This window comes from Gambusia affinis, linkage group LG17, assembly GCF_019740435.1.
Source record: "Gambusia affinis linkage group LG17, SWU_Gaff_1.0, whole genome shotgun sequence".
Lineage (NCBI taxonomy): Eukaryota > Metazoa > Chordata > Actinopteri > Cyprinodontiformes > Poeciliidae > Gambusia > Gambusia affinis.
The window spans coordinates 13,745,957-13,860,453 of record NC_057884.1 but is presented as its reverse complement, the minus strand read 5'-3'; the positions used below and the strand labels follow the sequence as shown (position 1 = coordinate 13,860,453).

Below are 114,497 nucleotides of genomic sequence, written 5' to 3'. Positions count from 1 at the left end.
TTGCTACATGACAAAGTCAAAAAGGTCAAAAGGTGCTAATATTTTTGGAAGACAGCATTGCTTTAATTTTTGCTAGTTAAATATTAGATTAAAGATATAGTATTTTAATTGTAGTCCCTGTCTTGACGATTATGTACTGGATGAGGGTAAAACAGATAAACTCAGAAAAGTTGGATCAACAAAAGGGACTTTTTCAGTCCAGAGTGTGGGAGTACTGCCACATTTTGTTCAACTTAAACTCCTTATATTCCCGTATCAGCTAACATGTTTTCACTGCAGCTCTGTTCATCTGGTGTGTCGATGACGGCAGTTTAAAAGCTTGACAGATGCGTGCTCTTGCGGCTTTAGTGCATCTGAAGCGTTATTTTGAGATGGATGTGTTAAAATGGCAGCAGTGGGAGGCATTCATGGTATTGGATTGTGAAACCCCCTCCAGCCCCACTCCTTCTCTGTCTCTATGGCCATTTCCCATGTTTGTGTCTCTCATGCTATACAGTGCAAGCCAAAAGTTTATAAGAGCCTTGTGACCAAGAGTACCCGTACTATTATCTCCGTCTTAGAAGAGGCCTTGTTTTCCAGTTTCAGAATTGACTCTACTGTCGGTAATAAACTGAAATTCAAATTGTTGGAGGTAATGTTCAGATGTCTGATCAAGCTGCACAGTAAAATTTACATGGTGACAAGCGAGACAGGATGTACTGTGATGCAAAGAGCTGCAAAAAGTGTCTACAAAACCTCAAGAAATATCTTCAATTAATGTTCAGGGATGTATTTATGCTTTCATAATCCCCCTGTTTACATATTTTACACTGATTTGCACTCCCTGATCTGATCTGGCCCTGCTGTTTGTTTTATATGACAGCTATTTTATTATTATTGAAAAATAAACCAACCATTAACATTTTAGCTATAAACAGATAACACATGAGCATCAAAGCAACAAGAAAAACCATAACGTGTCAATAACAGTGAGCTAATTTTTCACAAGTTACAACAGAGTTAGCTAAGAGTTTTGCAGCTATAAGAGCCAGAGGGATAATTCAATAGAGTGAACACTTACCTACGATGATGCTGCGCTTGACCGTCGTCCTTTGGGACTTTGGTCCGTCTGGGAGATCACTCCTCCCGGAGTCACCTGCCCCGTTATGTCAGCTGTACTTCATTTGACTAATTCAATAAAAGCGCCTCCGTGCATTTGACTAAAAGAGACAGTCAAAGCAGAAGCAGGCAGATCTGGTTTGTGTCCTTTCTGGTGCTCTTTATTATTACATTCGGAGCTTCTTTCATAACAGTTTCTTCCCTTTTCTCCAAGGACATTCACCTGCAAGTTGCATTTGGGTACAATTGGTCTCAGTTAAGAGTTCTCTCTTGTCCTGTTTTATGAACAGCAGAAACCAGGTAAGAATAAGAAAACACAAAATTTCTTTCTGTTTCTGACATTAAAATAAAACTAAACGTTTCCTGTTTCTGCAAATAAGTTAGTTCACAACACTGGAGTTAAATGAAGGAACACCTGTAGATTTTTTTTAAGGGATTTTAGAACACAATGCTTTTTTGTGTGAGATTTTTGAACAATAAGATAAAAAAAATCATGCAAGCTCATGAAGAGAATTGTGGACCTCCAAAATTATGGTTCACTTATAATTCAAGTATTAACAGAATGGGACTGTCCAACAATTAATTCAGAAGAAGAAGCCATTTCTTCAACAGCAACATAAAAATGCACATAAACCGTGGCTTGATGAAATTAACCTTGAAGTGTTTAGCCACTATGGTGACCATTACATCGAGAGAAAAAGGAGTTATTTAAAAGCCTGAGAACCCCATTCCAGCTACAAAGTATGAGCATTCTGAGGTATTTTGTTGCAGAAAGTACTGGTTCATCTCACAAAATAGATGCTTTTATCAGGAGGGAATATTAAATGGAAATATTTCAAGCCATCAGGAGCTGGGTGTGGTTGATCCATTGCCCTGATTCGAGTCTCATACTATGAGAGAAAAACAGGGAGTGCAAGAATATAGCCAAGAGGAACTCCACATGTAAGTGGATGTACTTTTCTGTGTGATCCACTTGTTCAAAAAAAAAAAAAAATTAAATCAAAAACAACACTCTCTAAACATTTACAACAACTTGATGCTCAGATTTTACAGAAAAAAAATTATTTATTTCCATTATATACATCAGACTGGACACAGTGTAACAAAATGTAAAAAAAAAAGGAAAAAAAAAAGAAGGTGTGTACACCTGAACACTGATACAGTACACAGATAACCAGAAAACAAAATGTGAACATTAAATCAGCTTGCTCTCCAGGTGTTTTTTTTTTCTAGATTTACCACTCATCTCAACCTCACATGCTTTGGGAAATACTTGTGCTCTGTACACTCAATAAATACAATTCCCCCTTTTAAACTACAATTTGCCCCACAGCCCTCACGGTTATGTCCGGCTCATAACTGGGATTGTCCTTTTTGATGCCTGTATTTGGCACCAATTGAACTGAAAAATAAATAAATAAAAATTTAAAAAAACTAATTCACAACTGGAAAATATTTTCCAAAGTTACAATGATTGCAAATCATTTTTACTGTGCTAAAAACACAATAATTCACAAGTGCTTCTTGGTACACAATAACACTATTGGTATTTTTTTCTTAATGTTGTTAAGCTGATGTACTGCAGAAGAAAGACTTGTCCAGATGCAGCATCTCAAAGACAAACTCTTAATTTGTAACAATTTGATGCAAATGATTTCTCTTTTTCCAGCAAATAAATGTTCAGCCAGCTACTGAACCGATGCAGCATACGGCAAGCTATACGATAACAAATACAGTATCATTACAGGCTAATAATAGATGGAAGTCCATTAAGTATGTGAGTTATGAGGGAGAGAATGGCATGTATGAGCATATTTGTTTGCATACAATATTCATGTGCCGAGTTAAATGCTGCAAGAAGCATAAACTTTCAAACAGTGACGATAAATTAGAAGTTAAACACATTTTCTGAAAACCCATTTGCAATCGATGGGGTGCTTTACAACAGAGCTCTGGCCACAATTAAGGCACTTCAATACAAAAGGATATTTAAATGTGAGGCAAAAAGCAAAACAAATATGATGCTGAAGTTTGAAGACAGAAAGAGAGTACGATGACTATCAAGTAAATTAGCTGTTAAGAGTCTAAGTAATTCAATAACCTATGAAGGAGACTGATGCAGACAGAGCACCAGGTAGCAAAAACTAAAACTGAAACTGAGCATTTTCTAGTTGGTGGCATAGCGGATATTTGAATTTAAGGCTCCTGAACAATTCTAATTTCTGATAATTAGTACTCATTTTGTGCCCATACATCACCATTTCATGCCTTCCTGCTTCCATTTTATACCCCTGCACCTAAAGCATTGCGTATCAATTTATTGAACTATTTTTCATGAATTATGGAGAGCTCAGAGCTCACATAGTTCACTTTTAGCAATAAAATATGTTCTGTACCTTTTATATTCCAACTCCGTTTCTAATAATTGTGATTCTGATCTCTATTTTGGGACGGTCAGCACCTTTTGATTATGACCCACAAATGAACCAGAATAACTTCTGCTGAAGGCCATCGTTTACTGGAGTCATGTGATCCCATCTCATTGCAGCAGAAAATCGGTCGTCATAATGAGTACAAATTATCCTGTGGCAGACGGCTCGTTTTTTAAACACCAGAAAATGCTTTGCAAGAAACCACCACACCTTAAAAATGTACAACCATACCCAAATAGTCACCGAAAGCTCACAGAAGTTAAAAAATATACAGAACAAAATTGAGATATTAACGATTAAAATAAAAACAACAACAATGGTATCCTAATTAAACAAAAACAATTGTAAAAATCATAAAAATAATAGCACCGGATGGGGCATAGACCTCATACTTCTGAGTGATAGACACATGTTTTATACATACCACCTGAATTTTATAAATAAGCTCTCAGAGGCATTTTATTTTAAGAAATAGAAACAATCTTGAAAACATATCACACAGGCACATATCTACGATAAACGCAAAACAAGAAAATCAGAATTATTTAATATTACAGTGAACTACATGATTGGCTAGATTTCAAACATCCTGGCGTAGTCCAGTTAAAGTAATATATTAATGAGTGAAATATGTGGAAATATGTGGCACAAAGAAGGTAAGATGAAGCTTTTCAGGTAGTTGCAATTTGCAGCTTTACCACTAGATGTCACAAAATCTAAACAAAAGAAAAACGTGAGAATTTCATGTATAGGTTTATGCAATTCCAGTCTGCAAAATTAATTGTATAACAATTAGAACTGAATTATACTTTTAAATACAACAGTTAGACTCTTAAAAAATGTCCGAAATATGTGTTAAAGATGCTCAGATAGTCAAAGGAAGGAACAAAACAGCTTGAGAAACACCCAAAGTATTATAATTTCATCAGAAGAGCAAACTCACAGCTCTCTCAGATTCAGCTAAGACAAACTGGATGGATTTTTTTCTTCTAAGATGTATAAAAATGTGTAAAATAACACAAAAGGTAGATGCAACTAATCAGCAATGACTCTTTTAGCTCTCTCATTTCCCTGAAGTTCTCAAAATAGACAGAGGAAAACAACAAACAAGTGCTTTTCCTGCACACAAGCAGGCATCATTCAGGCTCAGACATTAAAAAAAAAAAAAAAAAGTACCATCAGCTACAGAGAAAGAACCTGAAGAGAAACTAATCATGGCTCAACTTCCAATAAACTGGACAACTGTGAGTTGGACTGAATGCTCATGTAAAAACCAAAATAATCTTCAAAATAAAATGAGAAAGATTTAAACAAAATGGTTTGGCCAGACGTCAAAACCTCCATGTGCCACAGACCATCCAGTTTATAAAAAAAGCAGCTTTTGTTATGAATCTCAAATATTTTCCAGCTTTTAACAGAGTTTCACTTCTTTGACAAAAAGGAAGAGTACCATTAACATTTCTTTGTGCTATATTTATATTTCTTGAAGAATGAAGATAAGATTAACTGGATTTAAGAACAATTCTAAATTTTTGACTGGTTGATGTGCAATTACAAATGTATCGCCCCCATAACCTCCAGAAACACCATCCCTATCAAATCTGGAAAACCGTATTTTAGTGACAAGGTGAAAGATATTTGTTTAACAGTCTACACAGTTATATTACAAAGAATAAGATTCTGCACTTTCATGATCAGATTCAGCCTTGCTGTGGAGTTGCAATCGCCACATTAATCACACCAAGGCTGTAGAGCCTGAAATATTTTTTTTAGTGAGTAAATATAATAAATTATGATACTCAGAGCCAGGTGTTGGATTTGATGAGGTTGAATCTGTTCTTAAAACGCTGTATTAATAAAGTCAGATTTGCTATGACAATGAGCAATGCATGCTCAAATCATTCAGGAAACTCATGGTGCAGACCTGACGTATTCTATTAGAGCTCTCAAAGACTGCAGACTGCACAGTTAAGTCAATCTTTAGGCTTTTTGTTGTGTCTTATAATTCTTTCTTACTTTCTTTCAATTTTAAGCGAGGCCTGAAGGTACAATCTGATTCCAGTGGGGCAATACTTTCCCTCATTTACATGGAGTACTTCTAGAATCTTTAGTGCTACTCATTTTTTAGGAAAAAAAAACAAACACTTATTGTGGATGTAATTTGTATAAATGGCACAGTTTTGTATCGAAAAGTAGAAAAACACACAAGAAGTGGCCGAGGTAACAGGAAAACTTTGTTATGGGAGGAAATTGTTAACAGTGGTTCAGTCAAATTGTACCTCGAGGTAACTAACATTTTAGTCCATTTACGACAAAATTTAATTTTAAATCAATGTGCTTTCAGTTGTTATTAAATAGTGTGACCCACAGGTAAAATATTAATACAAGTAAAAATGAAGAAATGTTTAACAAAACCTGTGTTTTGTAATTTTGCATGCTCATTCATGGGCTAAACTGAGCGCCTAAACTAGATGATTCAATTAACTTTAATAGAAGAGGTCAGGCTCAACAATAAAAGAGAACTGGGAACAAAACAGTCCTTCACCAAAACAGTCTGAAAAGCGTGTAGTCCAAAGACTCATGATTACATCCGTTTCTTAAATTATTGTGAATACACACACAATGCAAAAAGCAGCTGCAGCAGCAACAATATCAGCAGGCAAGAGGATAACATGATGTGTGAGAACAGGCCCAAATGTAAATATTGTATTGAGCTCCCGCATGAGTACATACTGAATACTTTGAATATGATTGAAAACGTAAAGCATGCTGTCAGAAGTCGTTTGTGTTAAGATTAATATGCCAAATTTAGCGTTTTGTAACCAGGCAACAACATGAACAAGACCTAACAATCTCTGCTGAAGGTATGATGGGTGCATCGCCACTGAAATGAGGTGAAACTGCATGTGTACTGGGACTGCAAAGTGTACAGAGTTCATATGAGGCTCTTAAACAGTTAATGACGGGTTAGGAAGCAGCTCTTCTCTCCTCACTCAGCCCCATCTATCCAGGTTTTGAAAACAGCCAGCTTCTATAAAAGTGCACTCTCTGTGAAGTCATACATAGCTGCTAGATGGCAAAAAACACAAAATCCTAAGTATTTTTGGTCATTTTTCTAATGAAAATGTCTTAGTGCACTTGAAATAAAAAAAACTAACTTACCAATAACTTCTCAGCAAGATAAGAACTTGTTTAAAGTCAATAATTTCTTTATATTAATAAAAAACGTATAGTGATATAATAGAACTAGTACTTGAAAAAAAACAATATTAAGGAATTATTGACTTAAAACAGGCTACTGTATCTTGCTGAAAAGTTATTTGTCAGTTACTTCTGCTTTATTTCACTAGAAACTAGACAAAAAACATTGTGTTTTTGCAGTGTACTGACTTATCTTCTGAAGTTATGAGGCAAGGCGGAAACAGCAGAGGTCACTGCAGAGCTTCTGCATTCATGGTGCAACACCACAGCATCTAATATTCACAGCCATCACAGCAGCTGAGGCAGTGGTAAGCCAGCTCCTTCATGGAGAGGATGCGTCAGAATGGGACTAAGGCAGAGGACCTACTGGAAGCTTGCAATCTCAGCACCAAATTTGAGCCCGTCGGCTCCAGCCACATCGATGGTCTCGTTACTCTGCCTCGTGACCTCGTTCTGCGGCTCCTCCATGTCCTCTGTCTCCACCGAGCTGCCGTCCGGAGGCGTTTCCTCACAGTTCATGGGTGAGAAAAGTTTCTGATGGTTGGCTTCAGGAGTGGATGTGCTACCGATCGTGCAGCTGGAACATTGGTAGAAGTTAGTGCAGGGCTGGACCAAGTTAGACGGAATGACCGTCGGGGTTGACAGAACCGGAGTTGAAGTAAAGTGCGTCCCTGGAGGATCTATGCATATGGAGGGTAGCGTGCAGTGGCGGGAGGGGTTAAGGCGGTGTGAACGGCCTCCTGCTGGACGGTCGCAGCGCCGCCCTTGTGGTAGACGCATGCAGTCTTTACAAGACTGATAGGAAGGCTTCACTTTTAATGGGTTTCCTGCGCTGGGACTGTCCTAAATTGATCAAAATTGAAACAGAAACAGAGTAGAGTCAGTAACGTAATTTAAAAAGTAAAATAAAATCATATTACTGGTCAGCACTTTGAAGAGGGATTCTGATTTCAGATTTTTGGAAAGTTTGACCGGTTTTCTTGCCAAGACTAGTTTTAGCCAATTTCTAAGTTCTCTTTACAAACCATATATAAAACATTCACAGACATTTTTTAGTATTCAATGTCTAACTCTTTGAAGACAATTTTAAGGTTTTACATCAGACTTTTATCCAATTCTTATCGCCTGACCTTACTGTTTGCAGCTGTATTGCACATCTGTGTAAAGATCAGGAGTGTGAGAACTAGAACCTAGAATAAAATGACTAAGATTTTGCTTTTTTGCAGTGTGCTAGCTAACACTAGTGATTTTGTTTGCATTTTATCAATTCACACTTTAAAGGAACACGTTCAAGAGACAGATTCTACAGTAATGTGTCTGAATTTATGAGTTACAGGCTACCAGAATTGCACCAAAGTTTCTGTTGGCTTTTAGATGTGGTGAGAAACCTTTGTCTATACAAACTGGACGTTAGACTTCCCAGCTTTTTCTCTGAGGTGAGTTTAAACTGAGACATTTTAAGCTCAGAGAAAAAACCAGATCCAAAATTCTAAAACATTCGTTGTTCAAACATGCAGAGAAATGGTTCGCTCAAATGAAAATCATCCTACTCCAGTCAATGAACAATTTCTACAAGCATTTCTGTTTAAAACCTAAATAATGTCCAAACTGACCACTTTATTGTGATAAATATTCAAATAACTCACATCAAAAGCTGCAGGACAGCTACGCTTGGCAGCCAGGCGGTTGCTGTTGTTGGTGTTCAGGTTGGCTAAACCCAGCTGGCTCTCCTCGTTCCCCTCGGCCTCCTCTCCCGTCTTCCTCCCACCCGAACTCCCGGGTGTCTGAGCCAAGGCCGCCATCTCTTCTTCCTCCTTCTTGGCCTCCTCCTCGTCCTCTTCCTCCAGCGTGCTGAATTCCAGCCTCAGTCTCATGTCCTCCATTGGGTCGAGGCGGCTGCACGTCTGAGCAGCGGTGCCCTCGCCGGGCAGAGTTAGGTGGGCCATGGGGAAACCCTCGTCCTCCAGCAGGGCATCTCTCTCCACGTCCTCTATTTCGATAAAAACTCTCTCCATGCCTAACAGAGGAGGTCCCCGCACCGGTGTGGACGGCTCGCTGTCGAGTGCAGAGTCCGATAAACGTCTGAAGTAATAGTTATAGTTGAGAGAGTCTAAGGGTTCCATCTCCAGACCCCTGCATGGTGACGCCCCGCAGCCTCCCCAGGCCTCTTCCCCTCTGAGCACCGGCGTCTCCTCTCCACCTGTACTGTGACCCGATGCTTGCAGATCGTCTGAACCTTCCTCGTCTGTGTCAGGCCGCCACAGCTTGTTGTGACGTTGTTTACTGTGAACATACAATAAGTTCTGCTTCAAAATATATACCAGACTCTATCAAGGCTTCTACTAATCTTCATGTTAAAATTGCATTAGTTTATAGAGTTTTCCATGCCAGTTTTTACACATTTACTCTGAATTTATGGAAGATATAATAGAGGACAGGATGTAACTATAGAACCATGAAAAAACAGGAAGGATGAAAAATAAACAAATGTAAGGAAGGAAAAAGTGAGGTCAATGGGTGGATGAATGGTTGAAAAGAAAGACAGAGTGGATGGACGGATGGATGTGTGGACATACGGACAATTCAGAAGTAAGGATAAAAAGAAGGAAGGAGCAAAGAAGGAGGCAAGGGAGAAGAAAAGAGAGAACCAAATTATTGTATCTATGCACCCCTACTTAAAATGTAGATGAATGACACAGGAAATCGGAATAAACAAACTTAAATGATCTAATTTCCATTAAGGCAAATCTGCCAAAAAGCCTTTTGTCTTATTGGATACAAGCATAAAATCTAGATCAGCTTACCTGGCGTCGAGGATTCCCTCATACTCCGCCAGCTGCCGCATGAAACCAGCATTTGGCTGAGCTATGCTCCTCTTCTGCTTGATGTAGTTGTACGCTTTCTCCAGAGACCAGCCGTATTCCTTCATGGCGTAGGCAATAACTGTGGAGGCAGAGCGGCTCACACCCATCTTGCAGTGCACCAGGCACTTTGAGTTATTCTTCCTAATTCAAACAAAAGAAAAAAAAAATCTGGTAATTCTGGAAAACCAGCTAATTATTATTCTTAATTTAAAATTGTGGATTTAAATTTTACTTCTACTTCAAGTAACCATCTTTCCACTAGACACTCATAATTCATCTCCTGTTCTTCACATGGTGTTTATTTTGGACAAATCCTCTCTAAGTGAAGTCAGATTCATGTTTATGCTCTCACTTGGCTTTGGCAATAAAGTTGTAGGTATCGTTCCAGTGGGCCAGCAGGTCAGTGGCGTCCTCGTCGTACACGCGGATGTTGTGATAGGAAAACATCCCTGGGAAGAAGTTGTCAATCTCTCTGGTAATGTTCAGAATGTAACCGACTCTGCAAAAGGAAACATCTGGAGTTGTATTCTGTAATCTGTAACCTAAGGTTGCTGACGCGTACACAGTGTCAAATATGAAAATTATGTTTTACGCATTTTTTGCTTCAGCTTTTAAATGGAGTAAAAGAACATATTCAAGATTTTATCATGAGAACTTAGGATGAATGAACTGCTAACCCGCAGTTTTGTAGTTCTTCAAGGTTGGAGGCGTTCCACTCAGAACCCTACAAGGAAACAAAGCACAGATGACCATGCTTTTAAAACCTTCTATTGAATTCAGAGGCACAAGAGGCTAAAAGATAAGTAAAAACAGAAGAACACCTATAAGAAATTTGAAATAAATAATTTCTAATACCTTTATAATATAAGAGTATTCAAAACTTAAATTATTTATCCTAAAGCTAACAGAAAATTTGTGACATCACCTTTTGTTCGGACATCTGTTTGCTGATAATTCAACTCAACCATGAAAGCAGCAGCAACCAAAAACAGTCACTAAAATAAAACAAAGGCAAAAAACGGACTCACCAAATAAACGTGGTCAAAGATGAGTGTGGCTTTATCCATCTGACCCAGGATCAGGAGCATCTCGTTGTCGATGAACTCCTTGTACTCTTTGAGGTTGCAGCTCATGTGCTGCTCCAGCTCATTACGGATCTGAAGAAGAGGATTTTATTACTGTACTGTACTGTACTGTACCAGATTATTTTCACATTTTTCAATGTAAAACTCCACAAATATGCAGTCACTTTGATAAACATACAGTTGTGACCAGATATTTACATACAGTACAGACCAAAAGTTTGGACACACTTTCTAATTGAATTCAATGAGAAGGTGTGTCCAGACTTTTGGTCTGTACTGTACATAGTAAGAAACAAAAATCTCACTGTTGGAAATGCCAGAATAATGACTTTCTTCAAAATCAAAAGTTTACAAATACTAATAAAACTATTCCTTTTGACAACTTGGAAAAGTCCAGATCATGGTGTCATGGTTTTAATTTATTAGAGGACATCGTTTCCTTGTGTGACATCACAGACAAACTAAATCAACCAAGATAAGGCAAAGAAATGTGGTCCAATTGTCTCCTTCATCCTCGGCTACGAGAAGGACACCCAAAACGTTTGATACATATCATCCAGTTTCAAATATAAAGTAACACTTTTTGTCAAAAGCCTAGGATGTAAAACATTTCACACTGTTCGGGTTTAAATCTGGTACAAACCTCCTTTGACGTGATGTTCTCCAAGTCTTGAAACATCATGATGTTGCGAAGTTTGGACTTGATAAGACACTCTGTTCTTTCTCGCTCTGTTGGTCTAAAAAGCAAGTTATACCATAAATTATGAATATTTAAAGCAAAGACAACAAAAGAACAATTAAACCTAAAAGCTAAAGGTAACATGGCAGCTGGTGGCTTGCAGGCTCTTACCCATCGACGAACATGTTGGGGGAATCGGACCTGGTGGTCTCCAGGTCAGTCATTGCGTTCCACTCATTGATGAAGCTTTGCTCTGAGGTGATGCAGCTCTCATAGAACGCCATCCACGTAAGAGCAATGCCTCCTGGGAAGTAGTTGAACCGGCGGGACACCTCGCATGCCTTATGGAGGACCTGCAGGGCAGACCTGTGGGCATAAAGGCAGCTTGGTCATCTACAGTTCGCAGTCAGTCAGAATAATATGTAGTGAGATAACCAAGAGTGGAGAAGAACTTGCTTCTAGGGTGGAAAAAAAAGAGAAAAAACAAAACACTATTTATTGTTGTTTTCACATCTGACCAGCAGGTGGCATCTGACATGTTTAAATTTATAATAACTAAATTATTTTACAGTAAGAAAATATTTGGGTGAAGTTAAAACTAATACTTTTTCAACATAGAGTGAAACATAAATTTCAGAGACTGAAAACAGGTCCACAGCATCATACATCCTCTACCATACTTAAAAGTGTTCATGAGGTGATTTATTCCAGATATTCATCATTCGTTCATTAAATGTTTGCAATTCTAAATATTTCAGTGTAAGATTATGGAACTGCAATAAACATTTAAATTATTTTAAGTCTTTTGAACATGTCTCTATTTTGCAATCTGTGTGCTCTGACGTTTTCCCAGTTAATTTCCAAGAGAAAATAGAAAAGTTAAAAAATGTAACACTATACAATTTTATTTTTTTTTTTCATATTGATATATACATCATTGCAAGGGCGTAAATCCCATCTCATTATTGGGAAACAGGGAAATTTTTTGAAAGCAATTTTGGGGGGGATGGGCAAAGTTATAATCAAATGTAACGTAAGATGTGGTTTAAAACATTTTTTATTGTGTTCAAGCTGCACTACCAAAAATGACTAGAAAGTAGCAATGAATAACAAAAGTGTCTTTCTCAGTAAACAACCTGTTGAGACCCATAGAAGTGAAAATAAGATTCAAATGTTTAGATATGAGTTTGGTTCAGTGTCACAGATCTAATCTCTGCTAAACCTTTACAAAAATTTAAGGCTCTCGGGGTGTGCTGTGGCGGCGTACGGGATAGCGCAACCCACATTCGGAGGCCTTTAGTCCTCGACGCGGCCGTTGCGGGTTCGATTCCCGGACCCGGCAGACATTTGCCGCATGTCTTTCCCCCCTCTTCTTCCCCCCTTCCTGTCAGCCTGCTGTCATATAAGGGACACTAGAGCCCACAAAAAGACCCCCTGGTGGGGAAAAAAAAATAAAAATTTAAGGCTCTGACTTAAAAAGTTTTAATAAGTAACTCCAATTAATTAAATTACTCATAAATATTGATTTATTTCAGTGGTTCTCAGTACAAGTCATGTGTTATTTAAATTATAACTTAAGTTGCTCTAAACTATTATTTATTTATTTTTATTTTTGGAGGAGTGGGGGAGGGGTTCATGGCCTTGGATGGCTGAGAACCTATAAATATGTAAAAATTGAATATTTGGGAATTTAGGATTTACGCCTATGCATCATTGTTGCTTGATATATGTATATGTCACCCAACAATTGAATAGTAGAAAATTATCTATTTTGTAATAGCAAATGATAAAATGTGGTTCTTTTTGGATCCTTGATGATGCAATTTTAGAGCTTGTGAAGTTCTGAATAGCTCTATATACTGTACTTGCCATTTTTCTCCTCTGTTGCTCTGAAGAAATAAAATTGTCTTGTTAAATTTCTGCCATAAATGTAAGCAGAAACCAAATATCACATCTACTTACCACATAGCCTGCACAGAAACGGGTTTGAAGACATGTGACCGGCCTGCTGTGTTCACGCTGAAGCCTCTGGAGAGGAAGAAAGGAGAGAAAGGGATCTGTTTAAAGTTAAGGTTAAAAAGTGGGACAGGATTTGTTTAGTAGGCCCAAGCGGTGGAACATTCCTCCAGCATACATTGGCAATGTTACCAGGTCAGCAAGAAACGTTGTTATGTGTAGTTCACTTTTTTGACACTGGGAGGCAGTATGTTACCATGTGACCCCAAACAGACATACTGCATGCGTGAAAGTAAGACTAATCAGTAACTCATCTTACCCATCTCCGTCTAGATGAATGTTGGCATCACTCCACAGAGGCAGGACCATCCCAATGGAGCAGTTTTTACTGGAAATTAGCAGAATGTCATTTCAGCAAATTAAATAACCTTAACGTACACAGAAAGTAGTGGCTTGAAAGAGAGAATACCTGTCCTTGTCTGGAAAATCCATTCCCAAAACAATGTTTTCTTCCGTGTCTTGATGGCCGTTAGTGTAGATAACAACCATGTAACGCACGCGCTCTGACCATCCGCTTTCCAAACGCACAGCCTGGGGGTCAATAGGAGAATATTTGGTGATAAAAAAACCATTTCAATAAAGATGTAACAGAGCAACACTGTAGAGATATTTTAACTTTAATTCAAAGATAAAAATAGTAACAACTTAGAGACGACTTGAAGTTGTTGTTCAAAGCAGGTCTGGAATATTATTTGGGTCATATCTGCCATCTGTGCTTTCTGTTGAAATAGCCTAAAATATGAATCATCTGTTTTAGTGTGCAGTGCTCAACATCTCATCCTTATCATAAGCTCCCCACAGTGGATGTTTAATATGTGTATATTTTAACTCTGTTTCAATAAATGTTGCATAAATGTAATGATGTTTATGTTTATAGAAGAACAAAAAGCTGACCAGCTTGATGCGATCTTCAGACCGCAGGATCTTGAACATCACCTGCAGATGTTGAGGTAAATCACCTGAAAAGGAAACATTAACACAAAAGATAACCAAAGTAAATACAAAATGCAGTTCTCAAATTATAGTTTTATTTATTAAGAGCAATGGTTTCAAGAACAGATATGGAACAAAGTAAGCGGTAAACTTTTCTAGCTGAAACAGACCAACCCAAATTACCCCAGGAGGATACTGACGACACATACCGAACGTCACAGAAGAACCCAGAAAATTATCAAAGCACTGCAGGCCTCTCTGCCTCAGTTAAGGTCACAATTCAACAATAAGAAAGAGAGATGGGGTAAAAATAGCAGCCAGGGCAGCATTTCAAGGTGAAAACTATCGCTGATCAAAATCAGCACAAAGGTCCTTCTCAAATGATCCCAAATAATCTGCTACCAAGCAGAAAAAGCTGAGGAAGAATGCACAGCCATCAATTTGTGAACTTGAGCACAAAGACACTTGGATTATGCAGCAGAGCAATAATTCAAATCTAAACTGGCTCAAAAGCCAAAGTGAGGGTTTTCAGGTGGCCTACTTCAATCCAACTGCAATTCTGTGGCACAACCTTAAACAGGCCGTTTATATCAAAAAATGTCCTGTGTGGCTGAACTGAAACAACTGTGCAAAGACGAGTGGGTCAAAGTTCCTCCCGTATGATGTAAGAGACTCATCGTCAGCAATCACTAATGTTTAATACCCGTTTTCACCTGATGATTTTTGTTCATTGATGCTCTGAAACATTTCAGGTGTGACAAAAAGGGCAATAAACTTTTCCCCAAACACTGCAGAAAAATATGGTTTAGCATTTAGCCTTTAGAGTATCAAAGCTTTTGGTGTCTATTTCTTCCTACCTGCATGCTTGTGGTGAGTCGGAGTCTTTGGTCCCTGTGTGTTGCCGCCCTGCTGGAGAAAGAGGGCAGCTCCTTTGACCATGAAGAAGCTTTCACTGATGCTAGAAAAGAGCAGAACAAAAGGTCTAAATCGGACTGACAAAGGACATCAACACAGTGGACAGCAAGGTAGTGGCAACAGAATCAGCGAGGCCAACATAAGAATGTTGTGTTTGCTCCCGTGATTATAAGCTTTACTCAATAATAGAGAAAATACAGTTAATGTCCATAAGCTGAAAGAAAATTCAGTGTTGGTACATCAAGCCGTTTCCTTTTAAAATTGTTTATTCTGCTGCCTTTTCTCTCTTCATCTCTTAAATGAAGCTACAAGAAACTTATAACTACAAACTATAAATCTCTATGTGCTGACTCAATAAATATTATATACCCACTTGATAAAAGAGCCTTAAAAACTCCTTGCACGCACCCTAGGCAGGATTTTGCTAAATGAAACTCAGGTGAGTCCCAATCCAGCATTTAAGACATGTTTCACATGCCTTTGCCGATCACAATACCAAAAGATGAACTTCACACTTTTACACACAGGCAGCAGAAAAAGAGCTTTAGCCCAGTACAGAGTCTTGCTTTGTTCCACCACTTATTTTCCTCTTTCAACCAAAAACCCACAAAGCCGGGTTTGACTGAATGGGACCATGACAAGGCCTTTTGTTTCAGCTCTGCTGCTACTGTTATTTGATGAGTTGGCAGCAAAAAAAAAAAAAAGGAAAAAAGAAGTCCGAGGCCTGATTTGCTGAACCAACATAATACTAGAAACAATCATTTATTAAAAAAGAAAACAACATGAAGACTGTCAAGTGGATTTTTAAACAAATTGACACTGACAATATAAAGTAAGAACAGAGATAGTTAATGATATGCAAAGTTTATAGAAAGGGGTTTTAAAGAAATAAATTCCTAATTGGAGTGCATCTCGGTTGATGACATCACACAAGGCCAAAGAATTGACCTGATCAGATGGGAAAATTATCATCTTTAACAGCTTTTATCATATTCTGAAGCATTTTACTTTAGTTTGATTCTAAGAAGTTCAGCATCATGATTGATGATCTGTGCATTGCAGACCAAATGGTGATAACATTTATCTTCAGAACCAATATGCATCTGTTTATGTTCCTGTATGAAAATTTCCATATGTGCTTATTTACTACCCAGAAAAAAGGTGAACATAAGATAAGATTTATTTGTCATTGTCATCAACAGATTACAACAAGATTGAGACCGTGCTTGACTCGAGTTAAAGTGCAGGTTATATACACATACACACACATACACTACTTGTATGCCACTGATACCACATATTTAATTGTGGCAAAGCTTTTCTGGAAAACCACATGTTAGTCTCACATAAGAGACCAACATGGTTTGGGAAATGGAAAGACAAACAAGTAAAAATCTCTGATAAAAACATGCAGAGAACTGCTTTTAGATCACATTAAAGGATTAGACAAAAGTCTGGCTGTTTGCAAACAAACTATGAAGAGATGAGGAATGTGCTTAAACAGTACTGTAACTGAAAGGCTTAAAAAAAGTAAGAATTATTAGTAAATTAACCCAGTGGAACTCTCATGTCTTGCGCTCGATACGAGCCCACTCACTACGCTTTGCTGCTCTGAGGACTTACATGCGACAAATCTCCCTCCGAGTCACAGAAGCTTTCTCCACAAGGTGAGGCAGCTCTTTGAAAATAGCTCCATGAGAAGACTTCACAACTAGATGCATCCTGCTGGTTTTAATGTTTTCAGTCACTTCGGAGAAATTCAAGCTCGTCCAAAAGGCGGGCCTCATTTCCACCCTTGTGTCCATGTCCTGCAGCCGCCCGTTCCTCTAACTGGAGCCTGATTTGATTCGACTCACACCGTCTTCCACATCCTTCATCATCTCCTTTCCTTCCACCTCACGCTTCTTCCATAGCCGTGCTGCCGGCTTCTTGTCCCAGCATGTGATTCAGCAATCAGCTCTCGCGGTGCAACACTCTGCGACAATGCGCTCATTCATGCGAGTGTATGCAGGCGGGTGGGAACGTCTCATGTTTGACATGCAAGAATCAAGGCTTCGTGCCGATGATGAATCACGAAACATGACAGGGCTTTTTTTCAACCTATAAATCCAACACAAAGGCAAGAGTGTTCAGCAAAGCTTTGCTGACACATGCCTTGACTTCTGTGACGTTGGTTGGATAAAGAAAAGCCTTGTTTCTGAGTGGGGACAAAAGTTTATGCACTGTTTATTATGTAAGAGCATGAGAAACAGTTTTTTTTTTTTTTCAAAATTAAATCCATTTTTCACCTGCTTTGTCTATGAGAACCATGGAGGAAAATTAAGTATTGAATAGGCAGGAAGAAAGGCAATACAGGATAAAGTCTAACAAAAAAAGTAAAACTCTTCTCACAGCGTTGTTCAATGTTAACTGGTGATTGATACACAATTTTAAAACTTTGTAGATCAGGACATGAATAATTATGTGGCATTTCCCAGGTCCTAAAATGATTTAAAACAAACCTCTTCTGTATAAAAGCATGAAGAATATTCCAAATATAATATAATAATAAAAACCCTTGGCTGATTGGTCACCATAAAGTGTGACCACCTCTATAAAACCAGGATTTTGACAGTTTGTTGGTGTTAAGGATACAGGTGCAAGAAAAAGCAAAGCCAAGTCACAAATACTTCAGTAAAGACATTAGAGAAGCCACTATTTATGCAAATCAAACCGGGGGACGTACCGTACAACGCAAAGTTTGTTACTCAACAGAAAAATGTGCGCAACACAGCTGGGTACCATAGCAAATTTCCCCATAAGTCTAACCGTGAAGTGACCAAACTAATTATGTTTTGGAGCGGTCCAGTCAGAGTGTCCATTTGAATCTGGTAGAGAAGCCAAAACACAGCATGTCAGCACAAATATCACTAACAAAAAAACTTCTTGGCCTTCTTCCTGTCCAACAATTAATGAATGAAGGCCACCAGTGCCCCAAAACCTTAACAGAACCAAGACAATAGTACAATAAGCAGCATCCAATTATCATGGATGCTTTGTTGTGTGTGAAAAAAAATGTTAAACAGTCCAACTCATTTAGTAAAATTGTTCAACCTTTATTTTTACCCCTGAGATCAGAAATCTTCATGGCTGTCCACATTTTGTGACTTCAACTGCTCTTAAAATAGATTCAATTTGTTGTTTTTTCTCTCATGAGATGCTGCTGAAATCTCTGTCATGACAAAACAAAACCAGCTTTCTGGAGGGAGTAAATTTAAATAAAAAAAGGACAGCGCAAGCTTTTTTTTTTTATAGATACCTTGCAGAAGAATAAAACAAGGAAGCAACCAACCAACTATATAATATCTCAGAGCTGATGATGTATTTCAGGGCTTAAAAAGTAATAATTATTAGACTGAGAAAACATACAGTCGTTTTCAATAAATTTGAATATATATCCAGATGAGTCTCGTTTGTCTGATTAAAAACATCTTTTGAAAAGAACAAACTTTAAGCAGGAGTAAAGATAGTTTTCATTAAGACAACACATCTGTTTTTAAAAATACTTGTTTTAGTAGTCTGATGTAATACTCTAATTTTAACATCTGGATTAAGATAAATAAAGGTGTCAAATAATATTCAACTTTGTATACATATCTGGTCTGAACCACCCTGCTAGACTGTCACAACTACAAGCAGCAACATGGCTAATGCAACAGCTACTAACAGTGTCACTATGGAAACCAGAAATGAAAAGCTACACAAAGAATACTACCAAACCCATGCAATGCCATACTATTTTGTCAGACTGTTTCTCTTTACACAGAGGCAGAAAGAATAGAGAGAACAGTGAAATGCTTGATGCTGCAGTCAAAGTTCAGTCTGGACTGAAAACGGATCCCACATGCTCAAGATCTCAATTCCAAGAAAATACCAGAGAGGTCTCAGAAAAGCTCTGAAAGATACATCATGTTCAGATCCATACCTGAACAAGGATGTTGCAAAACTTAAGGATAATGTAACTGATGAATTCCTTTAGATTAAATCTTACCTCTGATTATTTTTCCTGTCATCATCACTTCCAAAATCCTGAAAGAAAAAACAAAAGAAAGAGAAGATTTTGAAATCGTACAGGAGCTGAGTGAAATGCTTTAGATCAACTTGGAAATATGGGTCATTCTCTAAGAAGGTCGCTTACCTTTGCATACCTCTGAGTTAATTTGACCTAATAATATATATATAACATATTAGACTGTTCCTGTCAATTTAAAAAGTTAATTTAGATTATTTCATTATTTAAGAAAACAATTATTCAAGATGTCTAGGTAATCAATGAATTGTTTATTAAAAATATATTTTGTAATTACTGCAGTTATTTTGAGAAAATTTAAGTCTATTTCTCCTAAATGTAAAAAAAAACCCCAAAACAATCAAAAATATCACAATTTAAGTTTTTCCTAATGCTATTCTTAACCACTCTGCTTTTAACAAAATCTTATTTGAATAAAAACAGCAGATGAATAAATGTTGATGCTACTTGTATTAGCTCATTGGTTCTAAGTTGAAATATTTTAAAATATTAAGCATTGATTGGAACAAACCTTTTTTTTATAACATTAAATAGTTTTCTTTTTCTAAACGTACACATTAAGTGATTTCTGACTTACAGGGTTTGCTGTGGCGCCATCTGCTGGTCAGTTATCTAACGTTTTATAAACTCTTAGTCAGAAAGCAGATATCTTTTTTTCTCCCTCGTTACAGAATTGAAAGCCAAGGAAAAGAAAATGTGATCTGAAGAATTGTTGAGGAAGAAAGGACACATCTTTTTCTTGCAATTCAGAAAGTCTATTTGTTTTTTATACTAACAAAATCAGCAGTTGTAATCTGCAAAATAAAGGACAAGAAGTCAGAAAAAGGCTGTCTTGTGTGGTTTTCTAGAGAGAAATTGTTATCCTTGCAAAGCCACATGTTAAGCCCTTAAATCAGCTGCCACCCCATAACAGAGTTGTTTTTGTAAGTTTTTATTGCATCACTTAAAGATCACGGGTCAATCTGTGGACTAAACTGTGTAAAAAGACTGCCACTCTGCCAAATTGCAAAAGATGTGAGAGCACAAATCCCAGTTAATAAGCAGAGAGAGCAACCTCTGAGTGCAAAATTAATACTTTGACTTGACAGCTAAACCCTGGACGGCTCCCCCTCCCCCTCTGCAGGATTTTGTTTACAAATCCGCTGCAAAAGCTGCAACAAACTAGCGAAACAAAACCCTGTCAAGTGCACACAACACACAGGCGGGGGTGACTTGCAGGATATTAGTGGCCACACACTGTATCTGTTCGTGCACGAGCGTTTCTTCACACAAATCCCGATCCCCGACTTTCCCACTCACCTCCCCCGCGCTGCTGCTGGCCGAGGATGCCGCACTAGGGGTGGGAGATCGCTGCAGAGTCACCAGGGCCATGGCTGGTGGACTGCGGCGGCCGTGGAGGGCAGCAGAGGAGCAGGGAAGGGAGGGGAGAAGGATGCGCCGCTGCTTCTGCCTCTGTCACCGGGTAGAAAATAATGCCTAGTCAGACCCTCTCATCCAGCGGCACCTGACTTCACAGAAGCCCGCTCCGCGTCTCCTCCGCGGCTCCTGGGGTCCTCATGAGCGGGAAGTGGGGCGAGACGTCCCGTGTTTGGCTCCAGCCAGCGGTCCGAGAGATTTTCACGGCAGACAGACAAACAAAACACGCTGCAGGTAGCAAAGCGGAGCAGAAATGACATGCAGCTTTAGCGGCCGCCTCTGATTGGCTGGCCTAGTTCGCGTGCGGGCTGTCATTGGGCCAATGTTGTCAAGGTGACAGACCAGACTAGGAACTCCCATTCCATGCTGTTAGCGTTATTCTGCGAAATAAATATTATGCAAGTAGTCTTAAAAAATATATATAAATAAATACATTATATAACAAAATTTAAATAAAATAAATTTTAAAATGAAACTCCTGCGAATTGCTTTTTAAAATAAAATTATTGAGATTGTAAAATGATGATGATAAAATGTATATAAATATTAAGATAAATGTAATATTAAATATTTACATATCTGGACTCTCAATAAAATATTTGTGCTTTATTGACCCAAAGAATAAGCAGTCACTATGTTGTACATCTTTCATTATTTTTTTGTTGAAACAAATGTTTTAAAGTAAAAGGAGAGGTTAAAAACAAATTGAGCACAGTTTACATTTTTTTAGTCCAACACATACAATGAAAAATGTATGGGATAGAACTAGAACATGATACATTCCTATTTCCAATTCTCGAAAGATTTTAAATTACAATCCATTATTATATAGATCTCCTCGACACCCCCCCCCCCCCCCCCAATCTATCAAATTTTGTTTGACTAAGATGTTTTTTTCCCCCTACATCCTATGAAGTAAAACAGACAAACAGGAGAAAAACCATAAGAAATTAATTTTGAAAATTACTGATCTTCCCATTTGGCTCAAAGTGATTTTCTTTTTTTCCTGAGTCTAAGAAATTAAGCAGCATCATTTTACGAACGATCCAAAAAATATCTAAGGTGACTAAGATTCAATACATTTTTTCGTGGAAATGGAAGATAATGTACAAAATTAGTTAAATAACAAACATCCTTCTGCTATTGTTAGACACAGACAGCAGCCCTTCATTTATTTCCCTCCTGTTTGTAATAAGATTGCCCTCTGACCTTCTCCAGTCTTCATACTGATAATTCATTTCATTGTTGCAAAATCCAATGTATTCCCAGAAGGCTTAGACGGCACAAAAGATTACTTTTTTTCTGGTTGACCTGTCATTGGTCCATGGAGTGTGTTGAAGTATTTGACTGTCTGTTTATGTTGTTTATCTGTCCGAGTCAAGGCTGGACTCCTGCAGACTCCTGCCCCGAGTCTCAATAGGCAGAAATATGGATGCAAGGGCAGCAAGCAGACTGCAGCCACAGTACACAGAAAGGGTCAGATACATTGATGTCCTGAGCAGCACCTTAAAAAGACAGACAAAATCACTTTGTCAGAGAAATCCTCTCACTTTAATTTGCAATTATAGAGTTTAAACAGTGTTATTCTGTTTAGAATAATCAAATGTGATTTAATTTCCAAATTAAAACTACTTAAATTTACATTTTTTTCCCCAGCTACTGCAAAAAAGGTGATTTATTGAAGGAGCTTTTTTTCTTCATATGTTTAAATAGAAAGAAAATACATTTGTTATTTTTGTTGAAAACTTAAGTCTCACTCAACAGGTTTTGGAGTGTTAGCAGCTGTTTGTTGATTTATATCTTCACTGATTTATCAGTGAAATGATCCATTGAAGAAGAACGGTGACATTCCACAAAAGCTCAAATAAAAATATTTTTTAGCAATTCTAACTAACCTAAGACAGGAAAAGTTTAGTCTGATGTATTATACTGACGGTGAGAAAATATGCCTATGTATATTTTTATGCACCGTATATAAATATCTGGCTTCAACTGTATAGTAGAGCTGCATACCTGAGCCACAAATGGTGTAATCAGAGCACCAATTCTTGCAATAGAACTGCAAGTCCCCATACCCAAGGCTCTGATTTCTGTAGGAAAAACCTGAATCACAAAAATAAATACATGTGTTGGACAACAGTTTGTCTACAGATATTTTTAAAGCAAAACTGATTCATACCTCTGGTGTGTAAACAAAAACAACTTGATATCCTCCAGAGATGAAGGCTCTTGCAATGAAGATGAATATCGTCAGAGCAACCCTGCAAAAGCAAACAAACAACAACAACAAGAATTAGTCTCAGCGATGCCACAAGCCTCAAAGTGTACGTTTGCTGTTGTTGTATCACGGAGCAATCTCACCTCCCAATGCAGGCATACAAGGGCAGAATACACAAAGAAAACATGAAAAAACAAATCGCCATGCTTTTCTTTCTGCCAAGGTAATCAACTGCAAACAGGATTATTAAAAGACCTAAAAAAAACAAGAAACAAAACAAAAGGAAAAAAATGTTAAAACACACAACAATGTTACAGTTCAGATCGAGTCCTTAGAAAAAAAAAATACTGGCAAATGTTTTACCTGGGAACTCTGCCAAGGTTGTCCATAAGAGATCCTTGTAGTCAGCTGATGTCAAATATTTACATTCTAAGCTGCACCTCGGTTCAATGCTGCTTCCCTGGGTCTCTATAAGGAAGAAGAGAGTCGCTTGATATCTTTTTTGGTCACATTATAAAAGTATAATCTATTATAATTTGTGAAAAATGGTACACACTTCCACATGACTCTGTTTGGAACAGTTCAGTGGTCAGCAGGACAATCCCAAAATAAGAGAAGGCAAAAGAAAACCTTTGGAGAAAGAAAAAAAAGAACAGGAACAAATATTAGATTTTGGAAATTTAAAAAAAATTAAGAATAAATAAATAGAGGCATGTATATCCTTGCACAACGGACATGAATACAATATTTAGTCTGGCTTTGTAATAATTTATTTGAGCCCCATCTCTTTAATACACAAAAATGAAAGAAGGCAAGTTTGTCAATTTGTAAAAATTAATCTGAATCATTTAAAGCTAATTAACCTGCTTTAAAAATCCTTCCTAAATAAATCTGGTTTCTCAACAATAATAATCTTACTAAGTTTTAAATCACAGCACCAAACTAGCACTAACTTCTTTCACTGATAAAAGCACTTTTGAAATATTTTTTAATTTATTTTCAAACATCCAACCTGACCAGAAGCTCACTGATGGTTATAAAACCTAAGCGGTTCAGGTGGGTGAATTACAAAAAAGAAATTCAAACTTGAGCTTCAAAAAAATACTTTTGCTTGTTTAAAAATCCTGTCACTGTAAATAAAAGAATAGATCACATAAATAATGGAAAACTCCAATATGACATTTATGCACATGATTATACATGTTCTGATAAAGTCCAAAAAATTAAGACAATTATTTTTTGCTAAATGCTATCTAGCTACAAACCCACTAATTCACCCTAAATATTTCAACTTGATTAAAGCTGAAAGTTGAGAACAAAGCACACACATTATACAAACTAACCATATAAACCATAAAAGAAGCGTAATCTTCCAGTACTGTTGAGAAAAAAGATCTTTATACTGCCCACGTTCATTCTGTGAAAATAAAAGTCACAAACAAATGTTTGTGTTAGTACATATAAATAACTTGTGAGGACATCTTCATCATCTCATCTCCGAGGAAACATTTATCTTTAACGTCACCTGTTTATATTCGATGAGTTTTCCCTGAGGTAATTCTTTTCCATTCTCACGGGCGATGCGAGTCAAAGTTGCTATTGCCTTTTCTCTTCTCCCTGACAGCGCATCAAAACGAGGACTTTCAGGCAACCACTTTGTGACACATAAAGGCAGGTTAGAGTTTGTCAGTAGCTTATTTTGCTACGTTTATGTCTTAATCTAATGAAATATACTTACAAAGCAGAAAGAAACAAAAATTCCCATTGGAATGGCGGAGAGACCAAGTAACCACCTCCAACCCAGAGTGGGCATTACCCACAGGGCTAGGAGGACCTCAGACACAGTGCCAAGGACCCAGAAAACCTGAAGAAGAGAATGATTTCTGTAATGTTTCTGAATGATTTCTGCAATGTAAACTTTGATAAACTACATAGAAACAAACTCTAAATACCGCCATCAACATAATGGACATGCCTCTTGCTCTCACGGGAAGGAATTCAGAGTACAGAGTCACTCTAAAAAAAAAAAGCAAAGGATAACACTCAAAACCAAAAACATCATTAACCAATTGCTGATGTATCTCACTTTTGTGAAAAGGACAGAGCGAACCTACGATTGAGGTGTTCCTCCAATGCCAAAGCCTACGAAGCCTCGAAGGGCCAGCAGCCAGCTGTAGACTGGACTGAAGGCGCTGAGCAGGCCGAAGTACAGAGCCCAGCACATGGAAATTACCAGACCCTGTCACCAAGACACAAACAAAACAAAAGATACTGGAAGCTCATGAAACACACCTAAAAAACAACAACCCCCCCCAAAACACAATGTGACACTTACTACTTTTCTTCCGTACTTATCAGCCACATTACCCCAAAGGAGTGAACTGAATCCCATTCCAATAAAGACAACCTGATGCAAAATAAATAAATAAAACAGAAAAAAGCCTGAATGCACACAATAGCAACCATCACACAGTCACCAATTCTCAAAAAGGACCCAAAGGCTTTTTACTGATGTTATGAGCGCCACTTGATAGCTGGGGAGACTCCAGTCACAGTGCAGCTCAGGGCCCAGGATGCTGAGGATCATCATCTCCATGGAATCTCCCACCTGACCCGGAGGAACACATGAGACACATGTAGAACAGAGAGAACGAGAGAAAGGCATTTCCAGGGTCTCTTATGAATTCCTACCCATGCAAATCCAGTAATGAACGAGATCTTCCACTGAAAAACTCCAAATCCAATCACTTCCAGTGCATCGTCCACTGAAAACATTTCTGTGGAACGTAAGGGGCAGAAACAGAGATTGGTGTCAATTTATCAGGCACTTTCCTTCCATTTATCATTTTCCTTCCATTTCATAATTAAATGCCACATAAAAAAATAAAAAATAAAATAAAAACTCACTGCAGTTTGTGGATGCAATTTAACAAAATGCAGATTTCTTATTTTTTAATTACTTTAATAAAAGTCTGTGGTTTGGATTCAAAACCTGTCATCCTCAAAGGCCTAAATAAGTGCAAATCTAGATGTTCTATGAAAGCCTCAAGGGATTTTTAAAGAATATTAGAGCACTGTTTCCCCAGAGTCCTCAAGGGACATGTAGGACATTTAAACATCTAAACACTCTGTCCTACATGTTTAGATGATTTTCTGCTTTAACAGACCTGATTCAAATGATTGCAGTCAGCAAAGGTCTGCTAATCAGCCAAAAAAAAAAAAAAAAAAATTGAAATAAACAGGTCGGGTTAGGGAAGACATTGTGAAGGAAATTTAAGTTAGGATATAATTCTGCTTAAAAAATGCTCCAAACTTAGAACAGCTTAGTAAGAAAAGTTCCATAAATCTTTATGGAAAAGTAAAAACAAGAAAGCAAAATGGAAGATGATTCTCTGGTCAGATAGGACTAAAATAGGTATTTTAGGCCTTAAAGCAAAATTCTATGTATGGTAGAAAAACACCAAAGTTGCACTTATTTGACCTTCCTGAACTGTTACTTGTCATTACAAAGACAACATATTGTATTTATGCAACTTCCTACACATAGAAACAGACAATAATTTACTCCAGGGTTCCAAAATAGGATGATTGTGTAATAAAGAGTAAAGAGTGTTCACTGACTGAGTACTACGGGTCTAGTTATTAAACAGAAATGAATCAGCAGCATTGATCCTGTTTTTCACAGTTATGGATCCAGTTGTATAACCAAACACCAAAAGAGGCCACGGCCTACATAAACCTATATTTCCAGACTGACCTGTAATTAAGCATTCTTTACATTGCATTCGCTCTTTTCTTCTTTTAGAAAACTATCACAAATAACCATATCAGTCGATCCTTGAGCTACATCTTTGGCTACTGTTAGCATTCAAGTATAATTGACAACACTAAGAAACAAGTTTGTAATTCACAAGTAGGCTGCGCAAACCTGCAGTTTTATTATTTCCAGAACTGCTGGCGGACTCTCTGCTCCCTGAGTCAACTTTTGCTGAGGCAATGGTGCAGATCTCATTATCCGTGGCCTGGTCTTCGTCAGTGTGACCCACAAAATCTCCCTCATCTCTGTCAGCACACAGAAAGCACACATTCAGTCATTGGTAAATTAAAACGACTCATTTCACAGCTTAAAGTAAAAAAAAAAAAAAAAAAAAGTATATACGTTCAAAAGAGAAACTGAAGGAGCATTAGCAAACTCTGAAAGCACATTTGTTTCTAAGGATATAACACCTGTCAATAAATTACAAAGAGAAAAAAACAAAAATCTTGCTTTTTTGTTGTTGTTGTTGTTGTTGTTTTTTTTTTTTTTACCCTGGTTCAGGATTGCTCCAGCGCTTGTAAGTGACCTTAGCAGATCTCGTCCAGTTTTCCATGTTTTAGTCCTGCAATAGACAGGACGCATAGCTACTGCTGAAGCCAACCCGGTCATTTGTTGTCAAACCTGCTGGTGCAGTCGCTTCAAGTTTCAACAAGACAGCCAATCAGAGAACAATACCTGCAGAAACCCAAGGGGGCGTGGTTACACCGGAAACTATCACGTTGCTTTTCAGGGATTCACAATAAAGCCTTTTAATAAAAGAATCAGTGCAAAGTAGGCAAAATCTCAATAAATACAACATATCAGATGGACGATGCTGGAAAAAGAAGGCTAAACTAAAAAAAAAATAAAAATAAATGCTCCTCGGAGTAGTAGACTATCATTATCAGTGTCGAGTTTGGTTAAAGAAATAGTCAAAAATAAGAAATCTCAAGAGAATAAATAAAGGCTTTACAGGTAAAGAGTAGAAATCCTAATTAAGTCTGCATGTAAGGTATTTAAATAAAGGTGAAAAATTAAAGGCCAGAAATAGTGAATGGTACTTTATTCTGTTATCTACCTGATAAGCTATTTTCTACATCAAAAATGATTTAATTTTTTTATCTGACATTGCAGAAATAAAAGCATAAATGGTGTTATTCTTTTTATTTTATATTCTAAAATTAGCTTACCTGCAGGCAAATTAAAAAATTTAGATAAAAGGGCTACTGTAATACAAAAAAAAGAAAAAAAACATTACTTGCAATTTTGTCATGGCTGAGTGTCATGATGTATGACAGACTGTAGGTTGTGCTATTGCCCTTATGTTTTTTTCAACTTTCTAGCCAAACCTTATGTGTTGTCAGTTGTGTTACTTGCTTTTTGTGTGTTTGTTTGATCAGTAATTGTGTTAACACCATTAAGAAAAACAGAATGTTACCAGAATGGTCAGTATTTTATTCAAATTGCACAGCCACGTTATCCAGATTCTTTCCAAACTGAACCAGACTTTTTTGTTTGTCTTTGTAATAAACTCAGCATCCTGGTGAGCTACCAGCCCAAAGCACATATTGTAAAACAAAAATGTCTCCAAACATTGATGAAGTGCATTTCTCCTGTACAAAGCTGATTCCAGAGTCTCCAGATTTCCTGCAGCTTTTGATGAGCTTCTAAATCGTACAGTCCTCTGTCCCCTTGTTCGTGAATAAGGTCAAGTTTAGAAGCAGAAGCAAAGTAGGACATCAGGGGATGCGCTGAGGCTGCGGCATGGACAGCCATAAATACAAGACAGGTGGATTGCACAGCGCATCCCTCTGTCCCAATATCAGCCTCAGACTCACACTGAACATCATAGAATATCAGCGGATTCGTAGCGCTTGGCACAAAGAAGTCCGACATGGAATCAAAGGTAAGGCTTGATGTCTGCTAAAATTTATTTTGTTTTATAATTATTTTTAAACATTGAAGTTGTAGAGTATCTGTGACAGTTTAACAGAGGTCCCTGAAACCAAGAGTCCCCTTCAGCATGAAGCCGTTTCCTCACATGAACAAGTTGGTTTGCACTTGTTAGACCTGCGGTGGAAACAGGTTTGTCTCTCTAGAAACAAGATTGGCTTTATCACAGAGAATAAAGATACAATATAACGTCTGTGGTGAAGAGTACAGTATCTGAAGATTTCTGGATAATCTTTGTTTCCCCATCCGGATATTATTTAGATATCCAGATGTGACAGAATAACCCATGTTTGAAAGCTTTAAACAAGACTATGTTCATTATTGAAGAGGTTTTAGATTAATTAAGTACTCATTCATTTTAGAGTGCACACCACCTTAAGGTCCATCTAGGTTTTACAAATGTGTTAGTATTACATAATGCATATGTGACGGGGTTCTCTTATGTTTTAGTCGGACATAATGACTAGTCCAAGTCGGAGATCATTTTTAGAGGATTTTTATTCGGATTTGGGTCAACAGTCTCACCTCCAGCGTGAGTCTAAGCACAGACTGACTGCCTGTGGCACAGAGCCCTGCTTTTAAAGCCACAGGCTCCGCCCACAGACACTCCAAACAATCAAGAACTAAACGATTACTTCCAACTCAAATAAACTCTTAAAGTATACAAAATAATAAGAATAAGAATAATAACAATAACAGAAATAAATAAATAAACTTGTAAACAAAAATACAATACACAATTTAATAGAAAACACCTGGTACTAATCAGATGACATCAGGCAGTCATCATGTGACTGCCTCCATCAAGCCACCATCTAGAAAAAAAAACCTACTTCATGACGGCTCCTCCGTCACACCACCCCTCTCCTCTCCAAGGTTGGCGAAATTCGGCAACCTAGAAAGAAAGTCTGCCACTTTATTAAGTCTTCCACTCCTATGACAGATGGTAAATTTGTAAGGTTGCAAGGACAAGTACCACCTAGTCAGACGATGGTTACGGTCCTTCATAGTGTTGATCCAGGTCAGGGCACGATGGTCTGTCTCCAAATCAAATTCTCTGCCCAGCAGATAATACTTGAGGCTTTCCAGAGCCCATTTAATGGCCAGGCCTTCCTTTTCCACCACAGAATACCTCACCTCCCGAGGTAGCAGCTTGCGGCTCAGGTAGAGTATGGGTTGCTCCTCCCCAGGATCTCCTTGAGCCAGGACAGCTCCTAAGCCAACTGTGGATGCATCTACCTGGACCAAAAATTTCTTACTGAAATCAGGACTTCTGAGGACAGGAGATGAACATAGATGAGCTTTCAGAGTATTAAAAGAAGCTTCACATTCCTTAGTCCATACAACAGGATTCTTCTGGTCTTTAGTTGTCAAACTAGTGAGTGGAGAAGCAAGTGTAGCAAAATGAGGCACAAACCTTCGATACCAACCAGCTAGTCCCAGGAATGACCGCACTTCCTTCTTGGTTTGAGGACGAGGGCACTTTTGGATCGCTTCTATTTTGTCCATCTGTGGTCGCACCTCTCCTCTCCCCAGCTGGTAACCCAGGTATCTGGTCTCCTGTTGTGCCCAAACACACTTTGAGATGTTAAGTGTCAATCCTGCTCCTTCAATCTTTTCCAACACTCTTGCTAGATGTAAAACATGCTCCTCCCAGCTATTGCTGTAAATGATTACATCATCAAGATAAGCCGCGCTGTAGTCTTCACTTCCTCGCAGTACTTTGTCCATTAGCCGCTGGAAGGTGGCTGGAGCACCATGGAGGCCGAATGGCATGACGGTAAACTGAAAAAGACCAGAAGGGGTGCGAAACGCGGTATACTGCCTGCTTGACGACTCCAGTGGAACTTGCCAGTACCCTTTACAGAGGTCCAGGGTGGTAATAAACTTAGCTTGTCCAATTCTTTCCAGCAGTTCATCTACCCTGGGCATGGGATAAGCATCAAACTCTGAAACTGCATTAAGCTTTCTAAAATCAATACAAATCCGCAGTGAGCCATCTTTCTTGCACACAATGACCACTGGGCTGCACCATTCAGAGTTTGAAGGTTCAATGATACCTGACCTGAGCATGGTCTCAACTTCATCTTGCAGCTGTCCTACCAACTGCTGTGGGACTCTATATGGACGCTGTCGAATTGGCTGCTTGTCTTTCAGTCGGATTGCATGTTCAATCAAGGTGGTCCGGCCTGGATTAGGAGAAAAGAGAGGAGACAGTTTCTGGAAGATCTGCTGCAGTTGTGAGGCTTGGTATGAGGTTAAGTGGCTGAGATTGGGAGTTGACTGTTCAGCCATCACTGCAATGCCGGGAACCTCTTCTTCTTCCTCCTCTACTGGCTTCAACAGGCATGATGTTTCTGGAACTGGACATGATGGTTCCTTCCACTCCTTTAGCAAGTTCACATGGTAAACCTGTTTAGCTTTCTTTTTATCAGGATGGTAGACTTCATAGGTGGTGGGTCCTAGCTGTCGGCTGATGGTATAGGGCCCTTGCCACTTTGCCAAAAGCTTGCTGGTGGATGAAGGCAGGAGAAGCAACACCTTTTGTCCAGGAGTCAAGACCCTTTGTCGTGCCTGCTGGTCATACCACCTCTTTTGCTTCTGCTGGGCCTGCAGCAGGTTCTTTTCAGCTTCTCCCTGGTACTCAGTAAGTCGATCTCTCATCTGTAGCACGTACTGGACCACACCTTTGGCACTGGATGAGGTCTCTGATGCATCCCAGCTTTTCCTCAGCAGGTCTAATGGTCCCTGAACATCCCACCCATACAGGAGTTCAAATGGGGAGAACCCGGTTGATGCTTGTGGTACCTCACGATAGGCGAAGAGAAGAAATGGTAACCAGCGGTCCCAATCTCTGCCAGTGTCTTCCACAAACTTCTGCAGCATCCTTTTCAGTGTCTGGTTGAACCTTTCGACCAGTCCATCAGTTATCGGGTGGTAAGGTGTCGTCCTGATGGCTGAGATCCCAAGCTGTTTATGAAAGAGTTTTAGGAGATTAGAGGTGAAATTAGTTCCCTGGTCTGTCAAAATCTGATCTGGGATTCCAACTCTTGAAAACAGCTGGACCAGAACTCGAACTATTGCAGGAGCAGTAATGGTATGCAGTGGAAAAGCCTCTGGAAATCTGGTAGCATAGTCACATACTACCAGGATGTACTGATGACCACGCCCACTCTTCACTAGGGGTCCAACAATGTCCATTGCAACCTTACGAAAAGGAGTGGAGACGACAGGTAGTGGCTGGAGGCGCCCGATCTGATTTCCGAGCAGGACGAGTCTTCTGGCATGTGGGGCAAGAAGCACACAATGCATTAATGTCATTGTACATTGACGGCCAGAAAAAATGTGAGCTGATGCGCATAAATGTTTTGTGGCGCCCCAAGTGCCCTGCCCATGGAATGGTGTGTGCCAAATGCATGACTAGTGCCCTACAGCAAGTTGGAACTACCAACCGTTGTTTTTCATTACAAGCATACAATACACCATCCTTTATCACAAAAGTTTCTCTTCCTCTCCACTTAGCATTAGTTTTTTCCTCCACTCTGTCAAATAAAGGTTGTAAAGACACATCCTGTTTCTGTAAAGTAGCAATATTTTCAGGTATTTTCCACATGTCATCTACTGTTAAATCTGTTGACACATTTCCACTCAGCATTAACTTTTTCTCAAATTTTTTCTGCTTTCTGGATTTTCTAGGCCTCTTTGGAATCTCAAACAAACTCTCATCAAAATCAGGTAGGGACTCAACTTGTTCTTTGGCCTGAGAACGAGTAATCACAGGACAAGAAACTTTGCCAACTTTGCCCCCCTCAGTTTGTACCTCTTCCAAAAGATGAAACATCACAGGTAAATCAGTACCCAAAATGATATCAAAAGGTAGATTTTCCACCACACCAACAGTCAGCAAATATGGTTGATCATCAATAATGACAGTCACTTCTGCTTTTGGATAAACATGACAATCTCCATGCACACACAGAATCTCAGTTTTCTTTTCATAGTTCACACATCCAACAGGTACAAGACTCTTTTTTATAAGTGATGTGGAACTACCACTGTCTATTAATGCAGTCACCCGCTGTCCATTCACAGTCACAGTTTTATGAGTTCTAGTTTCAAAGTTTTTGACTGCAGCATGATTTTCCACTCTAGGTGCATAGCAGGACCCAGTAAACTTAGTCCTCTTTATTGGGCACACTGAAGCCTTGTGGCCCAGCTGCTGACAATAATAGCAAATCAATGGCTTACCATTAGATGGTGGATTCAGAGAACTGGTGGTACCTTTAACCTCTTGGCTTGGGTCTCTGGCATAACGTTGATGTCCAGGGTGAACAGGTCATGTACAGGGTTGGAGAAAGCGTGCTGCTCCTCCTCGCCGTGCGTTCATGTACTGTAGAGCCAACTTTGCAGCAGTCAGACCATCCGTAGGTTCATGTTCCTTCACCCAGGTCCTTACATCAGAGGGCAGAATGCTCAGCAGTTGTTCCTGGATGATGAGCTCCCCGATGTCCTCCTTGGAATGCTGGTCGGCCGGATCCATCGTCGATGGAGACCTCTAAGGCGGTGGTAGGTTTCTGTAGGGGTTTCACCAGCAGGTATACTTGTTGCTCTGAACTTCTGTCTGTATGTCTCAGGTGAGATGTCAAACTTTGTTAACAAAGCAGTTTTCAAGTCCATGTAGCAGTGAGCACGATCCTCATCCATGGCAGCATAGGCCTCCAGCGCTTTCCCAGAAAGGAGTGGAATGAGACGACACGCCCATTCACTCTCTGGCCACCTCCAGGTCTTGGCAATGCGCTCAAACCGCAACAGATAGTTTTCAAGGTCTTCTCCTAATTGATAAGGGGGAATTTTTGGATCAGTGGTGTAACTTACTGACTGTGGTTGACGGCTTTGACCACCATCATCATCATCATCATCATCACTTTGCTCTGCACCAACTCCTGACTGAAGGTGAGGATGTAGTACTTGCTGTGGTTGCTGCAGGGACACCCTCAGATTTCGCAGTTCCTTCAGGAGCCCTTTCTCTCGCTTTTGCTGACCTGCCATAAAGTCCTTCATCAAAGTGAGAAACTCACTGCCAGATGCACTTGATCCACTGGGGCCAGGCTTTGGTTCACCTTCCTCATCTGATCCCTCTGTCGTTGGCATGCTTTCCCATGCTTTGTCAGTCACCTGTTCTTCCATCTTTAATTGTGATCGAAGACCAGATCTTTGCTTCACCAAACGAGATCCTCTTTTCCGGCTTGACATAATCCCACTTCTGACACCATATGTGACGGGGTTCTCTTATGTTTTAGTCGGACATAATGACTAGTCCAAGTCGGAGATCATTTTTAGAGGATTTTTATTCGGATTTGGGTCAACAGTCTCACCTCCAGCGTGAGTCTAAGCACAGACTGACTGCCTGTGGCACAGAGCCCTGCTTTTAAAGCCACAGGCTCCGCCCACAGACACTCCAAACAATCAAGAACTAAACGATTACTTCCAACTCAAATAAACTCTTAAAGTATACAAAATAATAAGAATAAGAATAATAACAATAACAGAAATAAATAAATAAACTTGTAAACAAAAATACAATACACAATTTAATAGAAAACACCTGGTACTAATCAGATGACATCAGGCAGTCATCATGTGACTGCCTCCATCAAGCCACCATCTAGAAAAAAAAACCTACTTCATGACGGCTCCTCCGTCACAGCATAGCTGTATGTTAATGAGCATTTTTCCATCCTGCTCTCTTGTATCACTGTGTGGTTTCCCCAATCATGAGGCAGTAACTTAAGATGGCTCCGTTGATGCTTTCAGGAAGCAATGTTAAATTTTAAACAAATGCAATTAGATGACAGAATCGCGTGGCCTGACAAGGATGAACAGTAGCAAATAAAAAACAAAAGGTGGAAGTTGCAGATTTGTTGATAGTATTTCACGGTGATGGATGTTTTCAATGTTTTCAATGTCAACTTCTTTCATTTCTAGTTTTATTCATTCATAAAAATAAACTCTTTCTTCCTGGACATTGAAGTGAGGTCAATATTTATCGTTTGAACTAGAACGAATAAGGTTGCAATAATTCAGTCCTGGACTAATCTTTTACCTTCTAGTTTTATCAGGTTGCAGATAATTACTTTGAAATACATCCATCTAATCAAAGATCAGTAACTGAATACCTTTCTTGTATGTTGTGTGGAGGAGGTTGAGAGTGGGTCTCTGAGTGGATCGGATTACAACAACCTGGTATTACATACCTGCACAGACATAGACATAAAGAAATACACAGACCTACACCCACACACTCTTCTTGAACACATAGTTCAACGCTCAGGTGAAGAGCCGGATGAATGTTTGCTTCCTCGGCTCCATTAATGTTTGAGCAGCCCCCTGCTTCCAGAACCAGGTAGCCCGTTACTGAATCGCCAGTGTCAAAGCAGCAGCCAAGCAGGAAGCAGCAGTTCCATCCCTTTCTATCTTGAATTGTGGTGTAGGGTTTGTGTCAAGGCTGTTTTTTGTATTTTTTGGATGAAGGACAGTGGAGAGTCTGAAGACAGAATAGATTAGATTATTGCTGAACTGAAAAGGCTCAAATATGGAAGATATTCTCATATTTTAAAGCCTCTGTGCTGGAGTTTGTGTGCCCGAGTTTCACACCTTTGGACCGAGAATCATCACAAAAGACCGGTTCAACCATGACACACATGGCTCTGGAAGAGAGGGAGGTAAATTATTTAAGTTGATATATGTATCTACACTACCATGAAAAAAATTGTGCAACCTTTGGACAGAATCTTGTTTCTTTCCATGTTATGTTTATTGTTTTTTTCTTCTTCTTCTACACCTGATCATGGCAGTATTGTGCAGAATCTTCCTAAATAAATAAGGAAAGTGAACAAAACAAGGACCAAAGAAGAAATTCTTAGACATCAGAAAGAATGAGACCATGTGGTTTATTTCCAGGTTGTTGTAGAGTGGACCGGATCTTAACTTTTGTAGTGATGCTGATGCGAGACTTCAGTCCATGTGTGTGTAGTGCAAAGGTTTATCATGTGCTGGGAATGCTTTTAATTAATATCCAGTTCTTATGAGTTATGCCTGCATTCTTTGTGAAAAGTTGAGCTTGTTGTAATCATTTCGCCAAAACTTCCACATATCACTTATCCTGCTGTGGAGTTCATTGAAAGTCATTTAGATTAGCTTTGCTGCTTCAAGCTACCACTGCTCTGATCTATCATAGTAAAGAAAGAGCCGATTCAAAAACTGGTTGATCTATGTTCCGGGTTTGGATCTTGAGATACATGTTTCTGCAGATCATGAGCAAAAGAAGAAGATCCTGAATGCTGAAATAAACTTCCTTTTCAGGAAGAATGGGCTCAGCCTTAGAGATGGGCTGAAGGTCTTCTTCATCTGGGGACAGCTTGGAGTTTGGCTGCTGCTCCTCAGGAAAAGGAATTAGTCTATGGAGGTTTTTGGACATATGATGCCACTTCAACTTTTCTGGGTACATCACAGTTTGAGGAGACACAGAACACACTTTGTTGATTGCAGCTTTCTTTTGGGGACACTTTGGGATCCCCTAGAAGTATAATTGGGGTGTGGCTGGTGAGAGAGATGTCAGGGTTTCCCTCCAGGATCTCAAAACTTTATATTTACAATAAATTCGCAATTGCAAATGTTGGTCCATTTCTCTGAATATTAGTGAAATATTAGATAAAGGTAACACAAAAATGCTATATTTGTGTTGTGGTACAATTTAGTTTATTTTGCAGGTTTTCCATCTTTAATTTGTTGTTCATTCTTACAAGCTAAAGCATGATGCTTGACACAAAATGCTTTTAAAGATTTCTTTAGGCCAATCCTTTCTAATAAACATTTTATTTTTGAATCTATCAGCATCTAACCTCTAGCATGCAAAGCTGAATCAGCTGAGCTGGCAGGTGTGTGTAACTTGGGGGAGGCTCATTTTGGGACTGGTGTTTTTGTAGGACTGATCAAGGTCAGGTTTCTCCAAACACCTGAAGCCCCCTAAATGTATGTTGCCCTTGGTGATGTATGGTGTCACTCAGCGGCCCACGAGGAGAGCTATCTCTTTCCGGAGGCTAACAGCCACTTTGTGGCTGGGTAACAGGATCCAGCACCATACTGGATGGACACGGACAATGGCTGTCTTCTCAGGTGATGATCTTCAAGTCAGATAGACTTTCCGGTTCAGATATGTTTTTTATTGTGGTTGCTCTTACTGAAATGTCGTCACTTGTGTTATGTCGTTTTTATTTTTTGTTTTGTTTTGGTTTACAGTTCAGGAAGTCATTAACGTTTAGCTCAAATGATACTAAATGGTATTGACTTCCATTACCAGGAAAGCAAACGCTTCCTTTAGTGGTTTTTGGTAACATTGCGGTATAGTGTTTTGCCTTCTGTCTGTTTCTTGAGGACACATTTCCTTTGATTGGTAATCTGTCTTTTGCACTAAATGATACCTGATCACTTAGATGATCACAGAAACATGATGTGAGGACAACAGGGAACAACAACCTGGTGCTCCCAGTACAAGCCCCCTTGATCTAAACGACCTACTGGGAGCACAACAACATAAAATAGCAATGAGATATGCAGGCATTTGCTCATGTAGAGTCCTTACAAGCATTTTTGAAAGATACTGGAGAGATTTGCAACAACTGTGCCTTAAGCATCTCTAGGTGTAAAAAGAAGGTATTCAATTGAATATAATCTGCATAAATAATGTTTGGATAGTCTTCCCTTTCATTCATGGGTTTTCTCCAGTATCCTCTCTCAGTTCAAAGACACCCTTATTAGGTTAACTGGTTTTCCTGGATCTAATTTCATATTTGGATGGTTTTCTGTTCTTTATCTTTGTGTTGCAATGTGATGAACCCTCTACCTGTCCGACGTGTGTCCTGCCTCTCACCTATGACTGCTGTTAGAGATTCATTCCTTCCCCAAATTAAATAAAATAGAAGAATGGATTGATCCGACCAAAGTGGCCTGACAAGCAAAATACAGATCGACAAATAAAAGGAGAAGAGAAATTAATCAGAGAAAAACACATGTGGAAACAGTGAAAAAAAGAAACAAAGCCTTAAACAAATACCAAGAAAATTAGTTCAGAGTAAAACAAAAAGAAAAAAAAAACCCCACAGCAAGCCTTAATGATGATCATTCCACTTTAGAAAGTGTGCTCAAATCTCATGTTATTTTCTTATATATATTTTATTTGTTACTCCATTTGTAGTAATTATTTAAATCCTCATTTGGGTCTATTCAATCTACAAGATGGGACAGATTCTGTGTCCTAAACAAAATAAAAACAATTACAAGTAGCTTGCTAGCGTTAGATATCACAAAACTAAATTTCTTTACTGTCGATTATGAACAAATTATAGACAAACGTCTTCTATCATCTGTTGCCAAAGCGGGTACAAACATCTGTCGAATAGTTGTTTTCCTACATTCCAGTTCGAAGGGCTTTTTGAGTTTTGAATCAGTCCTGATTTTAGTACGAAATGTGTTTCAGTAATCACAACTACTGAAATGAATCTATTTTAGAAAAGAGTTTTGTTTGTGTTTTCAACTGTATCCACCCGTAAACTTTAAAAAAAGAAGAACACAAACAAATACATATTTAGAACTGGACACACTTCCTTTTTTAAACACTCCCTACATAATTTATGACTTCCTATTGGAGGAAACTGAGGATATAATCCATCAGTGTTTCCTGTGTTCCCCCAATAAAAGCAGATGTTCAGGTTCAGTTGGGAAAAAAAGAAGAGAGCCACACATCAGGACAACCACTGAGGGCCCTGAGAGTAGGTAATTATTTAATCTGACTTCCACTCACTCATTATATTTGAAAAATTCAAATATTTTATTGTGCATTTCTTCTGTGTCACTAAAATCAGATGTTGTTAAATGAGTCACTGTGACTTGATAACAGCTCAACTTGGCAGAGATAATACCAAACTACAGAAACGTGATACAAGACGGCCCATTCTACTGTAATTAAAGTGCAATGAATCTCTGGTTATACCCTGGCAGAAACTGAGCTGTGTATTAAATAGCTAGATATATTCTGTGTCTATGCATATAATCATGAAGTCCTCTATCTCCTAACTGTACTTTGATACTGAAATGTCGTTGAAATCTACTCTGGCCTTAAAATGAAATCTGTTTTTTTACAGCCTCGGTTGCCTATTTTCTGATTTAAAATAGCAAAAAAAGCGCAATGGGTCTATGGAGAACACATAAGCAGATAAGATAGAAGTGGCTGAATTTAGATTCACATAGAACTAGCGGATGTGGCGAAGGACACTAACTGGAATTCACAGATATGAGCACAAAAATGCCGGCAGCGAGACGCCCACTGGGAGAGATATTTTACCAGGATTGTTGGCATGTGTCTCAATATCTTCCTCACCGACAGCACAGAAAAAAAAAACATTAGAGAGAAAAGTGACACACATAGAAGAAAACAACAGCTGCATCCATCTAAACTCGAGTAAAAATAACTATACCACCACACTATAACTCTGATAGTTAAAAAATGTATGTAGATGTTTCCATATTTCACTTCTCTTTCACATTTAAGCTTTGTTTTGATAAAAAAGCAATGTTGTCTTTTCTATGTCTTGTCAATGAAATATTGCTCTCAAGGAAAATACTGTCCTGAGATTTCTATTTGTTTTGCTTAGTGTATTATTTTTTAAAGGATTTTGTAGTCTTCCGGTCTTTTAAAGTTTACCTCTGATTTTCACTTTGGTTCCCAATAAAGATGAGTAGCATTCAGTGAGTTCTTGAAAAATAAAAGAAAGAAATGAAGAACTCAGGAGGACTTCCTGATATTTTCCTTCTCTTTCTTTTTTCCTTTTATATTTAATTTTGTGGAATTGGTTTGGTGAAGTCTGATCAGGTTAAAAATGGCAGCCTGTAAAAAACGGAGATGAAACTTTTTTGATCTTTTGTATAAACAAACAATCTTGGTTACAAATTTTGACCAAATATAATGTTAGACCCAAACAAACTTCTTTCCCAATGGCATTAAACAGTATATGGGAAATATGTTACAGGCATTTTACTAACTGCTAATAAATGCTAACAGAAATGCTACTATGTTCATGTCTGTGCTCATAAATAAAACATCTATGAACCTAAAGCTATAGATCCATTTTCTTGTTACCTTTTCTAATTTTTCCACTTTTCTTAGCAAAGAAACGAAAAGATAAAGTCTTGCTGTAAACAAAGAAAATAGTGAAAACCAGGGGTGACATAATCCAGGGCCATTTTAATGGAAAGTCTTGCTATTTAGAAGCAAAGTCTGCCTATATTAAGGTTTGACTTCAGACTTTTGCAGCCCGCCACCATACTTGTTGCAGTTGAACCTGAATGAACAATAACTTGTTATCTACTTCTGTTGTTTTCCTGTCTTATCGCTCCTGTTTCGACACAGAGCCTGGAGGAGCGGTGCAACCAGATCCTGAGGAACATGGAGGCCTCCCTGACGGCCCGGGATCGCGTGGGCATCCAGGACTTTGTTCTGCTGGACGCCTACACCAGTGAGAGTGCCTTTCTGGACAACCTGAGGAAACGCTTCCATGAGAACCTGATTTATGTGGGTGCTTCCTGTGCAGCTCATTCCCTTAAGTCTAATGAAACCTCACAGCCCTCAGCCTCTAACCCCTGCTGTCCTAATGTGGCATTTTAGCGTCTATCTGTCACCTTGTGTTGCTGATATAGCAGCTCTGCTCCTTTGAATCTGCAGAGCGAGCAATAAAAAGGTCACAACCACCCAACGGGTCATGATGACAAGTGATTAAATAAACTTATTGCTGTTGGTAAAGGACAAAACTAAATATAATCGTGGAAGAATATTTTTTTTAATGCCATGTAATCAGTAAGAAGAATAGAAGTATTATTATTGAAAGTGCAAGAGCTGCAGATCATGAGTTCATGTCCTTGTCTCTGTTTGAAGACCTACATTGGGGCGCTTCTGGTGTCGGTCAACCCGTACAAAGACTTGGACATCTACAGCAAGAAGCAAATGGACACCTATATGGGAGTTAACTTCTTTGAACTACCACCTCACATGTAAGTTTTTGGGTTTTTTTCTATATCTTTTTAAACATCTGACGGACAAACGAGATGAATCAGTTCAGCAATTTCTTGTTTCAGAGAGTATAGATATTTTTGAATTGCGGATTATCATCGTAACATTACTTACTTGTCCTTTGGAGAAATAAGCCTCCAGCAGGTTTTCTCCATTTTTACCCTGAGATTTATTTAATCAATATTTAATCAACTTTTACTAGATTTTATTTTTCGCCGCTGAAGAAAAGCATTCACACATAAATCACGGCTCTTTACAGATGATGAGTTTGACTATCTTTTGGTCATTTTATGTCTTAAAAAGAGGAAACTTAGGTTTAATGGAAAAAAATGTATTTAGTTTCAGCATTTTTATTTCCAGTTGGAACTCTAAAACTTAAAAATGTGTTAGCCCCCCCCCAAATAACTTCAATTAAAACTTAACATAGTTTAAACTAAATCTTATGCAGAATAGTGGCTTGTGCTGTTGTGCATCTGTTGTGATGTGGAAATGACAACAGATACACAGATAAGGTGTCAATAAGAAAATGAGAAATACAAAGACATAAATTGCTGTGTTGGAAATTTGGTGAAATAATCTAAAATGTGGAAAAACTGATAGAGCTGAAAACAGAGCTGAAACTGACAGAGCTGAAAAATATTGATCTATGAAAACCAAGAGTCTTCTTACATTACCTTAATCTGTTTCTGTGTTCTTAGTTATGCTCTGGCAGACAACGTTTTCCGCACCATGCTGTCGGAGTTCAACAATCACTTCATCCTGATCTCAGGAGAGAGCGGGGCTGGAAAGACGGAGGCCTCCAAAAAAATCCTCCAGTTCTACGCTGTCAGCTGTCCGAGCACCAAACTCCTGAACAACGTCCGGGACAGGCTGCTGCTCTCCAATCCAGTGCTTGAAGTCAGTGGCAAACTAATGCTATGCTCTGTTTTAGATAAACATATCATTTTAAATCAAGTAGTTGATTCTTTTATTTTTCTGTAGGCTTTCGGAAATGCCAAAACCCTGAAAAACGACAACTCAAGCCGCTTTGGGAAATACATGGACATCCAGTTCGACCATCGGGTAGACTGGAATACTTACACAAAAAGACTAAAAAACAATGACAAATTACATGGCACCTGGAGTTTAGAGATTGTCTTCTTCCTTAGGGTGGAGCTGTGGGTGGTCACATCCTTAGTTACCTGCTGGAGAAGTCCCGCGTGGTTCATCAGAACCACGGCGAGAGAAACTTCCACATCTTCTACCAGCTGGTGGAGGGAGGAGAGGAGGATCTGCTCCGCTGGCTGGGCCTGGAGAGAAACTGCAAGAACTACCGTTATCTGGTGCAAGTAAGAGAAAATTTAGAAAAAAAATCTGCCAAAAATCTCAGAAATGTTGAGATTAATCTCTGAAAACGTGGAAATATCTGAGTTTCAAAAGCTGAACCATTTCCTCACACACATGCTACACAAATTTTTAATCAGAAGTTTATATTTCATGCTTTTAGGGGGATTGTGCCAAAGTTAGCTCTATCAATGATAAAAGCGACTGGAAGACAGTGCGGAAAGCGCTGTCTGTCATAGACTTCAGCGAAAGTGACACTGAGGTGAGGTGACACAGTCAATCATGATGTTCAGGTTTTACGTGATGATTTCTTTCTCTGATTGCCTCTGCTTTGTGTTGATGCAGCACCTGTTTGGTATTATTGCCAGTGTGCTCCACTTGGGAAACCTAAAGTTTGAAGCAGACGCTCGAGGGTATGCCACGATCAAAAACAACCAGGAGATGCATTGGGTGTCAAAAGTAAACCATCTGTCTGTGATGCAACAACCTTCTCCCGTGTACCCTGAATGAATTTAACACTCAGTGTGTGTTTTTGTCTGTCTTTGTTGCAGTTGTTGGGTATTCCTAATCAGGTGCTACACCAGGGTTTAACCCACAGAAAGATAGAAGCCAAAACCGAAGAGGTGACTCTCCCGTAGCTTTGGATGTGTTTTACCAATTTCTGATGTTTATTTACAGTCAACCATTCACATTATTTTGCTCTTAAAGGTGCTCAGCCCATTCTCAGTGGAACATGCTGTCTATGCCAGGGATGCCCTTGCCAAAGCCATCTATGGCCGAACCTTCAACTGGCTGGTCAACAAGATCAATGAATCACTGGCCAACCAGGTCAGCACTTTGTGTTGATTTGATTTTGCTGCTCTACTGGATACAGCAAGAAAACCTGATGTGACATTTGATTAGTTTGAATTCCGACAATATTTTCTACCTTGCAAAACAATTTACAACACTTCAGCTTTATGCCTCATGTAATATTTGAACAGCAGGAGGGAAAATTGCAGTGTTAGTCTTTTGGCACATGCAGCATTTTTTAACATAAAGTGTTCAGTCTAGTCCTCTTCTTCTTAATTACTCCTTCATGAAGAATGCAGGACTGCTAGTTTATTAGTTGTTTTTTGGATTAATGTTCTTATTTTCCAACGAGTCACTTTGTGTGGGCACAAATGTCTTGGCCAATACTTGCTCCTTTGACAAATTAAACAGTTGTGTTCAAAGTTTGGTAGATAATTTTATAACCTACCCCTGTTTGAAATGTGTCCACATCTTCAGCCTTGGTCTGTCTGCGTTTTTTTTGTTCATTAATGTTGACTAATAAAGTGCTACAGTCTCCACAGAACAGTTGCATCGGCTATATACAGGGTTTAAATTACAAACCCTGTATATAGCCAGGGTTTGGCTATATACCCTGGCTATAGCCATTTACTATTTAGTTAACTGCTGAACACAGTGAGGTGTGTCAAATTTTCATTTTGGTGTATCAGAGTAAAAGCAGCAGCACACCACACATTTCAGATTTTTAAGTCCCTATATAAAAAAAGAATAGAAAACTGTTAAATTTTTCACCCACTTCACAATTTTGAGACTTTTTCCTTTACAAAAGAAAAAATCAGTGAAATACAATGAATTTAATTTCTGACTGTAAAGTTGCAAAATATAAAACACTTTTGCAAGACAGCATATGTGGTCAAACTCCTCTATATTTTGTGCTCCTGCCGCTGTTTACACCTTCCTGTGCTACGTTCAGGATTCCTCCAGGAAAATGGTGGTCGGCCTGCTGGACATCTATGGGTTTGAAGTTTTCAGTGTTAACAGGTGAGATCATGCACATTTTTACTATTTTCAGGCAAAAACTTTGAACATAATAATACTTTTCCCCTCTTCCATTTCAGCTTTGAACAGTTTTGCATCAACTACTGCAATGAGAAGCTGCAGCAGCTTTTCATCCAGCTGACGCTTAAATCAGAGCAGGAGGAATACGAACTGGAAGGGATCGAAGTAATTTCGCAGTTATTCAGTCACATCGATTTACGACATGATTCATAAAACAATCTAATGTTTTTAATGTTCTTGTGCAAAGTGGGAACCAGTGCCATATTTTAACAACAAGATAATCTGTGACCTTGTGGAGGAGAAATTCAGAGGGATCATCTCGTTGTTGGTAGGCTATTTAAATTAGCGACAGTCATTAATGAATGAATTAATAAACCTTTGGCTAAAAAAAATACATACATTTGATTGACATCCTGATAGGATGAGGAATGTTTGCGTCCTGGGGAGGCCACTGACCTCACCTTTCTGGAGAAGATGGAGGAAAAGATTGGCGGCCATCCTCATTTTGTCACGTGAGATTTTAATTCTTTGGAAAAATCACCTTTACAGCAACTAAACTCCAGTCCCTTTAAATATTTCTCCTCACACAGACACAAACTTGGAGACAAAAACACAAGAAAAACACTGGAAAGAGGAGATTTCCGCCTCCTGCACTATGCTGGAGAGGTTACATATTGTGTTGTTGGTAAGTAATAATAAGAATGTTGATAACTATTAGAGAAGCTTAACATGCTAATTTGCTTTTTCATTCCTTTTACACTACAGCTATTTTCAGTGAGATAAGAAATAGGGTGTTCATGAAAAAATGTATAAGTGAAATATTTTTTTCTTTTGACATTTCAGGATTCTTGGACAAAAACAACAATCTGTTGTATCGAAGTGGAAAAGAGGTGATTTTATTCTTATCTCTGTGTTCAGGAAAGTGGAGATTCTGTGGTCAGAAATGTGTTTTATTTAAACATTAAAAAGAAGTTTAACAAGAATTATCCTCAATAGTCTGTTTGAAAAGCTTAATGTTAGGTTTTTATCCATTTCACATTTTGCATGGGCAGAAATTGTGCTGTGTTTTTCCCCTTATTGACCTTTCACCTTGTTCAACCTGCTTGGTTTGAGGATCAACTTAAAAACAATCATTTATGATGGTACCTTCACCATGCACTACAGCTTTGCTTGACTTCAGTATTTTATTTTTACATCTCAAGAAACACTTCTTTCATTTTTCTGATTCGAAACTTTCAGATACAATAACTACAGTTGATATTATCTTGTCTAAAGTATTTTGTCTTTGGATTTCAGAAAACAAAAGAGAACAAAAAACATTTTCTCCCAACAAAGCAATATATTTTTACCAAAGAATACAGTTATTAATAAATCACAAAAATATGTAATTGCACTGGGGTTACTAGCATTTCTTTTGAATTTCTAACCAAGACTGATAAGCGTATTATCCTTCTGTTTTCCATAAGGTCATGCAACACTCCAAAAATGCCATCATCAAACACTGCTTCCCCTCCTCTGAACCTGACAGCAAAAAGAGACCAGAAACTGTGAGAAGATACTCAGACGACACTTAATTTTCCTCAGATTTTAATCTGGAAATGGTTCAAATTGTCCACTTTGTCCTGCAACACTTTAGGTGGTGACCCAGTTTAAGAACAGCCTGGTTGGTCTGACTGAGATCCTAATGTCTAAAGAGCCTTGGTATGTGCGCTGCATCAAACCGAATGAATCCAAACAACCAGGTGAGATCAGATCACATTTGTACAGAATGGAGTCTGTTCACTCCAACTGAGCTGAAATCTCAGTCCTCTGGTGTGTTTTGCAGCAAAATTTGATGATGTGCTGGTGAGACATCAGGTTAAATACCTGGGGCTCATGGAGCACCTGAGGGTCAGGCGAGCCGGCTTTGCATACCGACGCAAATATGAGATCTTTCTCCAGAGGTAACAGAACATCTTCAGCCTGATTTAATTATCTTACTTTGTAAAGTTTGCTCTAGTTGTTGACAAACCTACTACTATACAAATGCTCCTCCTCTGCACTAGGTACAAAGCTCTGTGTCCAGACACCTGGCCCAACTGGAAAGGTACGCCAGCAGAGGGTGTTCGCTGCCTCATTAAACACCTGGGCTACAAAACTGATGAGTATAAGTTAGGCAGGTTGGTAGATGCACAGCATGGTTTCGAAAGATTAATAATAATCTTCCTGTAAAGAATCACTGGATCTTTTGACGCTTTAAATATTGGCTTTCCACTTGAAGGACGAAGATTTTCATCCGCCATCCCCGGACTTTGTTCGCAACAGAAGACGCCTTTCAGGTCTGCAAGCATCAGCTTGGTAAGAAATAACTCAGTTTCAGTCAATTCAAAAGTAAAATATAAAACAATACTATTTAATAGGACGATCTTATCAGAAGTGCCGTAAAATGTGTCATCTGTCACTACAGCAACAAGGATTCAAGCCAAATACAAAGGTTACAGAGTGAAAGAAGACTACCAGAAACAGAAAGCGGCTGGTGAGTGACTGAAGTGAGGCTAATTCAGTAAGATGTGATGATGTTTGTCAAAATCAGAAACAACACGTCCTTTTTTAGATGTTAATTTTAAAGTAATTCATCCCGTATGTTTGTCCAAACAGCCACTACAATTGAGAACTGCTGGAGAGGTTTGATGGCAAGAAAGGAGCGTCAAAGGAGAGCTTGGGCGGTCAAGGTCATCAGGAAGTACGACACAATAATCACAATATATAGATAATGTCTAATAAAGCAGCTTAATAAGACACTGTGTTGTAAGCTGACCTGTTTGGTTGATTTCTGATAGATTCATCAAAGGTTTCATGACCAGAAAACAACCAGCCTGCATTGACAACAGTGAGTACCTGGTCTATGTGAGGCAGAACTACCTCACCCGCCTGAAGGAAAATCTTCCCAAATCAGTCCTGGACATGGACTCGTGGCTCACCCCGCCACCCATTTTAAAGGAGGTAAATGAGCTTTCCATTGTTTTTGAAGAATGCTTTGGCAGTGATTATATTTTATGATTCTTAAGATGTAAAAAAATGACAATGTGTTTTTATTTTGTAGGTCTCGCAGCTCTTGCAGAACATCTTTGTTCGCTCTTTGGTGAGGCGGTACGTCCGAGAAATCACCCCACAAAGGAAAGCTCAGGTAGGATCCACTGTTTCCAAAAAAATATCTTCAACTCACTTTTTCTATCTTTGGCAATATTAGTATGTTGTTTCCATCTCACATTTTAAAGAACCCATATGTTACATAAAAAATTGTTCGGTAGTTAGATAAAAAGACAATATATCGGAAACACAAAAATCAAATTGCACAGTAACGTGTTTTTTAAAATCTATTTTCATGTACAGCCTCTTTAGTTGTTTTCATAGTTCTTGCATTTATTGTTCTTGTTTCTCAGAACTCAGTTTAAACAATTAAAGTCACCATGTGACATTGTTTGGATGTTTCTCCTTCTCCAGCTTCTCCTCAAAGCCCAAACAAGCTCCATGTTCAAAGGAAAAAAAGAAAACTACCCACTCAGTGTGTGCAGACCGTTTGTTGACACGAGGATTGGTAAGATTATTTTAACAGTATTTTTTTTTGTGAGACATGGTGGCTTTGTGGGTTTGTGTTGTGCTGGGACAGCAAAGCTGGAACCAAATGCAGCCGATAATTTTTAGTTTTATTATTTGTAAAAAGATGAAAACCTTTCTTCCATTTTACCACCGTACACTGCTTAAATAAAATACATGAAAGTTTGTTAAAGCATGTGAAACTGTAGACTCTGTTCAATTTGTTGATTGCATCCTCTCTTTTTAAAATTGTCTCCAAGCTTTAGAAGACATTAACCTCAAGGTCCTTCAGACAATTCAGCATGAGCACCTCAAGGTAAATCAGAGTTCACTCTGCCTCTTTTAGATTTTTCAATATTTTCCTAATTCTGTGCGTTTCGTTCACAGTACGGCGTTCCAGTGGTGAAGTACGACAGGAACGGGTTCAGGCCTCGTCTTCGGCAGCTCATCTTCACCCAGGAAGCTGCCTACCTGGTCGAAGAAACAAAGATCAAGCAGCGGATTGATTTCAGCTCACTGAAAGGTAATAAACCTACTAAATGAAAGTAAACACCCATGCTTATTAGTAATCCATGCTAAAGATGTTTTAAGAAAAATAACTCAGATTGGGAATCAAATCTTACATTAAGGATTAATTAGTACAACGTTTTTCCTGATATGCATAGAAAAAAGTAGATTTTGTATGCATTGAAACATTTAGATGTTGATTTGGTGATATGTTTTGAATCGTGCCGATGAAAAGCAAAATCCCAATGTTTTTTTTTTACTGCCAGAGAATATTGAATTTTTAATTTAAATGTCTTGGTACTTTAGCAAGTTTCCTAGAACCTTTGAAATAGAAACAGGCCCACAGCATTACAGATCCTCCACCGTAGTTAACCTGGGACAATACATTGTTTTGTTTTTTTATGTTATTAAAATCCTCTTAGTGTAATATCAGAACCTTCAAATATAATATGTCTGGGTTAAACGTGTTTTGTTATGTTGCTGGATTTATGTAATATTCTAATCTTAAATGTTGTGTTTTTATCTGCTGGTGCAAAAAATTATCATCATTAACAGAATTGAAGGCTTGAAAGCATAATTCTGTGTGTAATTAATCTATATATTGTGTTTTACTTAATGAATGGGGGTAGTAAAATACATTTTCTAAATATGATAATCTCATGAATATGTATGCAATTAGCATCTAGTTTATTATCAAGACTTGGTGATCCAAAGTTGCAGTTTTCTGGAATTGAGCTTTGGAGATTTTTTTAGTCTTACTGCTAGGGGAGCAATTACATTGTTGTATTTATTGCCATTAATTAATTATTCCCTTATTTTGGATTTTTTTTGTATATTGAATGAATTCACTCAAATTAAATGTGGGATTTTTATAAATCTAACTCTATAAGATTATGCAAGTACAAAAACAGATCAGTTTATTTTAGGGATTTTTACAAATCAGAATAAGATCCTGATCTGATTCTTTTGTAGGTGTGTCTGTGAGCAACCTGAGTGACAACTTCCTCATCCTCCATGTTACATGTGACGATATCAAACAAAAGGTTAGATGTGTTTTTTCTTTGCAATGAAATATCATTATGAGACAGTAATCAGATTATTACTGTAATTAAATATGGAGCACCAATCAAATTTGTTGTTTCAGGGAGATCTGGTTCTGCAGTGCGACTTCCTCTACGAGGTTCTGACTAAGCTCAGTTTTATTGCTGACAAGCAGAGCTGTATCAAAGTGGTTCAGGGGAGGTACAGAATCTGCATCATATTCAGCATTATTTTAATAATTCTCGTTAAGAATTATTTCCCTTTGTGTTCAGTGTGAGGTTTGACATTCAGCCTGGCAGAGAGGGGTTTGTTGACTTCAAAAGTGGCCAGGAGTCCATGGTCTACAGAGCAAAGAACGGCCATTTGATGGTGGTGAGTGTGGAGTTCAGATAATAATACTTTTTTAATTAAACAAACACACAAGCAACTCATTGAGATTTTTGCTTTTTAGGAATCAACAAGAACCAGATGAAGATGAAGCTTAGCTGGGATCATGAGGCTCTTAGAAGCCTCAGAGATGCAAATCTTTAAAACAAAACAAACAAACAAAAAGTAGCCATGCTTCCTCAACCTGCTTTTCCACATTTTTAATCTTTATGATATTACTTTCCAGTAGTCTGATGTTGTTCGTCACTAAATAATGCCAATATCTCAACAGCAGAAAGAGCAACTCATAGATGAGCCTGATCAGAAAACATATAAACTATATAAGCTAAAAAAGCCTGTTTTGCATTTGACTTTTGTTGATATGGCAATTTAAGACATGCATGTATAAAACCATAAAGAGCTTACCTATGCCCCATCTTTGTGTAAGAACATGCTTGACCATATATAAGTTTATAATAAATACCTTTAGACAACTAGATTAGTGAAAATACAATGCAATAAATAATTGTCAGTCTATCTATACTCTGTGTTCACTGATGATCCTCGTATTGCAGCTCCCCCTGCTGAGCATTTGCTGATTGTGCATAAGGTTCTGCTGAAAAAACAAATCCTGAAGTGTCTTTCCTCGGTTGTTTCAGTTAGATCAGGAAAGATTTTGCTGAGTGACGGCAAATCCTTAATCCTTAATGCTAAATATAATGTCGGTCCACACTTTGCAGTTGTAGGACTGACCTATTTAGGATTTCCAAGAGATTTAGGGAAGTGGTTTTGGGAAGTGTTGATCAGAGGGCCAAATATGAGATCAGACATTGATGGACTGGCCTCCAGTCTCCACTGTTATTCATCTCTAAGGAGCTCAGGACTCTGCGATGACAAAGGAAATGGAAACTCACAAAGCTCTAAATAATATACTTGATCTAATCTGCTAATCTGAAGGCCACATGAAGTTTGGAGAATCTCAACCCCCAATATGCCTCAGTATCAACCAACCCAGCTCTGTTATTCCCAATGTCTTACCTTTGTTATAAAACCTCAGTCAGGTGGCTGAGTGGGGATTATTTGAAACAAGAAAAATCCACAACTTCATGTCACTGGGATTAACAGAGCTCTGAAGATCTATACTTTCCAAATGTTCATAGAAACAGTCTGAAAATAGGTGCTGAATTTTATACCTTTGTAGTCATGAAAGTGGTTGTAACGTCTAATTTAATATTTCTAATGGGAGGCAATAGTACAAATGGTGAAAAGTAAATGTCTTTTAATATTTAAAAATGCATTGAAAGTGTGCTGCCATATGATTAATAAAAATTACATATGTTACATAAATTACAGACTACATATTGCATATACTGTAGTTGTAATAAACTCACATTATTGGACATATTAATGATTTGGTTGCAAACATAATTCAGTTTGTCAAATATTGTCTCCTCACGATATTACAGCATATATATATATTTTAAGTTTTTATCATTCTGATATGATACTACAGTATGTTTTTCTTACTGCTTGTTAAAAAGAGTCGAATTAAAATAAAACAAAAGAGTAAAAAATATAACATAAACAGACTACTGGTAAAGTTCACATTTTCATGGGTGTAATAGTAAATTGTGTAATTTAAAAGTTATTTTTGCATTTTTTTTCTATTCAGAAAAAAAAATAGAAAAAGGATACATAGCTGCACTTCAATAACAACAAAAAAAAGTTAATTGAGAAAATATTTACATTTATTAGTGTATTTGTTAAAGAACCTGTTGTTTAGATTTTCATTTTTACATATTTATGATATTAATTTACAATATTATAATATGGTTTGTCATTAAATAATGCTAATATTTCAACTGTAGAAAAAGCAACTACTACTTCTGAATGCATCAGCATATTTAATTTATCTCTATTTAATTTATCTTATCTTAATGCAATAAGCTTATCTTACATTTATAATCAGGTTTAGCTTTTTTTTTTTAAGCGAGAGAAGGTCAAAGTTGAACATGTGATCGTTCAGCTGAAAATGTTGCAGTAATGACTCCTAGTTAGTGATTGACAGGAAGGTATATAAAGGTCGTGCCGAGGCATTTTGGAAAAATGCTGAGCACATCAGCATAGTGAGAATATTGTCACAGACAAGAGAGAGGAGCTAACAATCTGACTTTACCAGGATGAGAAGATCAACAGCAGTGATTTTTGTCTTTCTGGTTTTATATATCTGCAAAACTTTAGGTAAGTACCTCCTGCATTATGGATATTCGGAATCATCCAATTTTCTTTTGCTTATTTATTTTATTCAGTTATGATGCTGAGACGGATATACAGGGAATACTTTACTAAATTCAGAACAAAAACAATTTTGTCTTTGAGAGTAAATATGGATCAAAAGTATTCACATTCAATAAATTTGAAGACACAGTTTTATCTTGCACACTTACATTTATAGCTCTTAAGTTTCCAGGGAACAAAGTGTATAAAAAACATTTTTTCTAAAATTATTGAGAATCAAAAGAAGAAAAAGACATTCACAAAAACAAGTAATGTGTTTGTGTGTTTTGTGTCATTCGTAGACACAAAACTTTGTCTATGTTTTTTCAAATGTATCTAAATGAAGGTGGGAACAAAGTATTCCAACTTTAATGCAAAACAAAGACCACTGGATCATCTATGCCATCACAAGAAGATGTTTAAGTCATACGTCTTTATTAATGCAACGTTACAGCTTAAATTTTAAAAATATAAAATAAAATTCTGTCTTGCTTGCAACTTTTTTTTGACATGCAGCACCCTGCAAAGCCAGTCAGAATACAAGGAGGCATAACTTTGTGCATTTACATTAACTTCATCTTTTTTATTATGGACAGGAGAGACTTGTGAACAAAATTGTGGGAAAAAATTAGACTCGTGCTCCTGCCACCCAACATGTGGGTCTCTTGGATCCTGCTGCTCTGACTACAAAGAGTACTGTGTAAACACGTCTCCGTACTCTGGGTCCATACTGGGTGGGACAGACTTTGTTGTCCTTGATGCAAACTTCAACAAAAGCTCTGACATTGTTTGTAGGTAGGACATTTTTTACTCCTTAATACTTGACCCGAACTAGTCAAAAATCAACTGATCAGTCCTTTTTTCAATTGACAGGTTTGATAATAAAACTAATACTGTAGGGTATGTGGATGGAGATGGTAGAGGCCACTGTATTTCCCCACTGTTATACGAAACCGGATGGGTTTCTTTGCAGATCTCCTCAGATAGCGGCATCACATTCAACAGAGCTGGATCATGGCTTTCAGGTACTGCAGCTAAAGAATAATAAAATCAAAAGAAAAGGTTTTTTTGTTCAATAACTGGAGTTCAAATGTTATCCACATGTGCTGCTGTAGTTCACACAGGCAAGTTAGCTTCTCGATTCAAAGCTATTCTGGTGAACTCAACAAAGTGGCAATACTATGGGACGCCTAATGTTGGAGGCAATCTACAGATGACATGGAATACCACTTTAGTCGATGCAGAAAAGGTCAACATAGAGGTCTGGGGATACAAAGAGACAGGTAAGAAAAATGTATATCCACATTAAGGATTTCAGACACTTTAAATGTTTTCATTCCTTCATGTTACAACCAGACTTCAACACATTTTATTGTGACTTTTAGGGTTAGGCTAAACCACTAAACGTTTTGGCTAGTCACGAAGAAGCAGGGAAATAATAGACTTTTTATATTTTATTTTTACAAATAAAAATATGAAAAGTCTGTTGTACATGATGGTTTATACACGGCAAATTCTGCAGAGTTGAATCAACACTATGCCGACTCTATTTGGTCCTTATCAGAATTGGTGTTAATTTAACTCTTTAAGAGTTGTTTCAACAAGAAATTAAGTAATTTTAACACTTGAAATAGTTATAACTACTCAAACTATTGTTGAAATGACTCTGTAATTAATGCCAAATAGACTTGGCATAGTGTTGATGTAACTATGCAGAATTTGTAGTGAAGAGTCACTTTTTGAATCAATTACAGCTCAATACATTTGAGATGCCAGCTATGCACATCTTGGTTGGATTGGATTTAAAACATTTGGGCATGTAGAATTTTTAACTCTTGACTGGTTTTGTTCTGGACTGAATGTGATTTGAACAAAGCTCCACATCAATCTCAAGTGTTTTGAGCTCTTACATGTTTTCTTACATTATTGCCCTTTGACTCCATCCGTCTTCCCATTCAGTCTGACCAGATTCCCAGTCCCTGACAAAAGGGAGAATCCTTACAGTGTGCTGCTTTTTTCAGGGTGATTTCACTGTCATTTTCCCACTGGGGAATTGTGTTTTGCATTTAGGCTATAAAGTTTAAAAAGGATCCATTAATCACTTTCTTCAAAAATGATTAATGCGATTATGGCTTTCTTGCTTCAACTCTTTTGTAAATGTCAGATATGTGACATGCATGGCTTAAAGTTTCTGTGTCATCAAATTCTCTCACCTGAGCTGTGGATGCTTGCAGCTCATCCAGAGGAAGCATGGTCCTCTTGGCTGCTTCTCTTATTAATAGTCTCCATGCCTGGGATTTCAGGTTTCGTGGGGACCCATGACTTATTAGTAGGTTATGGATATATGTTATTATTATTATTGTTGCAGCAATAATAATAAGAATAGTAATAATAATAATAAAAGTTTCTTTATTTCAGTTGTGCAGAATTTTGCACAAGGCTTGATGATAAAACAATGACATCTTTGCTGGAATGTGAATTTATTTCATGGTACTGTATGTGATCAATGCATTTTAGGAAAACATGTATTGTAAAAAGTGTTTCTCGACAGGGGAGCCGTACTCAGAGTCCTGGCAGGGTGAGTGGCGGTATCTGTACTCCCTTACCAAGGATCACCCCAACAGTGGCTCCTTTACGTTTTTACCCAAAATAGCAGAGGGAGATTTTTCCAGATGGGAGCTCGGTGCCCTTCGTGTCAGCTCAAGCAACTACACTGACGGCATGTGGTATGTTCAAACGATCCTCAAAGATCATCATCCATGACTTTCAGTATAAAAGCTGTTCTGCCTGTGTGTTTTATTCAGGAACGTCCAAGCTGCATGGAGTGAGGATCACGCTCTGGCCTGGCATCTAGAGGAAAGCTTCAGGCAGAACTCAACAGGATGGGCTCTGGATAAATGCTTAGCCTGGGACAAGCTGGAAAACGAGCTGCCAAACTTCCTCGCTGAGATCATCGACTGCCCATGCACTCTGGCTCAAGCAAGAGCAGACACTGGGAGGTTTCATGTAGGTGGAGATAAGATATTGAGAACCAAATAAAAAAAAACTATGCAACCCATGAGCACATGGACTGAGTGTTAAACATCTTTGTAGTAAAATAAAAGTGAAGAATTTGAACAACGCAAGAAAGAGAAACTCATGAACTTCAAAGTCCTGGAATCTGAATTTGTGCTCAAAGTCAAAGTGTAATTGGTTGATCTGTTTATGATCGCATAATCCTCCTCAGTTCAAAGTCAAGAAGAGGTATCTCTCTAATTATAGCATTCATGAGAACTTTATCTACAAGCAGCACGCTGCAGGTAGAACATGTTTACCCCACAAACATGCCTACTGAGTTCAAAACCATAAGATTATTTTATTTTTAGGTCACTGCTGTGGATCATTAAAGCACAGAACAGTGCGGTTTCTTTGCTGAAGTTGTGTTGTTTACCAGGTATGATTGTGATTTAACCTTCTCTTTATTCCTCAGACTGATTATGGCTGTGATATAGAGAAAGGGAGTGTGTGCACTTACCACCCTGGGAGTGTTCACTGTGTGAGGGCGATACAAGCCAGGTGAGTCCACGCCGAGTTAAACATTGCTGCTTCACTACAGGCTGAAAATGAATTACAAAATGCTTAACTGGGTTTATGTAATGTCTGCATGTTCTCCCGTTAGCAAGCACAGGATTATGCTTTTTTTCCAGCTTCCACAAATATAAATGTTGTGTCAATTGATCTAATAATTTTGAATATTATTGAAAGGTTGATTTATTTAATTATCTCAATTCGCTGTGAAACATTTAGATTCACTATATAAACCTTTATTTATGCCAATGGTGATGATTTCCGCTGTTCTGCTATTAAATAACATTCTGTGTTGTTTCCTTTCTCCAGTCCTAAATATGCAGCAGGACAACAGTGTTGCTACGACAGCACCGGTGCTCAGGTTCTCACAGCAGACTCGATTGGCGGTAGCACTCCAGACCGGGCCCACGACTGGGGGTCGCCTCCTTTTAAGAAACCCCCTCGGATCCCAGGACAGTCCCACTGGGTTTATGATGTCCTAAGTTTCTACTACTGCTGCCTTTGGTCAGACAACTGCTACCACTACTTCAAACACCGGCCCTCCAGCGACTGCAGGCGCTACCAGTCTCCCAGCTCAGGTACAGTTTGCTAGAGCAGCTTTGATGGGATTATAATTTTTGTTTATGCTTACATTTTGGTTTAATATCAGCGGTGGTGTTTGGAGATCCACACTTTATTACCTTTGACGATGTCAGCTACTCGTTCAATGGCAAAGGGGAGTACACTCTGGTCAGATCAGAGGAGAAACAGCTGACAGTCCAAGGCAGAACAGAACCTGTAAAGGGTGAGATGCTAAGTTTTCCCAACTATTTTAAATGTAAAAGAAGAAAAACACACAGCACATGAACATTTTCTTTCTCTAAATGTGACAGCAGATTCAGAAAAAACGATAAATGCAACAAAGTTGACGGCTGTAGCTATGAGAGAAGGGTCGTCAGACATCATAGAGGTGCGGCTTGATAGCAGAAATGATGGCCTTGAGCTACTGCGCAATCAGCAAACCCTCTCCTTTGCAGAGCAGACCTGGATGGATTTACACGGTGAGATTTCACTCATATCATATATTTTAATACTTCTGACAACGAAAGAGAAAAATATTCCCTTGTTTTATTCAACAAAGAGCTCAAATTTGGGCATTTCTCCTGAAAATGTCAATATTTTTGCAATTGAGTGATACTACAAATGTTAAAAACCTAAAATCCTGCAGTGTGTGTTGTTTCCTGTCTCCTCTCACCAAATATTTTGCAGGCGTGTTTGTGTTTTCTCCCATCCCTACAAATGTAACTGTGATGTTTCCATCTGGAGCCGGGGTGGAGGTGCGACGTAGGGGTGAAACTATGACCACCACTGTCCTGCTGCCAGAGGAATTCAAAAACTCCACTGTGGGACTGTTGGGGAAGATGAATGGTGACGCCAGAGATGACCTTACCCTCAGCACTGGGGAGCTAGTGCAGAACCACAGCAACCCAGAGGAGCTGTTCAGCTTTGGGGCAAGCTGTAAGAGATAATCTTAGATAATGTGTTCTTTTTTTAAAGTAATAGAATATAATATAAATATGTTTTTTTTAGATAGAAATATAGATAATTAAAAGAATATCTGGACAGATTCTTCTGGAAGTCTTCCTATATTGTGTAAATCTTTCACCAATAACAGTATGTATGTTTAATCAGGGTTTGTTTTTGTCTTACAGGGGCTGTAGAAAACACATCCGCTTTGTTTACATATGATTCCGAATACTTTCTGAACACATATTGCTTCGTTCCAAGACATGATCCAAATTTTATGCCAGTATTTTCTGTCCCTGAGAATCCAGATGATCCACTGAACACCCAGGCAGCTGAGATATGCACTGGAGAGGGATCTCAGTTCTGCAGGTGAGAAGAAAAGATGACAAAGAGTTTGGTTTAAAACAGCAACTGAGACAACACAAGGTTTAAGTTAGAAAAACATCACCCACGAGGCTCCAATCACCACTAGAATCTCTTTAATCTTGACCAAGAGAGCAAACAATGAACTTCTTAAATGAGCTCTGGTCTCAGATGAGTTCCTGCTCCAACACAGCTTATTTATTTCTCCATTAGTTCACATCAACCTCTACAAGACCCAGCATTTGATTCAGGTGTGTTGAACCTGGAAAAAAATAAAACATGCTGTATACCAACCACTGGGGACTGACTTTGGACACCACTATTGTGAATGATCTGTGCGTGCCACATTGCATTATTCATCTAACAAATGGCACTTAAGAGTCTTGTATCAATTAAGATTTTGAATCTTTACATTAATAAAGTCACATACAAGTTATTTACAAGCACTATGCCAGGTGAGATAGTAGCTCCTTATAACATTTTAAAGAAGAACCTCAAATAATATGAGTCACAACATTTCATTTCTCTTTGGGGTCATTGAAGTATTTTGAATGAAATTTAAAAGTAAAGTTATTTGTACTGAGAACAAAACGCAATGGTTGTGTTTGAAAGAAGTAATGTTGTATGATTCTTCATGAGTGATTTCTTTTTCTACTGCAGGTATGACATCCTTGTCGGTCGAAGCCTGTTAATAGGAAATGCTACAAGAGTTTCTTTCCAGAGTCACGTTTCTCTAGTGGATGATCTGAAGCCAGGTCTGATGTTTTGAAGAACCTCAGAGATTTACATGATTAAGTCCACCTTGGCGTCACATTGTTGGTTTTTATTTCATGCAGTGATCTCCTGTGGATGGCTCCCACCACCTGCTAATGGGAAAAAGCAGGGAACCACCTACCTACAATGGGCTAAGGTCAAGTTTTCTTGTAATGACGGCTACAAGCTTAGTGGATCAGAGGAACGCACATGCCAGAGTAACGGCAAATGGTCTGGAGAAGATGCAAGCTGCAGTGTTCCCAGTACGAAAAGCCAGTAAAAATAAAATTATCAATAAACAATTAAACTTTGATTTTCACATATCAACAAATCAGTGTCTCTAAATGTGTCTGAGTTTGATCTTGAGTTTGTCTCAGTGTATTCTCTTCCAATCAACATGTGTTTTATATGAACAGATTGCACTGCCCCTCTGCTTGATTTCCTTGAATCAGAAACTTCTCAGACTTCAATCATGGAACAAAGCATTGGAAATGAATCGTTACTACATTCCTTTTGCATGATTTTGGTTGGGAAGCAACTGTTGATTGAATCCTTTATGAAATAAAGTCACATTCACATTTTAGGGCTTCAATGTAAACCTATTTGATTCAATTCAGTCATTCATCCAGCTCTCATGAGAAGAAATTTAAATCATTATGCAGTTCAGTAGGGGAACATAAAGGTTCCTGACCCTGGTTCTCTTGCTGTATGTTTTCCTCCCTTTTCTCTTCCTTCATTTCATCTTGGATACTTTGAATAAACAGGCTCTACTTCAACAAAATCTTTAAAAAAAAGAAGAGCTCTCATCAGCATAATTTGGGACCTATAGCTATGACAATTTGAAAATAGTGAGGGATATAACATCACAGGGCTGTAAATAGAAAATAACAGGAAAGCAGGATATCCTTATATGTCGATGATGTAATCCTGTATTTAAAAAAAAAATGTCCTGCCAGTCTTCCTTACATAAAAATAAAGTATGTCTGTAGTGTTCAGGCGCCCATATTAAGAGTTCAGGCTCTAGTGTCTGTTTTTGTAAACTAGAAGTTAAAGTTAAATAATTCTGTAAAATGAAGATTTTTCAATTTTTAGTATTTTCAGAGAGTGTGCTTTCTTTTTCTAATGGCTGCATAAACCTGTCCACTGTTTTTCAGACACAAATATAACTCCATATTTTTTTGTGTGCTGTGGTTGTTATGCAGTTTATGAAGTGGAACATGTTAACATTGACTAATATCACACCAAACGTTTAGCAAGTATATTTCATTGAACCACAATTTGCAGCTTTTGAAGGGCTCTGCATCTTTAACTTAGCAATAGCCATCCAACATACCAGGCCCAATATTGGTCTTGCTCAGGCTAAATAGGTAAATCTAGCATTATAGCTATTCTGTGTCAAACCTAAAGAGGTATTTGATATGCTATCATTATTTAAAATGTTGGCAAATTATATTTTTCATCCAGTTGGTAGACACAGTGCTCAGATACAACACTGGGTGGCTTCATGGTTGATCACTGCTGATTGTTAAAGTTTGATTTGTTTAATATTAGTGCAATAAAAAGTTGTAACTGAGGCACTGGTGCTATGATGAGTTACTTGCTGAAATAATTCAAATCCTTGTTGTGTTTCAGGTAACATTACTGGAATAGTTGCTGGTTCAGTCATTGGAGCATTGACTCTGATTGTAATTATGACAGCGATAATTCTCCACTCCAGAAAACAGAAAAGGTAATTGATTAAACTTTCTCACATTAAATCATTATATATCAACATATTGAAATTTAAAATCCACTAAGATTTTTTTGTTTGTTTACTTTTTGTTCTGGTTTCATATGTTAGCATTCCTTAATTTGCCTCACTTTCTGTTTCAGGAAAAGTTCAGATTCAGATGAAGAAAGAAGTAATACCTCCAAGCTCTAGTTCTAAATGCCATATTTTATCTGCATTGAAAATGTGCAGGTCATAAAAATTAAAAAATGTACACCCAGAAGAAAACATTGATTATTCTCAGAAGGTACATGCAAGTTCTGTATAGTTTGTATTTGTGAGCAGAGAAATAAAAACAAGGTAAACTTTGAATTTAAGCCAATTTTTTTCAGACAAAAATCTAATTTGTCATTAATGCCCCTTGATTTTTAAAGTATAACTATGAATAAGATTGTGTTTTACTAATGCCTGTATTGTCAATATTGTATATTGTATATATTTAGTCTAGGTTTTAAAAAAAATCATTGAAGATATTATACTTACCTGTTTGCCAGCATTTTTCATTGTTAGTCAATTCTTCTCTCTACAACTTGACATAAAATGTGATTCTGAGCTCAGGACTAATAAACGTCTTCTGGCAGCTGATAACTGCACATAATTTATGGACTAATTCATAATAATAATTTATGGTGTTTTTTTCATGCACTATTTTGAGCATATGTGGACCGTAAGCATATACAGGTGCATTTTGTAACTGGATTCTGTAACATTTTGTATATGTAAATAATCTAAGCATATTTGCATTAAATTTAATCTGTTTTATGTCAGTTTGGCCTCTTTTTTTGCCACCAAAACAGTTTTGACACATTAAAACGCAAACATCTAAGGATTTCCTAGCATACCATGTTTTTAGCAAAAGGTCCTCTATGAATCATGAAGACTGTAGAGCTGGGTCGTTGTCGATTCAGCTTGCTTTTCTATCATCTGAAGCATCACATCAATATCTGTTCAGGAAAGAAGAGGAAACACCAGACATCCTTGTATGCTGATGATATAATTCTCTATTTAGAAAACTTTTGAGTCAGTCTTCCTAAATTTATGCATCAGACTGAAATATTTGGAGTGGCTTTTGACTTTGATTTGTAGACAGTATTCTGTTATTGTGTCTCCTACATTTGTCCTGAAGAAAGTGTTAACATTTCCTGAATTGCTCAGAGTTTGTCCCTGATTTTTTGGTGTTCTTGCTGCACCTTTTCTCGTGGCTAACTTCAAGTCGGAATCCCATTAAGCTGCTGATGTGTTTACAACTGGGCTGTTTACCTCTTCCATTGCTGACACTATTGGCAAAATTAGACCAGTGCTAAACTGCTCAGTTTATTTATTTAAAAAGGAACCAACCATTTATTTAAATTTTATTCTTAAGCAGAAAATACACCAACCCTTAAAAAAAGATGTTTAAGATGATGACATAAAGACTTTTAAAAAAGACAGAACTTCAGCCCTTATAGGTTTTCCGTAAGAAATGCCAGAAAACAAAAGAGCTTCCACTTAAACCTACAAAAAGTAACATATCAATCAAGTTTATTCAAACAACCAATCAGTCAAGTTTATTTGTATAAAACATTTTAGCAACAAGGGATTTCAAAGTGCTTTACTTCACAAAAATACAAAGTCATAGAACATTGACGCGTTACATTTTGTCAAATGCCAAATTTGCACATCCGAATGTTTAGTAGTGTTTCATTCAACATAATTCAAGTATTTTTGTCTGGTTTTTACACATGAATATTTAGTTTCAATGTTTAACAATAAGTACTCGCCGTTTATCTGACCTAACCTTTGAGCATAACTGAGAAAGCTTCAGATATTAAGTCACTAATAAATACCTCCCTCTCCAAAGGCATGATTTGTCCTGCAGATGCTTACTTCATAACTTGAACAACTTGTCACCCACAAAGATGCAACTGTGAAATTTCTCACTGCCATCTGAATTCAACAATCCCTTCATCCATCACTTTGTCCGGGCTGTGAGCACAACTTTATCCATGTGTTTGGGTTTTCTTAGGCTAAAAGAGATTATCCAGAGATAATCTTATTTTGTTGTTTTTAGCTCAGTGTTTAGTTTAGTGACTGGAAGTAACTCGTTTGTTTACTGTGTGACTTTAAATGAGTCGTTGTTCCCTCACATAATAGGCAGTAGTGGTTTCCGTGGACAAAGAGCACCAGTATGTGACAAGACTGCAGAGGCCAGAGCTGAATAAACAGGCTTCTTGCTGCTTCCAGTAGGAGTCAAGAGTTATAAATACAAATAATTAGCATTGTCCGTTCCACCTACCGGGGCAACAGAGGAGCATCATCTAGACCACATATGTCAGAGTCAAGGCCCGCGGGCCACATCCGGCCCGCGAGAAGATTTTCTACGGCCCCTGGGATGATATTAGAACCGGCCCGCAGCAAGCCGGCACCCCGTCTGAAAAAATGCGAGATGCACCCCCCCCCCCCCCCCCCCGTTCGATCCTCACAACGCGCGCACCCCCCCCCGTTCGATCCTCACAACGCGCGCACCCCCCCCCCCTTCGATCCTCACAACGCGCCCGCATTTAAAAAAATGACGCATTTTTTTAAATGCGTCATTTAAAAAAATCTCAATGAACATTCGATCAGTCCGGCCCTCGGCTTGTAGCTAAATTTTTTATTTGGCCCTCCGTCCATTTGACTTTGACACCCCTGATCTAGACTCATCATATATCAAGTCATTCTCATGTCTTACATCACACTTTCTGCTGTGCAAGTGCTACATTGAGTCAGCTAGATATATAAAGTGTGTGTGTTCAGCACTGCATACCTCAGAGTAGCTTTCCTCCTCAGACCTCCTCCTCACTTGTTGTCACATGTGAGCAATAAATTACAGCTGCTCTGTTGTTTCGTCAGTGTTGGAGCTACAGAAGCTGTCGAGCTTATCTTCAAGGACATGGCTGAGCAAAACAAACTTTTACCTCGTCCCATCTTCCGTAGAGATGTGACCTGGGAACCCTTCCTGAACTGGACCGAGCCGAGACGCATCTTTGCTCAAGACTTTGGGCTCCCTCCTTTCCTGGAGCCCGGTGACATCGATTGGCTAGACTGGGCAAAGAAGAGGCTTGCTTCTTTCACCTGGCCGGGGTGCATTCAGTCCCCTCTTCTGCCTCCATTGACCAGTCACCACGGTGAACAGGACGCACCACAGGTAACGTGTGGTGTGTCAGAGATCCAAACCGGACAGAACTGCTGGAAAATCACCCTAGATGTCAATCACTTCACACCAGAAGAGATAACAGTCACAACCAAGGACGGGTACCTGCAAATATCAGGTAAAGTATTGCTTGATTTAAAAATACATTTCTGATTAAATCTTTGCTAAAATTGCAGTAAAATCTTATTCTTAAACATTGATATTCTTTGAAAAATTGGTTTGTTGTCAAGGAACTCATGAAGAGAGGCAGGATAAGCATGGAGTGGTCTCAAGGTGCTTCAGTCGTAAATACAAGTAAGTTGTCTGACAGTATAATCCATTTCACACATTATTCTGATTATTAGACCTGTTCATGAAACACAGTTGTTGACAAATGAACTATAAAAATCAAGTTAAAGAAGCAGGCGAAAACGAGAAAGGAGTATCAACAACTCAATAGGCTTTATTTCTTTATATATCAATAACATGCAGCAAATTTTTCTTTCATTAACTTTCCTCTCAGAAACAAACTGTGTGGTTGAATAAAAATGATTTGAAATCTAAATCTCTACTTGGATATGACTGAGATGATGCAAAGTATAAAACAGACATAAAAAAAGAACCCCAAAACTATTTCTGCATTTTAGCTGGTTTCACTCAACAATACAACCTCCAATGTGAAGTACATCTGTTTGTATTATACTGACAAACTGTGTCTGTTTAAGGTTGCCACAGGGGGCAGATTTGCAGCACATCAGTTCGGCGTTGTCTGATGGAGTCCTGTCTGTAGAGGCTCCCGTCTCTGGCACATCTGTCAGCAACCCATGCAGTGAGATTGTTGTTCCAGTTCAGATCAAACAGACAGAAGATGGAGAGAAGCGAGCTAAAGACTCGGCTATGTTATAAAAGAAAAAATAAATCAGTAAGCGTCAATCTTTTAATATGGATTGTTTACTAAGTTTGCATGTTTTAAATGTTGTAATGTAAAAAGCATCTAGACTATTTTAACATTTTTGTTTTTAAAATTGAAGAACTTAAACTGAATTTTTCTTCTTTCAAGCAAAAAATTATTTAGTTTAGGTTTTTGACTTCTTTGGCCAAACTTGGGGTGAATAATCATCAAAATTCTGCTTTGATATAAAATATATTATAAATGTAATAAAAACGCTTCTGGCATCTAAATAAATAAATAAAAAAGATTTTTTAGAACCGTGTTTGAGTGTGCTTGTATTTTCTGTATTTTTGGGTTTTTGTAAATAGGTCAACACTGACATCTAGTGGTCGAACCGAATAACTACATCCAAGTGGTTCAAAAGCAAGAAAAGCGGAGGCTTCTGTTTTAAAATGGTTCAGAAATACTATTTCATTGATCAGCACAAAATCAAAAGGCTTTCACACAACCTTTGCAACCATCTAAGGGAAGTTATCAGGCTTTCAGTCATCTGTGCTATCTGATATGTGTGGTATAATACTACTATTATTATTTTTTGTCTCCTACTATAAACGCTAACCATTTACACCAATCAGTCATAAAATTGTGATCACTTACAGGTAAAGTCAATAACATTGATTATCTCTTCATCATGGCTTACGTTATTGGATGAGATATCGGCAGCATGTGAACATTTTCCCTCAGAATTGAGTTGCTAGACAATCATAAAAATGGGATAGTGACAGCATTTGATTGAGACTGGTAAAGGCCAAATTGTCAGTCAGTCTGGCCTCTTTCAGCAGGGTTATGCACCTTGCCACAAAACAAAAACAGCCCAGCAATGGTTTGTTAAGCACCACAAGCATGAGGTGATAAAAAGAGCAGCAACTTCAGATTACAGTCAGTCAATCATCCATGCAATGTGCTGTACAAGAAAAGGGCAGGATCCATGCAGGATGCACTGCAGAACTTAAAGGATCTACTGGCAGCATCTGGAAACCAGACATCACAATGCATCCTTAGGGTTCTGGTCCAGTCCATTCCTCAACTGCTCAAGGTTTTGGCTGAAAAAGGTGCACATTTACACCTTTATGTGGTAATAATATTATGCTTGATTACTGTACAGTAAATGCAGACTCTCAACATGTCACTGGACAGAAGGAGATAATGTAAGGGGACTGTCCTGCCCCCTTACGGAAGCTTAAGGACATGGCGACATAGATCAGGAGTGGCATGTCAATAAACCGAAGCAGAAGAAACAAATGTTTAAAAAGTTGCAGTTGCACTGTCACATCAGAGGTCAGAGATTAAAACAACTTAGCCAAATTCATTACCACTTTTTATTCTCTTATATATACAAGCTAGTGTTAGCACTGCAGCACAGCTAACTGTTACAGGATGTTAGAATAGCAGCAGTTTAAAAATCCCTTTACTCATTACTTCACAATCTATGGAGCTGTTTAGGATCTGGTTATTAATTTGTGTTATGAGCAATTGTGTAACTTTAATGGCAATGATCATGGTGAAAACATTTATGTTGCCAGTGTTTGTAACATTCAAATTGATGATTGCAAAGGTAGAAAGGTTTTGTGTCAGAATTATTCAGACATGTTTTGCGAAGTCAGATCTAGTTTATTCTATTTTTTTTCTTCATAATACAGTAATCAGACAGTAGCTGAAGCTCCATATAATCCTATTTGATCTTTAAGAAAAACAATTTTACATTATAATGAAGGTATGTAAACTGTAAAAAAATATGTTTGATATTATAAATCCCTTACATCATGGAACACTATCCTTCTCATATTACAGATGTCTTAAAAGATGATAGTTAAAAAAAAGAAGAAAAGAAAGATTGAATCCCTTAAGAAATTACCTCAGCCTTGTTGAGATGTGCCTCTACTGTTGTGTCTCTTTAAAGGAAGGGGGAGTGTAGGAAAGGGACAGAGGAAAGAGATGAATAGAAGGCACCAGAACCACCTACCATGACCAAGTGCGCTGTAAATGTAGGGCAGAAATTCGAGTGGAATACAAGCGGATCATTGAACGGCACATTCGTGGAAAAATCATGTTTGGACGTGCCTTATCAGAATCAAGTGTTTTTCAACATGGTACCACATTCGATCACAGGAAGACAGAGAAACCATTTTTTCTCCCAAATATCTCCTGCATTTTGAAACGGAAAAGAAGAGAGTCAGGAAGACACATTACTGAGGTATCTTTCTGATTATCCATGGTAGGCTTTGTATAATTCGCCTTCATTCAGCGGAGCCGTTTAATTCCTCCTGTTTTCCAAGAGGAGGACGCCAGAGAGAGAACGACTACATCCAGAGGCTGCTCCTTTCGGCGTTGCCTGCAATTGGTTTGGCAATGCCCTTTTCTCTCATAGGAAGGACTTGCAAGCAGTAGCCGAGGAGCAAGCAGGGGAAAGGATGCATTTAACGCTGGATGCGTGCTGCTTTCGGGGAGATTCGGCACTGACAGCAGCTCTAGCGGGAAAAACGAGCGCGGAGGGCCTGGGAAGCACCCAGCCCCACTATCTCCTCCTTTTCCTCCCCCCCTGCAGGACCATGCTTGCGTGAGGGATGAGGCCGTGCACAGGGACGCCAGGCCAGAGCTGCGGCCTACATCTAACCAGAGTCGGTCTCTCGACTGCCAGATCTGTGAACACATCACCACCATCAAATCAGCACCTTTGGTACGCCGCGCGCCCGTGTTCCGCCGTTTGCATGAAAAAATCGCGCGCGCGTGCGTGCACGGGCGCGCGTAAGTGTCTGTGTTCTCAGCTGTACATCTGTAGTCATGGTAACCAGATCCAGTTAATGGATGTCATCTCCCCCCCCCACCCCTCCCGCCCCGATCTTTAGTTTCCACTCTGCCTGCGCTTTTATGTGTGTGGATTGCGTTTATATGGACAAATATCTGCCAGATGCCTTTAGTCACAGCCGCCTTAGTTTTTATTAGAAAATGTGAAAGGTGTAATTTAAGATATTTCTATTATTCTGACTGGAGAGAGGTGTCTTGATCAGCCTTTTGTCAAATATTTTTGTTCATTGTGCTAGGTTTTCATCAGACTTGGCATTAAAGAGAAAATAGTGCAACAAAATGTGATTCTAATCAACAGAGCTGAGACTTTTTATGGGCTTTGATGTGATTTACCCGCACAAAGTGGCACGCCATTGTGAAATGGAGGGAAAATTTAACTTCCCCCCTCATCCCCCCAAAAAAGCTCTGATGTGCTGAGCTTTATATGACTATAAGCTGAGAGTTTTAAGGATTTTATTTTATTTATTTTTTTTTTTTTTGTCTGTCAATTTTAGAAGAACTCCCACAATTCCTCATTTGGATTTATATATCTCTGCTTGATGGTTCAGAGTTGTTTTCCACCAGAATCAACATGGATTTTGGTCCTTAATATTCTCTTTAGTTCTGACCAACTTCTCTGTTCCTGCTAAAGAACATTTCCCCACAGCATGCTGCTGCCACCACCATGTCACTGTGGGGGTGGTCTGTTCAGGGTTATTGTTTCATATGTTTGCTTTGTTTCTAAGAAGTTCACCCTTTAAGTAGGACTTCTTATGCAGTTGTGTTAGTTATTGTTCCTCCTGCTGGACAAAGAACTGAACAACAAGCCTCCAGATGTTATCTACTTCTGCTTTAAACTACTCAACACTGCTATCCCTGATCTGTATGATGTGGAATCCCTTGTCTTTATGATGCTGTTTGTTCACTAATCTTCTCTAACAAAACCAAGGCCTTCACAGAACAGCTTTATTTATATGAGGGTTGAATTACACACAGGATGATCCTGTCTATAGGGCATTCAGAAGGTGATAGGTTGAACTAGATATTATTTGGGAGGCGAAGGGTAAGGGGACTGAATACATACACAGGCCACACTTTTCAGATTCATTTTTTTACACTTAAATTTTTTTAACACAACCATTTTACTTCTAGTTGGGGCCTGCCCATAGCAATGCATAAGGAGAGCAGTGACTGACTTGCGAAGCAAGTCAGTCACTGCCTCCATGCATTGCATGGCAGGCACCTATTGTTCTACACCCAATAGAATGTTTCTTTAATTGGGGCCTGCCCATAGCAATGCATAAGGAGAGCAGTGACTGACTTGCGAAGCAAGTCAGTCACTGCCTCCATGCATTGCATGGCAGGCACCTATTGTTCTACACCCAATAGAATGCCTCTTTATTATTTATTTTTCTTCCGTCTCCGTTAATGCGGCTCGTACCGCTGCGAGCCCACCCACAAAAGTGGTATCAAAACGTGCGGCTCGAACCCGGCATTGGAGCTATTACTTTTGGTGGGATTTGGAGTTACCATGGCGACGTAAAAAGCAAAAAACAACCCCAAAATCACTAACGAGCTCACCAGGTGCAACTCTCGTCGTCAAGGGGACGAGGCAACCAGTAAATCCTGAAAATACCCTATTTTTGAGGATTTTCTGTGTCGTCATAACTTTATGTAGAAACGCCATTCAAACTTCATTTTGTAGATACGTCCGTGATCTCTTTTAAAGTGAAGACAGCACGTCAATATGTATTATGGTTTGTCCACAACTTCTTTCTAAGCGACCCAAAGTTTTTCATTTTTGGAAAAATCAGAGTGTGAAGGCCGCTCCGCTAGAGTGAGAGTCAGAGCGACATTTTGACCCCAAATCATATTTTAACTCGCCCTCACGCTCACAAATATTGCATGATTGGTATCAAACTTGGTCATGACATTGATACGCGTGCTCCGTCAAATGTTTTCAAAAATTATCTAGCGCTTACAGTTTTCTCCAGGTGCTTCAGAGCAAAGTCATGCGCCAGGGTAGCAGACAGATCTCACTGATTCACTTCCATGTATTTCTGATAAATTTCAGACCTTGGCACACACTTTTTTTATCTCATCGCTGTTAATACTGTGAGTGAGGTAGAGATATGAATGGCGGGACTATGTGAGACGACAAATAGCCCTCTCATATGCTTCAAACGGTTTTCGAATATGTATTACGGTTCCCGAACGGGAAACAGTTGTTTGCAATGCTTTTTTTAGTCAAACTGGCTGGCTCAAACAGAGAATTGTCTCCCCCTGGATGTCTCACTCACAGCTGGCAGAGAGGATTATTTACCATGGCAACGGAACCCAGAGCAGGGAGAGCTGCTGAGGACTACAAATACGCATCACTGTAGTTCGAACTAGTAGTTCAGTTAAAACAGAGGAGGACTGAGCTGGCCTTTAGAACAACTTGCTGCTATGGGCTGTATATAACTCATTTAACCCTGTCACTGTTACACATGGGATGAGTCTAGCCCTTCAAAATGAAGCTTACTGAAAATTTCAAAATAAAAGCCCTTGAAAATTTTTACATCAGGTCATTGCTTTTTTGAGCGTTATATGACTGATTTAATCCAATGACTGTTACACATGGGATGACTTTGACCCTTTCAAATGAAGCTTAACAAAAATTTCAAAATAAAAGCTTTGGCAATTTTTACATCATATATTTGCTCATTTTTGCTTGACGTGACTGGTTTATCCAAAGCACTCTTAGACACTGGATTAGTGTGGGCATTTAATATGAAGCTTACTGCAAATTTCAAAATAAAAGCCTCAATATGCCCCTTCTGGACAGTGCATCACGAGGCGGTGCAGTGATATCATTCTGCATTATCTGTTTATCCGAGGTTAGGGAACTGCCTTGCACAGCAAGGCAGTTCATTAGCATTAGCCTTTTAGCTTAAATAAGCTATTTTCTATTTTTCAGACTTATTAGCCATGTTTAGTATACTTAATGGAGTAAGTAAATGACAGTAAACATTCTAATGATACCCCACATGCTACTGACAGTATTTATGCTTATATTAGCATATTTGCTCATTTTAGCTAATACACTTACTTTATCATACTGAATGTTGCATGTCCAGCTTACTTAACATTCTTGTGATTCTCCACATGCTATTGATTACATTGCAGCTTTCTTTAGCATTGATGCTAATTCTTAGCATCAGAACGCTGGGTCCAAACCGACGGGCACACTTTGGCAGGCCCCAGTTAAATTTCTTCAGGAATTTTCTAGTTGGGGCCTGCCCATAGCAATGCATAAGGAGAGCAGTGGCTGACTTGCGACGCAAGTCAGTCACTGCCTCCATGCATTGCATGGCAGGCACCTATTGTTCTACACCCAATAGAATGTCTCTTTAAGTATTATTATTTATTATTCTTCCGTCACCGAATGCGGCTCGACCATGAGCCCACCCACAAAAGTGGTATCAAACGCGTCGGCTCGATCCCGGAGGTGTGCTATTACTTTTGGTGGGCTTTGGAGTTACCATGGCGTAAAAAGCAAAAACGACCCCAAAATCACTAACGAGCTCACCAGGTGAAATCTCGTCAAGGGGACGAAGCAACCTCTAAATCTTAAAATACCCTATTTTTGAGGATTTTCTGTCGTCATAACTTCATGTAGAAACGCCCATTCAAACTTCATTTTGTAGATACGTCCGTGATCTCTTTTAAAGTGAAGACAGCACGTCAATATGTATTATGGTTTGTCCACAACTTCTTTCTCTAAGCGACCCAAAGTTTTTGATTTTGGAAAAATCAGAGTGTGAAGGCCGCTCCGCTTAGAGTGAGAGTCAGAGCGACATTTTGACCCCAAATCATTTTTTAACTCGCCTCACGCTCACAAATATTGCATGATTGGTATCAAACTTGGTCATGACATTGATACGCTGCGTGCCTGCTCCGGTCAAATGTTTTCAAAAATTATCTAGCGCTTACAGTTTTCTCTCCAGGTGCTTCAGAGCAAAGTCATGCGCCAGGGTAGCAGACAGATCTCACTGATTCACTTCCATGTATTTCTGAAAATTTCAGACCTTGGCACACACTTTTTTATCTCATCGCTGTTAATACTGTGAGTGAGGTAGAGATATGAATGGGGACTATGTGAGACGACAAATAGCCCTCTCATATGCTTCAAACGGTTTTCCAATATGTATTACGGTTCCCGAACGGAAACAGTTTTTGCAATGCTTTTTTAGTCAAACTGGCTGGCTCAAACAGAGAATTGTCTCCCCTGGATGTCTCACTCACAGCTGGCAGAGAGGATTATTTACCATGGCAACGGAACCCAGAGCAGGGAGAGCTGCTGAGAACTACAACACGCATCACTGTAGTTCTAACTAGTAGTTCAGTTAAAACAGAGGAGGACTGAGCTGGCCTTTAGAACAACTTGCTGCTATGGGCTGTATATAACTCATTTAACCCTGTCACTGTTACACATGGGATGAGTTTGGCCCTTTGAAATGAAGCTTACTGAAAATTTCAAAATAAAAGCCCTTGAAAATTTTTACATCAGGTCATTGCTTTTTGAGCGTTATATGACTGATTTAATCCAATGACTGTTACACATGGGATGACTTTGACCCTTTCAAATGAAGCTTAACAAAAATTTCAAAATAAAAGCTTTGGCAATTTTTACATCATGTAATTGCTCTTTTTGGCTTTATGTGACTGGTTTATCCAAAGCACTCTTACACATTGGATTAGTGTGGGCATTTAATATGAAGCTTACTGCAAATTTCAAAATAAAAGCCTCAATATGCCCCTTCTGATAGTGCACCGCCGGAGGCGGTGCAATGATATCATTCTGCATTATCTGTTTATCCGAGGTTAGGGAACTGCCTTGCGCAGCAAGGCAGTTCATTAGCATTAGCCTTTTAGCTTAAATAAGCTATTTTCTATTTTTCAGACTTATTAGCCATGTTTAGTATACTTAATGGAGTAAGTGAATGACAGTAAACATTCTAATGATACCCCACATGCTACTGAAAGTATTTATGCTTACATTAGCATATTTGCTCATTTTAGCTAATACACTTACTTTATCATACTGAATGTTGCATGTCCAGCTTACTTAACATTCTTGTGATTCTCCACATGCTATTGATTACATTGCAGCTTTCTTTAGCATCGATGCTAATTCTTAGCATCACAACGCTGGGTCCAAACCGACGGGCACACTTTGGCAGGCCCCAGTTAAATTTCTTCAGGAATTTTCTAGTACGTATTATTTATTATTCTTCCGTTACCGTTAATGCGGCTCGTACCGCTGCGAGCCCACCCACAAAAGTGGTATCAAACGCTATGCTCGTTCCCGGGAAGGGAGCTATTACTTTTGTGGGATTTGGAGTTACCATGGCGACGTAAAAGCAAAAAACGACCCCAAAATCACTAACGAGCTCACCAGGTGCAAGTCTCCATTAAGGGACGAGGCAACCAGTAAATCCTGAAAATACCCTATTTTTGAGGATTTTCTGTGTCGTCATAACCTTATGTAGAGACGCCATTCAAACTTCATTTTGTAGATACGTCCGTGATCTCTTTTAAAGTGAAGACAGCACGTCAATATGTATTATGGTTTGTCCACAACTTCTTTCTAAGCGACCCAAAGTTTTGATTTTGGAAAAATCAGAGTGTGAAGGCAGCTCCGCTTAGAGTGAGAGTCAGAGTGAAATTTCGACCCCAAATCATTTTTAACTCGCCCTCACGCTCACAAATATTGCATGATTGGTATCAAACTTGGTCATGACATTGATACGCTGCCTGCTCCGGTCAAATGTTTTCAAAAATTATCTAGCGCTTACAGTTTTCTCTCCAGGTGCTTCAGAGCAAAGTCATGCGCCAGGGTAGCAGACAGATCTCACTGATTCACTTCCATGTATTTCTGATAAATTTCAGACCTTGGCACACACTTTTTTTATCTCATCGCTGTTAATACTGTGAGTGAGGTAGAGATATGAATGGCGGGACTATGTGAGACGACAAATAGCCCTCTCATATGCTTCAAACGGTTTTCGAATATGTATTACGGTTCCCGAACGGGAAACAGTTTTTTGCCATGCTTTTTTTAGTCAAACTGGCTGGCTCAAACAGAGAATTGTCTCCCCCTGGATGTCTCACTCACAGCTGGCAGAGAGGATTATTTACCATGGCAACGGAACCCAGAGCAGGGAGAGCTGCTGAGGACTTCAAATACGCATCACTGTAGTTCGAACTACTAGTTCAGTTAAAACAGAGGAGGACTGAGATGGCCTTTAGAAAATCTTACTGCTATGGGCTGTATATAACTAATTTAACCCTGTCACTGTTACACATGGGATGAGTCTAGCCCTTTGAAATGAAGCTTACTGAAAATTTCAAAATAAAAGCCCTTGAAAATTTTTTCATCAGGTCATTGCTTTTTGAGCGTTATATGACTGATTTAATCCAATGACTGTTACACATGGGATGACTTTGACCCTTTCAAATGAAGCTTAACAAAATTTCAAAATAAAAGCCTTGGGAATTTTTACATCATGTAATTGCTCTTTTGGCTTTATGTGACTGGTTTATCCAAAGCACTCTTACACATTGGATTCGTGTGGGCATTTAATATGAAGCTTACTCCAAATTTCAAAATAAAAGCCTCAAAATGCCCCTTCTGATAGTGCATCAGAGGCGGTGCAGTGATATCATTCTGCATTATCTGTTTATCCGAGGTTAGGGAACTGCCTTGCGCAGCAAGGCAGTTCATTAGCATTAGCCTTTTAGCTTAAATAAGCTATTTTCTATTTTTCAGACTTATTAGCCATGTTTAGTATACTTAATGGAGTAAGTAAATGACAGTAAACATTCTAATGATACCCCACATGCTACTGAAAGTATTTATGCTTATATTAGCATATTTGCTCATTTTAGCTAATGCACTTGCTTTATCATACTGAATGTTGCATGTCCAGCTTACTTAACATTCTTGTGATTCTCCACATGCTATTGATTACATTGCAGCTTTCTTTAGCATTGATGCAAATTGTTAGCATCAGAACGCTGGGTCCAAACCGACGGGCACACTTTGGCAGGCCCCAGTTAAATTTCTTCAGGAATTTTCTAGTTGTGTGGATGTAATTCTGTGACAATAAGCAGAAAAGCTGTTAGAAGATGTTAACACACTGAATCCCACGATTAGTGTGGTATGAAAAAGGCCCAAGTACAGAGACCGACTGTGGCACAATGAGAATTTTAATAATGACTTTCAAAACTCAGAGAAACACTGGAGAACAATAATGGTAAATGGAGAATGAAACAAAAAAATTAAATAAAATCCAGGAACTTAAACACAGGGGAGTGTGATTGTAGACAAGAGGCAGGTGGTTGATTACTAACAGAGTGTAGCTGGGAGAGGAAGAGGAAATGAATAATTAACACTAGGGGCAGAACTGAGACTCAAAGAAACTACATAGCTGAACAAAAAGAATGATACTGATCTAAGAGGGCTATATGCAAAATCACAAGAATAGTTGCAGAAACTGAAATTCTAAATAATAGACAGATACAGAAATACATTTCAAACAACAATGAATACAGGAATGTTAAGCAACAACAAGGAACTTAACACTAAAGATAAACACAAAAATCACAACTGTAGGCTCAAGAAAATCCCACACACTTATTTAAAGACTTAATTAATAGTATAGCTCTACCAAAGCTGTTTTAAAAGGTTGCTGCACATTGCTCAGTCAGGGTAATGAAGCCACATCAACCATGTTCTTTGTCAAAACACCAAGATTTTGATCTAGTGCTAATGATGATTAAGCAGCTCATAAAGTTTACAATGGTGAGTTCTTGCTTTTGCACCTGTTATAAACCACATGACAGCATTATAAACTATATCTACTTTGTGAAAATACCATGCAGTTTCATTATTAGAAATTACATCATTATTGTCTAATAACCTAAAGTAACCTGTGTGCACAAGTGTGCAAAGCTTTAAACTGATAATTTGTTGAAGCAGATTTTAATTCACCTTCAACTTTGAGTCTTCTTTAGGTCACAACCGATATCAAGTACAATGAAACTGACCTAAATAAAAGTTCAGCTGTCCTACTAAGATTATTTGCATCTTTTAACTATTTATAAAGTCTCAGAATTATGTCATTTTACTCCTGATTTTGTATCACTCAGGAGAAGGATAGAAATGGCACAATGTAGAGTGTCACGTACAACTGGACAGATAAAATATTGCAAAAAACTGGACATTCTCTTTAAGCCGATGAAAAAACTAAAAGGGACACTAGACATGCAGACCGAGACAGGAATGTTTTTGAATGATCTAAATTTGACAGAAAATATATGGAACTGCATAAGAGGGACTGTAAAGAAGAGAATTCCTCATAATCTTGCAGCTAGAGTGGGCAATGCTGTTTAAAATAATGATTAAAATCCATTAAATAAGACTGAAAGCTGAAGTTGAATCAAAACTTCCAGAGAGTATTAGTTTAAGGTTTTACACACTTATGCAACTAGTTTATGGTTCACTTCTCTTTGTTTTGTTAGGTGAACGTGACGGCTATGTTTGAAAGTTTTAATGTTGCCTTTGTTTTCGCCTGCTCAGCTTCTTTCCCTTCCTGCGTTCTCCTGTCCAGGGCATCAGGTAGATCCAGGAGCATGAGCAGGACTTTGAGCTGCGGGAGCAGATGTCTGGGTATAAGCGCATGCGGCGACAGCACCAGAAGCAGCTGATCGCCCTGGAGAACAGGCTAAAGGCCGAGATGGATGAGCACATGCTCAGGCTGCAGAAGGAATTAGAAACTCATGCGAACAACACTTACATTGAACTGGAACGGTTGGCCAAACGCCATGTTGCTCAAACGGATAAAGAGGTATAAACAGCAGCTAGTTATGAATGAGCAGGAGACTAAGGAGGGATTTAAGTCTCATTTGTGTCTGTAGAAACGTGAGCATGTTCAGGATGGAGTGATCATTTCACTGTCTGTTCACAGATGAAATCAGTTGCGGCAGAGGAGAGGAGAATACAGCAACAGATTGTTGCTCAGCAAAAGAAAGAGCTGACTGGTTTCTTGGAGAACCAGAAGAAGGAATACAGGCTTTGTAAAGACAAGATCAAGGATGTAACTATCACCAGCAGATACGTTCATGCGTGAATTCTGCTGAAGACATCTTCAACATCTCCAAATCTCCAATCCTGTTTGTGCTTTGTTGCAGGAGATGAGTGAGGACACTTGTGCAACCAAGGAAGAGAAACAGGAACGAATTTCCAGGTACAAAGAAACAATGCAGCACTCCCAGGCTGAGGAGGAAGCTCACCTGCTGTCCCAGCAGAGGCTGGTCTATGACCGCAGCTGCCGGGCCCTCAAACGCAGGAGTCTGATCAGGCGGCACGAGTTTGAACAGGAGCAGCTAAGAGAGGTAATGGTATTTTCTGTCATTGTGCATCACTCAGCATTCAAGCTGTGATGGCTAGTTTAGGGGAAATATCTTCTGTTTTCTGAGAAACTGTTTGGTAAAATTCCAAGAAATAATCACATCAAGCTGTTTCTTGGTAATTTGTTTAACTTTTGCATTCATTTTAATGTGGTACACAAGATAAGATTTCTCCATTACCTTTCACATGTTATTCTTTGCAACTTGAGTATTACGATTACTTTAAAGTGTCTGGGAAAATTTCTTATTTCCTTTAAAAACTTTAAAAACAAATAGCTATCTTGGTAAACCTGCTAAAAAAATTCTTGCAATAAATTTCTGCTCTCAATTCCTTTTGTTAAAATCATCAAATATTCTCCTTGCAGGAGGAAAGAACGGTTTGTCATGAAAACCTTTTGCATTTAGTTTGGCTTGGAATAAAATGGCCCATCACCAGCATAGATTAAAAACACAAAAGTGTAAGAAGCAAAAACATGCAATTTATGTTTCAGATGTCGAATTTTGTCATCTTGTCAATGAGGCTTGTCAGACTGAAATCTAATGGCTATGAAATGTAATGTTGGGAATAAATACATGAATAAATAAGTACTTAAGACATACAAAATGCAAAACTGCTCTGAAACATTGTGTTGCAGGAGCTGAACAAAAAGAGGACACAGAAGGAGATGGAACATGCTATGATGATCCGGCAGGATGAGTCCACCCAGGACCTGGAGCACCGGCAGCTACAGATGCTGCAGAAGCTCCGTGTGGAGCTCCTGAGGCTGCAGCACCAGACCGAGCTGGAAAACCAGGAGGAGTACAACAGCCGAAGACAGACAGAACTGCACAGAAAACACACTCTGGAGCAGCGGCAGCAGCCCAGAAACCTCAAGGTGTTTGAGAAATTCTGCTTGGTTCTTTATTGTTTTATTTAAACTTCATTGCTAATTGGGATTTATGTCTTCCTTACCTTTTCACAGACCCTGGAGATGCAGATCAAGAAACAGTTTCAGGATACTTGCAAGGTGCAGAACAAGCAGTACAAGGCACTTCGGAACCATCAGCTGGAAGTGTCTAACAAAGGCGACCACAAAACTATCCTGAAGAACCTGAAGGAGGAGCAAACTCGGAAACTGGCTGTACTGGCTGAGCAGTACGAACAGAGCATCAACGATTTGATGGCCTCCCAAGCGGTACGTCGTATTGTCATTTCAAAAGCACCATTATTCTTCATCTTTTGGATAGTTGTTTGATAGCAGAATCTTGACAATAGATAACGTGGACGCCAGCATTTCCCGTTTCTCACTCCCCCCCCCCCCAATCGTTTACTTTTCCAGATGCGACTGGAAGCAGAGCAGGAAGGTGAGATCCAAGCTCTGAAACAGCAGCTGAAGCAAGAGATGGAGCTCCTGGACGCCTACCAGAAAAAAACCAAGTCCCAAATGGAGACCCAACACGAGCGAGAGCTCCAGAAACTTGAGCAGAAGGTTTCCATTCGGAGAGCACATCTGGAACAGAAGGTAAAATCAGAGCATAAAATACTTCATGAGACGATATCTGCTGATACTACTTTATCAGTGGAGTATATTATCTGATTAATAACTTTATTATTCAGATACTCTAATCTATGAATGCAGGGTAGCTACAAAACAGTGATGACATCATCACCAGCATAGACAGAAGCAAAAAAATTCAATATCTTGATTGCATTTAAACTAATACATGATGTACAAATATTTGATAATTGGATTTTGCAAAAGTTTTCCAAATTGTCAGATTGCGAGGAAATCTCTTGTCCATAGCCCTTATCAGACAGATTTAGCTCTAAATCATCTCAAAACAAACAGAAGTGATCAAGTGAAATCTTATTTTCTGAGAATGATTTTGAACAAAATGTAATAATTTTGTTGATTAATGATTTTGTGTAGCCCAAAGACTGTCCCTAACTTGTTCAAGGAAGCACAATAGGTCATCTTTAAAATGAATTAAAAAGGAAATTAATTCTATTGGACCTTAGCTCTGCATAAAATTCCAGTGAGGTTTGCAGGCGTTAAAAAAAAAAAGAAAAGAATGAGCAATACTTTTTCCACAGATTGAGTAATAAAGAAGATCATTTCTTCAGGTTTACAACTTCTAGAAAAAACATAGCTTTCAAAACATCAGAATAATTAATGACACAGTTTAATACGTCAATAGAATTGGAGCTAGAAAACAGGAACCACCCAAAAGAGAGTGAAGGGGAAGTCATACGAAAAAATATTCAATGTGACTATAAATTTAAAAAGTTGCTGTGTCAGCCTGGCTGTTAGGTATTTGGAAAGTCTCAAGCATTTTGCAAACTGATTCAAAGACATTTCTGTCGAGACAAAACACAGTGTCAGACTTCAATGACATATTAAGACAAAACGTTATTTGATGGGTTGTGAATAAGTCATGACACCGTCATTAACATGAGTAAGTCTTCATGAATAATTATGACTGTTGTCATAAAGTGATTCGCTAAATAATAATTTTGTAGCATACATGCTCACTGTAGTGTATTGTGCCTCATTAGAATGGTGTTTTTGTCAAGAAAATAGTTTGTTTTAACCAAATTGAATCCCCAGATTTTGGGCTAAAGTAATCTTTTAGTTCATTCAATTTCTTCTGATTGGATATATGATAAAATATTGGAGTGGTTTAGCCACTCTGGACTTGAATAAAAAGAACTAGAGATTGATAGCATGGAGGCCGTCCAACTTTCAAGACTTGGAGCTCATCACCAAAGATAAATTGTCAAAATACTAATAGAAATATTGAAACAAAGGGATTTGGAATTGTGAGAAAAACTTGATTGCTGCATTGCCATGCAAGATTCTTTTCATGAATTAGATTGAGACATGCTATGAAAATGAAAAGAGAAATTATTTATTTCAAAATTAGTACCCCTTTTTTGATGATTTTGACTCTAAATCTGCCGGGGGTTTGAATATTTTCAATTCCGTCTGTGTCTGCTGTGCTGATTACAGATTGAAGAGGAACTGGCTGCCCTTCAGAAAGAGCGAACTGAAAGGATCAAGCACCTGTTGGAGCGCCAGGACAGAGAACTCTGCGCTTTTGACTCAGAGAGTCGGAGCCTTGGTTTTGGGAGCCTTGGATCTCTGGACTTCCCCAAAGAAGACAACAGATGAAAACGGATCTTATCTTTTTAAAAGGACAACATATTGGTGCCCTTCTCATATCCACTCGGCCGTTTTGCTGCATCCACGATGACAAAACTGGATAACTTTCTCTGCTACTCTTCTTCTCTTTCTCTCTCTCTCTCACACTTCAGATATTGCATCGTCGAACAAGAGGGTGTTTTGCTTTTGCTGTGACATTCGGAGGGAGAAAGCAAAACAGAAGAATCCTTAAACACGTCCGCTAACGAGCAAACTTAGTGTAACTCAATGTGTTCAGAAAACAGACTCTTTCCTCCATGCCATCTCCTCTTCTTTGGTATGAATTGAATAAATCAGGAAATTTTAGTAAAATGGGCACTTTGGTATGTTCAATTAGAAACCCATCATGTTCATGATGCTTAATGTGTGTGTTACATGGAGGGACATTGTGGAATGTGAACTACGGACTCCCCCGTGGTGTTAAGCTGCTTTTATTTCTTTTTTATTATTATTTGATTTTTGCTGTATTTATTTAATTTAAATCTTTGAATGTGAATATTACTGTACGGGGTGTCGCTAGGGGTTTTCTCTTATTTATTTATTTTTTTTTTTTACAGGATTCCTTTCTCCTACTGGTCACATATCCAACATGTGCTTACTCAGTATACTGTGGTCCCTTACTTTTCTACCAGATTTTATTTATCAGTATGTAGAATAAATTGGCATCAACTCGATCGACCCGTTTAATCCTCTCACAACTCAAGATCCCACTCGCTCAAACTGCTTATTATTGCATGCACTTTAAGGACAAATTCAGGTTGTGAAGTGAAGCATGAATCTGTCAGAGATTTTAGCTGTTTGTAAATACCTGGTCATAGCATATGTTCTTTTTCTTCTTTCTTGTTTTTTTCTTTTTCTTTTAAGTCTATCAACACTAGACATACGCGCCATATTTGATATGATGTTTTTCTTTTGTTTTGCTTTTTTCACAAATGCCTTTATTTGAGTTGTGCCTGAAGCAGGTTTGAGTTAGGTGTTTGTAATATCAACATTTTCAATTACTTAGGACGGCACATTTTCTTTTTCTCTTTTTTTTGTCTTGTTTTTTGTTGGGTTTGTCTAAACTTGTGAATCATTTAATTGTTCACTAATCTTGTAAAGGAAAAATGGTGAGATCTGTGCTGTATAATTTTTTATATGAATATTTGTACATGAAAACATACTAGAATATACAGAGACACTGGTCTATTACTGATAACAGAGGTTAACGATAAAGATTTTGCTTCTTTTTTTATAACGTTGAGAAATGGTCACACAATAGTTCAGTATATTGCTAAGTCAGACCATTAGACTCTCAGATTGTATAAATGCTGGTGAATGGAACCACAGACTTCCTGTTATTTCCCTGTGATGATCTTCTAGAGATCAGAGACTCTGCAGACAATGCAGGGCTGGACTGCATTCAAACGATTCGCTTCTGAGGAGTTCAACATTTTCCACCATGTTCATTATAGTCATTGAACAGGTTGCACAATTGTTCCATTCGTGGTGAATGGAGAGATCATTTTCGGTGCTTAATTTCTAACGTCACCTTTAGCCTTGTTGTCTTTTACTTTTCATTTTGTTGTTTCTTTTGTTGTTTCGGAGAACGATTGAGTTTCACAAACTGTTCGTAAGCATTTTGCAACCCCCTCTGAGTAAAAACACAACAGGTTTTTCAAAGACTCGTGACCTATCTGAAGCCCCAATGCAGTGAATTTCTCAAATAATGAACTATATGTATGAAGACAAAAAAATAAATGCTACTTCGTCATGGGTCACTTTTTAAACATGGTCAAAAGTGTTGATCTTGAATGCAACACTTTTCTGTTCAACAGTGTCTTTTTAGTTTTCTTTCTCTCCACAGCAGAAGCTTGTACTGGTTCCTCAAAAAAGGGGGTCTGGAAAGCTGGAAGATGTCTCCTAAATTCACAAAGTATTTCAACCGGAGGAATCTAATAACACTCAAGTTTCTGGTGGCAATAGAACCTGACTGCTCTCGTCCAACTCGACTGAGTTCTGAAGTTGGAACGGTGAAGTTCGATTTTTCATGAACTTTCTGAAATTTAATGAAGCTGTGTCTCATATGCAGTAAAGCCTTTCTTTGTCGTCTGGTTGTGTATCAGGTGAAGCTTTGTGGACAAATGGTTTCATAGAGAAAAAGTGCTTTTGAGGTGCTCGAGTATGTTTGCCTGAGAGCTTCAGAACAACAGACCTTACAATTTGTGTACATTTTAGGTTATTAGAAAGATGTATTTAGTTAGAATAAAGGGGACTTTCCTAAAGAATTTTATTCACCATTTCCTGTGCAGTTCGAAGACAAAATAAAAGAGATTTTGTTGAAAACCAAAAAACGGCTTGGCACTCAACATCCTGCTTCTTGACACAGTGAAATCCTTGGTGTGTGTGGTTTAATTTCTTAGCAATGTCTCTTTTATGTGGTGAGAAACTTCACAAGTTTTTTTTTCTTCGGTGGGAAATGACCGCCATGATCTACATTGATTCGTTTGCTGTTTTCAATATTTAACAAGCATACTGTAAATGCAGGTCAGAAATAACCAAAACAATCTGAAACATGAAAATGGGAACAAGAGGTGAGAGACAACTTGACCTGCAGTGGCTTACTTTCATCTCAGTGAGAGGTTGCTGCATTCAAATGCCAAATATGAGTTTCTTTTGACACAATGGTAGGAATTTTAAAATAGTTTCCTTGAACTGCCAGCCTCTGAGACAGACATCTGCAGCAGTCGCCCACCTCAGCACCACCACCCCACTTTTATAACCCTGGGGCAACTGGAAAGCCCCGTGGGATGGCATGAAGAGCGGTGAGCCTTTACCTGAAGTGGTGTTGACTTGGTTGTGGTGCTACGAGTTTCCCTGCCTATTCTCAGGTAGTCAGTGGTTTGGCAACTAAAGCGTGTCTTCCTGTGCTAAAGATGCTTTCAGAAGTCATGGAGGTCATGTCAGATCACAACAAGCTGTTTCACTTTCACTGCAGTTGTTGCAAAGGGGACCTGGGCTACACTATGCACACACACATGCACATGCACACGCACTAACTAACTTATTTGAATTGTTTCAAGTAATTCAATTAAGTTTATCCCACGTAATTTATTGATTTGGTTTAACTAGACAAATTTAAGTCAGTCTTATTCAAATCATTTAGTTTATTAAAGGTTTTTTGGACTCAGACGATCTTTACTTGAGGGTGGTTGGACAGGAAAGTGGGTAATGAAAGAGGGGGAAGACATGCAGCTAAGATCATCAGGCTGGGAATCGAACCTCCAACTTCTGTGTTGAGGACTAAGGCTTCCTTATGTGAGTTGTTATCTAACCCTGCCCCACCACAGCAAGTTGTCATCACTAAACCAAAAGAATTAAATGAGATTAGTAGAAGTCCATAAAATGCACTACAGCTGAAATAAATTTTTTTGAGTGCAGTAGAAAGCTTTTAAATAAATAAGCAAGCATTGGAAACCAACACCCACTTCAAATCTGTGAAGTGGAGGGAAAAAGGTAACTAATTTCAATTCTTTTTCCACTATTAACCTTAAATAAATTCCACAAATTACTCTCAGAAGTCACTTGCTAGTAATTAGTCTAGTTCAGGGCCTCAAGAGCCGATTATCCTGCAACTTTTAGCTGCATCTCTACTTCAACACACCTGAGTCAAATAATGAGGTCGTTAGCAGGACTCTGGAGAACCTGACTGCACTTAGGAGGTGATTCAGCTGTTGGATTCAAGTGTGTTGGACCAGGGAGACGTCTAAGAGTTGCAGGACACCGGCCCTCCAGGACCAGGAGTGCCCACCCCTGGTCTAGTTGTTTAATCTGAGGTTAATACAGCTGTCTTATGAGATTTGCTTTTAAACTATCCTAAGCTTTTAACAAACCTACCTTGACATGGCCGTCCACCTAAACCAGGGGTCTCAAACTCCAGGCCTTGAGGGCCGCAGTCCTGCAACTTTTAGATGTGCCTCTGCTGCAGCACACCTGAATAGAATAATTAAGGCTCTGGAGAACTGATCTACACAAGGTGGAGGTAATTAAGCCATTTCATTCCAGTGTTTTGTACCTGTGGCACATCTAAAAACTGCAGGACTGTGGCCCTCGAGGCCTGGAGTTTGAGACCCCTGACCTGAACTAACATGAAGGAAGAGGAGCGCATTAGTCAGAGAAGACTTAAGCTCACCACCCAACAGGACAATGATACTAAACATGCAGTCGGAGCAAAAACAATAAATGTAATGAAGAATCTGTGGCAAAGCTTGAATATTTATGTTCACAGAAGCTCTTCGTCTGTTCTGACCATCAGACGGACTGAAAAGACAAACTGCCTAACATTTCAGTCAATTTCATAAATTTATTCCTTTATTCTTCTACGGATTGACTGAGGGCTGGAAATAAATACATGCCATGATTTTTATGCTGGTATTTCTAAAACAAATCTTAAAAAGCATGTATTGTTTTCCTTTGCCTTCACGGCTATGTGCTACTTTATGTTGGTCTATGAAAACAAAAGTGTAATAAAATAAAATTAAATTAGGCATCTATCAAAAGGTAAAAAAACCCCCTCTAGGGGTAGGAACAATTTTGCAAGACACAGTGGTATTTTGTTAACATTTTGTTTGCTTTCAGGATTTCGTTCCTCAATACCAGCCACGGATATTGTCAAACGGAAGTGACATCTTTCCTAAAAAGCTTTGTGTGGCTAAAATCCCTGAAAGACGTAACACAGCAATGTGTAGCAATGAACTCGTGCTCATTCTGCCTGTCAGAAGCTGGGCTCATTGCTTCTTGTTACGTAGATTCTCTCATCTTTACGTACATGTAAAGTTTGTGATTGTGAAACCCATTTCCTGTGACCTGACAAGCATCCTGTATGGAATACCACATAACGCTATTGCTTGAATTCAGAAAAGTTGACCAATATTAAGAGAAAAAAAGATGTAATTGTTTCTGAAAAAAAAATAACTCAAAGAAGAAAATTTTACACTACTCACCTCAGAACTGCACTTAGTTCTCTTTTTTATTTTATTTTTTTAAGTATTAATCAACTAAAATAAAATGACGGTTTCATCAGACAGTTAAGATTTTCCAGAGAAAATATGAAATAAAGTCTTTTGCTTAATTTAATTTGTGTTAAATTAAGTAAAAGTGAGTTCAGTTTGAGCTGACAAAAGGACAGAGAACATTTCCAGTGACTTGACACCTAATCGTTAACTCAAGATGGTTTATTTTTGTGAAATGACATAAACCCACCGCTTGTGCCGATGTTTTTCCACACATGCAACCATTTTGTCTTAAATACCTCTGCAACTTTCCAACCATACCTCCATATATGTCTTTAGATCAGGTCAACGCCCTGACATGTCTGTACACAGATCAGACATGCATGAGAATGAACCTAATCTCATGACACATTATTGTTGTTATTTTTAAGTTTAGGTCAATGCTATTCCCAAGAAACATGTCACAATTTCTTCAAATGATAAAATGAATAATAGCAGTAAGAAGAACTTAATATTTTGGTCAGGAAGAAATCGCCCAGGATGACGTGCCGTTCATGAGGTTTGGTGCGCGTCATTTCCTGTGGGTTCTTCTAAAGAAGTTTCAAAGGAGTGTGATCATGACAAGTCCACACAATTTGACTGTGAGACACAGAGGAGAATGAATGGTCATGTAAAGAATATGCATTTTCAACAGCTTGTGGAAAGAGCAACAAGTAAGTTTACCTACATTCTCTTCTTATCAACTCAAAAAGCAGCTTTAAACATCATCGGATCGTTTTCTTCTTAAAATGATGCAACCTATTTTTAGTGACTTGTGGCTGTTGTGAAACTAACTGAAGTTTGCAGTTTCCTGCATGAATGAGGCTGATTCCCTTTTAGCATTTTTTGTCCAGTATTTGCGTAACAGACATTTTTTCCACGCAATTTCAGCATATTTAGACTACAAAATAATAAGTCGGTCTGTTTTTCCAGTCAGTATGTTCTACAGTGGATTGAGTTTGGTTCTGCGATTACAGTTTTGTAACTGAACTTCTCCTGTAATGTCAGGCAGTTTACAATAACTGACCACTTCTGTTCTCCTCAGCATTACTCTGCTTCCTGCTGCTTGTGGTTGTTGATTCAACAAAAAACGTGGCAGCCGCCAGAAATCAGGAGTGCAGCCATGACCTGCATCAGACTCTGCAGCTCACCAGGCTTGTCCATAAGGGAACTGGTGATCTAATAAAACAATATGTGAGTAAATTCATAAATCTGCTTCATTTTTACCTGAACAATCATGTGTTGTCACTGTGTTAAATTATGTTTTGAATCTGATTTGAATTTTCATTCATCTCTGGCAGAAAACGTCCCAAGGGGAAATGGCAGAGCTCCTCTGCAAGGCTTCGGTGAGTGGCATCCCTGACCCAAACATCTCTGGGCTGGAGCCTTCAGAGAAAACAGCCAGCATGTACGCACAGCTCCAAGCCTTCGCCCCTCATCTGAAGAGGGTGTACGAGCAGCAAACAGACTTGCAGCCCCCCAAGAATCCACTTCTAATTCTACTTAACACGGTGATAAATCAGTCCGGGATGCTGACTCGCCGCATAAACAACTTTTATCACAAAGTCTTCCCGAACCTGCCTCTACCGGAGCCAGCGGGTGGATCCACAACACTACCACCGCCTCAGAACATCTTCCAGCAGAAGGTCTATGGCTGTGTGGTCCTGACGACCTACAAGAAGCTCCTGACAAACATGTCCAAAAACATGAGGACTCTAAGAAGCAAAGTCTGCAGAAAGGCACCAGCAAGTGAATTCAACTTATTTTGATGACCTGGGACTGACCGTCGGCGGTCGGTTTCCAGTAGCACTTTACTTACTGAGACGACAGACTTACAAAAACATGAGTTTGAAGATGGCAGGTACATCAGAGTAATGGAGGATATTTATCGTATTTAATATTTATTTTCTGAAAGTGTTCCTGGAAAGAGTGAAGTGTGAAATGATTAACAGGCTTATTGTTGAATGGTTTGTAATTTAAATGTTTTTTTGTTTTTTTTTTTGCTGTAGACAGAACATTAATCTGTTGTTCCCACCTGACTGCATCAGTATGGACAATTAAAAGATGCAACACAAGCTGATTTGTCTGCTGGATTATTCCTGTAAACTTTTCTAATAGTTTCTTTTCCCCCAAAAGTGTATGAAAAGAATCATGTGCTGTTTTTTTGGGTTTTTTCACTCAGAATCACTCCCTAAAAGAGGAGTTAAAAAGAAAATCGGGAAGCTGCTGAGACGCTGACTGTGTGATATCAGCTTCTAGTGACGCATGTGTTCAACACAGGGCAGCATCAGATAGGAAAGATTTCATGAAACTAGCAGGCTGTCTGGTCAGTCACAAGGTGTATGTGGGTGTTTGTGTGTTTTGGGAGGGTCAGACCGCTACATATGTTAACGGTGTGTCATTTGCAGCTTTGTTATACAGATGCTCATGCAAGGGTGTATTAAGATGGGGAACAAAACTGATAAGATTTTGGATAAAGTTGCCCCCATGTGTAAGTGCTTGAAGACTTGGGCTTTATTATTCTGGATAATTTCCACAAAATTAACAAACTATAGGTCAACTTTCCTCCAGTCACAAGCTGCTAGGAAACTAGAAGTAGATAGGGGATTTACTCTAGGTCATGAATCAAGTTCCCTGTTATAACTTTGCCTTATTTAAAGCAACACAGAGGGCACCTTAGGGCACCACCTACTATTGAGTCTGGATCATGCATTTCTTTTAACTGTGCTTATAATATATACCTCAGCCCACTTTTGAGGAAATATAAAAACAGCTGCTGACATCTCGGTTAAACCAGATTTGCCGAACACTGCAGAAATAGTATTACCATTAAACTTGCCCACATTTTGTCACATTAGAACCACAAACTTTTATGCATCTTATTGGACAGCACAAAATATTGTGTGACAGCGATGTGAAAGAAAAATCATACATGGTCATTTGAAGTTTTCCTAAATAATTCTCCTAAATGTGTGATGCACATTTGCATTCAGCCTATTCTGAAGAATGATCTTTTGCTGTAGATACAGCGGTGAGTCTTTTGGGGTGTGTCTCTACCAGCAGACTAAACAGTTTGAGCTCTTGTTTTTTTTTTTGGATAAAACAGCAGCTTAGTCAAACTGGGTACATTTTCACACAAATTCTAGATAAGACTTAGGCCTGGTCTTTAATCTATCTCTTTGTCACTGTGCATGTTTAGTGTAGTTGTTCTGCAGGCAACTGAACCTCTGCCGAACCCTGTATGTTCTGCACATTCAAGTTTTGCTTCGGGATTGCCCATCAACTCTCACCAGCTTTTCCATCCTTACACAGCAAATATGAATCCCTCCAGCATGATGCTGCCACCTCCCATATTTCACAACGAGGATGGTGCGCTGAGATGCGCAATCAGTCAGTTTCCTGCAAGTGTAACGCCTTACATCTAAGTGAAGACTAAGTAAACTTAATCTTTTTTTATGGCCTTCTTTCAACAATGTCTTTCTTTGGAAAAAAATATGTATTATTTTCCTTCCACTTCACAAACATTAACTGCTTGATGTTTAGTCTATCAGATTCAAACTAGTATTCATTTATTATATTCGAGGAAAGAGTATACTGTCAAGTTTCAAAACAAAAAGAGGATCTAAGTCTTAATTAACCCAATAGACAGAGATTGAGCACAGGGCAATCCATAGCCATGTATGGATGTGAATCACTACTCATCTTATAGAAAATGTCATATTCATCAGTTAGTAGTGTCAAATTAATAATAATAATAATAAAAAATCTCTTTGAATGAACTTAAGAGTGTAAATATAAGCCAGGGAGTATCACAAACCTTTAATAGTTTAAAGCGTGTTACAGGTTGCTTTAACATCCCTTCCTTGAAATGTTATTTCTATAAACTAATTATTTAGACTTTTATTTTGAAGGGTTCACTCAAACACTCTCTTCTGAGAGAAACAGACTGAACGAGGCTTGAAATAGTGCTTCCGATAAACTCATTTCATGAAAACTATGAGTCAAGTGGAAAATAACTTCTGAAACTTTGAGTGGTTGAATCCTGTGGTGACGCCACAAATGCTTTTTTTTTCTGTTTTCTTTTTTTTTTTACCTGCACTGCATCACGACTACTCACGCAATAAATTAAAGCATTATTAAGTGAAACACAATGAAACAAATGAAAACATGACAGAAAAAGTTTAATGTTTAATAGCAGATTGAAAGGCATTCATTTTCAAAAGATACTTTTAATTTTACAACTGATTGGGACACATTTACTGAATATGAATGTATGAGGAGAAAATGCAGAGTCCAGGAGTAACAGGAGTTTAGATGTGGCACACATTCACAGTGATTTAAGTCACACACACACTTTAGCATCTGCATGGGCCCAGAAGCTGTTTGGGACCTTTAACATAATTTAATTTGAACAATTTCTGATTACTAACGGCCACCAGAACACAATATTTTTTATCATGTCATCCATGTTTCTACATTTGTCTTTTACCCATCTAATTTAATAACTATTGTTAAAAAACTCAGACATGAAACAAATGATAGACATATTTCGAAAAATACACATTACTCATACATTTGTAAATATGCTTTTAATTTATTTCGTTTGTTTGTTCCCTGCTAGTGATGAGGCCCTAAACTACTGTTTCCTGATCTGAGATATACTGCCGCTAGATGGCAGTATATCTCAGTAACAAAGTAAGATGAAAACTGAATAATAGGCAATAAGCAATCACAATAATAATACTAATAATGACAAACGTTTGAGTTCTTATTTTTTTAAAGCAATGTCATTATTTTATGATTGTTTTTATCATCTGACAGTCAGAAAAGCGTGGGTAGAAGGAGGAAAGATGACAACATATCTTCCTATTGCTGCAACATTTGGTGTAAAGTTCAAATGCTGACTTGATGTTTTTAAGTTTCATTTTGTTTTTATGCTTGCATTTATTTTTGTTCAGTTTAGAAAGCTTCTTAAAGACTCTTATGTGTTTCTCAAAAATTGTATCGTGAACTTTGAGAGAAAAGTAGTTTTCTAACTATTGCTCAAGGAAAATGGTTTCCATTACTCATTTTTATTTCAAGTTATGATGTTTTTTTTTTATACATCTTTGCACCATTTGCTCAAATGCTGTTCTCTCACCATAAAGAAATGTTATAACCTTATACTAACCTTAAAATATATGAATGATCCTCTCATGATGAAGTAGCACAAAGATTATATACATGATATTATTCTGCTTATTTAAAAATCATTCAGGCTTTGTTACACAATAACCCCATCCTGAGAAATAAAGGGTTTATGCATCGTTCAAGGCCCTACATTAATATGGATTTTATGCCCATGATGAATGTATGTAGACTTCTCACTGGACCAAAAGTTCCTTTTTCCTTTTGAGAGAAATGCACATAATAAACAGTTTCAATGTCCTTTATTTTGCATCTACAGAGTGCAGGGAACTGGCACTTTACTGCTCACAACCAGAAATAAATATTTTCTGTAATAGAAATAAAACGACAAAAAGCTTTTTGCCATGAGACAAACCATACTATCTTTGATCAAGGAGCATTACAAAAATTAAACTTTGCATGTTCAAGCCCCTGCATTCACATATATAGTCATTTGTATATAAATATCATTCAATTTCTTGAACTCTGCTAACAATAAAGGTGGATATTTATTTTAATAAAGTTCCATTCACAAACCTACACTCATTATTGGCATGAATGTTATATCAATTTGTGGCTTTTAATTCTTTTTCAGACTTGACTGGTTGTGGTGCAACTTTATTAATTTAAAAATCTATAACTGAATCAGAAAACGGCCCATTCTGGCAAGAACAGCAGTCAAGCCATGTTAAAAGCAATTAGCCATAGTTACAGCGGTAAGAGTTGTGTAATCGAGGCATGAGGCCAGAAAGGCTTTAACCCAGTGTTTGTGGTGGCTTGGTTGGGTTATGACATTCACTCTGACCTACAAAAGACAATTCAAAAGTCTGATTTATGGCCTAAAGTTGAAAGAACATTCATGCCCATGAAGTGTATTGTAAAGTTTTTACTGGAACCAAAATGTTATCTCTTTTTAAATAAATGCGAATAATAAAGTGTTTAAGGTCCCTTTTTGTGCAAACAACGCAAGGCGTGCACATTCTATAGTAAAGAAATAAATATTTTCTGTGTTCATACAAGACAACTATAATATCACAGGATATTTATGAAAATAATTTGTAAATTCATTCCCATTTACATCAACAAATAGTCCTCTATGTTTGAATACCATTGCTCTGTCTTGGCATACAGTAGTGCAATCTTATTGCTTAGAATTAAGTCTTCTAATAAATTAAAATTGTCGTTCAGTTTGCATAGTTGTTCCAACGTGCATGAGGCGCATCGTCAGTGCAAGCATGTTGCTACAAGGCAAAACAAGAAATTAATATCACACAGTTAAGGCATGAAACCTTCTATTCTCAAAGCTTACTTAAAACAGCTGGACACTTCAGGCTAGCAACACAAGTTGCAGAAAGAGATCACATCCGTCTTTAAAAACCTAACGTTCATCCTTGATTCGATCTCAAAGTTAGACAACAGCTGCAAAAGAAAGCAAAACAGCAACTCAGCTACAGGTTTCAGACTCACAAATTCATTCAAACTAACTGAAATCAATTTCAATGTCATTTTAAAAACATATGCTGGCTACCTGTGCAACACATTAAATATTGGATGAACTATTTTTCGTCTTTTTAAAGCACAATGTACTCTGTGAACAAACCTTCAGAAAATGCTCGAAGGTGATTCCCTCATAAAATTCGTTGGGGTCCTGAGTTCAAAACAGGAAGCTTGTGATTTAGGCTGTGCAAGGAATGAATCAAACGACTTTATATAATCAAAACCACTTCCTTACCGTGTGACCAACTGTTCTGGCCACTTCAAACATGGCTGCATTAGCAATGGCTTTGGCCGTTTCTTTCCCCAGTGCTCCACTGCGAGATAACAACTCCTCCACCAACTGGAAATATTAGAACAAGAACAGCTCTGATTTATGGAGGTGAAGGAATGAGGTGAAATTCTCAATTTCCAGGTGACTGACAAACAATAATTCAAATGATTCTTATTGCAATAAGAATCCTTTGAATATTCTGGATTCAATAAGAAGCTCACATGTCTGTAATCCTCAAGCGTTATCAATCCATCGCCGTCTGAGTCATGCATGTTGAATATAACTGCAGAGAAAAATGCAACTTTTATGCCAGTCACTGGCAAACATTGATTAGAGATTCCCTGAAGACAAAACGCACATTGAAGTTTCTCCCTCCTGATATTTTTACGCTGTTCATCTGTTATTTTCGCAGTCGGGGGCCTGAAATGAGACATGACCGCCAGAAATTCTTCAAAGCCAATCTCGTCTGCTATGCCCTGAAGACTCGGGGAAAAGTTTCTGTAATAAAAACCAAAAAAAATAAATAAATAAAATACATGCCATAATTATTCTAAGAGTTAACTTGCAGGCACAATAGTATCAACAGTAATAATAAGCAGTCAAATAGAGAAAACCGAGTTTCTTAAGAGTGAAGTTATGTTGTAAATGCAAATGTAAGCATCAGTGTAAAATGCCTACACCATATATGTATATATATATATCTATTTGTTTAGGGTTTTTTAAAATCTGTCTCTTCCTGGTAGCCAGCAGTAACTGTAGGCAGGCCCAATAAACTTTCACTTGAAATTATTCGTCAGTAATGCGCCAAACTTGACAGGTTTCTGCTCAGCCTCTTCAGCAAGAAACATTACCATCAAATGGTGATGTTAGTTCTTATTAAAAGAGTAATACCTGCATTTTGGATCACCCTTCAAGATAAGACTGATCAGAGTTTGTGATTGGCTGGACATTGTTTTGTTCACGGCACACGGGTCACCCCTATTTCCTGCACAGAGGATCTATGGGGAAGGTAAAAGTGCTGACACCATCCTTCTGCGGCAATAAGCTGTGACACATCCAGTCCATATATTTCTTCAAGAAAGATCTTTTTAGTGAAGAACAAAACTGTCTCTTTCTCTTTATAGAACAGACTGTGTGTCATTGTCCATATATGGCAGTGCTTCCTGTTGCAGGGACAGGAACTATTGATATCTTATTTCCTTATCAAGATGTAAAATTAATTACCTGCTGTAAAAAACACAGAAGTGCAAATAAAGATTCATTTATATTTTACATTTCTTGCTTTGCATGTTTCTTAATAAGATGAATTTTTGACTATAAAATAAAGAGAATTGTAAGACAATATGAGAAAATCAAAAATGACTATTAAATATGTTTCACATTGCTGCAATGTTCCATAGATTTCTTTGTTACACTCTTGGCTTTTTGCTGCTTTTTATTTTAATTGTTTTAAATTTTAGAAGACATTTAGAGGAATTAAATAATAATAATAATAATAAAGAAATTATTATTCAAAAATGCAGAATTAAGATTCATTGCTGTACTGTACCTTCGGTTAAAGAAAGCCTCTATGATCTCTACACTGATGGGATTGTATCTCAGAGAAGAGATACATCGGAAATGTTCCCTCCTGAGAGAAGTAAAGGAAATTAAGATGTCAAACTTGGTGCAATATGAGACTAGTTTCATGTTAGATGAGATGACTGAAGCTTTGTAATTAAGGTTTCCAGTTTAAAAACAATTAAGTTGGCATATCATGATTTGTTACTGACTAGAAATGGTTTGTAAATGAGTCAAGTATAGAAAACCCAAGGAATCAGTGAGAAATCATGAACTTACAGCTTACCTTAAAACATCATCTCCATCACTCAGCTGTCTGAACCTCTTGTGGAGGATTCTAATCTGTTTAAGTGAAACTGAAAACAAACCACAAAGTGAGCAAAAACTGTAATAATTATACAATTCGTAAGTTTAAGCTGGAAATTCAAGGCTCCCTTTTCACTAATGGATGATTCTGAGCTACCTATTTTGTGTATTCAAATTTCATTTTCCACTTTTTTGGTTTGCATTCTGTGCGTCTACCAGTAGACTCCTGAGAGAACAGAGGAGTTCACTTGACAAGTAGTGAACAGTATTGCAGCAACATCTATTATTAACAGCATTGTGCTTTGTAAAGGATAATGTTACACTTCCCTTAACTTTCACTCTAAATTATTCATCACTCCTGCGTCAAACTTGGCAGACTTACGCGTCTTTTCAGCACGAAACCAAATGGTGGTTTGTTCTTATTAAAAGAATAAGAACAAACCATTTTTTTTAATTTTATTTTTTGCATCCTCCTTCAAGATAAGACTGAAAATGAAAACGCATTTCCATTTCAGGAAGCTCTTATTTATACTTCCTTCTCGTCCGACAGGGAAGATTTTGATAACAGATAATGATTACTCACAGCCAGTTTTCTCCGACAGATCAGAGTATTCAATCGGATCCGGTGTAGACTTTAGTGCTCCCATCGTTGCTAAAGGCTCTCTCTCCCCTCTCGCTGCTTCTCTGACCTGTGAAGTTATCAAAGGCACCACGCAGCCCAGGACGTCGACAGGGATCATGCGATCATGTTTCACAATAATCCATGTCCGTTTTAGTGTTTACCTCAGATCCCGGGCTCCCACCTGTTTTTGGTTTCGTGTGGAGGCCAAGCAGTTCTCATCCCCCTGCAGGCAGCGATGGCTACTTCCGCAACACCCGTTGCTATGACGACACAGTCCTAAAAACAACACGGCAACGTCTGATTTAAATTCCTGAATCTTTTAATTACCTAATGGTTGAAAATAATAGTAGTAAAAAAATAAAATAAAATAAAAATAAAAATCCGGGTTTGAGGTTAATCATATTCAATAAGTCAGAATGTTATTGAAAGATTCCGTTATTTCAGTAAGTGAAACACATGGTGATTAATTGTTAATAATTATTTCTATTAATAATATTTTTAAACTTACAGCTATATAAATCAGAATTACATCAAAACAACAAAAAATTTGTTTTACTTACAGAAATTAGACCTTAATAAATATTCCTTGAAGGTTATTTTCAAAATGTACTTTTAATTTGACCACTAGCTTCATCAGAATGCACACTAATTTATTGAAAATGACTAAGTGCATTATGTAACCCTTCTTTTTCGTTCTGAGTCAGTGGGTTCACTTGACAACACACACTTGGGTTTACTTTATTTATTCTTACAAGAAAAAAATGTTGTTGGTTACAATCAACCAGAAGCTTCAGCTCTAAAGTTACAAGAGCAGCATAAAAATTAGATAAACAGACTACAGGTACATACATTTTTCTAATTAATTCACATAACTAACTTTAGCATAAATAACAATAAGCATATACATTTTTAATAAAGGAAAGAGAATGCACTCACACATAACATTCAAAGACTATCCCAAGATTGTAATTTAAACATTACTTTGTATATAAAAAAAGAAAAAAACCAAGTTTGTGATTAACATCAATCTAGCAGCTTCTATCTGTATGCATAACAAATAAATACAATAAATAAAGCTAAACAAAGTACAGCGATTAGGTCTCAATGAACAGTTGACAAAATAGTTTACAGTTACAAATTAAAATACAGCTGAATTGAACAACGTTAAAAAATATATATATTCTAAACACGGAGAAAATACACATGAAACCCTACACATCGTTAGATTTGTTTAAAATAAATGCTAAAATATAATACTGGTAAAGATAGCACAGAGTTGATCCTATACATACCACATTTACGGATGGCAACTGAAAAAGGCTGACTGTCACTGGTAGCTATGGTAACCACCCACTGTCAAGAGTAACATAACTTATAAGCAATAAAAGTCAGGAGAAAATAACTAAAATTAATTTGTAAAATAAATAAAAAACAATCTTAACAAACTTCACATCTACAGTAATGTTTCTGAAAACCTATTTAAACTTCAAATCTTACTTGCAATTTAAATTCATTTTGAAACGGAAGAAAAATGATGCACATCTTTTTAGATGCTGTGTGATATATATAAATATATAAGTTATATATTTTCCAGAAAACACCAAACACCAAAAGAAATGTTACTGCACTAACTGAACAAAACCTCAGAGAAAGACTTTTGTGGTTATGATAGCTGCTTACATCAATCCTGCTGCACATTATGCATTATGTAGCATGAGGTTTAAAATGTCTAAGAGTCAGCGGTATAAACCACAGATCAGAACATTGCCAGTAACAAGTTTCTGCCCCGTTTGAGTCATTTGAGAAATTCCATTTAATGCTGAATTTGACTTGATAAAAAGATAATCTTGACAGACAAAAAAGAAAAAAATTCCTAGTATCTTATAAAAAAATATGTGTGAAGGTCAGAAACCAAGAACAGTTGAATAGGAATGAAAAACAAGCAATAAAAGAGTAAATAGGGCATGAATAAAAGCCTAACAACTTGCTATTATGTTGTAATCAAATATAAATGATCTAAAAAAAATCATATGAACCACATAACAATATGAACTAAGCTATATTATTCAAATATGGAATCTAAAAAAAATCATAAAAAATAAATACTGTACAAATTGTGTTACATGCAGTACTTCTATGAGCCGCATGGGGGCAACACAGGAACACATTTGTGTGTTTTCCTGGCCAACTAGCTGTTAGCAGTGGTTAGCATTATTTACCTCAGAAGCGAGAAGGGTTTGGATTCAGTTTCTTTTTGTGGAGTTTGCATGTCCTCCATATCCATTGATAGACTTTCGTTATGCAAACTCAAATCCTTCAGCAAGCAAATATGGTAATCTTAATACAACGCTGAAAGTATTTACTTTAAAGATTGTAAAAGTATTTTTTTCCATATTAATTTTATACACACAACATACTAAAAAAATAATTGAACAAATAAAATCACATTCCTCTTGACCATTTACAAAAAGTCAGTAAAGCAACTCTGTGGTTCCCTACTACTGAACAAACACACTGAAGCGAAACAAAAGCAAACAGGTTTCCGGCCGACACTCATCAAACCTAAAGACAAGGTGACCACTCCCTTTGTTTCTGGCATTACACTGCCCTCTTGTGTGCAAAGGATCTAATTACCACATTAAATCAAAATCACTGAATAAAAAAAAAAATCACTGTAGTTCCTTTTCCTGTGTAACATAACACCCTGTACCATTTGCCCAAACTGACTAAATTCAAACTATATCATGTAAAAAACTCTTTTTTTTTTTTTTTTTTTTTTTTTTTTTTTTTTTTACATGATGCATTCCATGAATGGTTAGTTGTTTTGAACTTGTAGGCTGCTTACTGCTGCTGCTATAACGTTCCTGCAGGCTGCACCCTGACCTTGCACCATAATGCCACCACCAAAATCTCATCAAAGAAATTTTTACAATACTTCACAATGTAAAAAAAAATTATTTTATCGACGGGAGATTGTCAAAAAGTAATATCATATGAACGCTCAGAACTGTACACTGGGTGTAGATTACCTCTGCCTATGCAAAATTATAATTGCAACAGTCTTCCCATCCAAAATGGGACAAATCTTAAGATGTCATAGATAGTAAAGTTTAAAGCATTTGTGAATTTACATAATTCAAGAATGTAACATTTAGGTAGTAAACAAAGTGATGGACATAAAAACGAAAAAATAAACATTTGTGGTAGCCAAGCAGGAGGTTATGTCAAATAAACTCTAATTTCTTCAATTTCTCTCTCAGTGTCGCTGACAGGGCTTGTTCTTTGAACACATTTTGATCTGTCACAGTCAGTTTGAAGTCATCATTCGTCAGGAACTTCACTGATTCTTCTAAATGACTGTTGCTCAGCTCCAGCTCTCTCAGATGTGAAGGGTTTGACCTCAGAGCCGCAGCTAGCAACAAACAGGTGTTCTCTTTAACAAAGGACAACCTGGAAAAAAATAGTTAAATAACAAAGTCAATCTAAAGAGGATGTATCATGAAGACTTTAGAGATAATGTACAAGTAACTACAATTAAACAAAATATGAATTTTTTTTCCTCTTGAGTCCAAAGTTAAAAAACGTTCAGTGTTTAAGTACACAGGTACAAAATGGTTTCTTTATAGGCAAAATTTGTAAAATAAACTGCAGATGTACATGTATGGATATAAAATTAGTTTAGGACCAATTTACCTGCCACTTCATAAATTAATCTGTATTTGCATATGTTTACCCTTTACATATGTCGGCTTATTGGAGAAATAATTCAGATTCTTCATTTAAATATTTTCCTCAGGACTCAAATCTGAACTTTAAATGATTTAAATTACTTCTTGATTGTTCATGCTTTTCTTCTGAATTTCAGATGTTTTCAGAAATTCAAAAGATAAAAGGTAATCATCACAAAACATTACTTTTTATTGTTCTTCACAAAACACATCCATTCAATATCATATAAACAACCACAACCAAGAAATATTTTGTTCAACTCTTCAGTTGTCCTGCTAAAAAGACACAAAACAAGTCTCACCTCAGCACTTCTAATTTACATTCGGTTCTGCTCAGCCAATCACACATCAGCTCCAGGCTCTCGTCCATGAACAGGTTGTACTTGAGGTTGAGCTCTCGGAGGGAAAAGCAACGACTGACGGCTACAATCAGAGCCTGGCATCCAGCTTCAGTTACAATGCAACATTTCAGGCTGCAAGAAAAGATTGAAATTTTTAGCATTGGGATTTTTACTCATAAAGAATCCCAATAACAATCATTTAAAAAAAACAACAGTATTTCAGGTAACTTGATGATCTGTCTAAAATGCATACAGTTGCAACAACACAAGTTGTCTTTGGTGAAATAGGTTGAGAATTACATTGTTGGTACCTTGGTGAACATATAGTTTATAGCTATATTTACAATTTATGATTTACTACTTGGGTGGAATTCTGCATTGAGTTTTATCTCTATTGTGGAGAAAACAACATGAGAGGTACAATGTAACATGGTACGCACTTCAGTATCTCCAGTCGACAGCTTTGGTCTTCCAAGAACTTGGAAAGCTCTTCAATTGCGTGTTCTTTCATGATGTTTCTTCCCAGATCTAAATCTCTTAAATGAGCCGGGTTTGTCTTCAGAGACGAAGCCAACACGGCACAACCTTCATCTGTGAAGCGACAACCTTGAAGTCTATAGGCAATAAAAGTGAATTGAGCTGTAAAACTGGACTGGAAAAAAGTGTTTATTTGTGGTAAATAAATAAATAAATAAATAAAACATTGTCGTGAATTATATTTAGCCAGTTTAGTCTCTTTCCTGACTCTGCAGATCATGAAACACCAAGAGGGTCATGTTTAACTGACCGATTGCTGTATTAGCAAAACCACACAAATTAGGTTTTCTTGTTTGATTTAAGTGTCTTCAACATTTTCGAAATATTCTTGATCTTAATTTGTGTCAATATTTGTGCAGCATAAAGTCTTTCTTACCTCAGGGCTTCGAGTTTACTCTTTGGATTCTTCAGCAGTTCAGAAAGTTTCTGCGCCCCAGCAACACCTATTGTATTGGCTCCTAAGTCTAATTCCTTCAGGTGGTCGGGTTTGAGAGCTGAGAGCAGAACAGCTGCATCATCCGCTTGTAGGTTTGTTTTGAAAAGCCTTCGAACAAAAGTAGATGTTTGTTCACTTCTTCTTAAAAACCAGAAGAGTTTACCTTGTGGAAACTCTTCTGGTTTCCACAAGGTAGCAGAAGAGTATCTTGTGGAACTCTAAACTTAAGTTCGTAAACTTTACGAACTTAAGTTTAGTTGATTTCTATGCACACAGTCAGTGCATCCGGTTGGTCGAGACGCCACAAAATAAACAACTAGTCAATAAATATTGATTGTGCTTTTGAAAGGCTAGATAAATATTAGTAAAACAATGAGTACATTCATTTTTCTACTCTGCACCTTGTGGGCTGAAGATGAAAACAGGAAAACAATAATTGTCTTACATTTGCATCCCTACAATAAAAGTCTTTATATAATCACGCCTTTAATTATTTTGTTTAAAATGTTTTTCTTTTTAGGTGTTTAAATTTAGTAGAAGTGGAGAGATCTCTTTCTTTTTGTCAAAGCTTACCACAATCGTTGCAGCTTACTGTCAGGATGCTGCAAGAAGTTAGAAAGCTGATTGACTGATGTTGTGCTGAAGCTGTTCCTGCTCAGATCCAAGTTGTGTAGATAAGACGGATTGGAGCAGAGAGCTGATGCCAGATGTGTGCATCCTATCTCTTGAAGACCACACCCAGAGAGTCTGCAGAGAAATTATTTTATTTCACCATGATCATGTGGAAATTTATACTTAATCACAAAAGTCTTATTAATTGATTTACACAAAATTTTTTAAAATTATGAACTCTCATATTTCAATGATCTTGTGAACCTTTGCACTATCCACAAGACAAATTGTACATTTGAGATCTGATCTAAGATTAGTACTTATAAAATCTGGGAAATGTTTTACCTCAAAGTTTCCAAACGGCAATTCTCTAGAACATCAGAAAGCTGCATCAATCCCATGTCATGAAGTTTATTTTTGCTGAGATCCAGCTCTCTCAGATGAGATGGATTTGATGTTATTCCTCTGGCCAAAGGCGGGCATCCTGATGTTGTAATGCCGCACTGTCTTAATCTGAATCACAGAACAAAAGTGACAGAAAAACATTAATCAAGAAAAGATCAGACTCAGGTCTGTGTTGTGTCCTTAGTTTTACAAGAGACAAATATTTTATGTTTAAACTAGTATTAGTTTGGAAGCATTTTTGCACTTTACTTCATTAAAGTTATGCTACACATTCCTGGCAGTCCTTGCAGGAATAGAGCATTGGATAAACTAGTCCTTCTGTGCACTTCAGTGATAAAGCCTGTTTTGCAAGCAAACAGTAAGTAAAAATGCAACTAAAAATAAAAAAGTAGCCCTGATTCCTTAGGAAAATAAGCAACCCTTTACATCTATTGCCTTGAGGATATTTTCAGCTTTATTAATCAGGTGGCATGTTCAACAAAATGTTCGCACAGTGCTTACACTGTGCACAGTCTGTTCCCTACAGAGCTGACATGCAAAACATGCAAAACACATGAGGAAATTTGTTTGGTGAAACTGACTGATTGACTGCTTTTTCTCTTTTGAGTTCCTGTTCTGGTTAGCGGGCAAGAATAGCTGAATGTGGCTCTGGTGAGTGCTTGTTATGACTAAGAAAGCTCAGTTTAAATTAATTTTACTTACCATTTCTAACTCCTTTGATGCTGAACTCTAAAAAGACACAATAGTATCTCATGTCTATCCAAGAAACCTTGCTTGCAAAAATTGCAAATCAACAAGTTCAAACTCTAAATCTGTGAGTTACAAAAAGAAGGATTTATATATTTTTACCGGAGTTTGGAAAGTTTGCAGCTGGCATCCTGCAGGCTGCCAGCGAGCAGCTGCACTCCGGAGTCTTTCAGATGATTTCCACTTAAGTCCAGCTCTTCCAGTCCTCCAGACTTCATGGTAAGAACTGGAGAAACATAACTGCAGCACCTGTCAGTGAGGTTACTCTCACTTAACCTGAGTTGAGCAAGAAAATTATGGTAAGGATTTTGCAAAAAAAAAAAAAAGAAAAGAAAAAAGAAATCTTACTGCACCAAGTAGAAAAAGGTTAACATGAGTTAGATTTACTTACAAAGCTATCTTTGCTACTTTAAGCACCGGTAGCAGCCGCTCTAGAACAGCCTCAGATCCATGGTACTTTCTCAGATCAAAGACAGACAAGTCGTCATTGGAAACAAGCAGCACGAAAGCCAGAGCTGACCAATGGATTGGTGAAATTTTGCTGACATCCCCTGAATTGTAATACTTTTGGACTTGCTCCACCAGAGATTGGTCTCCTAACTCATTTAAGCAATGGAATAGATTAATACCCTTGTTGGTATATGAAGTCTTCTGGATTTTACGGTGAATGTAGCCGATTGTGTCCTCACGGCTCTGTGGAAGTTTGTCCTTTTCTCCAAATATTTTCTTAAGAAGCCCCTGATTTTTGTCTTTAGAGAGACCCACCAGGAACCGTAAGAACAAGTCCCATCGTCCATGATCTTTTTCCAAAGCCATGTCCACAGCACTTTTGTGTAGAAAGATAATTGGACTTTCTCCTCCCTCAGAAACTGGTATCACAGCTTTTGGGCTGAGAAGATTTTTTCGCTGATCTACAAAGGTCTTGTGTACATACAGAGCTGCAAGGAACTCCTGAACACTTAAATGTATAAAAGAGTAAACTTCCTTTTTGTGAAGACCAGATTCTTTTCTTATGATCTGTGTGCAAATGCCCGAGTAAACAGCAGCTTGTTTCAGATCGATGTTGCATTCCTTCAAATCTTCTTCACTAAAGATTATGTTGCCATTTTGTAGCTGCTCAAATGCCAGTTTTCCCAATTTCATGATCATATCTCTGTCAGAATCACCTCCATGGTAATCTTTTTGATTTTTCAGCTCTGTCTGTTTGATCAGAAAATGCATGTACATTTCTGTTAGAGTTTTTGGGAGCTCAGCTTGATCCTCATTCACAAGGAGGTTTTGAAGTGCTGTGGCTGAAATCCAGCAAAACATAGGAATGTGGCACATTATGTAGAGACTTCTCAAAGGTTTTGACAAAAGATGATCCAAGACCTTTTGAGCAATAGTCTTGTCACTGATTTTCTTTTGAAAGTATTCCTCCTTTTGCTCGTCGTTAAAACCTCGTACCTCTGTCACTCTGTTGATGTGCTTTAGAGGAATCTTATTGGCTGCGGCTGGTCGAGTTGTGATCCAAACTGAAGCTTTGGGCAGCAGTTTGCCTTCGAATAAGTTTGTAAGTAATATATCTACTGTTGTTTTCATTGTAGCATTGCGACACAGCCCGTTTTGGGCAAAGTTCAGAGGAAATTTACTTTCATCCAGGCCATCAAAGATGAACAAAAGTTTAGAGCTTTTGTAATCTGAAATATCCAAACCCTCGACCTCTTCAAAATAGTAGCATATTAAGTCAATGAGAGTGAACTCTTTCTCTTTTATTAAGTTTAGCTCTCTAAATGTGAAGGGAAACACAAACGTGAAGGCCTGGTTGGCTTCTCCATCTGCCCAGTCCCGAGTGAATTTCTTCACAGCCACTGTTTTACCAATACCTGCAATTCCCTTTGTCAAAACTCTCTGTGGTGGCTCTTTATTTGGTAAAGCACTGAAAATATCATTGAGATCGATTTTTCTTTCTTCATTTCTAGACCTTGTACACTCCAATTCAATAACCTCATGTTCGGTGTTGACTTCGCCACTGCCTCCTTCTGTGATGTAAAGCTCTGTATAGATTTTATTTAAAGAAGTTGACGATGGTTCTTCTTCTGTTCCTTGAGACAGAGTCATAGTCATCAACTGAAGATAGGATTTTAGTTCATCTTGGCAATTTTGGATGTTCTCTGAAAGATTAAAACCAAAATCAAAGTTTAAATTATAGATTCAAAGTTCATACACCATAAATATACAACTCTGGAAAAAAATAAGAGACCAGAGCACTGAACCCCATCGAAAACCTCCTGGTTATTCTACCAAATATTAATTTCTGAGCTCTTCCTGAGTTGAAACATTAGTATTGTTGTTTCCTTTGCATTATTTGAGCACTGCATCTTTTTTTGTTATTTTGACCATTTCTCATTTTCTGCTGATAAATATTAAATTTTTGCTTGGAATTTCAGAGACATGTTGTCAGTAATTCATAGAATAAAAGAACAATGTTAATTTTCCTCAAATATATACCTATAAAAATAAAAATCAGAGATGCGGATAATTTTAAGTGGTTTCTTAATTTTTTCCAGCTGTACATATACATGTTGGGTTTCATTGCTTTGTGAAAGGGGTGAATTTTATTGTTATTTCTTGTATTTTTTTTATGTTATATTTTAGTGTGATACAAATAGTGCAAGCCTACATGACAGTATTAAGTAACATATTGTGTCAGCCACAGTGGTGAACAGCTCGATGAATGTTACCTTTGAGTTTGGGAGCGACACCCTTAACTTGGTCTGTTGCGACTGGAGCTGAAACAGAAAGGAGCTGAAACCTTTAGGTCATTTTTGATCTGGTTTAAAGAAAATGAGCAATTCTAAATTAGACAAATCCAAACTAAATTATAAATCAGACATGTTTTAAAAATTCATTTCAAATTATTACCATGTGTGCAGTTTGCGTTGACAATAAGATTGCCATTGGTTATGTTCACATTACTAACAGTGGGCGCGTTGATGATGCTTCCATTGTGGGCGGTGAAAACGTTGCCTTCTGTTGCAGCTTGATCTAAAATGGAGCAGACAACTTAGTTACATTTGTCCCACATTTAAAATATAATCATAGCAATCACCGACAAAGAAATCTTTGTTAAAGTCTTAACAATCTGGACCTCAAAAAATGTACAAATTATTTGCCTTATAGCAAAAGTAAAAGCTACACCAATAAGTTCTGTAGAATAAAAAAGTGCAAATAAAAATGTTTGTGCCTGTTTTTTTATTGTAAATATTTTTTGCTTACTCTTAGAGGTGAGTAAATCTGCAAGGGCAAGACAGAAACCTAATTTTAAAAATTAAAACTTAGAAGACATGAATAAAAAGTCTTACATGACAAAACATTACTTTATTTACTAAAAAGACAGCCTGGGCCCATATTAACTAAATTATCTACAAAACGTAGGACTAAATTTAAACTGACTTGAAATTTATGACATAATGACTTGTTGTTATGCCATAAAGCTGCTGTCTCACTGATTCCTTTTTGGAATATGTGCTAGTGTTTTAAAAAGCACATTGTGTGGCTGCAAACAGAAAGAAATTAACTGGATCATGTGGAATATAACTAAGTATGACTACATCTGAAATTGCAAACTAGTTTAGCTATTATTTTCTTGTACTCTGTGATGCCTTGACTTGGTAATTCTGATCTAAATGACTCATTTTGTTAATAATTGCCTGAGGCCACATGCGTCAAACTCAAGGTCCGGGGCCAAATTTTTATGTAGCATTTTATGTTGCCTTCTAGACTCCAAATTACATCAATAAGTCCTTCCAGTTTTTCACAAATCTACAAAATTTACTCAGAAAATTCTCACAAAATCAGCAGATCCCCACACTTTTATGATTTTACTGTCATTTTTTCCCAAAATTGGCCAAAAACTATGACAAAAATAAACAAAAACTAAAAAACAATCATAAAGTCCTGGATAAAATAATCAGTGTCGACAGATGTTAAATATGATCTAATTTTAAGAAACTGTTACTGAATGCTGAAACAGCTATTAATTGATATTTTAGCAATTCAATGGGTTTTATTAAAACATTCTGGTACAACCAGCCCTTTTAAGAACATTCTGATTTTTTATATAGCGCAAAATGAAAATGAGTTTGGCACCACTGCCTTAGGCACTTAAAAATAGTTGTTCATAGATAAATTAACCAACTGCTGTACACTTTTGTTTTACTACCCCCTTACCCACACGTACAGAAACAAGTTCTCACTTGGTTTAACTATCTAGACAGAGGATGTGGGCTGCTATCGAATAATAATGTTCTCATTTCTGTCTTTGCCAACTTTTGTTAAAATGTAACTAAATGGCATTCTGGACTAGTCTGGTCCAGTCCCCAGCTTCTGTTTTGATAATTTGACAGATGATTATCTTTCTGCTCTCGATAGATCTGAATTTATTTAGAACCGGATAAAATGTTAGAATCATTTACTATGCTTGTTATTTCTTCTCAAAGTCAAACCAAGCCTTGTAAACACATAAGTGGTTCCCTGTATATTTAAGCTCTGATCTTACCCTGTTTTGATGTTGCCACGTCGACAGCCTGACTAGTTGCAAACCGGTTTTCCATAGTCATATTAAACTACATATTTTAAACTACAACAAGCAAACTAAGGGACTGAGATTACATTTACTCTCTTCCTGTATGTCCATCCTGACATAGTTACTTCAATCTGCCTGTTGATGTTAAATAATAAAAACGCTCTCCTCTAAGCAACACTAGGTTTAGACTTCCTGTTAACTGACATAAAAAGGAAACCTAAGAGTTTGCAGCTGCCAGTTTCATTTCAATTTGGTCACGTGAGGCATGTTTGGATTGTGCATTGTGCATGCTATGACTCACTACAAAAACATCCCTGTGTGCTTATATCATAAACCTGCAACAACACAAACACACAATAAATGCATTTAAAGTAATAACAGTGAATAACTTAGAAAAGGGTGCTTCATAGTCCATTTGGGTATGGTTTTTATTAAATAAAATATGATAAAATACTACAATTGTAGAAGAGAAGCATATGGGAGTGGTTTTTGATGCAATCTATAAAGAAGTGCAAGGATTAAAATAGAAGTCTATGTGTAGGGAGTTTGTGTAACCTGTATGTGTAACCTATCTAAATGTATGTTTGCAGTATCTTTGAATTGTGTGCACTTAAACTTAAACTAACTCTGAAGCTTCAACTTCAAACAAAACTTTAAAATATATTGTTAAACGTTGAAGTGTATTGTTAAATATAAAAGAGATTGTTAATTACAATTTGAGCAAAGACAAAAATGAGGACTGACTAGAAATGCTTGGATGTCATAAAAATTTTTTGTGTGTTTTAAGACCAAAGTGTAGAAACTGATCAATTAAAATCCCTTAATTTTTGTAAAATTCAGTGTTTGACATTACTTTTAAGATCCTAGATTTTTTTGTGTTAGGGACAACAATTTTACTTATACTTTTCCTGAAAAGAGAGAGATTTGTTACTTTGAAAAGGTATAAGAGTAGTTTCATGGACAGCTTATCAGATTATTGTTAATATTATGTGTCCAACAATTCAATTCTGCTGTATTATTTAATTGTCTTATTTCCAGGATTAATACGAATTTAAAACTATTGTATACTATATATAGGCCTCTGTTCAATTAAGGAAACCTCTGCAGTTCTCTGGTTAACCACAAAGACACAGCATTAATAAGATAATAAACATTTTTCTAGCAGCTAATCTTAATAAGGGGGTATGTTTACATCGTTTATAAATTGAGGGTAAATAAATCTGGTAATTTTTACTTGGGTTGATGCAAAAGCAGACATGACACAGCACTAACTCTCAGTCTAAGGTCACAGGTCTCTGTTGCCTTTCAATGTGTCTTGGTTGCCTTATCAATCATTGCACGGAAAAAATATCATCTATCATTAAGTTCACTGCAAAAACTCTTTTGTTGCTGTTTTTTAACATGTCTGCGTGATTCATTTTAAAAAATGTCACTTTCTCTAGTGACAGGAATGTGATTGCTAATATAAAATCTAATCGCTGTAAATACCTAAACACACTGCCATATTCTATTCGAACTATTTTATCTTGAAAGCCACTATTGGGCATTAAACGTTTATCAATGATTTGATAAACGGCTGCTCTCCCCCGTCCTTTCTGCTGCGCTATGGTAAGTTCCTCACAATGGACCCTGCCATGAATGCTCAGGTTAGTTAGCATAGCCACCGATGACCGCAGATAAATAGTTTCTGTAATGGTAAGTTGTTTTTCCACCATTAGCACATTGAGCAGCATGTACACAATATTGACTGACAGTGCTACGACCCTGCTCTCATTGGTTGTGTTTAAACTGGATTTCTGCAGATGGTTGCACTGGGAGGAGCCAGAGGAGCTTCTTCTTTTTCCAGATTATCTGTCTCATATTATGACATCACGACACAGTAACAGTTTAAATAAATATGTAGAAAAGTATTTTTGTAAAGTTACATACTGCAGATTTAAGGACTATTCCTGTACATTTTGTGTGGTGCAGATGTTCATGTCTGGTGCTCAAATCTCCTACTGCTGCAAATGACGCACAGTAACTTGATTAAAATGATATGTTTTACTTGTTGGTGTGACGCAAACTAAGGACAAAAAAAATAAAAACCTCTTGTAGCCCAACCAAAGGTTTTCACCCAGACGAAAGCTCACCTTCGAAATAAAACTGAGCTGTCTTCACCTTGACAAGATTTTAAAACCACAATTTTAAAGTTAACTAACCATATATGCAGCTTTTCACTTTATTAAACATTGAAATCCTGGTTTTTCTCTTTTAAACAAGTAACTTCTTCAACTTTCAGTGCCCTGGAAGGGTTGTGTTTCACCACTATTATATTATCAGTTATAGTACATCAGTTTCAGTCTTTTTGTCAATACAAAGTTTTTTAACAACAAAATAAATCAGCTGAATTCTCCATATATCACTGACCTTTCATGATTAACAGGACGCCAGCAGTCGACTAAACAAAAGCATTTTTATTTATGCTGTCCTTGCGGGGGAGAACTGATGCATCAAGCGGAGTGCAATCAGTCGTCAAAGACAAAAACAATACACTTCTTTTCATAATCAGTCTCTGCCCTTGAAATGTTCCTTCCTATAAAATTGTCACACTTTCCTGCCCTGTGTGTTTGTGTTTGTGTGCTTTGTAAGAATTACCAAGCGCACTCCATTTGACAGCCTGAAATTGATTTGAATAAAAAGGCCAGAGAAAATAAGGAGGTGTCTGTTCTATACGGTGACACACAAAAAAAAGGGGGGCCAGAAAAGCATGGGCAAGGAGAGAGGGCAGTCTGTGCCTGCTTTGCATGCACGGAGAGCTTCTTCGGGAGAAAGAGTTGACAGGGCGCCGCAGTGCTGCCTCCAGCTCTCAGACAACAGCTGCTCAGAATGAGGAGACGTCCTGAGGGTGATGCGACATGTCTCCCTCTTTTTCCATCTCTCTTTTCACCTGTCTGCTTCTTCTTCTTCTCAGCAAACAGATTCATGCTAGACACATGCGCTACATGTTGCCTCCACTACTTTTTAACAAACAACTCCTTTTCAGGGAAGCACACATCCATTCGTGAGATTCGTAAGGAATTGGCAGGCTGCTGGTGCTCGAATAAACAAACAAAAATAAGCCAGGTTCGTCTGAATTTTGATGGGATCGGTGATTTGCTCTGCCTACTTGAAAAGGTGTTTATGAGGATTAATTATCAGCCCTTTAATTAAAATGAAAAACTCGTCTTCAGCTGAGATATTCAGCTTGACAAGCCTTTTTACGAGCAGTAAAAAACTCATTATCTTATTTATATTTGTCTCATTTGATTATTCACAAACTTTTTTTAAATTTGTTGACCATTTTCCTTTTGCGAACAGCTACATTTCTGTTTTCTACTCACTCTGCAGTTGTTTATTTCCCAACAAACACAGATGTATATCTCAGAATAACAAGATTGTGGTATCTTGGCATGGGCTATAAATCATGTCGCCCTTCAAGGCCTTTGTGAATAATTTTACATCATAGAAAAAATGAACAAAAACAGAAACATAAAAAATGTGTTGTAATAAAATGCAGTATGACTTACCAACTTGTGCACACATTCAGCCATAAACCCCTGCGTGTCTAAAAGGTGGTATGGATTTTCAAAATAATTTTAACTGTTCAAAAAGCACAATTAAAAAACAATCAGCTGGTTGAATTGCTGAACCTCCTGAGAACACACCAAACAATTTCACATCCAAATAAAAAAAAAGAAAAGATATTTTGTAAAAATTAGGATTTTGATCCCTAAAAATAAGCATTTTTGCCATTATCAACTCCCAGCCTTTGCTTGAGACAATAAAATCTACGCCATGCAGGAAAATAGCACACTATTGTTAACCCTATAACAATTAGCAACTTTGCAAAATTAGATGGTTTCTCAGCTTGAACAACTTGCTTGTGGTCTTTTTTATATGATGCTTATTTATAAGTCTGGTTTGTAAGCTTCTCAAAAACCAGACTTTGACTAGACCAATCCATTTATTCTCTTACTGTTGGTGAATGAATATTGGCTTTTTAACTTGAACCTTTTGTTCCACACATCCAAGTATGTCCTAATGCTAATTTATTACACCTACTCCTTCACATGCAAATTGTATAAAATATTGGTTATAGATAAACTGTATTTAACTTCAACACTTCATTAGCATGACATTATACCATGTGAAACACATGTGGGTGTTGGTTTGCTCCAGAACAAAAATTTAAATGCTTTTTTAATTGCAAATGTTACACAAGTAACGTCTTCAGTTTTTCTCAAAATGTTTTTTTGTTTTGCTTTTGCACTCAGGCCTTTGAAAGAGTAGAAAGATGGAGCTTTTCTATAGTTTTGCCCTTGCTTTGTCAGTAAAGGGCATACTCTAATCTCCAGGCAGAAAGAAATCAATTTCAGAGAAGACAGACATGTGAAGAAAAGTTACAGTGTTGTGCATGTTACACAGATGGTCTGTTTGTAGGAGAAATGTAAACATTAATGATGAGCTAAGATTCAGTAGCTTAACAAACTGAAATAGCAAACTTAGAAGTTCAATTTCCTATTTAAGAAAAAAAGTTGTATTTTCCTTAATGTGGAAAAACCTTCTGTCCTCCTAAGCTGTGTTGGGGATGCAGGCCTTTCAGTGCCTGTGTTTCCAGTTGGTCACACCGGAGGGAGCCTTTAAACACAATCTGGCATTACATTAGTTACCCAGGTCTGACTTTGGCACCTCACATTTTAAAGGAGCTTTGGTTCTGTGCCAAAGGTTTTGCAGCATCACTGCAATCTTTTAACATATAAAACGATGCAGCCATCCAGTAGTGAAAACTTAATATGAATCTTTTAAATGTTTCAGATGAAGATCATTTAAAGTTGATAAGATGAAGATTTGAAAGAAGAAAGACTAACAAATTGTTTTACATTTACAAATACAACTTAAACTTCTTCAGGTCACACAGAGATGAAACTCATTGTCTAAAAATTTGTCAGGAATTACAGTTAATTTTAAAGGTAACACATATTATACCAGAACATAATCTGTATCAAATGCAACCCCATAACAAGCTAAGCACTTGCTGTTCTACTTCACTTGACTATTAATGTGCAGCATGTACACATTACAAATTTACTTTATTGCTGATGTAAATTGATGTGAATTACATCAGTTTGTGCAGCAATCTATAGACATCAATGCCTGTTTTTAAAGGGATGATAAAATATGAAAACAGTATATGCCAATGCATGAGCATATATCAGATACTGCAAAATGAAAACTGACAGGTTACAGAAATTGAGGTAAAGCATTGCTCGTCGTCCAACAAATCTACTGGAAAGCTTCCACTCAGGTATCCACTTATACATTATTTTGATGCCTGCCACCCTCCAAACATTACTCAAATAATACTCTCAATAGATCCCACTCTTATACTACATTGCATCTCTTGAACTGAGAAAAAAAATCTTGGGAATGGCTCGGTGAAGATGAGAGAGCATCAGGTGTGCCACATTCCAATCTTATGGGATCTGTGGGAGGCAAACCTAATCCACAGAGACTCCGGCCCACAATCTGCAGTCCCTCTGGGCTTTATTACTAACATGCAGGTTCCAGACATGTCAAAACACCTCTCAGGTGTGATTCATCCATGCCCTTTTCCACAAAGAAAATGTAGAAGCCATTCAACATAGGTGCCAAGATATATTTACACCCTGCTTGAATGGATTTGTCGTATGTGCCAATAATATTTAATGCCTTCTTCAGTACGCACAAGTATCCCTAAAAAGGTTTAAAACTGACAAAGTTTTAATCAAATTGTGCTCTTAAGAGGCTGCAGGTGTGAAATAGTTGAAAACAATAATCTGGTACAACTCCTCAAATGGTAACATTTATGTTTAAGATGTACATTGTGCTTTTTTTAAACAGTTTTTAACAGGGTTGCCTACTGTGTCCCTAGTGGAGATAAAACCTCAAAAGTTTAACAGGATGCCTTATTGCTTATTCCACATTTAACTGAAATTAGGTTTTACATATCTACACTCATAATCTGGGCTCATGGAAAGTCATTTCAAAATAGTCTGACATTTGTTCTCTTTTCTTCCCCTGTTCCTGTGAGGCTTTATTGTGTAAAGCCTCAGTCGTTGTCCTTAGAAGTTCAAAGACCTGAGGCAGAGCTTTCCCACTGTGGAATATATTTTACTCCAGGATATCTTGGCCGTCTTGAGACTTTGTTGTGCCCTTCAGAGATTCAAGGTTCCTCATTCAGTATCAAAAAGAATCTTCTTTTCTTTTTGAACTTCATTGTCACATTGTTTGATGAGTTCAGGGCCCAAACGCAGCCAGGCTTAAAACAAACGATTCTGAAATCTTAAAGAGGAAATCAAGAAGAAGGTAAAGAATTTGTAAGGAACATAAAGAATCACCAGAGAGCAGATATTGCAACAGAGAACTAAAGTGCCGACAGAAGGATCCGACAAAGAACAAAGTAAACTGAAAGGGATCCTGGAGTTTCTGTTAGCAAACAAAAAGCAGGTGGTTGATGGTTAACAGGCTGCAGCTCCGGGGAAAGACAAGGAGCTGAAGTCTACAAAATATGAGTTTCACGTTCTGAAACGAGTGAACATTTTCATGATATTGTAATTTTTGGAATTGTACTACAATCTTCTTTCTCTGTTTTATGTTCATTGTGCTTTAGACAACAATACCAAACCACAGAGTAGCATGTTTGTCAACTTTAAATGGATTGGTTGAAAGTGAAAAAAAATCAAAGGTATCTATTAGGGGTTGAGTTATTGATTTATTTAACCTGTCTGACAGGTTAAATTGGAACCTGTAACAAAAGGTATTTACTCAGTACCTTTTGTATTGAATAAAACCTTTCATGAGAGTGGTTTGACTTGTTTCACAGTAATTTCTTTTGATAATTTCATCACTAAAGAATCATTTAATAACAATTTCTTACCAATATACAACTGGGAAAGGTCATAAGTCAATACAGACAGGATTTCTGTTCAACTTTGGCACAGTGCTATTGGTCTATTCTGCAGATGAGTCACCTTGATAAGTGCCGTACTTTTCCTAAATGTTTTCCTGTTGAAGGGCATGTTGGCACTTATTGTTAAGCAGGGAGTTTAACTCCAGTGTGCCAAAGTAATTCTCAGAGCTTTAACCTTTGTACAGTCTTATTTGCCTGTATAATTACATTCCACGTGCAGGGAATAAATACTCACCCTGTAAAGTTCACTAAGTGGCACAAAATAAGTAGAGCTTCCGGCGCAACAGTGCAAAGAATAGTTTTACAAAAAGGTCATACTAGATTTCACTTTGACCTCAGCTGTTATTCGCCTTTATGGCATAAATGTTTGTGATCTTTAAAGTGTACATCAACTGGTTTATTTAGAAGTAAATTCTGTGCTATTCTAAATGCAGACTGTGTGGTCTTAACAGAACAATCCAATGAAATTTCAAAAGCACAAGAAAAAAGAGGACTTCTGAAAGTTCACTATTTCTCGCTCTGCGTGTGTACAGTACGTGATATGCATATGCTTTGATATCAAAAGCAAAGACAGCTGCTGAAATCTGAAAAGAGAGAATACTGAGTACATGTGGGGCGTCACAGAGGTGGTGGATGGTATACTGCTGATGAATATGTGATGATTGGATTGAGCAGGAACCTGTGATTATAAATTAGAGTCGTCCCATCTGGACTCTGTTCCGCCCCTTCTGTCATCAGTTCAGCACTAATTTTGAGGAGACAATGTTATTTGAAGGTGCAACAAATATTTTTCTAGGGTAAAATCTTTCAGCCTTCATTTTTACGTTCTTTGCATTTCAGCAGGTTTGAAAACTCATTTTATATCAGAGAAAGAATGAGGAGCCCACATGTGGATTTATTTTTAATCTGGCCAGATGTTTTGCACAAGAAAGACTTGAACAGTTAAGATTGTTCAAGTCTTAACTTGAACTGCTCACACGTTTCATTGGCAGAATCAAATGTAAAATTATTTCAATTGAAAAAATTAGGTTTTTGATGGAAAATGAACAATGTGCACAAAGTTCACCTTTCTCAAAATGACATGAGAAAGGTGTTACTAATTCAGTAAGTAATTCAGTGTAAAATTTTATTTTTTTAAATCCTATAAAATATTTGAATTTAGAGCTCTTTTAAGATGACAAAGATCTGTTTTGGAGTTAACTTCAGTTCAGCCAGCAAGTTAGGATTCTGATCCTTCTGTCCACTTAAGGTAAGATTCTCACTTTTAATATAAAACCCAGTTTAAACAATCCAAGCTTTTCCTACAGAGTTGAAAAACTTAATCAGAATTTTTAAACCCTGTTTCTCCTTAACATTTAAATAAAACGCCTCAATTCAGCCGTTTTAAAGACTTTTTTTTATTGTGAGACTAACTACAGATTTATTATACCCAGTATGTTTTCCCTTTCATATTCCAGCATTTTTTCTTCCTCCTCTCCTCCTTCCTTTCCTTCGTTCGGTGGGCGTGACGGAGCTGCTGTGGTGCCAACACCTCACCTTCATCTGCTCATCAAGCTGTCAGTACAGGAGGATCTATCAGATCCTTCCTCTGGTTGCTGTAGAACTTACTATCTTACTATTGGATAACTTAATATACAATTTTGCTGTCTGTGATTTACTGATGAAATCAGTTATTTGCGTGCACAAAATAAAAAAACATGCACTTATTTCCCCTCATTGTTTGAAATCAAGTCAAGTCAAACTTCTCTTGTTTTTGGTTAGTTAGAATTACCAAAATTATTATGTATTTGCCAGAAAACTTTACAAGAAAATTTTTAGAGATTTTTTTTGGTTAATGTCAGGGATGAGCAAACTCAAAAGATTTGTCCTTTACCGTTATACAATTGAAAAGACAAAAATATCTCTGATATATTCAAAGATGGCTACAACTAAAAAAACAACCCTCTGAAGATCATCTGATTTAACTTTAAACAGTGAGGAAAAAATAGTACTTATCTTTTTATTTGGTGCATGTAAATATTCATTTTCAATTATGGATTTGTGCTTTGAAGTCCAACCTTGAGTCTCCTCCACGCACCATCAGTCTCCTTTCATGAAACCCCTAACAAACACACACAGGGCTCACCTGGACTCCTGGTTCTCTGCCCCAGATGTCTGACCCCTGAACCTCAACTTAGGTCAGCCTGCAGTCCTCATCTCCGCCTGTCTGACCTCCAACACAATTCCTGGACGATGAAATTAGACCCAGAGAAACACAGCTTCACTTTTCTATATTCTGCATCTTTGGCATCTTGCTTCTAATATTAAACATAGAGAAACAACAAAACCCCAGCTCCTTAAGACGTTGAAAGAAGAAATTGTAATTGTTGTGTTTGAAAACTTAATTTAGATCATGATTTAAATAGCTTCTCGTCGACTGTCTGCCTTTGGGTCCAGACAAGACCAAGAGCAGAATTGGGTTGGCGCTCTACAAACATGATGAGTTTGTAGAGTTTTGCCAAATT

The 114,497-nt window shown here is 37.8% G+C and overlaps 8 protein-coding genes across 12 annotated transcripts; 5 read left to right on the top strand and 3 right to left on the bottom strand.

The window, feature by feature from the left end:
* Window positions 1-2,175: 2,175 nt before the first annotated feature.
* ssh1b (slingshot protein phosphatase 1b) lies at window positions 2,176-21,065 on the bottom strand. The gene is made up of 15 exons (XM_044144623.1): window positions 20,592-21,065; window positions 19,254-19,291; window positions 15,166-15,266; window positions 14,270-14,334; window positions 13,785-13,906; window positions 13,635-13,703; window positions 13,322-13,387; window positions 11,531-11,725; window positions 11,324-11,417; window positions 10,624-10,752; window positions 10,273-10,319; window positions 9,948-10,094; window positions 9,536-9,736; window positions 8,378-9,014; window positions 2,176-7,574 (listed from the first exon to the last, which is right to left on the bottom strand). Exons 1-15 carry the CDS (start codon window positions 20,661-20,663, stop codon window positions 7,095-7,097), a joined length of 2,463 nt encoding a protein of 820 aa, XP_044000558.1. The 5' UTR covers window positions 20,664-21,065; the 3' UTR covers window positions 2,176-7,094.
* Window positions 21,066-21,292: 227 nt separating this feature from the next.
* On the bottom strand, window positions 21,293-27,358 carry LOC122847173 (synaptic vesicle 2-related protein-like). Its single transcript, XM_044144622.1, has 16 exons — window positions 27,235-27,358; window positions 26,855-26,988; window positions 25,618-25,703; window positions 25,436-25,534; window positions 25,262-25,333; window positions 25,041-25,165; window positions 24,879-24,942; window positions 24,665-24,790; window positions 24,452-24,580; window positions 24,270-24,343; window positions 23,483-23,556; window positions 23,290-23,394; window positions 23,070-23,181; window positions 22,888-22,969; window positions 22,722-22,811; window positions 21,293-22,213 (listed from the first exon to the last, which is right to left on the bottom strand). Exons 1-16 carry the CDS (start codon window positions 27,294-27,296, stop codon window positions 22,073-22,075), a joined length of 1,575 nt encoding a protein of 524 aa, XP_044000557.1. The 5' UTR covers window positions 27,297-27,358; the 3' UTR covers window positions 21,293-22,072.
* An 11,096-nt stretch (window positions 27,359-38,454) lies between these two features.
* On the top strand, window positions 38,455-49,619 carry myo1hb (myosin IHb). 2 transcript variants are annotated; one of them, XM_044144619.1, is made up of 32 exons: window positions 38,455-38,506; window positions 40,140-40,301; window positions 40,662-40,777; window positions 41,495-41,693; window positions 41,778-41,858; window positions 41,945-42,124; window positions 42,283-42,381; window positions 42,465-42,578; window positions 42,671-42,742; window positions 42,828-42,947; window positions 43,864-43,931; window positions 44,009-44,114; window positions 44,197-44,277; window positions 44,370-44,461; window positions 44,540-44,634; window positions 44,793-44,839; window positions 45,416-45,496; window positions 45,586-45,691; window positions 45,775-45,892; window positions 45,995-46,108; window positions 46,210-46,286; window positions 46,396-46,464; window positions 46,587-46,671; window positions 46,769-46,931; window positions 47,032-47,115; window positions 47,433-47,526; window positions 47,786-47,841; window positions 47,913-48,048; window positions 49,005-49,075; window positions 49,177-49,274; window positions 49,346-49,445; window positions 49,525-49,619. In XM_044144619.1, exons 2-32 carry the CDS (start codon window positions 40,176-40,178, stop codon window positions 49,543-49,545), a joined length of 3,069 nt encoding a protein of 1,022 aa, XP_044000554.1. In that variant the 5' UTR covers window positions 38,455-38,506; window positions 40,140-40,175; the 3' UTR covers window positions 49,546-49,619. The 2 variants fall into 2 exon arrangements, with proteins under 2 accessions (XP_044000554.1, XP_044000556.1); XM_044144621.1 differs by having other exon boundaries at window positions 38,476-38,502.
* A 1,943-nt stretch (window positions 49,620-51,562) lies between these two features.
* Window positions 51,563-60,020, top strand: LOC122847170 (sushi domain-containing protein 2-like). Of its 2 annotated transcripts, none has more exons than XM_044144617.1 (16): window positions 51,563-51,680; window positions 52,313-52,511; window positions 52,590-52,741; window positions 52,832-52,999; window positions 54,268-54,442; window positions 54,521-54,722; window positions 55,186-55,271; window positions 55,593-55,861; window positions 55,933-56,067; window positions 56,159-56,323; window positions 56,532-56,780; window positions 56,975-57,158; window positions 57,813-57,907; window positions 57,989-58,168; window positions 59,538-59,634; window positions 59,778-60,020. In XM_044144617.1, exons 1-16 carry the CDS (start codon window positions 51,620-51,622, stop codon window positions 59,824-59,826), a joined length of 2,466 nt encoding a protein of 821 aa, XP_044000552.1. In that variant the 5' UTR covers window positions 51,563-51,619; the 3' UTR covers window positions 59,827-60,020. The 2 variants fall into 2 exon arrangements, with proteins under 2 accessions (XP_044000552.1, XP_044000551.1); XM_044144616.1 differs by having other exon boundaries at window positions 56,156-56,323.
* A 2,366-nt stretch (window positions 60,021-62,386) lies between these two features.
* Window positions 62,387-64,057, top strand: LOC122847171 (heat shock protein beta-1-like). Its single transcript, XM_044144618.1, has 3 exons — window positions 62,387-62,963; window positions 63,076-63,139; window positions 63,550-64,057. Exons 1-3 carry the CDS (start codon window positions 62,585-62,587, stop codon window positions 63,728-63,730), a joined length of 624 nt encoding a protein of 207 aa, XP_044000553.1. The 5' UTR covers window positions 62,387-62,584; the 3' UTR covers window positions 63,731-64,057.
* A 1,667-nt stretch (window positions 64,058-65,724) lies between these two features.
* Window positions 65,725-81,490, top strand: taok3b (TAO kinase 3b). Its single transcript, XM_044144615.1, has 9 exons — window positions 65,725-65,970; window positions 66,322-66,453; window positions 75,218-75,454; window positions 75,575-75,703; window positions 75,798-76,001; window positions 76,652-76,891; window positions 76,979-77,191; window positions 77,336-77,518; window positions 79,007-81,490. The coding sequence occupies exons 3-9, from the start codon at window positions 75,269-75,271 to the stop codon at window positions 79,166-79,168; spliced, it is 1,317 nt and encodes a 438-aa protein (XP_044000550.1). The 5' UTR covers window positions 65,725-65,970; window positions 66,322-66,453; window positions 75,218-75,268; the 3' UTR covers window positions 79,169-81,490.
* A 3,232-nt stretch (window positions 81,491-84,722) lies between these two features.
* On the top strand, window positions 84,723-86,293 carry m17 (IL-6 subfamily cytokine M17). The gene is made up of 3 exons (XM_044144614.1): window positions 84,723-84,902; window positions 85,274-85,422; window positions 85,530-86,293. Exons 1-3 carry the CDS (start codon window positions 84,848-84,850, stop codon window positions 85,995-85,997), a joined length of 672 nt encoding a protein of 223 aa, XP_044000549.1. The 5' UTR covers window positions 84,723-84,847; the 3' UTR covers window positions 85,998-86,293.
* A 7,398-nt stretch (window positions 86,294-93,691) lies between these two features.
* Window positions 93,692-114,208, bottom strand: LOC122847167 (NACHT, LRR and PYD domains-containing protein 12-like). Of its 3 annotated transcripts, XM_044144612.1 has the most exons (13): window positions 104,997-105,205; window positions 103,361-103,483; window positions 103,180-103,227; window positions 100,848-102,609; window positions 100,559-100,732; window positions 99,650-99,817; window positions 99,266-99,439; window positions 98,633-98,800; window positions 98,160-98,333; window positions 97,681-97,851; window positions 95,870-97,100; window positions 93,832-93,926; window positions 93,692-93,717 (listed from the first exon to the last, which is right to left on the bottom strand). In XM_044144612.1, exons 1-11 carry the CDS (start codon window positions 105,055-105,057, stop codon window positions 96,875-96,877), a joined length of 3,249 nt encoding a protein of 1,082 aa, XP_044000547.1. In that variant the 5' UTR covers window positions 105,058-105,205; the 3' UTR covers window positions 93,692-93,717; window positions 93,832-93,926; window positions 95,870-96,874. The 3 variants fall into 3 exon arrangements, with proteins under 3 accessions (XP_044000547.1, XP_044000548.1, XP_044000545.1); XM_044144613.1 differs by lacking the exons at window positions 93,692-93,717; window positions 104,997-105,205 and adding an exon at window positions 114,119-114,208 and having other exon boundaries at window positions 93,812-93,926; XM_044144610.1 differs by lacking the exon at window positions 93,692-93,717 and having other exon boundaries at window positions 93,812-93,926.
* Window positions 114,209-114,497: the final 289 nt, after the last annotated feature.

Coding starts and splice junctions, on each gene's coding strand:
- myo1hb (XM_044144619.1), top strand. CDS start 40,176: ATGGAGGCCTCCCTGACGGCCCGGGATCGCGTGGGCATCCAGGACTTT. Junction 44,278..44,369: donor GAGGGATCATCTCGTTGTTG/GTAGGCTATTTA, acceptor ACATCCTGATAG/GATGAGGAATGTTTGCGTCC. Junction 47,842..47,912: donor TTCAGCATGAGCACCTCAAG/GTAAATCAGAGT, acceptor TTTCGTTCACAG/TACGGCGTTCCAGTGGTGAA.
- m17 (XM_044144614.1), top strand. CDS start 84,848: ATGAATGGTCATGTAAAGAATATGCATTTTCAACAGCTTGTGGAAAGA. Junction 84,903..85,273: donor GCTTGTGGAAAGAGCAACAA/GTAAGTTTACCT, acceptor TGTTCTCCTCAG/CATTACTCTGCTTCCTGCTG. Junction 85,423..85,529: donor GTGATCTAATAAAACAATAT/GTGAGTAAATTC, acceptor CATCTCTGGCAG/AAAACGTCCCAAGGGGAAAT.
- ssh1b (XM_044144623.1), bottom strand. CDS start 20,663: ATGGCCCTGGTGACTCTGCAGCGATCTCCCACCCCTAGTGCGGCATCC. Junction 11,418..11,530: donor CCCAACATGTTCGTCGATGG/GTAAGAGCCTGC, acceptor CTTGCTTTTTAG/ACCAACAGAGCGAGAAAGAA. Junction 7,575..8,377: donor GCTGTCCTGCAGCTTTTGAT/GTGAGTTATTTG, acceptor TGATCAATTTAG/GACAGTCCCAGCGCAGGAAA.
- LOC122847170 (XM_044144616.1), top strand. CDS start 51,620: ATGAGAAGATCAACAGCAGTGATTTTTGTCTTTCTGGTTTTATATATC. Junction 54,723..55,185: donor CAGACACTGGGAGGTTTCAT/GTAGGTGGAGAT, acceptor TTTATTCCTCAG/ACTGATTATGGCTGTGATAT. Junction 56,324..56,531: donor GACCTGGATGGATTTACACG/GTGAGATTTCAC, acceptor AATATTTTGCAG/GCGTGTTTGTGTTTTCTCCC.
- taok3b (XM_044144615.1), top strand. CDS start 75,269: ATGTCTGGGTATAAGCGCATGCGGCGACAGCACCAGAAGCAGCTGATC. Junction 75,704..75,797: donor GTAAAGACAAGATCAAGGAT/GTAACTATCACC, acceptor GCTTTGTTGCAG/GAGATGAGTGAGGACACTTG. Junction 77,192..77,335: donor ATTTGATGGCCTCCCAAGCG/GTACGTCGTATT, acceptor TTACTTTTCCAG/ATGCGACTGGAAGCAGAGCA.
- LOC122847171 (XM_044144618.1), top strand. CDS start 62,585: ATGGCTGAGCAAAACAAACTTTTACCTCGTCCCATCTTCCGTAGAGAT. Junction 62,964..63,075: donor CGGGTACCTGCAAATATCAG/GTAAAGTATTGC, acceptor TTTGTTGTCAAG/GAACTCATGAAGAGAGGCAG. Junction 63,140..63,549: donor TGCTTCAGTCGTAAATACAA/GTAAGTTGTCTG, acceptor TGTCTGTTTAAG/GTTGCCACAGGGGGCAGATT.
- LOC122847173 (XM_044144622.1), bottom strand. CDS start 27,296: ATGGAAAACTGGACGAGATCTGCTAAGGTCACTTACAAGCGCTGGAGC. Junction 23,557..24,269: donor CTTCTTTTATGGTTTATATG/GTTAGTTTGTAT, acceptor CTTTCTCCAAAG/GTTTTCTTTTGCCTTCTCTT. Junction 22,812..22,887: donor TTTTTGTTTACACACCAGAG/GTATGAATCAGT, acceptor TTTGTGATTCAG/GTTTTTCCTACAGAAATCAG.
- LOC122847167 (XM_044144612.1), bottom strand. CDS start 105,057: ATGACTATGGAAAACCGGTTTGCAACTAGTCAGGCTGTCGACGTGGCA. Junction 103,484..104,996: donor CGTGGCAACATCAAAACAGG/GTAAGATCAGAG, acceptor GCTCCATTTTAG/ATCAAGCTGCAACAGAAGGC. Junction 98,334..98,632: donor AGTAAACTCGAAGCCCTGAG/GTAAGAAAGACT, acceptor TATTGCCTATAG/ACTTCAAGGTTGTCGCTTCA.